At 37.4% G+C, this 121,896-nt stretch overlaps 1 protein-coding gene and 1 long non-coding RNA gene across 9 annotated transcripts; one reads left to right on the top strand and one right to left on the bottom strand.

The window, feature by feature from the left end:
• Positions 1–17,504: 17,504 nt before the first annotated feature.
• AGFG1 (ArfGAP with FG repeats 1) lies at positions 17,505–90,310 on the bottom strand. 8 transcript variants are annotated; one of them, XM_036913180.2, is made up of 14 exons: positions 89,997–90,310; positions 69,344–69,437; positions 47,643–47,758; positions 44,222–44,384; positions 43,110–43,263; positions 33,777–33,896; positions 31,208–31,417; positions 29,962–30,142; positions 27,893–27,969; positions 27,571–27,663; positions 23,094–23,141; positions 21,073–21,231; positions 20,007–20,098; positions 17,505–19,421 (listed from the first exon to the last, which is right to left on the bottom strand). In XM_036913180.2, exons 1-14 carry the CDS (start codon positions 90,161–90,163, stop codon positions 19,362–19,364), a joined length of 1,734 nt encoding a protein of 577 aa, XP_036769075.1. In that variant the 5' UTR covers positions 90,164–90,310; the 3' UTR covers positions 17,505–19,361. The 8 variants fall into 8 exon arrangements, with proteins under 8 accessions (XP_036769075.1, XP_036769085.1, XP_036769066.1 ...); XM_036913190.2 differs by having other exon boundaries at positions 20,007–20,092; positions 27,893–27,972; XM_036913171.2 differs by having other exon boundaries at positions 27,893–27,972.
• A 3,136-nt stretch (positions 90,311–93,446) lies between these two features.
• Positions 93,447–98,373, top strand: LOC118926425 (uncharacterized). Its single transcript, XR_008998154.1, has 3 exons — positions 93,447–94,591; positions 95,982–96,788; positions 97,555–98,373. It is a non-coding gene; the product is annotated as an uncharacterized LOC118926425 (long non-coding RNA).
• Positions 98,374–121,896: the final 23,523 nt, after the last annotated feature.

Raw genomic sequence — 121,896 nt, forward strand, 5'->3', positions numbered from 1 at the left:
TGCAAAGAGGAAGTTAGTGGATATTCTTTTCCCTTTGAGTAATTCTGACACAGGAGAGAATTAAGAATTAGAAAACTAAGAGCCATTGAAGGGAACATAAAATAGGTGTCTGGGAAACATTGCTAACCCACCAGGAGCCAGTAGGTAGGACCAAAATCTCATCAGACACTTCCTGGGGGCAGCCATGGATGGGATATGGGGCTGAGTATCTCCACCTAGAAAGAACCAGCTCCATAATTGTTCACGAGGCTGTGGGAATATGGTGTGGGAGGCTATCGTTACCACTGGCAGCTCTACAAAGCCTTTTGAACTTAAGGTTGGAAAAGAGCTTGCATGTTTTAGGGTTGGTGGATCAGGATCAAGGGGTGGGAGAGATGGAAGATGCACGTTGGAGAGATCAGGCAGGGAACTGGAGGGGTATCATGAACTAAAAAACCTTAGGGGTAAATAGCCAGTATTACTACTTGTCTTTCCTCAATACAGTAACTGGTGCCTAGGAACAAGCACTGAATGGGATGGGGGAGTGTGCGACCTGCTTTTGTCCATACTGCTGTGCAGCTGTCCGCCTGTAATGTCTCTAAACCTCTCTAAGCAGCCATTTCTTCCCCCATAAACATTAGGCCCTGACCCTCCCAAAGGTCCTTCCGGCTCTTACATGCTCCAGTGAGTTCAGTGACACTACAGACTGGTCCCTTTTAACTAAAAAGAATCCCCCACATATAAGCTTATTAAGGGAATTACTGATTTGTCTAAAGAGTATCTATAGAAGGAGGGTATTTTTATCTGAAGATCTCATTTTTATTAACTTGATATATACAACTAATGTGTGAATTGATTTCTTAAATTTATTTTCACGATGAGAGGCTAAGCAGATAATGCTAACGTATTGTTTAAATTAATGTCAGCATATAGAACCCATGCGTTATCCTTAAAACCTAGGCCAGAACTAAAAGAAATTTAGATTCTGAACAAGTTAAAAACTTGAAAATAAAACCATGATGATAACAATGAACAGTTATGGAAAATGAAGATATATAATAATGAAATAATAAAGAATAATAATATCCTAAGAGTTGCTAATTACGGAGGGCACACACACAGCAATCTAATTCGAATGACAATCCTGACAATGACAATATCATGATCGACATTTTACAGACAGGAAAGCAAACATTCAGGGAAACTGAATATGCTGCCCAAGTACAAGGCGTTCTCGGTGTGGGACTGGAATTGGGGCCCGGATGTGAGAGATTCTGCAGCCGGGGCTCTCAGTCACTGCCCCACAGTCAAGGGAACAGAGAGACGCTGCATAAACCAGGGGAAATGGCAGGGTGAGATGACCAGATGCCTTTGTATATTTTAGCAGTAACTACTAGCATTGTTAATTCTTTCTGCACATGAAGAATCAACTCATCATGAAATACCTGAAGGACAACTAAACTCTATTTGATCTGAGCAATGACTATGCTTTATCACTTTAAAAGTACCAGAGAAATGTAGGTATCAGGTTCTTTCTGAACTGGGGACAGGAGGATTTTCTGTTTACCCCCTGGCTGGTCCACCTCTGGCTTTTCCCACTGCCACCTGTCTCTTCCCCTCCTCCTCGCATGTCATCTCAGTCCGCACCTGACATGGTTAACGTGCTAGGATTCTTTTATCGCAGGAATGTCCGATCTGGTTTCCTACCTGTGGTGTGGTGTGCTACACGAAATCCTAGAATGTTTGTTAACGAAGTGCTGAAACAGCATCAATTATGACTAAGCCTTGTCTCATTGCCACATCACTTGAGCAAGTGGATGGTAAGTGGCTGATGGCAAAAGCCATTCCGGGAAGGGAGGCAGTGACACCACCAGCCGGGAGGACAGCCACATCATCCCTGGGAAATGAGTCAGAGGGACCCAATTCTACACCCCTGCGAAATGAGTCAGAGGAGTTCGGTTTAGGGCGACATTCATACTCGGCGCACTTGCTTAACTGCTCAAAAAGAAAAAAAAGTGCCTCTTGTAGGTCTGGGGCTGGGGCTTCAGATGAAGTCTCCACAGTCCACTAGGGGAGATAAGTACTTAAGTAACTTACCTATATACATAGTTCTTTTATGTTCTCATTTTGAGTTGAGACATAATTCACGTCCCACATAACCTCCTTTAAATGTATAATTCAATGATTTTTAGTATATTTGCAAATTTCACTTTTTAATTTCAGAACATTTTTATAAACTCTCTACCCATCAGTGGTCATTTGCTATTCCTCCCAACCAGGCCCTGGAAGCCACTCTTCTACTTTCTGTCTCAATGGATTTGCCGGTTCTGACCACTTCACATAATGGAGTCATAAATATGTTACCTTTTGTGTCTGGCTGATTTCACTTAGCGTAATGTTTCCCAGGCTCATCCCTACTCCTGCATGAATCAGTACTTCATTCCTTATGGCTGCAAAATGTTCCATTGTATGGTAATACCACATTTTGTTTATCCATTTCTCAGTTCACCGGCACTTGAGTTGTTTCCACTTTTTGGCTATTCTGAGCAATGTCACAGTGAAAATTCATGTACCAGTTTTGGTTCAGACTTTTTTTTTTTTTTCAGCTTAAACCTAGCAGTGGTGGCTTATATTTTATTTGCATTTATTGTCTTGTTATTGTTCTGTTTTAAGAGTTACTCCTAACAGTTAAAAGTACAAATAGGAAGAACATATTGCACATTCTTATAACAAGTTTGAAATACATCTTTAAAACTCATATGTAAGCATAATGTTTTTATCTTGTAATTTCAGTAATTTTTTATGAATTGATCTTTAGGAAATTAAGTTCTAGCCATAGTTATCACAAAAAAGGGAAAATGTAAAATTGGTAAAAGCTCTAGCAACTCTGTAGCAAAGTTTCTTGGATAGTAACAAAAAAGTGTCAATTAAAATTTAGATTTTTATTAACAAGAAAATAATTTCTCAACTACCATGATATTCAGTCTTCATTTGTAGACTGGCCACATAACTAATTCCAATGATAATTAGGTGTGTAGCAGCCATCAATAATTGATTAGTAAGTCTTCATACAATTTGAACCACAAACCTTTGTTCAAATCCAGCAAGACTTTTTCTCATGATGCCAAGACAAATGCTAAGTGTATTTATTATATTTAATACCATTTAAATGTCTCCTCAGAGATGTGACAATTTCATTTCTAAGAACATCTTTCTCCCACATAGTTTTCAATCTTTTAATACTTGAGATATTGTCTTATCTTGGAATCTTAGTAAAAATAATTTCCAAGTTTTTAAATATTTTCTTAATCCTCTTGAATTCTTTTTAAGTCTACAGATAATTCTTAATTACCCAAAGTGGTTTTTCTGACTCATTGTCTATCTAGATCCTGGCTTCCAAGTGAATCCAGACAAGATACAAGGCAGATGCTGCCCACTGGGGTAAACAGGGAGATTCTTTTTGGTCCTATCAGAGAGGAGAGGGGGCACCCCGAGAGTTCTTGGGGATGGACTAAATCAAGGACTATATACCTGGATGGAAGCCAAGATCAAAATCAAGAGAGCCTGGGTCATGTGCCAAATTAAAAGGGCAGAGTGGAGATGGGCAGTGCACGGAAAGCCCCTCCTGCCCCAGCACAAGCTCCATGAAGACTGGAGTTTTGCTCTTTGTGTTCACTGTTGTCTACGAGCATGCAACACAACGTACGCACTTCATACTCAGTCAACACTTGTGAAACGAATGTCGAGTCAGGAGCCTGAAGTTTAGGGGTGGAGGGCCTGCTGCAAGAAGTGTTCTCACCTATAGGGACCAAGAGTCCAATCCATGTGTGCTGAGATCCATGCAGGTAGAGACTCAGTCAGAGTGGGGGCATAAACAATTTACCACCGAACACAAACCTACATTTGAAACAACTCACAATTCTCCTACAGTCGACATGTAGTCCACATTTCTTGTGAGTATGGATCGCGTTTTCCTACATCCTCATCTATTTCAGGGGTTGGCAAACTCTGGGCTGCTGGCCAACTCTGGCATGTAGTCTGCTTTAATGGTTAAGTTATGTAGGAATAGAGCTGCATCCATCATTTGCATATTATCGCTGGCTGCCTTTGTGCTGCAATGGCAGAGTTGAGGTGCAACAGAAGTTGCATGATTTCCACACCTGAAGTATTCACTATCTGGCCATACAAGGAAAAAATTTACTGAGCCCTGGTACATCTAGTAAAACCACTAGATTGGACTTTGGACACTGTGTTGATTTGTTGTTGAGACTACGGGTTCTGTTATATTTGAAATGTATTGATGTTTTTGTTTTACGAGGCAATTAACTTCACTGGATTCAAACTGTGAACTTACCACTCCTTAGATAAGCCGCAGCCTTAACTAGGCGGCTTGGAGTCTGCCTCGTGTGCACATAGTTCAGTCAGGTGTTTGAAAACTTCTAAATCAAGTTTTAGCTGCCCCAACATGAGCACTTCAAGCCTGCACTCAGGCAAAGGGCTGTAAAAGCAGGAAATTCGGTGTTCCCTTCCCCAACTGTCAACTCCGTTTCTGCCTGCTATAGATTGATCTCCAGTGCCATCAGATAATTCTTTTCAGTATTTTTCCAGAATTCAGTTATTTGTGGGAGAGTTGGTCACACAGGGCTTACTGGAAGCTTCTCCCACATATTTACTTCTAAATGCTCTGGGAGTCCAAACTCAAATGCTGCGAACTTTCACTGGAATCTCTGTAACCACCTATCGGCTACATCTACATGTAAGACATTCAGGAGTATTTCTAAGACTGAACTCATCATTTTCTCATCCAACTGCTCTCTAAATCAGCAAAGATCACTCCCATCCATCCAATTGCCTGAGCCAGACAGAAGCCTAGGGGTCATTGTGATTGTTCTCTTACTCCTAAAATTTACACCATCTCCCCGTCATGCTGGCTCAAGTCACAATCTTTTTTCATGTTACTGAAACCTCTTGAACTGCCTGTCCCCTCCATGAATTCTCTGCTCTGTGACCAGTCTTATTTCTAAACAAATCTGGTATCACTCATCTCCTTAAATTCCTTCAGTGCTCAATCACCCTTGTCCTCCTCACTGCCCTAAAACAAGTCAAAACTCCTACTTGAGTGGCGCAGGAAGCCCTACTCTCCCTGTTCAGGCTGATCCGTTTCTGCTGCTCTCTGTATTCCCCAGCTCGCATATTCTTCTAACGCCTTGAGTTTCCTGCTAGTCCCAGATTTTTGTATGAGGTCATCTCAGTGCCTGCATTTCACCCAACACTAAGCTCATAAACTCTCCTCATTCATGTCTCAGTTAGATGTTCATTTTTGTGGAAAACTTCTCAATGCTCTAGCTTGGGTGAGGTGTCTCCCTACTTGTACCACAGTACATGGGTCTCCATCAGTTCTTATTTCACCGAGCACTGGGTCTACTTCCCCACTGCACTGGAACTTCCATCACAGGATAATGCCAAGATCCCCACTAGATTTCAGGACAGGCTCTATAAGTTGTTTACTGTTTAGTCCTGGTACCTAACTTGGTTCCTGGCTCATAGTACATACTTGATATTTCTGTTGAAGATTTTCCAAAAGGTATGGACTGGTATCTTTTTTAAGGACCAGTACCTTTCAAGTGTGTCAACTCTTATCTTTCCAGAAGTTGATCCAAAAAACTCTCATTCATCCAAGCAACATTTAATGAATGTTTTTAGCATATGCCAAGCCCAGCAGTGGTCAATTATCCGGAGGAAACTGAGAACTATTGCTCTGCAAGAATTCACTGCCCAGTGGAGAAGCAAATGAATCATACATATCATGCTATCGCAGAAGCATGCATACAGTGCATTAGGAGCACTACTCACAGTAATAAAGTGACACTTGGAATGACCTTTGAGGGATGAAGTTTCCAAGCAGGAAAAATGTTGTATTTACTAAGCAATTCAGAAACATGCTAAGGACATGAATAGGCAGATCCTAAAAAAGGAACTAGAAAAGCAAAATAACACTTGGGAAAATAGCTTCTCCAGTAACTTAAATACAATTGAGATGAGATGCCATATTTTGTTTATAATAATGCCTAAAAGCACTTTAAAATCCCACAATAGTAAGGCCCAGGCAATATGAACATTCACATCTTGATGGTGAGAGTATAAACATGGTAAAATCTTTGTAAGGCAATCTGAAGTAAGAACCTTGTAAAGATCAATCCCAGTCAGACTACAGACTATTCTAGAAATGTTATCTTTCAAAAAGTAACACTATATACACACTGACTTATGCATAAGGGTATTTATTAAAATTTCACTGTACTAATGCAAACTGGAAACAAACTAAATGGGATGTTTAATAAATGACTGCATACCTGTTACAAATATATATAGGTATTAAAAAATCTTGTTCCCAATATTTAATGACATAGTATGTGGTTAAAATATGTATATAACCTGTCCTAGTCAGTTCAGGGTGCCATCACAGAATACAATGTAGACTGGGAGCTTATACCAACAGAAATTTATTCTGATTTGGAGGCTCAGAAGTCCAAGATCAAGGCACCATTGGCAGATTCAGTACCTGAGGGCCCTTTTCCTGGTTGATAGATGGCTGTCTTCCTGCTGTGACATTAGATAGCTCGCTGGGGTCCACTTTGTAAGGGTACAGATACCCCTTATTTAAAAGAGTACAAAAATTCTTTATAACGGCTTCATGAGCTCATCACCTCCCAAAGGCCCCACCTCCGATAAACACCATCACCTGGGAGATTAGGTTTCAACATACGCATTTGGGAGAGACACAAACATTCAAACATCGCATAACATACATAACCACTTTACTATTATTTGGTATGTAAGATATACAAATACATGTAATTTGTAATAAGGTATTATAATTGCATATACATTGTAGTAAGATATTACATACTGTTATCTCTGGAAGGCATTTAAAATTATCTTCTGTCATTTACCAGATTATCTAGAGCAGGGTCAGCAAAATTTTTCTGTAAAGGAAGTATTTTAGGTTTTGTGAGGCATAGGTCTCTGTCACCACTACACAACTTTCCTTGTTAGAGATGGAGAGCAACACAGACAACATGCACACAAATGGGCCTGGCTGTCCCCCAGTAATGCTTCATCTACACAACCAGGTAACAAAATCAGATTTGACCAGCAGACTGTAGTTTACTGATCTTTAATCTAGCATGAAAGTGTATTTTTATAATAAAACATGTAATTATTCCTTTCTATGATTTAAGACTAGGGAAAATGGAAAGAAATGGACCAGTCTTAATTATCTTTGTACATTTTACGTTCTTTTTAAAAGAATCCTGATCTCCCTTACGGCAGGTACCTTTACCTCTCCTTATTCCTTACACTGTGAGACGTTTGTTCTCAAGAACTTATTTGCCTTTTAAAAAATAAATACTAATTATTTTCTACTTACATTCTGAGGAGCATATTGTGAATCCAGAATCATACTCTACTTCTGTAGCTAAGATGACTTCACATACGGGGTCCACATGAATTTTCTTGAGGATTTTAAAAATTAATTCTTAATTATTAAATGGGCAACCTTCCTCTTCCTTGTATAAACCTCTCACCAAATTGTCAAGACTTTTCCAGGGAGTCGCCATTTTAACTCCTGCTTTTCCCCTTACAGGGGACTCCAGATTATCAGTAACAAAGTGCTTTTCTGGAACAGAGAGACTTTGTGGACAATTTTAGAACATTGGCATTTTAGGTGTCATTTGTCCACAAAGATAATGCTATTAATGGAGAAAACTGGCTGCTCATGGCAGAAAACTGCTTTCTCCCCTACAGTCTTCTATCTCCCACCTCCCACCCCATCTATTACTTCCCTTCATTTTAAGCACCCTGGTTGCATTCTAAATATTTCCCTTTTACTTCCTTCGATTTGTGCTTCACTTCTCTTTTCTACACTTTAAAACATCAAAGCAGACCTCATCCTGTGCTGCAGCTCACAGCAGCTACTGTTGTTTGGGCTTCTGACACAAGCTTCACATACTTAACCTCTAACTTCCCATGAAGTTTAAAAATTTTACCAATCTTGAATATTTACATATAAAAACACTGTGAGAATATACAGGTGAGTTTCATGTAATACTGGTTTAGTTAAGGATTTGAGCATGAATTCAAGTTAGAAACTATAGACTGATGGATTTGACTTTGTAAAAACATAAAACGGATATACATAAAAAACAAAATAGAAACATTTGCACAAAAGAGAAGTGATTTTACTTAGTATCAATATATATAAAGTCTAATTTTGGAAGAAAAGCATAGTAAGAAATAGTAATGAAACTCACTTAACAGTAATTCGTGAAGCATGGAAAGATGATCAAACTCCCTAGTAATTGAAGGAACAAAGAATGAAATACTAGATAACATCTTTGGCCTCATTTGATAGTGTCACCTAATGCCTTTCCGTGTTGGGGTCAACACTGGCATTATTTTTTTAGTAATTCCTTTTTAGATAGATGAAAATAACCCTCTGCATTAACTTTTAGTTCCTAGAAACATGTCTTAAAGTGCTTTCCATGTTCCTCATGGCCTAGGAACGTGGGAGGTACGTGCAATTAAGTGCTCCTGACATACACACACACAGTTAACTCCTCTTCCTCCCTCAGTTTCTGCTCATTTTTACCCCTCTCCTACCCCAAGGCTACATCAGGCAGAGCTGAGATCTCTCCTACTCTCCAGTCCCTTTTCCCCTGCCCTTGATTAGTGCTTATGGATACATCAGCCTCCCCTCTCTAGATGGTCAGGTCCTGCAGGTTACTGTGGTGGGCTGGTTCTGAACACCTGCGTCGAGTCAGAGTTGGGTTCAAAGCTCAGTCTCCCCACCTACTTTACTTGAGGCAAGTCAACCACCATCTCTAAGCCTATTTTGTCTAATAAAATAGAAATCATTCCTATATTTAAGATTGTGATGATTATAGGAAATAATTGTTAAAAATTATTTAGCAAACCGGCACCAAATTAACACCTACTAAATGGAAGCTACTATGACAATGACAAAGTGGATTTAGTATAATTTCTTTTACATGGGTAATTCTCAAACATCCCTTAAAAAGTCAAAATGGTTCTGCACTTTAAAGGTATTTCTCAACAGGAGAAACTCAAAATACTGGAAGTCTCTGAATGGCTCACTGGGACTGCAAATTTCTCTATTCTCAAATTCCCATGGTTTAGGATGTTGCACATCTTACCTGAAGGCCTTCTCACTTCTCTTTGAGAGAATTCCCCAAGCATGTTTAGTAACTGGAAAAAACAGTAAGGCTCAAAAGGAACTGTACTGTTCTAAACTCATAATTAAAGTATTCTACACATTTACCGTATTCTCCTGGGATAGCTTCAAGGAAATTTAGTCTGAAATGTTATTTATAACCATAAACATTTTAATGTTTAAAATTCTTCTAGAATTTTTTATTTAGTTCCTTCATTACAACGTTTCTCTCTTAAAAACCTTAAAAATTACCACAGAAGAGCATATGGCTCTTGAAATGTTTCTATCTTGAAATACTGAGATACTTGCAGACTTGGGGAAAACAGAAATCCAGGCTCAAGAAGTCCATCAAATTCCAAGCACAAAGTAATGAAGAACACATCATAATGAAGCCAACACACCCAAAAAAACAGCCATTTCTGGTGTAGCAAATACAGAGTAGGAAGAAAAGATGAGCCTATGAGCCTGAATGGTAAGTTCAACTACAGGATCTGAGTAAGTCATCCTTCTGAGACTTTAAAAGATGATGAAAGTAGAATTTACCAATTTTCTAGATTCGAGATCCTATTACAAATGAGATTCGGCCTAAAAGTTAATGACATCATCGGCAATAGAAGAATCAATTGCACTCCCATAATCTCAAAACAATAGAGAATGTGAATAAAAATACAAATTTAGGTGAACAAATCATATTTTTAAATCGACTTTTAAAGCAATTCACAAATGAGAAAATGCAACTTGGTAAATTATGGGGAAAATCAATCTCACCAGCAGTCAAAGAAAATTAGGATGAGGCATTATTTCATATCCCTTAAATCAGCAATTGTTAAACTCTCTGACAACTTGAAATTGAAGTAAAAATGGGCCACTTGCCTATTTGTTACTTGTAAAAATTAAAACAATTCCTTTAAATAGTTAATTCAGTTGAGAGGATAAAATGTTAGTCCTCATAAACCATTAGTGTTATTTTCTAAGTATTTCAAGAAATAATACAAATGGGAAGTTAAACACAGCAAGGAATTAACATTTATATTATGAAAAATAGTAAATGACCATGAAGACTACAGAGTAATAAAGAACATATTTAAAATGTATGCAAGATGGACATCGTTCACTAAGCAACTCCATTTCTAAGAAAGCATGCCAAACTGTAAGCGGGCAAAACATAGGTAAAATTTCTGATGTTAAAAACTTTGACCAATCTGTTTATCATAGGGATGAGACATCCATGTAAATGATATCACTGGAAGAGAATGTAGATTTGTATTTGAAATTAAAAGCAGCCCAAATCTATTTTTGAAATTGATACTGAGGAAAAGGTTACAAACTAGTAAGCATAGCATGATTCTGTTCTAGGTCTTTGTATTTACACATGGAACAAAATCCAGATGATAAATTATAATTTATCTGCATAAGATTATCATTTAAAAATATTTTCTGCAATTTCAGATTCTTCACAGTAAGCATATATTATTTTTACAATCAGAAAAAATTACAAATGTATTTCTGGTTTCAAAGAAAACTGTCACGTGGGAAAAGCACAATATGAAAAATTAACCGGCTGTGATAAGAATGTAAAATCTCGTATGGGCAAGGAGAAAATATAGAGGGAAAAAAAACAATTGATTTGGGATAGGAAGGCTGTTTCTTTTCCATTGTTTGTGAAAGTTTGTTTTTTTTTTTTTAAACACCATGATTCTTATTGAAACTGCTAGAACTAGGAGTTTAAAGTAGGAACACAAAATTAGATAAAAGGATGAATTTAAGTCACAATTCTACTTCTGCCTTACTAAACAGCTGTATAATCTTGGCCAAGGAAATGCCTAAATGTCAACTTTCCTATGACAATTACTACTACTTGTGACAATTTTACATGATGCATGTCACAAAGTTGGTAATTAACAGAGTAACTACATCAAGTTATATGATATTGCTGATTATCTGGTATTTTGTCCTACAAAAATATGTTTCATATGTCCAACCTAACAGCTGGTATTCTGAAATGTTTGATTCTAATTCCCAAAGCTGATTACTTTCTAATTTAAACATGTACTCCAAATGGCTAACAGGTTCATGATTCACCATTTGGAAGAGATGTCATCAAGAGGAAGCATCTGAATTCCCTGCCCATTCCAGTTAATGGCAGAACTTAAGATTGGACCATGGAAATGTGACTCTGTGTTAGTACTTTTCACAAAGCCCTGATCCTCAAGTTCAGTAAAAATCATCAAATACCATTTAAGAAAAAAAAGTGGATAAAGAGAATTTGAATCTTTTCTCATTAAATAAGTGACACTAAAATAAACATTAGTTCTCCCCAGGGGGAAGGGGAGGGAACACCAGTGGTGGAAATACTGATTCTAAAGAAAGTAAATTGTCTTCTGGGTTCTGGTGATTGTTAACAAAAATAGTTTAAATAATAAAAATGAACAGAATAACTGGAACAGATACACAACAAATAATACACAAGTACTACCAGGAAAAAAAGATTGGGGTGTGGACTCGGTGGGAGGAGTTCATTACCTACCTTTTAAATTTCTATAGGTAGTAGAGTAGGTAAAATCTAATTATTCTCTTTAAACCAAGCTAGACCAACATGTATCTCAAGAAAAAAAAATATCACCCTTTGGGGAAAAAAAATCAATATTGTAAATTCAGTTAACACATGCTTTTAAATAATACAGATGTTTCATAATTTAAAAAGCAGACCAAAAAGTGTCAGAAGTCATTATGAATGTATAATTAACAGAATAGGCAGATGCATGAGCTGCTTTGCAGGAATATATAGTGTACATGACTAAAGGAAAAAAGGTCACCCTTCCATTATTCCAGATGTCTTGATATGCGACAAAGGAAAGACACGATTCTCAAATGGTACACAAATTCAGGAGTCTTTATTTTGAAAAAATTCTTCCAATAAATATTACACAATGAACAAGAACTTATTAACCAAATTCATCCACCATCCCAAAGTGTCTTAGGAATGAATACTGAAATCAGCCTGTACCTTTTGATCCAATACCTAAAACCACCTCCTGCATTAATTCTGGTCTTCATAAATCTTGGCATATTAACACATGTTTCACAACATGTCCTGTTAACTCAACAGCCTCAACGTCTCAGACTTTTCCAAGTTCTCTCGCTCCCTGATTCCTAGCCTCAAGTGCTAAGGTACTTTTCCTATCTTTGAAATAGAGAGCACATCCTATCTTTGACTAATTCTCTGGACTCTATAAACCTCTGAGGAATGAGAAGCAGCACTTTCAGTTATTACCCAAATCTTTCCTAAGGCAAAGGAAGCTAATTTTGAAGAAATAATAAATAAAACATGGGGTTGTGCCAAAATAGATTTTGCCGTAGATTTGTATCTTTTCTTCTCGACAATAAGGTATAATCTAACTGATGTTGGTAAGGAAAGGCACAGTACCAACAAGCAGTAGCAGGAAATAGTCCAAGAATCATGGGTAGGGACAATGGGAAAGTTAGGGTGCAAAATAGATGTGAACTCACCCAGTCTTTCAATTAACTGACTAAATACCTTCAAACTTCAATTAAAAAGCATTGGAGTTTTCAAATATTTAAGATAGTCTATTTGAGGGATTTTTTTTTCTTTCTTAAATGGGAGAATTTCCTAAACGGAAGCATAAAATCAGACTTAAATAGCTGGTGACCCTCAAAAGCAATGATGTCTATTTTTTTCCAGTGAGGAAGAATCAAGACTAATCTTCATATATGCATAAAGATATTCTTATCGTAACAATGTTTTAGTAGAAAAATCTATGAACAAATGTTCTTCAAAAGGGACATTCATAATATAGTGAAATCTTGGAACCATCCAAATGAGTTAGAGCTGGATATGGTAATATGGAAAGATAACCAAGTTAAACAAAAGGAACCAAGTTACAAAATTGTATATTTAAAATAAAGGAGGACAAGCAGGAGGTGTATAAATGTATATACAGGTATATAAAATACGGTAACATTTCTGAAGGACTATACAGGAATACAAGGAATCCCATTCCTCTGGAGTATGGGAATGAAGTCGCTGGAAGGAGACATAACCTTTTCATTTTATACCCTTTACATATTGCATAATTTTTAAAAATCATAAGCATGTATTATTTTATGATAATATGTAAAGAATCTTTGAAAGTCTTTAAAAAACCTGATTGAACCCACAGCACTCTATGAAACATTGACTGTGTAACAATCATTTGCTGCCTTGTAGTTAATGGTCATTTAGTCAAAATTAGAAGGTTCCTTGGATGTTTGCTTCCTCAGTCCCTCAAGATTGAGGGAAAATGATGAGAATTTATAGTTCAAATCTTAACTTTCATTAATTAAACTGTAACGTGGATAACATCTATCAAGATTCCAGATCACTGATTAAAAAAAAAAACTCAATGAGCACTTTAATCACCAACCAAAATATTTTATCCAGGGTCACTTTTCCTTCTTTATATAATAGCCTGAATCACAACACTCTGTTTTCATTAAACTCCATAGCTCTGTGAGTTAGACAAGCACAGATTTCAGAAACATATCTATACATATGCTGAATTCTTTTCCACTGGCACAAAATAAGTAGAATACATAGAGGCTATCAGGTTCGAAAGGGAATACATTCTTGGCAACAGTCTGCACTGTAAAGTGACATAAATTCAAACCACAAAGGACTCCAAAACCAGAGTGTGAGGTGGCAGAGGAAGAGCCCTTTTATGTAGACTCTGGATTTGCCAACTCAGAGACTTTAAAACACATTTAAACTGAGAAAACTGGCAGTGGTAGGCTCATGGCCACCTTAACAGTGCAAATCCCCTTAAAACTACTCAAAACCCTAGTCTTAAAACACTATACTGGTCAAACAAAACACTACTGCAGACAGAATTCAGAGTATATGCTATGAACGTGCACCCCCTAAAGTAGGCACAATGACTGGACTTGGTTCACACAATACTTGGGTCTCTCCAAATTAAATAGTTCAATGCCCAGTCCACTTCTAAAAATGAACTGATGTCCAAATGCTGGCTGAATTAACAATATAAAGCAAAAGACCCTTCAAACATTGGATACAATAACCAGTAAGTTTAATGAAGGACTGCAGAACTCAGTGTCATGCAGGTCCTGGCTTGTAAGGGTTTGGGAGAGCCACTGGTGTGCATCTCTTTCCAAGTCAAAGTTTAATGACATCAGGTTGGCAAATGAAATCAGCCATGGTCACAGTATTTCTACCACAATATCAATAATCACTAAAACAGGCACTTTTTCATAAGAAAGAAAGTTGTTAATCATTCACCAGTACAACAACACAGCATTACATCTGGTCATATAGTCATATGTTCAAATATGCTACATAAAAATTTTAATTAATGACGTTTTAAATATTCAAGAAAAATTTAGTGAGGATGAATTCAATACAATAGGCTAATTTAATATGAATGTTAATAAAAGCATCCTTTAAAAAGCAAGTTTTTAAATTATCTAGGGCACAAACTACATTAATAAAGTTGGGATGTTTCACAAAGAATCACTGTGATACTTTGGATGTCTCTTTAGTTTAAAATATGCTCCAAAAAGGACCCCACTAATTTATCTGTAAGCTTAAATAAAACCCTAATAAATAAACTGTACTGATTTCATCATATTATGAATGGAGCCCAAATGACTAAGTTTATTCAGTTTACAGGATATAGAAAGTAACTCTCTTAGAATTTCAAAAGCTTTAAAAAAAACTAAGTAACATCTACTTATACAAATATGTGACAGCATTTAATCCATACTAAAACGTTTATTCCCAGCAAAAGCTCTGTTATTAGCTTAACCACTCTATGGCTTCTTTCATCCTTAAAGTATGAGTCTACTTCATAAAGATTATTTGAGATAATACATGAAAAGCATCTAGTAAGTTTCTGATAGATTTAAAGGGCTTAATATATATACTACACTCCCTAATACCACCACACTGCTTTGAGGTCATTATTTTTTTTAAAAAGGTATGTTCATAATTGTCCCCTAGAGATTAACTTTCCAATTTAAGTCTGAGACTGCAAGTGGAAGCCAAAGATGAGGTGAGTCATTCTGAGCGTGAGCTCGGCACAGGAGCACACACACGTGGACAATGGACAGGGCCCGCCCAGGGGCGGGAATGGGGCACTGTCCCAAGAAGGCATGTTTCAGAGTATGCCAAACAGCAACAAAGCCAGAGTCTGCAGAGACTACTTTTCATATCTACCTTTTTAAAAAGTCACTATGTCTTCAAAGAATTTCATGTGAGAAGCAACCACAAATGCTTTCTTTAAAAATGGACAAAGTATAGAAAGCCACCAGGGGAAAAAACCAAGTAAACACATTCTTTTAATCATACTAAGCTGACTTCCTGGAGGGTAATGATTTTTGTTGGAGGATCCACTTTCCATTAAAAAAAATTATATATGTATGTATATTATGTATGTGTGTATATACACACACATATATATAAAGCTAAAAATATTTAATAACTAAATGAGAGATAAACTATTCTTCAGTTTGAACTTTTGTTTAGCAAGGAGTTTAAAAAAAAATTTAAATAGATATTTGATATTCCCCCAAAACAATTACACAACTTCAAAGTGGTCAGAACAGTAAATGATTCCAACATAAACAGCAATAACCATGAACCAGAACTTGTAATATCCGCTTAAAAAGGAGATATTCACAATCTCATTATTGAAATACTTAAAAAAAAAAAAATAGAAGAAAATTCAGAAAACAATTAAAAATGTCTCAAGTGCAATTTCAGCTGGAATTCCAATTTGTTCCACCAAGCAAACAAACACACAAATTCAGGAAGAAGATATTTGCCCTACAACTACAGTTCTTCCAGAAACACACACATTTAAAGTGTACTATAGAGGTTCTCAAAGAGTAGTTGGAGCTCCAAAACCCAAGGCCAAAACTATTTTCATAATACTAAGATATTATATGTCTGTTTCACTTGTGATGTCACAAGTGCACAGTGGAGTTTTGCAGTGCCAGCATGCCACATGATATAGAGAGAAATCACAATGCAAAAGTAGTATGAGAATCCAACTGTTTCTACTAAGCTAGGTGTTAAAGAGATGTGCAAAATCTAAAGCAATATTCTCACTGTTTTTCTGAAAACAATTATTTTTCATCTAAAATATTTACATTAACATGTAAAATGGATTTGTTGCTTTTATATTTAAGTGAATAAATCTTTTTTATAGATGTCTCAGTATTAATTTCTAATACAGTAAATTGTGATAGAATAAGCTAGATAAACAAGAGCTCTTGGGGGATCTTCAATAATTTAAGAGTTACAGTGTTGAGACCAAAATGTTTCAGAACTGTCAGCACTGTGATACGAAAGCAGCCAGCTGGCCACTCTCCACTTCATACGTTTACAGAAACTGTACTACAGAAGGTGCATGATGAGAGCAGGGCAACTCACAGGTAAAGACTGATACACTTCTTCAAATTTACAGAAGGAATTACTTTAAGGAACAAAGTGATTTTCTAATCTCTGTTTTCAACAAAGTGAAAACAGAATATGCCTTTAAATGCATCAACAAAGTCTGCCACCCTAAAAGAAAAGAAAATTTTCTTTCCTGAGCAAAGATAGGAGAGATCTGATTCACCAGTAAGCCAGGAAACTTGAAGGTCTTCAGCCTTGTCACCTTTGAGGAATTTCTCCTCTTCAGTACTCAACACAATTATGATGATCTATATAAAACCAGAACCAAATCTAAATATCAAAGTCTAACAGAAGTTGACTTAAATCCACATTAAAGCTGGGTCAATTCTTAAACCAAGCATTTTGATTTTTATAAGCACTCATTTAAAATCAGTAAGAGTTTCCATTTAATTACAAACTTCAAGATTCACCCAGGAAAAAAAAAAACTCTTTAAAATTATTTTAATAACAACTGTTTAATCTGCTTACTTCTTAGACAGATAGCCTGGCAGGTTATTGGGTAACGGCCTACAATTATATAGCATAATTTTGTACATATGAATTGGCTGGGACCAAATATAATCTAAAACATTGGAATTCAAAGACATTTATTAAGTATTCCCTCCAAAAAAAAAAAAAGGTTGGAGGGAGACCCTATATATGTAGAGATTTCAAGTATACACCAATACACACCTGAACCTTTGCAGCATTCATTTAAGCCTAAGAGGCATACTGCTCAGACAAGAAGCAGAGATTTCCCAGTCTTCTTGCTTATCAAAACAGTTAAGATAAAGCACACATTCAGCTAAATATGCAATGGACAGCAACGTTTAACAAGTCTAAAATATGACACAGACTTTAATATAGTAGGATAACTCTTAGTCACCACCAGAAAAGGAACTCAACATGAGTAAAACATTTGAGGAAACTGACGTTCATCTCATTTAATGCCAAAGCTTTCAAAAACATTTAAAAATCATTTTTATATCATTTATCTTCATCAAGTAAGATTAAAGTTTTCAAACATGTATTACATATTTGTATATGTAATTTTACCTTTTCTGGATGACACAGAGTCACAGTAATAGCCAATTATCAGAAGATGGTATGATACAGTGCTGTCTGCTAGGCTAGGATGGCTGTCCCTACATTAAAGGGTCTTCAACCATGTATGCTCTTCATAGCTTTTTCTATTGCCTTCCTTTCAAGCCATCACTTCTGAACTGTTAATGTGCTATGGGCTAGAAAACCAAATAATCAGAATTTCACATAAAAACATATGCATGAGCTCTAACATATAGACTTTGTGACTTACGTGGGTTGCTTAAAGGCATTTTTCAAAAAAGTATTATACCAAGTTTCCCAGTTGTGTTCTCTTTTGATGAGACTACCAGATTATGTCTGGATGAATGAGGCATCACTACATATAAATATTTAAACAAGTTCACTTGCATATTAACAAAAAGATATAACTACACATTAGAATTGTTGCCTTTTTAAACAAAGTATTCTATAACTTTAAGGTAACACTGGGTTCCAGTTTCTTTCCCCCAGAAATGAACATAAATAAATGTCCTATTAATAATACCAGTTCATCCAAAGGAAAAAAAAAAACTGAGGTGCAATTATGTCACAGTTACTGCATGTCTGCTTCCAGTACATTCAAAGACAGTATTTTTTTTTAAATCATAGTTAAAATAGGCCTTCTGCAGTCTGAGAATTCAAGATACTTAAAAAAAATTTGTGAATACACATACATGCAAATTCTTTATATATACACATTTTCACAAAATTAATAAGTTGCAGAGAAATTAGAAGGATTATGGTGAATCTGACAAGCTATATTTAAATGCTTTACCACTGACATATTCCTGAATTACAGCAGTCATAGTAGTTTTCATGAATTTTCTACATGGCCTTTTTATAAAATTTTCTCTTTTAGACATAAAAGTTAGTCACTAGAAGTCTTCTGAAATTGTAATTTAAGAATTCAAGATGTTCTCAATTCACTACTCATACTTAAGGCCACTTTGGTAAAGGCATTGCAGCAAGAACACAAAAACAATAGCATATTTTCTAATATTTATTTTTTTCACCTGCAAACTGTAGCAAAACATGATGAGCTTTATTATGTAGACAGGTATCCCTCTACATTTTTAAAGAATTTGGGTATGTATAAATGGCAGAGCTCTTTAGAAAGGAAAAATTCAAGACTGAATAAAACCTTCCAATTTTGACTTTGTAACTTTCCAGTAGCAATGGTTAAAATGATTTTAGGTCATTCATTCCAAGAAACATGACAGCACCTTAAAAGTGGCTGATCTATTTCCCCAGTAACATTTCTCACATAACAATGTGTTAAAGTTACAAATACTGATATTCACAAATAGCTAATTTCTAAGAAAAATATGTACAGTACTGCAGCATAATGAATGTGGTATCTGCAATAACTTAATATTAGCCAATTTTTAATATACATGATACCGCTAACTTTTCCTGCCAATTCACAGGTTAACAGTTGTTACTGGAGCCCTCTGTTTTGCACATATTACCTGGTATTTAATACACAATGCAGGCTTTTTAAAGACTTCTCTTGTGTTTAAAGCTAAGATCAGTGAAACAAGACAAGAGTGCAAGAGGCGGAGAGATGTAATGTGACCACGCAAAAGTTCAATCTAGTAAAGTGTCTATATAAGGCTATAAGAAAGGGTTGGTTGATGAGCTTCCTGTTGGAAATTGTCCTGTCGGTGCACCAGTCTATGGGAAAACATGAGAGAAAATAGACAAATAAGAGTGGTTGTGTGTGGAAAATAGGAAAATATTAAACTTCAATTAAATATTATTTAATTAAACATTATTTAGATTAGGAATTATTTCACAATTACTGGAAATAGTATTTATGCATTATTGTTACTACATATTATAATAAAACTATTTGATGCCAGGTACCATGTTGGGCCTTTTATATATCCATTTTTTTTCATATAATTCTCATAACAGATTAAAAGAAAGCACCTGACCCCAAAAAAAACAATGTATTTATGACTCAAACCAAATCTGACTCCAAGTCCTTTTCCTACTGTTCACTAGGTCTTAAGCCATATAAAGTGTTAAAGTAGACACGTTTCATGTTATAAAATAGCTTATTCACTGTCAATGCTTTGATTTGCAGTTGTTTTTTTCTTTAAGTCCATAACGGATCGTGTATACTGGCTGCCTCAGTTTGTATAATTTTAGGATGTCCTATCAGCAGAAAACCAAACAGGATCTAGAAGAGTCACATCCTGTTTTTCCTCACTTTAAAGTAACATGCAACAATTTATACTTAAAATTTCATCTCACCATAAAAGGATTACTAGACACTCCAGCAGCTGCAACTTGACCAAAAGGGGTGACCACTGGCTTTGTTTGTCCAAATGCTGCAAAACCTGCACCTTGTGAAAACAGAGCCACCAATTATAACTCACCTTTGAAAGATTATCTGATGCTTATAAAACCTCATGAGTTTCAGAGAAATTCATACCAGAGCAATAATAAAATACCAATGTGAAGTTGACAGGTCTCACGTTCGTTTGAATACTAGAGACAAATTTCCTGTGTGACATGTCTTAGAAGAGCTTTTAGACAGCCCTCGAGAAATGGTTAATTCCAATTTGTCTCAGCTATGTAAATTGCTTACATTCAAAGGATTTAATCAATAGATGAGCTTGTGACTACCTAAGAGAGGATATGAGGACAACACATGGTTACTATGTGAACATCACAGTATTCCTCAGAAGACAGTTTGTCATTATGACTCTGTCATAGACCTCATTTCCACATTTTTATCGAACCACTGGTTTTAAATAAGAAAATATGTAACTGTAATTCAAGAATTATTTTCAAAGCTATGTATGGACTTTCAAACTTTAGCCAAGTAGCAAAATGGGTATATTAAAAAAAACTGGTCTCTAGTGAATCTTCCTGAAAACAAGAGACAGACTCTAACGACAATATAGCTACCTATTTAGAAAATTAGTCTGTCACTAAAAAAAAAAAAAAAAGAAAGAAAAGCAAACTTACACAAAATGGCACACAATTTTCTGATAGAAAACAAAAATGCTCAAGGTCTGTAAAGTTTCCTTTTAAAATCAAGAGGCATTTCAGAAAATAAAATAAATTATTAAGAAAGACACTGGAGATTCTGAGAAGGAAGAGGTACTCTTTAGAGAATCTCAGATTTCTTCCCAAAACTGTGATCTGGTCACAAAAATTTACTAAGTAACTCAATTTTCTGAGGCCCAAATCACCTCTATATTTGAGTAGTAAACATTCAATAGACCATGTTATAGCATTCTTTAGACAAGTCTTTTTGATATATAAAGGGTGCCTGATGTCAATTTAGAGCGAGTCAAATGTTAGACCTTACCATTGGGCTGTGGAGAAAAAGCTGTCTGCTGAGGGAAAGCGGCTTGGGCGGGGAAGGCAGGCTGCTGGAAGCTGCCGCTGAAGCTGGTGGGGAGACTGTAGGGGGCAGGAGTGCCGAAGCCCGCGGGCATGCTCATGGAGGCAGTGCCAAAGGTGGCCGCTGACAGGAAGGAAGGAGGGCTGGTCACTTACACAAAAGGCAAGCTTTGTTTCTCACACTCAGCCTTACAGAATAGACATAATCTACCTTAAAAAATACTTAGATGTACACTAAAGGCATTTTAAATTCCAAAACACCAACAATGTTAGTAGTAAGTTTTAGCACTGTACAGTTTAACATAATCTATAAAATTTTATTCTCCTCAAACCCAATGACCAGAATGAAACTAACAAAGCTATCATTTGAAATCACAGAAAAGCTTCTCAAAGTAATTATTTAAATTTCAAGTCATAATAGCAGTCTACTTTTTAAAGCCTATCATCATACAATTTCCATATATACACTAATATACTTTTTTATTTTTGTTTTGCTATACACAGTAAAGCAGCCCATAATTTAATTTTATCTACCGAATTGTCTGCTATAATATTAATATGTGCACTCCGGGAAAAAACTTTTTAAACCATTTCAAAATGGCTCACTAAAAATAACAAGAATTTTAGGAGAAACAGGGTTACAGGCAGGCCATTCAAAACCTATGCATACTTGTAATCAGAGCCATAAAAAAGGGGGAGGGTCCTAAAAAAAACACTAACACAATTAGAAGGACATGCTCCTAATAAATAAATTTCCAAAGACATATATGGGCTCCCATTTCTTTTTTGGAAGATAAATGAAGATAAAGGGTATAAGGAAGATTAGGACTGCTGAGTTACAGAAATTAGGGCAAAATCCATGAAGTCTACAAAGGAAGGGAAATAAGCATTCTTAGAATAGACAAGGAATGTAGGGTAAATGAGCACTGTTTTCAGTGTTGCACCTCTACAGCTAGCTATGTCTAGTTACTATTATTGGTTGAATACAGCATTCACAGTGGGGAACTCTGTGTGAACTACCACTACATATGTGATATGCTGCTATTATTTTCCGACTTACAAATCACTTATGTACTGATTCGTATTACAGAAACACAGTAGGACGGTTATCTTACTTATTGCTAGTGCAGATTCAAAACAGAACCTTCCAACTACATGTTCTAGGAAATAAGAGCTAATAATGCTGCTTTTAAAACAGAACAGTAGTAATTACATACTGAAACATTTTTAGTGTGATGTTATCAAAAGCATGATAATTCACCAAGTTTCCTGATTTAAAAAAATATTCACCAATTTAATCATTGATTTAATACACAGAAACCAATACTAAAAATCTCACAATTACTTATTTTTTAAAAATTAAAAATCATGTATAGATGTTGTCCAAACTAATCCTAATGCTTACAACAAATGCAATTTTCTTCAATGAACCTAATTAGAATGTCAAATTTTTTAAATTACTTTTCTATTATTGATGAGGAAAAAGGGAAAATAAGCCACCAGGAAGCAAGTGAATTAGAGAAGAGTAAGCACACTGCAAGGGAAACGGGAGGGTTTCATACCAGACAACAATGCACTGACATAACCGACAAACCACTTTTTAAGAAAGCACTAAAAAGCAAAACTTGGATACAGTTAAGCAAAACCAAACTCCATGGAATGTGGCAAAATGGTTTGGTATACTGAAAACGTATGTCAAAGTACTATGAATTCAAACTCAAGAAAAATAACTGAAAAAGCTATTAACACTCTAATGTGACCATGGAGGTAAGCAACGAAGCTTTTCAGCATTAAAACATAAATGACCACAAAAGATTTTCATGTAACTTTAAATACAATCCCGATGCCACACATCCATGCCCACTCCATTTCAAAACATGGAAAAAACTTAATTCCACATGCAGGGATCGAGAACACTAGCAGAAGCTTCCACAAGCGGGTAGACAAATTGCCACACAAATCTAGGTACCAGTTGTGGCCACCTACCAAAATGAGCGTGAGGAAACACTTGAGAATGCATTGCTCCAGAAAGGCCTTACGGAAAGCCATAAAGAAACCAATGTCAATTAACTCATGAAGAACTATTGTCAAAATAAAAGTAAATTTGTTTCATTTAAAAGTTCTAAAATTACAATGTACTGCTACAAAGTGGATAGCGTAAGAATACATAATAACACATTCAGTCTTTTTATTCCACCTATATTTATGACACTGTAATATTTACACTTTGAGGGCATTAATAAATAACAGAAGACGAAATATAAAATGAAGAAACATTTATGAAATCTATTTTTAAACAAACATGAGTATTTTTTACATGTGAAGATACAACTATATCCATAAAAATTGTTTGTAGGTCTCATGAGCTACACCCAAAAATGCTATTCATAGGATCATCTAAAATGATACAGCATCTACCTTTAGCATTTAAGAAGCCAAACCTTGGAGAGAGCACCTGAATAATGCTTGACTGTTTTATTTACAACTCTGTATACTAACAAGAAATACATAAAGATAACTCAAAAGAACTAATTAAATATTACAAGGGGGGTGGATTATTCAATGCAGTTTATAAGAAAGGTGAACAGAACTCTCAGTTTAAAATATAATGGCTGAAAGAGAGAAAAGTGAATACTGTGCAAATCTTACTCACCTGGTATGACTGAGGTCAGAGAGGTTACATAAAAATAAATGTAATTAACAGAAAACAAATGTAGGTTGTTAAGTACTAGAACCTCTTTATTTTAACCACCTCAGAGTGGGGCCATTTCTGAATTATATGCCAACACAGTTTTAAATTAGCATACTTAACCAATTAAATTTAGGGCAATGGAGTGACTGAGAGACTGAAGTAGTTCTGAGCCTTTATTCTGTCATTTTCTAACTACAGGGAATTACCTAACTTCTATAAGCCTCAGTTTTCTTATCTGCAGATAGAGGCTGGAGGGCTAGGGATGCAGCACCTACTTTACAAGGCTGCTGTATAGATTAAATTTATCAAGTGCTGAATTTAAGAAATGCTATAAATATTCAATGAATGTATTTTTCTTGCTAAGTTAAAAATACATAATGTTAAATACTGTGTTCTGAATTCAACAAAAGGTTAACTGAGGGGGAAGGATTTTGTGATGAACAAGTTTGGTCACTTCATTTATCTCCTGTCTTAGAGCACACTGAAGGCTCTGTGAAGTCCTGCGTTAATAATAATGGTTTAATTTGGTTTATACCAACATTTCCCATATGTATTTGGATACAGAACCCTTTTCTGTAGAGTACTAATAACATCTCAGGATACATGTCCTACAAAATATGCTTTGGTAAAAAAATGACTTCAGTCAACAGTGACTGCTCACCAGTATTCATCACTGTACCTCAGTCGGCAACAATGATTCCCTCCTAAGTAAGCTCTAGTCCTGAGCTTCTATAAGATTTTTTAGACCTTTAAAAACTGCTTTTCTAGATATAATGAACTTATCGCACAATTTCTCCACTTAAAGTACAGAATTCAATGCTTTTTAATATATTCACAGGGTTGTACAACCATCATCACAGTCTAATTTCAGAACATTTTCATCCCCTTAAGAGAAATTCCATACTTACCAGCTATAACTCTCCATTTTGCCCCATTTACTTTTTGCCTCTACTACAGATTTGCCTATTCCAGATTTATCAGATGAATGGGATCCTATGTTACATGGTATTTTGTGACTAGCTTCCCTTACTCACTCTAATGTTCCCAAGGTTCGTCCATGTTGCAGCATCTATCAGCACCTCATTACTTCTTACTGTGAAAACCCACTGCATGGCTCACCACGTTTGGTTCACCTATTCGTCAGCTGTGGACATATGGGTTGTTTCCATTGGGGCTATTATGAACAGTGCTGCTATGATCATTTGTGTACAAGTTCTTGTGTGGATATGTACTTTCATTTCTTGGCTGTACTCCTACAGGTGGAATGAGTGGAACCAGTGAAACAGTGTTGTTTTAGAGGAGTAGGAGAGATGTTGAGTTATAAAATAATTTCCTAATAATTGAAAATTATATTAACTCTAATAATTAAAGACTCATGGGCTCTGAAAAAAGAATGCTGACTATTACAGAATCCTAAGCTAAAAAAGATCTTAAGTCATATTGGCTAATGTCTTAATGAAGTTTCTATGTAACACGGTAAAAAAAAAGTTAAAAGTCCCAAAACTTTGTAAATGCAGAAAGAAAACTAAAATGTGTATTTTAAGAATGAACTATATCAGTAAAACTTTTAATTTCACATAAAACTATTATGTAATACCTTTCAAAAGCTACCTCAACAAAAAAACATTTCTGAAAGACAAATATTAATTTTGAGGTTTTAAAATATTGGAAGTTTTTGTCTAAGTGTAGTGTATTTGTCAAAGTGTACATTTGTGTCATAGTGTATTTGTTTAAATTTCAGCTTCAATTAAAACATATGTAGCTAACACTTTCATTTAGTCAATTCCGTAATAACCCTAACAAAGGCAATCAACATCATACATCAAAATGACTTATAATGGCAAATATTTTATCTTGAAGTGAAAATTTGTGGACACAGATTCACCTTTCAATAAATTTTGCTAGGGCTAATACTAAAATTACTTCATATCAACTGGACATACATTGTACATTTTGTGTTATTTTGTATCTTATGTAGAACCTTAATTTTAAAGGACTTTCATACTCTAAATAAAAAAAGTCTTTAACTCCAATAACAGAACTAACTAAGGGTCATAGAAGGAAAATAACAGGCAAGTTTTACCAAGTATACACAATACAGTCAAGACTGTGTCCAGGGATTTGTATCATCTAATTCTCACAACAACCCTGCCAGTCAGAGAATATTCTCATTCAACAGAAAGGACAACATAACAGGGACGTTAGATCAGCACAACCTCAGTCAAAGTACAATTTGAGTTTCTATCCTTCAGTTATCAAATGGGGTTATAATAGCTATGAACACCTATTAAGAATCTTGGAAATAACTTTAAAGAGTCAGCAAATGAAAATACTGTCATTTTTACTCCATTTCCTTAAAAAATATATATACACAAAAAGCCTTCTTAGGATTACCTAGCAAGTAAATACTAAATCAGGGTTTGAACACAAGTCTGGCTGTACTTAAAACAGTCACTTAATTTTTTTGAGCCTCAGTTCCCTCAGCTGTCAGAGAGTAAGTAGAACACTTACTTGGTGAGTTAAGGGGATTACATAAAGAAACATATAAAACCCCAGGTGTCACAAAACATTATACAAGTTCATTCTACCAACTCTAAATAAAATGTTAAAAAATGAAAGCAATACATATATTACAATCGATAAATATTACAACATTTTTGTCCAAAACACAACAGAAATTAAAACAATCATTACTTAAGTATACTTGAATTAAAACCCACTTCCTAAAAATTAAAGTATGTGAAATTAAAATACTTATTAAATATGTGAGAAACCAACAAATTATAACTAAAGGCTTTCTATGTGAAAAGGAAAGTTATAATTCAAACTCCTAATATCACAATTCTTGACCTTGACAGTGATAAAGAGATTTGCTAATAATTACTAATTCTTAATGGTGCAAATTTAATTGTAATGTTAGAAGCACCTTACTCCAGGTTACACACCAACATACACTGTAATTGGAGTTTAAGGCTTTAATTCAAAGTCATTGGGACATACATGCAAAAACAAAGCTGACAAACTCTAGACTTAATGGGTGTGGAGCCATACCACATACACTTGCTGACACTCTGAGGTACGGGTAAACACCTCTGGTGTCCAGGGTAATAACACAAAATTCAAAGAGGTACAATCTAACAAACATGTGGCTGATTTGCAGTATGAACCAAAAGAAAAAAGGGGGAGGGATAAAGAGGATAAGGGGAAAAAAAATTGTACCAAACAGAAAATATTCAAAATATTCGAAGAGAAAACATCTCAAATTAAATCAGGTTCCCACAACTTAGAAAATGTTAACACCCTAAAAGAGATATGCCCTAGAAAAAGACCCAATTAGTAATACCTTACATAACAAAGCCCCTCATTCCTTTGCAACCTTGTAGAGGAAGAAAACAAAACTTCTCTTAAATTTTCTCTAAAAAGACTGAATGAGTTATAACAGGTAATTCTGAAACCAGATGACCAAGTACATCAGAATTACTGTATTCAAGTCCATCTGAGTCATAAATGGGCTATGTGGCTCAAAGGAAGTCTTGGACTTCCTCACCTGGCAGTGAAAGCTTTGACCAGAATGGTGGACGCCAGACAACTACTAGGGTCCCTCTCAAACACTAAATTCCAGGATTTTATAAACTAGTATATATCTTTATGGCCAAACTTCCAGTCACTTCAGTAACAAAGAAGAACCTTATTTTCTGATGTCCTTCAAAAGGTGTCTTTGCAATACCTTTTCCAAAGCTTATGGTTCTATAATCTGAATTTATTTCTTACCTGTTGCTCCTCTGGCATTGGTCTGAAATGGATTTGTAGAAGATGCCACCGAAGGACCAGCAGCAGCAACGAATGGATTCGTTGAAGGCGTAGCTTTAAAAGTTATAAAATACACTATAAAATCTTAATATATTTTTATTCAATTACTTAAAAAATATTTGTTCATATATTTATAAGGATATACATTTATAAAGCTTTCTGATCACAAATCATTACTCTGATTGTCTTCCAGCACCTCTAAGAAAATGCTACACAATATGCATTTGTGCTTTTTATAGAAACATATATATACCCCAGATACATATATGCCAGAAACATATACCTCCAAATGGAGCAGGCACATTTGAAGAAGCAGGCTGTGTCTGGGTGGGAGCACCCACTGGCACTGTTCCAAAAACACTGCTGAAAACAAATATTAGAGTTCACACTGTTTATAAAAAAAAAAGATTATCTACATATAAATCAAATGAGGAAACAGATAATATGGAACATATCATGTATCATAGCAGTTTTCAGGTCTTGTTTACCTTCTGAAACATTACTGAGAACCCCAAAGAGCCTTTGTTTTTGTGTGCTACATTTCTCAATATTATACAGAAATTAAAACAGAAGTTTTAAAAAATTTTATTCATTTAAAAATAACAATAAAGCCATTTGCTAACATAAGTAACATGTTTATGGTAACTATATTTTCTAAATCAAAAGGAACTAATTTACTAAGTGTGCGTTATTTTTCTTATCTGCTAACACCCAAATCTGAATAACCATGATTAGTCTATCAAACTTTCAAGGGGAAATGGTGTTCTATAGAACAAGTGGATAGGATTCTTTCCATAACTGAAAAAACCACACAAGCTGATGTTCCCCAAGCCACCACCATGCTTCAGGATGCAAAACTACTTGATGCATACCTTACTTCAGTACACAGAAAATTAAGAAGACTTATTTAAGGGTCAAGATTTAATAAAATTAAATTTTACTGTTTCATAAAGAATAAACATAAGAATAAAATAAATAAGTCAGCAACGACTATATAGTCAGTAAGACCGCAGTACACACTTGGAAGTTGATACATAGTAACTAGACTGACTATGGTGATCGCTTTGCAGTGTATATAAACATCAAACCATGATGCTGTATAATACCTGAAATCAATAAAATGTTGTATGTCACTGTATCTCAATAAAAAATAAAAAGAATATTCATAAGAGAAACTAAAGAATATTCCTAAGAAAAACCGTGTGGTGGTAAGAATATGGTAACTATTAGATGACTACTTGTATAGCTGGATGTAATGGCCTTCATTCATGCTAATGTAATAGCAAGTTTTACCTGCCATTATTTTGCAACATCAATAAAAACGTCAATTATTAAAAACACAAAAAACCTCTCAGTATTATTATGAATATAGTTATAACCTCACAGGCCACTTGAAAGTGTCTCAGATACCCCAAACAGTCCATGGACCACATTCTGTACTATGGACCACTTAAGTACTATAATGTAATATCAATAAACCATTTTTACATATACCTATTTTCCAGACTTTATGGCCACCTTGGTTTGTAGTCCACTATTATGTCTAATGTAAAAAATAATGAAAAACAAAAGAAATACACTGAACTTTATTATCTGGATTCAATTTTTCCCATCTGGCATATAGAAAATTCATATTACTGGAGAACCCAAGTAGATAGTGTTAGAATCCTACCATCTCTCTGTAGAAAGTGGACTAAAGGGAAATAAAAGACTATTCAGATAACAAAAGAGACAAGGGAAAACAAAGAGATGGGTAAGACATTGTACAGTAAGCCATCTGTACTTTCCTTAACTAAAATGAAAACGTCAAAAACTACAAGAGTTTTTAAAGATCTAATGTTGTTAAAATGTATTAGACTTCCTGCTGCCAAGAATTCCTTTATACCAGGTATGTTTGAACACAGTGACAGATATGTCTATTCATAAATACCAGTATGACACTGAAGAGATACAGAATTGGGTCATGAGCTCTGGTGTAAACATTTCTAAAAATATTTATTTATACTAAGGTTATACCATGTTACTTGCAGTGTTTAGTCTTCATGACTGAAAACAATATATATAATTTGTTAAATGGCTTATCTGCTTAGTACAATTAAATCTGAACATAACTGTCCATTTTGAGATGTGTAGTGTTCAAGGGAAGTAACAAAACCTTTCACTAAAGACATAAAATGATGGCAATTACTCAAGAATTATATGTTAATTAGCAAATTATTTTCCTCAAACAATAATATTCAAAAATTTTTTAATTATACTCCAAAATAGTCATTATTTAACACTATTATCCAGAGTTGAAAAAAAGATTAAAAGGAGAAACACAAAGCAGAAGCACTGCCTATGACAAAGTACCTGCCGGCACTGCCTGTGGAAGTGTACGCGTTACTAGAGGTGGCTGCAGAGCTGAAAACACTGTCTAGTTCTGCCAGGGCTGCGTACTTGTCTGAAGATGCACTTGACTGACTGGGAACTGAAACCACAGAACCAACAGGAGCTTTACCTGTGGTTCCAAAGCCACTCCCCTGATCACCACCTGCAAACAAACAAAAACAAATTATGCCAAAATTTTAAGGCAATGGTTTCAACTTAACCACATCTGCCATGAAACACATGTAAATTAAAAAATGGTGTGAACTATGCAAATAAACAGACAGCATTATAGATTCTTATCTAGTGGACAAGATTAGCTGTGCTACATACTACTGTAGCAAAGGCAGAATATTGTTTCTGTAACAAAACTAGGACTCTGTACCAATAACATGTCTGGATCATTCCTGAACAAGAAATTCTCAAAGTGCTGCATTAACATCTTCCAAGTCAGGTGCATCTCATTTAAGTCAACATATAAATTCATAAAATGCGGAATTCTGACATGAACAACCTACTAATAATATAATTTTCTCAGGGCTGCCCATGAAAACATTAGAGGTAGTAATAAGAGGAAACATTTACAGAGCACTTACTATGTGCCAGGCAGTGTTCTAAACACCTTACATGCAAAAACATATATACTAAAACTCTGTGAGTTCAATGTTATTACTCTCCACATTTTCATGATAAGAAAGCAGGCTCTGAAAGCAGGACACAGAACCCAGTATGAAAGGAGGTCCCTGCTGTTCCCCACTGCACTATGCCTTTCGAGAATCAAAATACTGGCCTTAAGACCAAAACTGGGTATAAAAATACACTGTAAAAATCGTGGATTTGGTTTTTAAAAATAAATACCAAGGTATTAGTAGAAAATGGTTCAATATGAATATATTGGACAGAAACTAACAAATAACCCTCCAATTAGCCCTACTCACAGCATTTCTTGGCTCTTTATGACCTTAGGACATACAGCATGCTTTGTAAGACAAGCTAAATTATTGTCAATTATTTCTTTTAACTGTAAGTTTACAAATTCATTTCTAAGCCTTCGGTTTTTTAGTTATTTCAAGATCCCAAATGTACCAAATAGTCATGAAAACTCAGTATAGACAAAACTCCTATACAACCAAGAAAAACATTAACATCCTCAGATTTTAATAAATACAACCAAATTTAAAGGGACTGTTTAATACACAAATTTGTATTTGTTTTGCTTAAAGTCTGATACCTTGCCCAGCACTGAAGATATTGTCTAAATTAGCAAGTGCTGCATATTTGTCTGTAGTCTGTAGACCAGCTTTGTTTGTTGAAACTTTACTAACAGCTGATGCTGTTTGGTGACTCTGGGAAGTACTGAAGGTTCCAAAATCAGCACTGGAGGATTTGGGGAAGTTATCAAAATGAGCGAAATTAGCATTTACTGATCCAGCACTTCCACCTGTAACAGAATAAACAGAATACTTGAAATTTCTAGGTTTTCTCCAATATCCTTTGATAGATTACATATACGATAATTTCTTCCTAAATTAAGTGTTCTATAAGCAATCCTATATTCTTAAAAATAGTAACTGGTAAATGGCATTCAACTTTAGTCATCTACACATGATTTTTTATAATTTGCAAAACCAGATTTTCAAAGGCCCTGGCAACATGTACGATAACAAGTTTCTATGTGTAATTATCTACTCTGAATTGAAGAATATAATTCACAGGGGAGTAACTTCATGTTACTTGCTTTGAAATTCAGTTACTTATAAAACTTTAATATAGCTGAATGCTTACAAAGTATCTTACACTACAAGCTTTTATAGCTCCATGAAGACTTGGTTGAAACAAATCCCAGGGTAGAGACTTGTTTTAAGATGTACAATTTGATTCAGAATTTCTTAAAAGGTGGTCTTTGAGCTTTAGACTTATTTTACTTGAAGAGCTATTATTTAATTCTATATGGTAATTTAAGGTACATACAACACCATGATGTCCTTAGTAAAATCATGCCCTATTACATACTTCAAGGAATAAAAATTATGGTACATAATATCTAAGTAATTTAAATATTACAGCAATTTCTGACTTTATAGGGCACAACTCAGCTAGTATACAGCTGACATACAGTACAACATGGGTTTGAACTACGCAGGTACACTCAATACACAAATTCTTTTTAAATAAATACATCAGAATTTTTTGGAGATTTGCAACAATTTATAAAAACATTTTTTTCTCTAACTTCCTTTATTGTTAGACTATAGCATGTAATATATATAACAGAAAATATGTGTTAATCCAGTTTATGTTATTAGTAAGGCTTCTGGTCAGCAGTAGGCTATTAGTAGTTAAGTTTTGGGGGAGTCAAAAGTTATAGGCAGATTTTCGACTGTGCTGAGGGTTGGTTGGGTACCTCTAATCCCCATGCTGTTCAAGGCTCAACTGTATATCCTGCTAAGATTTAAAAGACTGTTCTACATTCTAGAGACTTCACTAAAGTACCACCAAGACTAAAACCTTGATGCTACACTGCTACACTTCTGATACTGATTCTTTATGCCTAAACACTGGTTTCAGGAATTAAAATAGTATATACATATAGTTATACACTGAAGTAACAGCAAAGCACACTTACAGTTATTTTAAAAACAAAAAAGATACACCCCTTTAAAACACACACACACACACACACACACACACACACACACACACACACACACACACACACACACTTCCATCAGTTTAAAATATATACTCATAAAATTTCTTTCAGGAATTAAACTCCAGTTTTCAATTCAAACTAAGTAATGTTTGTGTTTAAATGATTATGATCTGTTACACAAGGCTAGTAAACAAAGTACATACTAAGCTTTCAAAATCTGTATAGAAGACACTTATTTCACGCTATTTAATCAACTAACCCTTTTACCGCATAATGTGTTCTCTAAGGCGGAGTTTAGTAATAATGAAGAGGGAGAAAAAGTGAGACTTTATGAAGAATTATCATTAAAAGATAATATTTAGAACTGAAAATCCATGAAATATAGCACAAAACATACAAATTAGTAAAAGATGCCTGCTTAACAACAGAACTTACTGTTGGTAGCCTGGGGAGGAAAAGCTGAAGTAAAGTCACCAAAACTGCAGCTAGATGAAAGCATTCTAAGTGCTGGACAGCCAGAAATTATGAAAATGATGAAATTTAATGAAAAAAAAAAAAAGAAATGAAAAGTGAAAAAAAAGGCTATGACAGTACACAGTTAAAAGTTGAAAGAAAAGCAATCAGCCAAGATACAAACAAGGGTTCAGTGAGTTTCTAAACAATAGTTTATGGGAGAGTATTCAATGCTTGAAGACCAATTCCTGCACAGAAAACTATTTTCCATGTTTGTTTAAAGCGACTGTTAAATAATCTATGCTTAACAATATTTACTCAAACTTGTTGCCCTGAAAATTACTGACATTTTTAGTTCTATGGAAATAATCAATTAGCTTTGTCATTCAGAGCCAATGTGTTCTGTGAACCTAACAAATTTTTGGTACTTCAATGCCTCTGTGCATGAGAAATTTAAAGAGTCATGTGCAGGAAAAGGAGAACAGATGTGAATTAGACAATATACCAGAGTTCAGAAAAACAAATGAACACAGGAAAACATAAAGATTTCAGGTTTCCCCAGAGCTTTGTAAGACAGAACTGTTTTAAAATCAGATAATTACAGAACTTAAGTTTAATTTTTCAAAACTACATCTAAAGAGTTTTATTTTGTGTAGTAAAATAAACATTTATGCATATGCTGGAGAAGCTCTACCTGTAGTTTGGGGCTGAAAAGGAGAGTGACTTGCTGTGGGGAAACCTCCAAAATTACTCGAACCACTAGACTGTCCAAATGCATCAAAGTTTGCAAAATCTGCATTTGCAGAATTCTGAGCTGTAAATGGTAAGGAACAATATACGTTAATGAATATGAAAATTATAAAGGAAAATTATGACAAATGAATTTAATAATTGTATAAAAAGTTTCTATGTTTTCACAACTCTTTAAAGAGAATTCATTTAGAAATTACATTTTAAATCCTACCAGTGATTTAACCTAATTTCAAGCAATTTTCTGAAGGGTTTCCAGAACTTTGCAAAAACAACTTTGTATAATGATAAATTTGTATGCAATACCCTTTGAGTGACCTCAGGAATAGTACTGTAAAAGTGACTCTATTAAGGAAACTGAATTAAGAGCACTAAATACATGAGTTACTATAAAAGAGATGTAGAACATAAAATACATTCTGGAAAATTCAGATTTAAAATAGCAATAAGTAATTTCAACAGCTATGTGAATCTAGAATAGTGATACTAAGGTTGTTTTAATATATTAATTTTTTTTAAGTTTGTAGCTATGTTACACAATGGCATATAAAAATGAAAAAAAAAAAACAAAACCTGAAATGTGTAACAAGGACACGATCACCAAATAAACTGAAGATATGCACATTCTATTAGAAGCCTACCATTTTCAAACATATTAAAATTTAAGAAACAATGAAAACTAGTCAATATTATGACCTAAGTACACCTCATACGCAGTGAAAAAAAACCAATTGGTGTTTCCCAACTGGTCATCAACCTAAGAGCAAAATTATAGGTTTCTCTAAACTTAAAATATTTAATAAAACAATTCAAAAGATTTTTTTTTTTTAAAGGCTGGAAAAAATACTGGGTAAGAATTTACAGAGGATATGATGAGAATAATATATGGCTGGTATGCAGGAAAGGAAATGCTTAGTCTAAGAATGAAAAGCATGTACAGAAGATAGAGAAATGTTCAATGTCATCAACTTAGTAAAAGATGGGTCTTTAAATCCTTTACAGGCAACTCTACTTCTAGGAAGTTCCTGTAAAAAAAGTTTTACAAATGAGTATAACTGTATCTAACAGCTAAACAATGTGTTTTACAGTAATTAAAAAATTAAAAACTCAAATGCCCAGCAACGAAGAATCGTTTAAATACACTGCAGAACATCATATAATGGAATGGAATGCAGCCATTTAAAAAAATCATGTAGAAGAATATTTGGTCCTACATGTAACAAAAATGTTATGACAAAGTAAATAAGATAAACAAGTTAACAAATTCCAGATAACATTTTTATGGGCCAATATTTTTGAACATGGCATTATGGGTACAAAAAATCTGCATTTTAGTCAACTTAAAAGTAATGGGATTTCAGATAGTTATCTTCTTTACGTGAGTTTATCATTTTTCCATTAACAACATAAAACTTTATTCTTTTAGAAAATTAGGAAAACTTACAGCATTTTATGTAATTACTGTATGTGTACCTAAAAAGGTATACGACACCAAGGAGGAAATATAAAGTAGACCTCCATTCATTAGACACCTGTGCCACTTCCCTTCTCATGGGCTCACACCTATACTTCTGACATGTGGAGTACCATCCCACATATCACTGCTCACATTTCATTCTTGAACATCTTTCAATAATGTGTTTATCCTGTAACTCTAACACTACACAGAAGTACCTAAATTGAAAGAATGCTTCCTACTTAACAGTAGAAATTCTGTATTTTCTGGATATCCTGTAATCTTTTGTCACTGTTTTTACCTGAGATGATAAAATTCAATTTATTTATAAGCTGAAATCTTACTTTCCCAAAAATAAATATAATGGAAGAAGCGGTAAAATACAAATTAAAAATTAGTTTCTTGAAAAATATTTTCATAGAAATATCTATACAAGTTTAAATAGTAAATATTGTACAAGTTTAACAGTTACCATTAGCATTGCTGAGAACAGCAGAAAGCAAGCACAGTTTAGTGAAAAGGGAATCTGAGGTAAGAATGAGAGAATTCCATCCTAACATCTCTCACTTGTTATGCCTTTACCAGTTTCCTACTAGTAAAGTGAGGCGATTCACTAGGTCTCTACTTGCAAATCCAGCACCGTGATTCTACAACTTAGGAGACAGCAAGAACAAATTCTTTGAGAGCTTTGAGATACTAGGCCAAGAAGAAGAAAACACTACTGAAAGACAAAATAAATGTATAAGGCCAAAATATACAATATATAAATACAATATTAATCCAAATGAATAAAAAAGATGGTATAGGAAGTTCTCAAAGTAGGTTATATTCCAAAAGGCAAATTTCTAAGTTCTTATAAACAATTTAATTGTGCATCTGAGAACAAATGAAAAAAGAATAAGGTCCCTAAAAAGCTAGTTTATTGCTTTTACCCTCAACCATATATATAGTCTGTAATAATAAAAATACATATTCTGCATTTAGCTTATATTGAGAATATTACAGGGGCAAAAGTACACATTTAACATGTTTGAAACATCATCAGGAAAAAAAAAATCAGTTCAATGCAATCTATTTTGTCGGTCAACTCTATTTTATCACATTTCCATTTTGTCAGTGTTATCCAACCGGAGCACTGAACACATTCATCAAACACCTGTTTATTATAGCAAGACAGGGCTTGTAATACTCCCATCAGCTTTTATTTGTAGATAGTGGATCTACTCACAGCCTCAACAATTGGTTTTGGTACCTTTTAGAATGTATAAGTGCTGTGGAAAGAACTTTGGTAAACACAACTTTGGAAATTGAACACTAATAAAATTCAGTAATACAAAAATTGCTGTCTGGAATCTCAAGCAATCTCTACACAAAGAAATACACACTATACAGAATGTGACACAAAAGTAAAGATGCTTTTTAAATAATATTACTTCAAAAAGTACAAAAGAGTCAACTCAGTTTAGAATTTAAGGCACCAAATTTATGAACCTGAATCTTGCTGGGAGCTTTCTTTCTTCTTCAATGAGAAATAGGTACTCCTAAGAAAGTTAGAAAATGTAGAGACCAGAGGATAGAAACTGGCAGTCCTCCTCAAATGCAGCTGACAAATACATTGTTTTACCTATACAAATTAGAATTTGTTTTTATCAATCCCCAACATTTAAAGAGAACATTTCATGTTACATAAACAAGATTTCTTTCTTCTCTTAAAATGAATACATCTAATATTTCTGAGCCTGAATTTCCATGTGGCAACAGGAGATTAGAATATCCCCCTTAAAAAGGGCACCACGGTTTCTCCCACTCTGCATTATATTACTCATTTTGTTAACTGGGTGGCAAGGCAATTAAGTTTGACAAAAATCGATTACAATTTACAGTTCAAAGATTTTGTGATATGGTTATTACAGGCAAAAGAACTATTAAATTCTGTAGGTATATTACATCACTAACTGCATACATATTTCTGTCAAAGGTGACTTTCTGAACGTAGTAATGATCCCAGCAGTGACACACATCCACACACACCATCTCAGCCACAGTGTTCAGATGAACGGTAAAGACTCCTGGCTTTTGAGCCATTAACCTATTTGTAAAGGTTTCCCTACAAAACAATGCTAACCAGATTGGTATGGCTGAGTAATTATCATTTGCTATTAAAGGCTCCATTTGTCACACCAATCTGTTCAGGAGAAAATTTTCACCTAATGTATTTTTTTAAAACATGAGAATTTCAGGGCACAAAGTCAGCTATCAATAACTTTTTAAGTTGTGAAGCATATATGGAAAAATAAAGCTTCAGAGAGCTGCAAAGGCTCTGGAAAAAGACACTTCACATTGAACCATGACACTGATTTATACCTAAAAGGCTACCATAAGGTAAAATATAAAAGATGGCATCAACTATACTAGACAAATAAATGTATCATTTTATTAGCTTCTTCTTGCAATGCGCATTTGTAATTTGTATTTTATTCTCCTATAATCAAATGACATTTTTTTTTAAGGGTGATTTGAGTAGTCAACTGATAAGTAAGAACTTTGGGCTAAATCTGTCCTAACATTTCCACCTTATGTGGAAAAGAGACAAAAATAGTTCATCTACTATCTTCTATCAAGCTAATAAACTTAGAGGTTTGTTTTTTTTTTTAACATCTTCTACAACTATAATGCCATTATTTTCAAAGAGCATGTTAAGGGATTTAGTGCAAGTGTGAGTACAGTGATGGTACAAATTAGTCTTTGGAGTCGCAGGGACTTGTCTTAACTATTTCAGGCTAACATGGCTACATGGAAAAGTATAACATTAATTTCCGGACCTATGAATATTCACAAATTGCTTTAAAAGGCAAAAGCACAATGCTGATGGACAGTGACTGTAAAGGGGTTTATAGGGGGGGCCTGGTATAGGGGAGAGCCTAGTAAACATAATATTCATCATGTAAGTGTAGATTAATGATAAAAATAAATAAATAAGCAGTTCCTGTGTGGTGACCTCCAATGAGTTCTACACAAGGGTATAAAGGGCATATAAAAGTGTAGGCAAAGGGTATGTTTGTGTTTATACAGAGGATCAAAGCCTAATTTGGCTACCCCAAAAATAAACTAAGATATAATATGAAAAAGAACTTCCAACATCAGCACTCTCTGGAAGACTCATGCCAGATGATGATCATCAAAAAACCCCGACAAAGATCCACGCACTGCTACAGGTGTAGATGCACTCATCCCACCAGTTCCTGGACTTGCCATGGGAATGAAGAAGGAGATACCTAAGCTGGCCTGTGCATACAGTAAAACAACAAATTTGACTGGATCTATACTGTTGGAACTCAACCAAGAAATAGGAGAAGTGCAAATTGTAGTGCTCCAAAATCTTACAACTACAGACTATTTACTGTTAAAAGAACATATGGGATGTGAACAGTCCCCAGAAATGGGTTGTTTTAATTTGTCTGATTTCTCTCAGACTGTTCAAGTTCAGTTGGACAATATCCACCATATCATAGATAAGTTTTCACAAATACCTAAGGTGCCTAACTGGTTTTCTTGGTTTCACTGGAGATGGCTGGTAATTACAGGTATGCTTTGGTTATGTAACTGTACTCCTATTATGTTAATGTGTGTGCACAATTTAATTAGTAGTTTAAAACCTATACATGCTGAAGTTACTCTACAAGATATGTCAAAGAAATAATCAATCTTCCCATGTTTTCTGCCGCCTGCTACTTCTATAGCTTTTCTTCTTCCTTCCTAATTACAACCCTTAAATAGAATTCATGCCTATATCGAATTCACCGAGTATCATAATTCTTCCAAGTGGTAAAGATACCTCAAGATAAATGCTGGGCATAGAAGCCACAGGGCATAAATATGCAAAGAAGTAAAAAGCTAACCTTTTCAAACAATAAGGCTTCTCTCTCACTTACCAACTCTACATTTCCCTGTATGGCCCCGGAAGATGACTGGTTAGCCAGAGACGGGTAAGATTCCTCAAGGGAGGAACAACCTAAGACAGGCACAGTCGCAGGGGGGCAATCAGGTGAGAAATCGGGGATCAACAGAGGTGAGGCTTAGAACCTCACCCCCCCTGTTCTGAGAGAAATCTTCTGCATACGTGGATGTTTTATTGCCCTTGTCTAGCTTGGATTAACACATAGTCTACAGACACACACCTGATCATCTACATTTGCTCTCTTACAACACTAAACTATGTTTTCTACCTTTATCTTGTATCTACCTACCACTTCAGCATTTTATTAAAAACAATAATAATAAAGAGAGAAATGTGGTATCCACATATAAATCAAGTATAAAAATCAAATGAATATTCGTATTTGAACTGAGTGTTTATAGTTCATAATGCATGAGCAAAACCGAAAGTTTCTGTGATGACTGCCCTTGTACTGTTCACCATGTAACTTATTCACTATGTAAGAATTTGTTCTCCATGTAAGAACTTGTTCGTTATGCCTCAGAAGATTGGAGACTGACGAAAATGAGGCTTGGGGTGGATTAATGATTGTGCATTGAGCATTGACTCCCCTATACAGAATTTTATTGTTGTTAACAACCATTTGATCAATAAATATGAGAGATGCCCTCACAAAAAAGAAAAAAAAAAAAAAGTACACACTTCCAATTGTAAAATAAATAAGTAACCGGGATGTAATGTATAGCATAAGGAATATAGTCAAAATATTGTAACAACTTGGTATGGCGATAGCTAGTACCTAGAATTATCATGTATATAAATGTTGAATCACTGTATTGTACACCTGAAACTAATGTAATACTGTGTGTCAACCACCCTTCAATAAAAAATAATTATCTACAAAAAAAAAAAAAAAAGGCAAAAGCACAGAGAAACACTAAGTGAGTTGAATATTTACAGAAGAGTTTGTAGTTACTTATCAGTCATTTTATATTATATTTCAATAAACCTGAAATTGAGATAAATGCAGAATATTCACAAATCAGTGGTTCACTCTATAGTCACTGATTCTTCCAACTCTCTTGGTCAGCACTCAAAAGCAAGAGTTGGGAACAGAGAGCTGGCAGTCCGTCTGGTCAGAAGGCTTCCTGCCTGCAGAGTCTCCAGGTTCTCGGGACTCTGACTGCTCAGCTATGCAGAAGGGAAATCTACCACAGACCCAACAGTTTAGGCTTCCTGACTTCTTACCCTACTTCTCAGTACAACCTCTCCTGAAAAAGAGATCGTCATCATCCTTTAAAAAAGGATCGCCTCTTTTAAGCAAACATGTACATAAATAAACATGGAAGTTACACTTTAATTTTCTTCTGCAACATGTCTTTAGAAATTTTTATTAATATTTAAAAAGTTCCTTTAATGCTTAGTAGACAGAAATGTGGCTGGAGAACAGCTTTTCTACAATTTTTCAAGCTATTTCAAACAGCATATTTCTGGAGATTGTCTGTCTCTATGATATATACTTTATAGATTATCCAACTATAAGCCAGGTGTTCAAATTAGAAGGAGAAAAGAGATAGCAACACAATCTCACAAGTGAGTGGAAGAAGGTAAAATAACTTCTAAAATACAAATAGGAAAGCAATGCTATGTTTTCTGCTCTGCTCATAAAATGGTGAAATATATGCTTTAGAAAGATAGTCTCGTATTTTTCAAAGATATAATAAGCTTTAGCCAATACCCCTATTCACACATGCAAAAATATAAACCAAAACTTCAAATTATCAAATAACACTGCTACAAAAATCAATTCTTTAAATTAGTACTCGCATTTGCTTTGATGCTTATTCAACTTTCTATGACATGCACATCAAAGCTTACTGGCATCCAAAATAGATCCCACATATATCTCTGATATAAATACATTATGTGGTCTTAGACTGTTCACATCATACCTTCTAAAAAAGTAGAAGAAAGCATAAAAAGCAATGGTAAAGACTCAAAAAATTAACAAGCTATTAGGAAATGAATGTAAACCGTCTGAGAAACCTTAGTTAAGATCCAAAAATTAAGCAGGATAAAAACTCTATAGTATGTCCTCTGTGTTAAACACATAGGGCTATACGTACCTGTGTACATATGTATGTATGGGTGTGTGTATATACATATATATATGAACACATGTATGTGGTATGTATGTTTGTGTGCAGGTAAGAGAAAGAAAGGAAGAACACTATTGTACCTTCAATATGCTAAACTCATCTATTTGAACCTCACCACTTAGGAAGTTATCAAAATCAATTTATAGAATACAAAATTAAGAAATGTTCAATAACTTGCCCAAAGTTATATGGACACTAAGGGATGAAGCAGCATTTGAACTTCAGACACTGTTACTACAATTAGAGATAGATAAAAATGACCACATTTACACTTCAATTATCAATTTTTACATATTACCTAGGTAACTGCATGGTTTATCCATTCATATTACCTAGGTGACTGCATGGTTAACAAAGTAAAACTCCATAATTACTAATTTCTGGTGAAATGCACTGAACTCACTGTGACAAATGTTAAATTTAAATCTAAGAATAACAAAGGATTTACATCTTCAGGTGCCAACCTGAAGATATTCCTACGCCAAAGATGGGATGATTTTGAGCATCAATAAAAATATGACAACAAACTTCAGATGCACAAAATGGTATCTATGATTTCATTATGATACTAAGCAAAAAACAGGTCACCATTTAAAAATGCTAGGGAATCAACTCATTCTGATACCCGATTGATCAGAATCAATCGCATCTTGACTTTTCTGTACTAATTACACCACTGGATAACCAGTTTCTTAAAAAAGTATTTCAGCTGACAAATGAAGGAAAGATAAATTAAGAATGTCACATTTTGCATATGAATCTAGGCATTTAGCATCAACAGCTAACATTACAAACCCAGATGACTGTTATTATGTGCCTCTTAAACCCTAAGTAGCAGGCTTGGCCCTTTACCACCTCCCCCTCTCCACAGAAGAACCTATGACTAATCGACTCTTTAAACGCAACTATCAATTTACAAGAAATACAAAGGAGAAAGGAGTTTGTTAGAGGACCCCACAGTGATGCAATCAACAAATTCAGACGGCTGAAAAATAAAGGACAAACAACCTGGTTTCTTCAAATAAATTACAGAGGAAAAAACAGGGATGGAAGAAGAACCTACAGACTAAGAGACACACCTCACATTTACAATGTGCGGGCCTTATTCAAAAACCGATTTGAATAAACTGTGTATCTGTGTGTGTGTTTGTGTGTGTGTGGGACAGAGAGAGAGAGAGAGAGAGAGAGAGAGAGAGAGAGAATTGGAATGGAAATTTGAATACTGACTAATGAATTACTATTATCGAGGGCCTGATAATACTACTGTGGTTATGTTTAACAAAATCCTTCTGTTTTATAGATACATATAAAATATTTAAGGATAAATATGTCTGAAATTCAAAATAACATGAGAGAAAGAAATAGGTAGAATGGTTAAGTGGAATCAGATTAACCATGAGTGATGAGTATACGAAGGTTACATTATCTGGTCACTTTAGAATATCTGCAATTTCCCATAATAAAAGGGTAAAAAAAAGATACTGAAAAGTCTTTCTCATCTTTTTTTTTTTCAAGTAGGTCATGTTACTATCTGACATTAAATATAATCTCTTTTGTGATTAAAAAGCATCAGAGTTACATGACTACATATTACATCTTGATAGCTATGGGTGATCAAACATTTTCAATAGAATGTTTACTGATACTTAAGTTTAAGAAAGAATGGGTATATTTTGGTGCTATACACACTTTTCTGGCAAAAGCTGTTAGGGAAAAAGCACTTACTTGCATGACTGTTGAAATGTGCAAAGTTAGCAAAATTGGCTGTAGCTGTTGACTGAGGTGCTGGAGCAGCAAAGATGTCTGAGCCAAGATCACTTAAAAGGTCAAACTGCTTCTTGTCCTGCTGCTGCCCTTGAGAGCGACCTACAACAGGGGACTATAAACCACATAAATGATAGAGTTTTCAGTGGGATCCACTAAAATTTTATAACACTTTATTACATTATAAAATGTAATATTTTATTTGTAGTGTTGAGTACTTTGATATTTTCTGAAAACCACAAATTTTCAACATCTATTCCCAAATTACCTCTCAATTTTACGTAGAGTCGAAAGCAAAGAAATATAATTGTAACAGTTATTACACCTCATGACACAAGACGAACTTACTGCTAAGACAGTGCAGAAAGGCTTCACAGCACATATCCTTTATACATGGAAAGAATTACAATATACTGATTTAACTGTTCTTTTTCACACAAATCTTTTGTGAAAACAGAGAAATTTATCCAGATGCCCTGGTATGTATTACTAAAAAAAGGTGGGATTTAACTCAAATGGCACCATGCCTCAGAATGATCCTTGAACAGGACAGATGGAGCCCTGCCACACAGTAACAAGACTTGTCAAGTCCCGTCAACTCTAATGAAGTGCAGAAGCACAACCTTTAGGTACCAACTTGTGCAAAGGCTTGAGTCTACTCAGTTTTTTAGAGTAAGGTTAAGTAATGTAATCCTGCGTTTCAATGATAAACATGCTTCAAAATCAGGCATGAGGGAAAATACTACTTGAAGAAACCCTTTCATGTAAAAAAAAGTACATCACAGAGACTACAGTGTTCTAACTTGATGGTCATCATAGATTCTTGTTTTACTAATGGTATGTTACATAATAGACAGCTATAAACATTCCTGTATACCTTTGCAAAGCTGAGAACTTAAATTCATATTTGTAAAAGCAAAAGAACAAAAATATACACATTCCAACTACTTAACCAAAAGTCTTCTATTTATAATACATCAGGACATAATGCTACTGGCATATAACACTTCTCAAATTCCTGATACTCAGTCCTTAAGCAGAAGTCTCTACAAAGACTTACAGAGACCACTCACCTGACTAGGCGTGCCCTTGTTCAAGTGCAGGGCTGGTGCTGAATCTCCTAGAAGAGATTTCAGTGGTTTGACCTCAGGGGTGCTGTTAGCGCTACTAGCAGAGGACCCTGAAATAGATGCATGAACTGATGCCACCACTTTGGCTTGTTCTGGTGGGACATACCTAAAATAGATGAAAAATTGAGCAGACAGTTAATTAAGAAAATGTGGGGAATACTACACTCAAAACTGATAAGCTTAATCTAATTTTGCACAAGCCTATTTCAACATTAATCTTATTTCAAAACCCTCTTAGAATTGATAGCTTAAGACTACACTTAATTGAAATGCTCAGATAGAGTAATAAAGACTAACTGTAAAACTTGTTCCAACTATTTACTTACGATTTTTCTAAGATAATAAATACAATAAATATCTTTTTTTAACAGAGAACCTATAGTTAATCATCATGACAAACAGTTAATACTCTAATTTTTAAAAGCTGAAGTATATATAGTAAGATCATAAATAACATTTGGGAACAGAACAAAAGGAAGAGAAGACATTATTATATTATAGTTAACAGCCTAAAGTATAAAGGCCTATTACAAATCTGTAAGAATGAGATCCACAACCTAATTTTTAAATGGACAGAAGCAATTCACAAAGGGAGGCATAGAAATGAAAACAGTCATAATCTAATAAAAATGCAAATTAAAGTATCATTTGCATTTGAGCTGAGTGAAGCTTCAAATTTTGTTGCTATCTATTAAAATACATAAACAAGTATGTTCTGTGCCCCTAAAGTACAAAGTCCAGAAATTTATCCTTAGGAATTAAATGGTTATGGGTACCTAGATAAATGTACATGTGTGTTACAATTGTACTCTTTGTAATTTCAAAAAAACTGGGCAATAACCCAACATTCATCAGGAGAAAAATATTTAAAGGGATTATGCTAACATCTATATAGTACAAAGTTACTGCTTTGACATGGAAAGATGTCCCTAAAACTTTACAGGTAAATGCAGGATTCAAGGGAGGAAGCGAGTAAAGGAAGGTAAGGGAGGCGGTAAGAATATGATGCCCCCAAACTGCCAGTACTCATCTCCAGGGCTGGATCGCGGATTATGTGACAGCTTCCTCTCTCTGTACTTCCAGGTTTTGTCCCACCCTCTCCTCCTCCCCACCCCTAGTAACAAGTGGGTTGGGGAAGAAGGAAGAGTGGGGAAGTGCACCTGTCTGTGCCAGACAGAGCTCAAACTCCAGCTCCACTACTTAGCAGCTGTGAAAGCTGGGCAAACTGCTGCAATATTTTGTGCCTCCAATTTTTCATCTGTAAAAGAGAGAGATGGTTGCTGTGAGGTATAAGTGAGTTAGCATTTGTAAAGTACTTAGTTTCTGATACAGGTGTGTTAGCTACATAAGTGTTAGCTATTATCAAATTACGTAATATTCACAAACAATAAAACTGCTTTGTTTTTTCCAATAAATGGGAGAGATGGAATATGAGAATGAAAACAGGAAGGTATGCTTTCCCATAATTTGGCATATCACTGATGACATCAATTTTTGAGTACAGCCAAGTGTTATCAAAGGATAAAATCAGGTACTATTATTCAGTTCAAAAGACTGACTAAAGTAAAGAAGCTTGTATAGCACAGGAAATGAATTTGAAAATTGGTCAGAAGAACAAAATAAAATCCCATTAGGTGGCAAAAGTCTCAATGTTCTAAGTGTGGTTGCCTACAGTGAGGATTTTTAGGGGGGCTGCACTTGGATGGTGCTTATGTCATGTTAAAAACGCACTGCATCACTCTCTAGTTACATGTCACAGGTGTGAGGGAGCATGAGTTAAAAATGGACAGGTCACGGCCTGCCTCCGCATTTTTATATCTCATTATTACTATCCTGTTTCTCATGACAGAAAAAAAAACATGAGTAATAATTATTTGAGGTTTACAGTTATTTGGGTCATGGTTTGAAAAATATTATTTATTATTATTTTTATTATAATAAATGCAGGGGGGAATCTATGGTTTTAATTCTACCAACTTCTATTCACACACACTTTTCTCTTGCCACTTGAACCTAAACTGTCTGAAATCCCAGCTAAATCCTATTCAAACAAACTTTCTGACTTGGTAAGAGAAAAACTGTGGGGAAAATAAAGAATTAGGCTAGGGCTATGCAGGGAGAAAGGTCTTAACTATGCAAGGAGGAAGGGTAAAAGTTCTAGGAAATTAAGAGCTAAAATGATAAAAGGAAGATTACACACTTCAGAGATTTATTTATGCCATCATGTGTTTTACTATTACCCCACCTTCTAAGATTTTCTTTTTTCCCAAACTGAAATTTTAATGGTATATTCTTATCTATATTCACACCTGATCTACCTAATGTCATTGATTATTTCTGGCTAATCTTGCCTTGCAAAATTAGTCTCCTCTAGAGAACAGTAAGAAGGCAAGTTCACAGAGCCCACAAATCAGAGCTACTTCTTCCTAATGTGCTCACTGAATGGCCATGACATCCCGCCCATAGACCACAGGACACAGTCCCTCAGGACCAAAGCAGGCTTTTAAATATATCATCTCTGGGCCAAAATACAGCTCCTCAGGGAAACAAGAGGCTATTTACTTTCTCATTATCTTTTCCCTGTATTGGTGATTCTCTCCTTATCTACTTACCCTGAAGAAAGAAATAGGCACTACTGAACACTGATAACAAAACTACCAGAAGTTCATCGTTAATGAATCTTAGTATATTAAATTATGTTCATATAGCTAAAAATGAAAAGCCCCAAGTAGCTGACCTATAGCTCTACAGATATACTCCTTGCTCTGCTGCAAAGGGCTTACTAGTGTTATGTCCAGCCTGTTTTAATTTCATTTTAAAATTTAACATCTAAAGGATTGAGTTAGGGGAGTATAAACACTCCCTTCTTAACCAGGCAGTAAAATGATCTGAATGGGAAGTGAGGGATATTTTGAACAAAGACTCACTGCAAGATGCAATTAAGTGGATGGATTACGACACAAGAGTTTAGTATAGTACAGTGCCTAATACATAAAAGATACAAACCTGCTAAAGGAATGAAGATTTTAAGAAAGGAAACTTTGTAAGACTAAAATGTCTAGAGAAGCTAACAGGGAGAAGGATCAGAAGATCTCTAACTTCCAAAATAAAGGGTAGGAGGCCTGGCAGTAAGGAAAAGGCTGTGCTAGGCACAGATAAGAGGATAAAGTACAAGTAAAGGCTTTGGGAAACCAAACTATAAAGAGTATCTACCTACCTGCCTATTTCCTTATTTCCTACCTGCCTGCCTACCTACCTACCTATGTATTTCCTTCTTTCCTTCCTTCCTTCCTTATGTCAGACTCTTACCCATAATTAATGTGATTTGGGGAGCCTTTGCTCTAAATACAAACTATTCACTCACCATCTTTTCTTTTCATATTTTTCTTGTAGGAACTCTTTCACTTTTTGTGGATCCCTGAAGTCTGGAATTGCTGAAGATCTATCATCAAATAATCCTAGCCAAATCTGTTTACAGACCTTTGGAAAGAATTAAAAAAAAAAAAAAAAAAGAACTGTTAAATTCAACATCCTAATTGAAATTTTAAGGGAAAATTATGATTCTTTCAGAAAGCTGAGCTATTTAATTTTAATAATACTGCTTTCGTTGAGAGTATGTATCACAATGATAAGTGAAGAAGCAACAAATGAAGAGACTACATTTATTTTAATGTTACAGTATGCCACAAAATCTTAGCAACAACATGATAAAGAATAGCACCTCACAGGGATACAAACAGTGAAATGAGATTTCACTATCAAGAGGACCTGGGATTTTTTTTGGTCTTGGGAAGATAAACTGTAAGCTATCAGTAAAGTTGTGTAACCTTTATGAACCTCGGTTCCCTCATCCGCAGAAAACAGAGGAATTACACCAGCAGCAATTTCACAGATCCTTGACAAGTTTAAAAATCAACCAAAAAGGATAAACAGAAAGTACCAGAATCACAATTTTCTATTAAACTGCAAAAACAAAAATACAAGGCAGATACAACTACAGCCTTATAGTTGCCTCCTGTTTATTCTTCTCTAAAGGCTAAAAAAATGAGAATCTGAGATTTCTCAAAGAAATTAAATGGTGCAGAACTCAAACAGGGCACAAAGAGTATAAAAAGAACTATAAAGAAAAAACTGATAAAATTGACTTAAATAAAAATTTTAAACTATGATCTCAAAAAAATTTTAAGAATTAAAATGCAACCCACCAACTGATAAGAAGTATTTGCAAAACATGTAAGAACTTGGAAGAACTTGAATCCAAAATATATGAAGAATTCTTAAAATATATAAAGAATTCAATTGCTAAAAAAAAAAAAAAGACCAGAAAAACACTTTTTAAAGAATGGGCAAGAAAATCTGAATAGACACATCACCAGAGATACACACACAGCAAATAAGAAGCCCTACATCATTAGTCATGAAGAAAATGTAAATTAAAATGACACTGACACCCCACTACACAGACACCCACAGAGAACACTAGAATGTCTAAAAACGTAAAGACTGACCGTATCTTATGTTGGTGAGAATGTGGAACAACTAAAACTCTCAAGAATGTAAAATGGTTCAACCATTTTGGAAGAAAACTGGCAGTTCCTTAAAAGTTAAACTTCTACCTACTATATGACCCAGCCATCCCACTTCTAAGAGAAATAAAAGCACATGTCCACAACGCAATGTCCATTGACAGCTGAATGGATAAACTTTGGAAAAATCTAAGTAGGACACTAATCAGCAACAAAAAGGAACAAACTATTGATACAAGCAACTACATAAATGTCAAAATAATCAAGTCAGACCATTCCCCACCCCCAAAAGTACAGACTATAGGATTCCATTCAGAAATTGTAAACTTACCTACAGTGATGGAAAGCACATCCATGGATGCATTACCAAGTGGCACAAAAACTTTTGGGGCTAATGAAAATGTATGTTCTCTTACAATTGTGACGATGGTTTCAAGTATGTCAAGATTCATCCGTTCTATACTTTAAATATGTACAATTATTATAATTAATTATTCCTCAATAAAGCAATACAAAACAAGTCCACAAGTTTCCGAAATCATATTATTTCAAGTAACCAAATATGACATGGTGACAAGAGCACAGCATCTCACTTCTAAAAGCCTGACAAAAATTTAAGAAATCAAAGAAGGAAAAACAGTATTCTTCTCAATCTCACCTGCTTACTGAAGTGGATAAGGGAGAAATAAGGATTGGAAAAAGGACTCATCCTTTTCCTCTCCTGTCATGTACCCCAAGCATGTTTCAAACCTTTCTTGTGCTTCCCCACTACTCTGGGAAGGACACAGGATAGTACAGATACTAGGAAGTTATTAAAACAGTACAGCTGACACATGGTGAGGACTAAGCTAAGGAGCAATTGCATTATAAAAACATCTCAGTGGCAAAGCCCAAGAAGCACAGACACCAAGGAATGATAGAAAATGCAACTTACTGCCAGAAATAGTATAAACCCTGTACAGGCTCAGCTTCTTCAGTAAATACTTAGCTAATTAAAAAGAACCACCTAGGCCTCTCCTCAGGCAGAAACCTAACTAATGATTCTCCCAAAAGGTAACCTTGAAAGATTCTGTGGCTTTACAATTACATTCAAAGGGAGTACTGGAAATTTTTAATTCTTCCTCCAGCTTCACCTAGCTCTTCAGGTACAAAGTAGGTAGAATGTTGACTTTAATCAGGTAAAATACGTCAAGAGTTAAAAAAAAAAAAAAAAGGGTGGTTATAATAGACCATGGAACCTACACGAGTTTAAGAAAAACAAAGGTATGATGAGGATGATGGACAACCAAGTTTAGCCTCAGCAGACTGGAGATTGTCCCAAAATTGCTGGAGTTAGGAATTAGAGGGAGTGAGCTAGAAAGAGAGAAACAGTGGTGGTCAGAGAACAGGATGCTTGAACTTGAAATTTGAGAATACAGTTATCAATAAGTAAAAAATTCTGAAATAAGATGGTTATTAGAGATAAGAGGTCAAAGAATTCAGGAGGCTAAATTATCTATGGGCATGATAATCTTGTGGGTTATGTATGTGGATACTGGGATCGGCAGAAATGATTAACACTAATGGGAAAAAAAGACTACATAAGGTGCTAAAATCTATACTGAATGGGGTGGGGTGGGGGTGCCTACCAGTATGACTGCAACAAGAAGACACAGCAGGTGATAAAATCTACTGATATAGGAGAATGGGGCTGGGGGCCAGAACCTTAACTGAGGAGCAAGAATGACACCTACAGTCCATTATCTAAAAGGATGGCACACATGATGGAGTCAGTTTTGATGATCTCTTTGGGGAAGGTGGATAATCAATTCTAATTATAGAACAATGGTGGGGTGGTGGTAATTATGAGCCGGGCTAGGAAGCCAGACTACCTAAATTAGAATTCCAACTTCACTCAACAGAACCTGCTTCACAGAAATGTTGGAAAGGTTAAATAAGTTAGTATATGTTTTCCACTCAGGACAAGCATATACAGTGAACTTTCAGTTGTGTTAGTTATTATTACTTTTGGGCTTGGTCTTTCAAGAGGTTTGTGATGATGGGTTATAAAGTGATGAAGTAAATAAGCAAGGACTGAGCAGTAGGGGTCTCATCAGGAACACAGGAAATGTTGGGTCTCCATTCCTGCTGTAGACAGAATCAAAGTTACCTTCACAGCACGATCTCCCTCCTCTCAACTTCTTTACCACTTTGTAACTCTCCATGAAACTCACTACCAGTCACCTTACATTAGAATTACTGGGCATGTGTGCCATTTAATTTTTAGTTCTTCACAATGTTTAAAACAATGTGTTGTGTCATATGAAGTGATTGAAGATTGATAATACTCAAAACAAGATCTTTCAGTGAAATTAAAAATAAAATCACCCATCAGCTAACAGAATAAATTTATGAAACTGTCATAATTGTACTTATCTAGTGCTAATCCACTTTAGAACTGCAATCGTAATAGCCACTGAAAGAATGTAAAATATTTTAAAGCCTATTTATCAGTCAGGGTTGCCAGAGGAAACAGATGGCACACTCAATTTGGGTAATTCAAGAAAACTTTAATAGATTGACTGTTTACAAAGGTAGGCTGTCAGGAAATCACCAGGGCTCATAACAGCAGGCCCTAACATCACTCCCTGGCAGGGAAGTGGGGAAGAGAGGAAGATGTCAGCAACATTAAAACAAAGAGGGCTACTTGATGGGAGCTTTGACCTTCAATGGATGGATGCAGCCAGGCTGCAGAAATCCCATAGGGAAGAAATTAAGAAAGTATATATCCTAACCTTTCCCTTCTTTTCTTTGATCTGCTAACAATGTTCCCCCACCAGCTGAACCAACCTAGAAGCTAGCAGGCAAGAAAGCCCATTTGTGTATCCAGACAAACCAACTGCCTGGAACTAGAGCAGGGTAAAGACTAGAACTGTGAAGGGAAGATGGAAGCCAGCCAAACCAGCATCCAAATTATGAGAAAAAATATATTCAATGGAACAATTTAAAAAAATTATTAACACCAGAAGTAGGAAACATCCATACTAATTCTCAATTACTCACTTTGGGGTAAGTGGAGGTTCCATGGCCAGGATCCTCACCTGATGCTGATATACCTGCCCACTGCACATGTACAATGCTCACAGGTGCATGCTTGCCCACATTTTGGCAGTGAACTATTACAGACTCTCTATAAAAAGCTACGCCAGGGCTGTGGGGCTGCGATGCTGCAGAGAGGCCCTGAGGCAGAGACTGGCTTGCTGCATGCAGACTGTCCGGGGGGCGGATGGGATTCTAGCACCTGACCTCTTCCACCAGGAGAATAAAGTCTGATGTAAGACCTTTCACCCCAAGAATGTTCAGTTGTCATTTTTCGGTCTCACCAAATCCACAGTGAACTTGATGGAGGCTGAAACCCTCAGGCAAGACACTTATATATAAAAGGAAGGGTATGGAAACACTGTTGCATCAGGCTTGAGAAGGAAAAAAAGTTAGGAATAGAGATGACATACTGTAGTTTTGTTAACCTCTGGGGGACAGCAAAACAGAAGAGAAACTGGCTGGAATGGGTACTTACCTTTATTCAGACAAACTTATGTTTTATAAAAAGAATATAAACAAACAATGTGACATGACTCTGCATACAACCTTTAGATAGAAAGATATAAAAATAAGGTAAGGACAGAAAAGAGCTCTGGAATTAGATCATCTTTTTTCATTAAGCCAGTCTATGAATATCCACCTAGATTTCCAATTTTTTTTTGTTTGTGTGTGCTTTCTCTCCTTAGTGGAGAGATGGTGGTTACTGCCTCCTTCTGTATATAAGATATAATTACAGCATTTGATAATTTTGCCCATAAAACACATGAGTAATAGGAGACTTAAAAAACTGAAAATTCCATGAACCAGTAATTACTATCTACTTTTTGGAAGCAGAAGAAGTGAACAAAAGTAGTATTAACCAACAAGAAATAGCATTAGGAGTTCTCCAGAGAGTTACCATCGACCTATTACACCCAAAATAATGGAATTTTATTTTGCTCTAAGATGATGAAACAATCATTTTTTTTGCCTTACTGTGCACTAAAAATCCACTATCAGAAAAATATCTCAAATATGTATCATGACTCAAGGTAAACTGGAAAAAACGAGTACATCATTAACAGTTTCCACACTCATCCAACCTATAGTAACATGACTATGCTATTATTTCTAGACCACCAGCTAATAGGTATTTCTCAGTGATGGCCTGTATGAAATGATATATATTTATTAATAATGCTTACAGAAATAAAAACACGATCCATATGTCTTATGCAAGAGAAATGGATAGTCCTGCATTTATATACATCTTTTTAGGACTGTATGGTATATTCCATATTAAAATTTGGCTTTTAAAAATGTGCTAGCAAGAATTAGAACAATGGCAGCCAATTCACTGAAAATAGGCACATAGAGGCTATCCATGCAGACTGCTGAGACACCAGAGTCTTTGTGAAGCAGACACATGAGTATATGAGGGATAAGACTTATAAGATATTAACCCAATTTATTTAATCCCAGGTTTTTTGTTTGTTTTTTAAATTTAAGTACAAACTACCTTATAGTGACATCTTTAGCATAAGAATCAAATTCTTCATTACAGCCTATTGAGGCCCCACAGAATTTAATCCCTGATTGACTCTCCAAAGACATATTCTACCATCAGTTTTCCAGCTCCACAGGCTTCCACGGGTCTTCCCTGACCACCAAATCCAAGGGGGCAACACCCCCAACCAAATGTCAGATACACATTATTACAACGTATTATTTATTTTCATGCCCTTTATTTTCACAACTTCTAAATGTAAATTTCATGAGACAGGATGTATCTCTCTGATTTACCACTATTTGTATTCTCAGTACCTGACACATGGTAGACAATAATCTGATGCATGAGTAAAAGCAACTTCCTAACAGCCCTGAAATATATGTACAAGTTTCCTTTTTTTCCCTTTGTTCCATCTAAAACGTACATGCTGACCTAGAACATTTAGCTTACCAACTTATTCATGCAGAAGTAATAAACTGACTGATCCAAATTCTCAATCGCATATAGGCCAGAGGTTAGCAAATTATATCCCACAGGCTAAATCTGGCCTATGGCCCGTGGTTGTTGCTGAAGTTTCACTGGAACACAGCCACGTTCACTTGTGTATCTATTGTCTATGGATGCTTTGCTGGGTAGTGGCAATTGAGACTGTATCATCCACAAAGCCTAACACTTATCATCTGATCATTTACATAAAAAGTATGCTGATCCCTGACTTACCTGCAACCACAGACTATGATACCATTCCAGCACCCAAGAATAAAGGAAAATAAATAAAAGCTTGTTTTAGAGGCAGGTGTTATAATGTACATGGGGAATAAGAGAGATGAACATAAAATGAAAGAAGCTTTTCCCTGGAGGAAGAACTTTCCAATAGTAAGGACTATCTAAAGGCCAATTTATTATATAAACCCATTCACTTGAGAATAAAGGAGAAAAAGTACCAGAGTAAGTTTCAGGGAAAAAATAACAGGTTTTATAACACTTGGTTTCTAAATAACTTGTAAGCACAAAGAAACAGAAAAGACAGAAAAGCAAACAGAACATGAGAGAGAAATTAAATGCAGTGGCAATAGCAATAAAACTTCCAAGTGTCTGTGAGTTGTGAAGGAGACCAGTAGCTCTAATTCAGACACACACTATGGAAACTTACACTAAAACAAAAAGGCAGAAGACATAACTCACAGCACATTTCCACACTTATTTCATTTAATGTCTCCAGTGCTGAGAGAACTGTGTCCCAGACAGATTGCAGCAACCAAAACCCAGCCACACTAGGTCAGATAAAACAAGTTTACAGGAAGAATACAGTAATCCTTCCAAAAACAAAAACAAAGACAAAAACTGTATGGGAACCTGGGCTGCAAACAGGAAGCCATCTGGGATGTAGTAGTCTGAGTATGTTTCCTAAAAACCCTCTCTACACATCCCAAACAGAGTTTATCACTATTGCTTTTCCACGCTGATGTCTAATCCCTACTTTTGCTCATCTTAGTACATTTTTTTTCTGCCTGGTTAGAGTGCACATGGCCCAGTATATACTGCCTTTTTGGTTCAATGATTCATCATTTGAATCCAGCCTCTTATTGAACTTTAATTCAACTTCTTAAGAGAGGACCTGATTAGTCACTGGCCACTTGGGATAGCCGTCCATTCGTGATCCAGTCAGCTGTGTGTTTTTGTGATTTTTCAGGGCAGGGGGCCCTCCCACTTTCTTCCTTTAGCAAGGAGTATGAGCTTTGGGAAAGAACACCATATTAAGTGATGTGTATCCTTCTCAGTGCAGCCTATCGGGAAGCACATAATGTCAATTTGTCCTGTTCCTGTTGATATTACTGATCACTCCCTAAACACACAGTTTATTCATGAATATACTTTGAAAATTATAAAAAGCTTTATAAAAATGTAAGAATACATTGTAAAGCCAGAGTATTTTTCAAGAAAGATTATCAATTGCCCTACCTTCTCAAACTAAGATGACAAATTATGCTGGATGGGTAACAAAACAATGCTCTGCCTTTTAATTTTATATGCTATGTCCTTAACAAGTTTCCATAATTTTAGGTAGGTAAACTTACCAATTTTTACTTTGTGAATTTTTAAATTATTTTTAGTCTATAAAGTCCTTCTACCTTTAAATGTTAAATATGTAGTCAGTGATATTTTTTTATTAATTTTTATGGTAATCAGGTCTTCATGTTTTTATTGGCTACCCCAAAGTATATACATTCTGAAACACTAAAATTTAGTTTTGACTGTTTTTTAGTTATGAAATAATTTGTTTTATAGAAAAGGTGCAAGTGTAGTAGAAAAACGTCCCATATACCTTTACTCTGGGTCTCTAATGTAAACATCTCCTTTATCATTCTCTCTTGATAGGTAAAACTTTTTCCAAACCATTTGAATTAGAGGCATGAACCTTTTACCCCTAAATGTGTCATCTCCTAAAATAGGGACATTCTTTAATGTAACTACAGCACAATTATCAAAGTGAGGAAATTAGCATTTTATACTATTATGATCTAATCCACAGACTAGTCAATTATCTTAAAAATGTCCTTTGCTATAAGCAAAAGGAAAAGATTCTACTGATCCAGAATCCATAGCTGTCTTGTCTCCTTAAATCTCTCCTAATCTGCAACAGTTCTTCAGTCTGCCTTTGTCTTTCATGACCTTGACATCTTTGGAGAGTATACAGGCCTGTTATTTGCAGCATGTTCCTTAGTTTTCCTCATGATTAGATTTCTTATGCATTTTGGGAAGAAACATCACGTAAGGGATGTGTATCCTTCTCAGTGCATTGCATCAATAAACACATGATGTCGATTTGTCCTGTTCCTGGTGATGTTAACTGATCACTTGGTTAAAATAATGTATGTCAAATTTCTCCATAGTAAAGTCATTATTTGTAGGGAGATACTCTGAGACTATTTTCTATATTTTATGGCTTCCTTTATGACTTTAAATTTTAACTCTAAAATTTTTCTGAAATTTTAGTATGCCAATGTCAGTTAACATTCTAATTGACTCTCCATTTATTGAATAACCAATTCCTTTGACACAAGACTGCTAACTTCATTTATTTTAGAACAACTTCATACACATAATAGATTATAGCATATTTTAGGATTTAGTCTATAGATCTGTGCCTATATTCTCCCACTAGTTTCAGACTTTTGTAATTACTGCTAGTTTACACTGCAAATTACTGCCTATAAATATAGATACATTTAGTATCTAAGTAGAGCCCATCTTATTTACTCTTTGTTTTACAAATTCTTCCCAGCTAGTTTACTTTGTTCTTTTGGATGAACTTTAGAATTATTTTCTAAAAAGGAAAAAAAATTCCCACCAGCATTTTGGTTGCCATTGTTCTAAACTTAATACGCGAAGCCTCTTAAGGCAAAGCATTTCATTCCCAAAGACAGTATGAAGTATGAGTCTGATCAGCAAGGTTGCCAAGAAGAAAAAATTAACCAAAGGTTTGTGTTTCTCTCTCCACAGAGTAAGCTTCACATTTTTTACATTCTCCAGAATTTAACTACATCGAATGAGGAATTGAGCAAGGGAGCAGATTGTTCACATCCCCTTTGGAATTAAATGCTAAGAACAAAGTTTTACTTACTTGTCTTGATATGAAATAAGAATTGTTTGTGGATTATCAATAGCTTAGGGATAGCATCAATATGAGTGTACCACCTCTAACATGAACACTACTCACTCATTGCTTAGCTCAATCTAAGGTTCAAGGATGGTGATCGATTTATCCTGACACTATTGTCTGGTTGTCCTGGTAACTAAAGGCATGCATTTGCCAGGCAGCTGACTAAGGCTGGGAATGCAGCTTTTGGCTGAAGAACAGAGGGGGACCAACTGGCCCAAATGCAAAACAAGCCTCTGAAGTAAAATTGATCACTACCACAGTCTACATAAATTTCATGAAAAGGAGAAGAAACTGAGTTTTTTGGGGGTGACTCACAGATTTTTTTTTTAATTAAAAAAAGAAAGGAATATTCAGGCAAAGCTCTTAGTAAAAATGAGATCAGCAGAAGAGGTGAGTTTCAAGTACATTTCTAAAACAGATTATCTCATTGCCAAAGGTACAGTGTCAGTATATCTGACCGAAACATCAAATAAATAATTTCACAGTGAGATTTAAAAAACAAAACAAAAACCTTAATTGGTCATTGCTGGAAGATGGTAAGGAACTAACTCATTTTGGAAACAACTAAATACTGAGGACTACAAATGGCTTTGTTTATGTGCACTGTATATACTGATACTTATGAGAAGTAGTTATAATGTACTTAAAAAACAATAGAATCATGGCATGTTAATGTAAATAACTTTCATTTATGAAAATAGCTCTAATTTGTAAAACAAAAAAATTAGTGAAGAGTGACACCATTTTCCATTTTTGCAAATTTCATTAATACTTGGTTTAATAGAAGGCAGCCAATATCTCCTCTGCTTCTGCATTTTTGTTACATAGCTTCTGGAAAACTCCAGTGTATACTCATAGAAATGGGCATAAAAACAGCGAATTTAGCTTAGAATTACTAATTAGAGAACCCCTGAAAAGGTCTCAGGGATCCCCCCTTCACCCAGACTACACATGGAAAATCACTAAGTCAGAATATCAACATTTCACAGTCCCTAATTAATGGCTATAGGCATAGAGTATTAGCAGCCCCTAACACACCCTCTCTCAAAACTTGTCTCACCATAAAGAAATACGCTACCCAACCTATGAAACACTGTGTCTTCCGCCTTCCCTAAATTAAACATGAATCTTAAGAAGCTACCAAATCCAACTCCCAATGCACAGGTAAGAAGATTACAGAGAAACTCAGATGACAGAGAACAGTGACACAACATGGATGAAATCAGCAGAATCCAGATAGTAGGAAACTACCAAACAAATGATTGGGCAGCAAGAAGAGGGGGGAGAAAGAAAAGAGAGGAGAGTGGGGAGACTAGGAGTCAAATAAATGGAGGGGAAACTTAGAGAATAAAAATGAATTAAAAGGCAAGCAGAGCAGGTTCCACTTCCAGTAATGTCAGAGTAGCTCATATAAAAACACAACTCTCCAGCAGATAACTATAAACTCTGCACACATTATAGAAACTATCAGAAGACACTAGAAAGTAACCATAGCAAACAGAAACTGGAGAGGAGCCAACACTTGTAAGAAACAAACACTAGGTATGTGCTGTTTTTTCAAGGACCATCACTTTAAAGCAGGCCCCAGTCAATGGCAAGCAAAGCTGCCAGAACTCCAACACCACGTCACAAATCTTCAGGCTTAAAGACAGAGTTTGCAATAGCCACAGCAACTGGAAAGTAAGGGGTAAATCTAAGAAGGGAAAGAGAATAGGAGAATATGTTACTAGAGAATATTCCCTAGTAGAGAATAGAAGCCACAAAGGCAAAACTAGAATAATGACTGCCCAAATCTCTGGCTCACCCTTACCTATGCATGTGTGGGGCTGACCCCAAGCAGTTCAATTAAAGACTAAAAGAACTGAGCAGAGATTTCAGCTAAAATAAAAAGTGAACAAAACAAATAAACACAATATTTTTTGGAGGAACTGAACAGAATCCAGAGGCTCTACTGCCTACCATTCCCAAAGTTCTGGATATAATCCATTCACTAGATATACAAAGAAACAGGAAAGTGTGATCCTACTCAAATGAAAAGGCAATCAGTGGAGAAAGATTAGAGATGGGAAAGACTTCCAATTAGCAGGCAATGATTCCAAGCAGCTAGTAGCTCTATATTCAAAAGCACAAAAGAAAATAATGTTTGCAATGAATAAATAAAACTGAGATCTCAGCAAAAAAATAGAAACTATAGAAAAGAACCGAATGTAAATTCTAGAACTGGTAAAGATAATACCAAATTAATTCCAAATAAAAATCTGGAGTCTGAATAGAAAAGTCAGGTGAAGAAAAGTAGGTAGTGAAATTGAACATAACAGAAACCTGAAAAATGTAAACATTGAGGAAAAAAAGATTAACAGAGCCTCAGGGACATACAGGACAATATCAAAATGGCTAGCATACATGCAGTTGAAGTCTGAGATATGAGAATGAGGCAGAAAAAATTATTTGAAGAAGACATGATCAAAAACTTTCCAACTTGATGAAAGATAAATTTATAGGTTCAAGAAGCTCAGCAAAACCCAAGATGGATAAACACACATACACACACACACAGACCATACATAGCCACATCACAGTCACACTCTGGAAAACAAAGATTAAAAAGCTTCGAAATGGCCTATCACTATAGAGGAACAATAATATAAATATCACATAATACTTTTTTTCAAAGAAAAGAGAAAGAACACATAGTACTAATAAATATGTTGACTACCAATAATAGCTTCAAAATACATGAAGCAAACACTGACGTGTTCAAAGGAAAAGATACAAATCCACAACCAGTTGCCTAATTGCTCTATTAACAACTGATAAATTACCTAGACAAAATTGGTCAAGCAGATGTATAAGATCTGAATACAATTGATCATAGACCTATAATTGACATTTATAACATTACACCCAAGAACTTCCAGAACACATTCTTCTCAAGTACACAAAGTATGTTCACCAAGACCATAAAACAGGTCTCAAAAATAAGAAATGTTTGAAAGTATATAGATAATGTTCACTGATAATGATAGAAGAAAATCAGAAATCAATTACAGTTACGAGAAATCTTAACTCCAAATATCTCCAAATACGTAGAAATTAAACAACCATGTATGTCCATATAATTCATGGGTCAAAGAAGGAATCACAAGGGAAACTAGAAAACATTTTGAACTGAATAATAAAATACAACATATCAGAATCTGTGCAAAGCAGTTTAACCCTGATCTTAGAAATTGGCTTTAAAATGTTAGAAAAGCTCTGAAATTAATGACCTTAGGTTCTACTGTAACAAACTAAAAAAGAGTAAATAACCCAGGGTAAATAGAAGAAAAATAATAAAGATCAAAATTATTATAAAACTTACACATATTAAAAAATAGGGACTACTGTGCATATTTTATGTCAATAAATATAACAAATGAAATAAGCAAATTCCCTGAAAAACACAACTCATCAAAACTGATATGAGAAACAGATAACCTCAATAACCAGTGTGGTCACCTTCACTCTCTGCTCCAGGGACACTAACCCCATGCTTCTTTCCATCCTCCCAGAGCACCCAGTCATCTCAATCAGAGTAGCTGGCCAAAGGTGCCCAAGTCATCAGCTCCCAAGTTAAAATTCCGCCACGTGGTATAAGCAGCTACGGGGCTGGGGAGAGGAGGGGTGGGGAGGGTGGGCAGCACAGAGGGGGACAACCAGTCTTGGTTTCCATGTCAAATCAAACAATAGATCATTCAAGTGGACCATATAAAACCATGCAATAGGCCAAATCTGGCTGGGGAGTGGGGGTGGGGCTACACAGTTTGCCAAACTCTGACCTAGAATATGCACTCCATGACCTAGAAAAACAACTTTTAAGAAAGGGAAATCAGAGGACTTGCATCAAGAAAGACTTTAAGACACTGTGGTACTAGTGTAAGGGCCAAAAAATAAAGATGAAACTCAATATAGCGCAGAATCATACTCATATTTATATGGTCACTTCACTCTTGACAAAGCCTCCGAAGCAATCCACTGAGGAGTGTTTTTAACAAATGGAGCTGGAACAACAATACATACTCATGGAAAAATATGAACCTCAACCTCTAGCACACCACACACTAAAATTAGTTTTGGGTGGATTGTAGATATAAACATGAAAGCTAAAGTTTTCAAAGCTTCTCAAACACAATGAAATTATTCTCATGAATAGGCAGAGATTTCTTAACACAGAGTGGAGATAGCAGTAACTATAAAACTAAAAATTAATATATTTTATCAAAAAGATAAATTTTTGTTTGTCAAAAGATACCAATAAGAAAATAAATGAGAAAGTCAGACTGGGGAGAAAATATTCACTAACCATATATGTCTAAGAAGAATAAACAAATTTTGATATATTTATAAATAACAGAACAGTACTCAGAAATAAAAAAGAACAAGCTACATGCATCCACATGCATAATTCTCAGAAGTTTTACACAAAGAAGCACTCATTGGTATTCTATTTATATGAATATGAGTAACAATCAGAACAGTGGTTTATCTGGATTGGGGAGAGACTGAACAGAAAGGGATGTCAGGAACTTTGGGGGGTGATGGTCATTTCATGTTCTAAGTGTTGGCAAGACTTTGAGTTACCAAACTGGAAGCATTCATCAAAACTCTTCCAAAGGTACGCTTAAGATTTTTACATTTCACTGTATGTAAATTATACCTCAGAAAGTTTTAACAAATATTGAATTCTAGTTAATGATATAACAAGTATTGTAGGGATGACGTGAACTAATGTTTGCAACATATATTGAAATCAACTTGTGGAATCCATGGTCCAGTAGAAGACTGACAAAATATATCTAAATCTCTAATAAGTTCCTGCCAGGCATGGCCTTTGCCTATTCCTGACCAAAGTTGATCTTGCCTGTGCTGGATGACTTGAATTTCATGAAACAGAACCAAGAAACCGTCAATGACATCACCAACTCCTCAAAAAAATCTGTGAGCCCAGAGTCTGTTTCAAGTTTTACTCTTAACCAACTCATATAGCACCCATAAACCAGATGGCATCCTCTGTTGCCAAGATGAATGCCAGTTGCTATCCTAGCAGCCAAATAGACTTCCTGCTCTCTAAGAACCCAACATCAATTCTCAGGAGCCTACACAGCAGCAGATGCCAGAGCAGTGGAAGAGACACAGCTGAAGGACTACGCCTCAGATGTGTACACAGACTGCTTGTGCTGGGAGTCTGACTGCAAGGCCTGCAAGTCACCAGAGCTGCTAAGTTTCCCAGGGACTTAAGCTGGCAGGGCCCCCAAGCCACAGGGTAACCAGCCCCAGAGTAGCTACCTGGTGTGAGGCCCCCGCTGTCCTGACACACCTGGCTCTATCCCACAGACCAAGCGATACAAGCCCTAAGACGTTGTCTGGTCCCAGGCCTTTGCAGGTTGGACTGGGTTCCATCTAAGCATCCAATCCTTTATCAATAATACAGTTTCAAAACCCACATTTGTACCATTTCAAATAAACTCTTAAGGGAAGGAAAAAAAAGGAAGTTTATGAAATGAAAGGAAATTTGAATAGTGGCTAAATAACCAGATTATTGTCAGTTTTTATGGATTGTGGTTACATATTTTTAAAGTTCTTGTTTTTTAAATATAACATTAGTTGATGAATTTATAAATGAAATCATATTTCTTGGTTTGGGCCTTGAATTGGTGGGAGTTTGTATATTATTCTGTCTACTTATGTAGACAAGTGAACATCTCCATAATAAGAGTTTCAAAAAGAACAAAAAAGACTAATGATTTATCTTCTTAACTAGATTTAAGTAAGATTATTTTTTAAAAGATAACATACTTGATGGCAAGAAAGAATGAATGAGAAAAGCTGAGAGATGAGAGAATTCTAGAATGGCTCAGGCAAACAGCTAGAGGGCAATAAAAAATGTGACCTAGGACACCAATGCATTAAAAAGTTTAACATTCAGTGTAGTAGTTACAAACTAACATCTAGCTTCTTCTACAATAGTGAGTTTTTAGTCATCAATCGAAAAGATCCACTTTACAATATGTATAAAACAAAGATCGAATTTCCTATATTCTTCTTGCTAATCAGTACAGATATTTCTCTGAAAGCCAACAACTGATAAAGAATTCATTCTGAATATTTTAAAGATTACTGTGATTACATTCATCTAGAATTACAAGAACTCTAACACCATGCTTTTCTCTGAAAATAGAAGCCAGATTTTATAATATGTGCATTTCTCCACAAATATGCAACAAATATCTTCTTAAATAATATAACAGAATGTGCCTCAATATTTTAGTTATATGGTTTTAAACCTCAAAAATCTTACTAGGAAACTATTCTCTCAAATAATTACATGTTTTTAATTTAAAAAATTTTTTTATGTTACTAGTACTGAATAAACTTTTCATATTTATTAATGCCATCATTTTGACTGACAAGGTTCATTACTTAGTGGTGTTCAAATTAGACCAAAGATTATTTTGAGTCCTTGTCTGGAGGCTTTAGTTACTGTACTGTTTTTCTCAAATGGTGGTCCTTAGCTGTCAGCAACAGAATCACATAGGGTTCCGGCTGGAAACACAGACACTCCTTTGCCTCATCCCACATCCAGGGTCAGAATCTCCGGGGAGTAAAGCCCAGGGAAAAAAAAAAAAAAGCTTTTTTTTAACAACCACAAGTAATGCCAGTGAGACTCAAGTGATATAAATTTTGAAACTCCCTCAGATATATACTCTGTTCATTTTCACTGCTCTAGGTATAATGAAATAATAGGTAAGATTATGCCATGGAAATGTCTCTAATGTTTTGAGGGTAGTAAGACCAATACAGAAGAAACTAGGAGAGCAAAAACAACAAAAATCTGCATGAAGTCTTATAGGGAATATTATATTTTTAAAAAGTTTAAAGTATGAGTGAGATTTTAGTCCCTGTGGGCTAAAATAGTCCTTGAAGATCTGAGAGGAGAGTAAAAATTTTGATAGGGCTTGAAGAGATTCATGGTAAATAAACCAGCATGAACAAAATGGCAAAAGAACTGGAATACAGACAGCATATATGAACACAACTGAACCTAACAAAACACAGAGGTCACTGTGGCTTCAACACTTCTGCTACACACGAAGCAAGACAAAGACTAACCTGGAAAAGAAGCCAAGTTATAAAAGATTTACAAAGAGAACGAAAAACTTTGGAATTCCAACTGACCAGCAGACTTCAATCAACCACTTGCAGATCAAATTGGGCCACTGCACTGTTTTTGTACTGTCTGTAATTCAACAGTGGTTTTTACATATTTAAAATGTTAATGAAAGGAAAGTTTTTATTCACACAAGGATATGAACAGAGACTGTATGTAGGCGGCCCACAAAGCCTATAATATTTACTATCTGGCCCTTCACAGAAGCAGTTTGTCAACCTCTGCTAAAAGCAACTCAATCACTGTAGGTCCTGGAGTAACAAGTATGTAACTTGACTGCCACTCAGTAACCTCCAATGTGTTGTTACTAAAATAACTGCCAATTATTATTATTATTATTATTATTATTATTATTATTATTATTTAAACAACATAAAATCAAAATAAAATATGCTCCAAGAGTTTAACTACATACCCCAAATATTAATGTAAATGTCACTACTGTATTCTATGAGAACTGAAAAATCCCCCTAATGAAACCACGATGAGCAATGAGTATAAATATTGACCATCCTCTTCCTTTAACTTCTACTACCTTAGATTCTGATTCAATAAATATCTGAATAGCTATTTTATTCGACAAGAAATATGCTGTGAACTTTCACAGGCTGTCTGAGTTCAAAGCATTTTATATATAGCCTTTGCAAATAAACGTAGTGTAATTACTGACTTACAGGTGTAGAACCTGGGTTTCAGAGGCATCTTATCCAACATTCTCAACCTCCCAAGTCTAAATATGATCCTTTCTGCACAAAACCACTGCACTTCAAGAAATACTTAACAAGCCCAGCCCAAATTTTATCAATTTACCTGTGAAGCTGAAGTTTGGGTTAGATTAGTTTTAAATCAAACTTAAAGAAAATGAACAGACTTTGGAACTACATGATCGTTCCATGTAGTGACTCAGGATTATTTCAAAATCTCTGACAATGTCCCACAGGCTCTGATAATGGCCTTTCACTTTTCTGAGTCCACTGTTTGGTACTAAGAATAACCATCACTTATTATATAGTTTATAGGACAGGATAATTTAGGAAATAACCACTAGTACCCTATTTAACCTCATGATAGACTGAGTAAAACATATCATAAATGACGCCTGTATGTTCTAGTGAAACAATCACAATGTGTGAATTCAGGTTTTAAATTTATTTTAGAAACAAAAGTAATTTTCTTGTGTGGTAGTGCTGGTTTCTGATTATAAAATACCTCCAACCTTTCCCCAAGATGCAATTTAAGTGCCCAAAAGACCTGAACAGCTGTCTCATAAAATAAGACCTATGTAACTATTAAGTATACTTTCTGGAAAAATACTCAGTTCCCAAACTCCCAAGCATCTGTAACTCCAAACTGAAGCCCTTTCTCACTCCCATACTAAAACAGAATTGACAAAAAGTAATTCCTGCTGTCTCTCTCTCTCCCCAACTTGACTGTAAGCTTCACATGAGGGTAGCTATCACATCTGCTTCTGCTCATCACTGTACCGTTCAGACCCAAGGACAGTCCTGGCACACAGGAGGTGACTGCTTCAAGAATGAAAAATGAATTGTGAATGGTAACAGGGAAAAGTGCACTTTACTTTATGGGCCGACCATTTTAGAAGGATTTTTAAAAAGCATTAGCTTCTATTTTGGGGATTATCTATATAATCCAGCATAAAGATAATCAAATACTGTCAATCAATGCATGATTTTATCTCTACATGCAGACTGTACACCTGCAGAGTATCAGTAATACCCCTTTTACTCTCAGCCCTAAAACACAATTTAAACAGTTAATTTGCTACTAGAAAAGAAAAGCTACGTTTCAAAATGATATTACTTCCACATTTTCTTTTTTATTGGATCATCTATTATACTGTTTGCCAGCCCTCCTTCCATTAACTTTGCTAATTAGAAGTTAATTCAATTTTGAAATTTCTTTAACTAGAGGACCATGCTATACCCACAATTTCACAAAAAGAGCACATAAAATAAGAAACTACTAAAGATTTTTCAAGTAACATCATGGTACAAAAGAAAGTATTACAACATAAATATGAGGAAAATTTTTGTGAAATACTTTACTTTTGGAAAAAATGTTAAAGCCATTTTGGCAAATAATAAATACAAAGTGCTTTGTTGCAAAATATTGTATCAACACTGGGCATACTGTTCTATAACCTAATAATGTGAATATCTGTCCACTGAACACACTGTAGTAGTCTGAGAATACTAAAGTAATATTCAAATAATTTGTAAACCATATTTGTAGAAACCAGTAATACACTGTTATATACAGTGTGTGTCCTTAATACATATTTACGAACAGTAACAACATCATTTGCTTACCACAGCTACCAACACAGACCAACTCAGATGTACTTCATTAAGGACTCAAATGCCATGAGTGGTGCTGCCACTAGTTTTATCATTTTCCAAAACAGTGAACAATGCTTAATATAGTTCTGTTGTGAATGAAAAGTGAGATCTTTATTAGACATACATATGTGCTAAGCCACTGCACTGATGGTCTCAGTGGCTTCTCTGTGTCCGTGCCCTTCGCCCTGCAACTTGGGAATCCCCTCCCCTCTGGGTTCTGGACTTGGCAGCATGACATTCTCCAGCAATAAGTTGTTCACAACCATAGCACGCATGTAAAACAGATTTAAGTTAGACACACAGATGATTGTGAACAGGTTTTTCCCACATATAAATGTCTAGAGAACATTCCAAAGCATGTGGAATGTAGATTAATTCTGTTCAACACATTGAGAGTCACCCAGCAACGACTGCACTCACCTGCTTCAGCCAGCAACACCCCCCAGTCATGACAACCAAATGTGCCCCTCAGAACACTACAAGTCCCCTTTAGGAGCAGAAGATCCAAGACTGCTACAAGTAAACATACTTTCTGATTTTTTTCACTTCTGAAACACTCATTTGCAGGCATGAACGTGCTCTTGCACAAGATACATGACAGAGCCTTTGTAATACAAAACTTATGTGACTGAGTTTGATCCTTTCCGAACTAACTGAAAGATGGCACATGGTCGAACTGTAATGTCGTGTTTGAAATTAATAACTAAGATTAGTGTACTTTTCTCTCTGCATATTATACTTAAGATTTAAATGTTTAAATAAAATAAACTTTATTATAAAGCACTTGCACTTGGAAGTCTAGTTTTTTTAATGAGGTCGTACCAAACTTCCTGCAAGTTATAGTATCAATCCTCATCTTCTATATATCTCTTAAGTTTTTAAGAAACCAGATAATGCTAACACTGTAAAGAATCAAATACACGAGGTCCAATATTTTCATTCTAAAATATCCTTAGGGACATAAGCATGTTTGTCTTCCTGAACAAGTATTTGAAAGGCTGGTGTAATTTCTAGCACTAAGAACCACAGCACTTCTTCTTCCTTTGTGCACTGTCCGCTCTGCCTTCCATCTTTTCCTGCCAGTTTAAGTCCCCATTGGTCTCAAAGATCAGCAAATATTCTACCTCCTCTGTGAGATATTCTCAATCCTCTCCTTTTCACTGACAGACTGAGTCCGTCTTCCATATTACTTTTGATTCTTACCATTATTTAACATTATTGTAATTATTTGTTGCAAATCTGTCCCCCTCAACTGAACCGTAAGCTGTTAGCTAAGCCTATGCACCCATCCATAACGACACCCACAGCTCCTCACACAGACACTGTCCCAATGACTGCTTTAAACGGCCTATCAACTGGCATGTCTCTTTCAGGATTTAAGAGTCATGAGCCCATTCCAGTCATCTATAATGTTCATATTTTATTTCTTTTTGATTTAATAAGTTGCCTAAAATCAAGTACCTCTTTCTATATATTCTAAATTTATTTTGAGGTTATAGTCTTAAAAACTATTCCTTCAGAAATTCTGACATATGCAATAACAAGGATGAACCTTGAAGACATTATTAAGTGAAATAAATCAGTCACAGAAAAGACAAATACTGTATGATTCCATTTATGTAAGGTATCTAAAATAGTGCAACTCTTAGAAGCAGAACACAGACAGGGAGTTGCCAGGTGTTGGGAGGGGGAAATGGGGAGTTGCTATTCAACGGGTATAAAGTTTAGTAATGCAAGATGAGTAAATTCTAGAGATCTGTTGTACAATATTGTGCCTACACAATATTGTGTCCATGCCCTTCGTCCTGCAACTTGGTAATCCCCTCCCCTCTGGGCTCTGGACTTGTATTTTTAGATTTAATCTTAAGTAATTTTAGATTAAGTATTTTTAGATTAAATCTTAAGTAATTTTAGATTAAAATTAGTAGAATCTTAAGATTAATTTCTTTTCTGTCTCATATCAAAAATATGCCAAAAGGGTAAGTACAACTAAAGTAGTATTTCCTTTATGAGAAGCAACAAAACTTGCTTGTGAAATAATAATGGCTACTAAGAATCAATTGGGATAACTGCTTCATCCTTACCCCAAGATTATAAAACACACCCATTTTCTTTGTTAATTTTGTAATTTTAAAAATATTAGACCACCACTTTTACCAATACAAAACGTGGAAGCAAACAAATAGAAAGGAATTATGGAAGCCCATTAAAGCAGAACAGAGGAAAAGACTCCTCTCTACTTCTTGGGATCCCCTTGATGCTAGACTGCCCCTCAGAACTACTGAACTCCTCTCTACTGAGCACCAGCTCAACATTAAACACCATACATCCAACATTAAAAATGAACAGAAAGGAAGGAAGGGACCTCAAGTGAAAGCTGATCACACTACAGCCTAACAAAAGTTTACCCTAGTACAAAAGTTAATTATTTCTTCCTTCTGTTTGGTCTTTTAAAGCAAAGACTAATACTTACTCCAATACTGGATATGTCCTCCAAAAATGCCTTTATATTCAACACTAATGAATTTTAAACACGTTTCACATCTGTCTAAGCACAGTCTAAGGATAAGTACTTACGTAGTAGATACTAACACTAAATACGTTGTTAAATGAGTACGATCTAAAATATCTAGATTTAGAATACAAAAATAACTTTTTTTAGACAGTGAAATTCACCATTCTAAATAACTTATTAAATTACTGCCAACAAAAAGCTGAAAATTTTAAAAAACACTTACTTCATTTCCATGCTTTTGCAGGAATTCAATTTCCTGTTGTGTGAATGTTGTCATGGAGATAGATTTCACCCTGTGTGGTGGATTTAAACCTCGCCTAAAAGATAAAATTATTTTACAAATTTACTATTACACACTTTATCTTAAAAATTACACATCAATGCAAAACATTTTTAACTAGTTCATTTAAACCTGGAACAGTGTTTTCATTCCATAAACTATATAAAAATTATTTTAAATTCTTAATCTCATAATAGATGTATCAAGGTAAGTTTGGTCGGACTCACACTAAATATTTAAAGATAAATTCAAGTAACTACCTAGTTAGGAATATATAGCACCTGTAATACATGAGCTTCTAGGAAATATAAATATTGCTTTACTGTGTTTCTACTGGAAGATGACGACTGTATGTGTGAAGAGCTCTATGGTAAAGAATTTTTAAAAGTAATTATTTAAATATTTTGTTTCCTAAGAAAGTTACAATTATGTGTGAAGTTTGGTGCTATACAAATACTCTAATCAAACAGCTACCACCTTTTAAGTTTGAGGCTGATGTAGAAAATTGAAAACTAACCCAAGGATACTTGAAATTACTAACCAGTAAGAATAAAGTCCTATCCCTCCATCAATTCAAATAAGGATTTATTTAAAAAAATTTTCAATCACCTCAGGAGATAGTAAGTGTTCAAGAGGAAACATCCCTCCATCAATTCAAATAAGGATTTATTTTTAAAAATTTTCAATCACCTCAGGAGATAGTAAGTGTTCAAGAGGAAACAACAAGGGACATGAAAGCATTCAAGAAATACCTGGATACATGATTAAATGACCTTTAAGGGCCTTTACAATCTTGGAAGTCTTTTCTGTATAATTGGCCTTAAAAGGACTTCATCTCTAACTTTCTTCAGGATGTTTTACCAGGCACATGAAAAAACTGCAGAGAAATGCACTCAAGAGAAAATAAGAACTATTTACATTTTGTCCAACTATCACCAAGTGACCTACTCCACCCACGAGAATACCAGTTAAATAATCTATGCAAAATAACAAGAAATCCATACAAAAAGTTTGGTAAAATTACTTTGGAGTCATGTCCTCTGGTAAAGGCCTCATTTGGAATCCAGGTTCTAGAGCAGATTATTAATAATTTTACAGAATTTTTCATAGTCATCTTGCAATCATCCATGCTAATTCAGAGATTTAAAACAATGATGTTAAAATAATAAGTGAACCAATGTCTTTAAAAAAATCCCAGAAACATTTTTGAATAATTAAGTATGCATAGTTCTAGAAATTCACAACACTATAAGTGAAATAATAAGGGGAAATTCAAAATTAACAGAAGCTCAATTTTCATATCCTGCAGCTTCTTTCTCTCCCTTTGAACTGTCACAGATGGATGACACACCTTTCAGATAATGCTCTGAATTAGGGCATGCTGTACTTTAACTGTTTTAGATTTCAAAGTGGAGAAAAGTTAAACTGGGTTTTACTACTGTTTTCTTTTGCTTTGTTTGAATTTTAAACTAATAAATTATCATCTTCTTAGCTCTTGGTTAAGTCATAAAATACAGAAATAAAGACTGCACAATTAGAGAAACTGAACACAGCAATTTCATCCTGGTAAAACTTTCAAACCTCACTTTGAAGAAACAATTACAGTACAAACTACTTTCAAGTAAGTTTGCAATCACAAATTAAGACTTTAAAGATATCTTCTAAATTTCCAAAAGTGAAAATTCTGGAAAATCATTATTCATTTAAAGTGTGACACTTTGTTTTCCAATTCATCCATATTATCAAAGTAAGAATAAGTTCACCTTTTTCAGGAAAGCTTATTAGCATGATATGTATTTATTACCCTACCTTGTTCCAAAACAATTTAAGAAGGAATTTTACTTTTTGTTCTCTCAAACTCCTCTGTTCCCTCCCTCTCACTTCACAACTTTGCGTCTCTTTATTCCCTAAGACTGCCTCCTTGTTCCAGCAAATCCCTTTACCTTTCCACCTTTCTTATAGTATCTTTTTTTAAAAAAGAAAAGGCAAAGGAGTAATTTTCTAATGAGGAAATGCCAAATACTGTTGCAAGGGTGTACGTTTTGAATAAGAAATTTTGGAGTAAAGAATTACACCCCTATACTTCTCAAATCATTAAACGAAGAAAACCCTGACTCTTTTTATATTATACAGAGATAATCTCACAAAAGCAGTTACCATGTATAGCTTATTCACTTATACACCTCAAGGTCCTACCACATCACAGGGCCCATTTACACATAAAGAAGGTATTCATATTACTTAGATAAGTGAACAAAATTTTGAACTTATGGAACAAATACAACCAGAATGTATTAATAACCAAACTATAAAAAGACATTTTTTCTCCCTTAACAAGAACAGTTACCATAGGAGTTATTTAAAGGAGCTTTCTCGGTGCACTTAAGATGGGATTCAATTTACAAAATGCATAGACACAATTTTACAAGGCCTCATTAATTAACTCCCTCCAAGGAAATTTTACATCTATGTTGTGTTCTCATATTGTTCTTTTAAATTCCATTTACTCAGGCAGATTAACTATATTCTCAATTCAAGAATATAAAAGGATTTTTCCTTTTTTATCCTGCAAAAGCTTTGTACATGAATTTTACATGTTTAGAGTTTGGTAAAAAAAAAAAAAAAATTGAAGACTGAATTTATCGACCTCTTAAGAGTGCAGACTGATGAGTCTGCAGTGAAAATGGATAGTCTCATACACTGATGGGAGGATAAAGCCACCAATTTGTATCAAGAAACCCATTCAAGCCTTTTGACTAAGTAATAACCCTTTTAGGAATCTATTCTAAAGAAGGAATCTGAAACACAGCTAACTAATTATGTGTAAGATGTTCATCAAACATTATTCATAATAGGAAAACATTAGAAACACTTCAATATCAAAGGGCAAGTGGTTCAATAAACGACAATACAACTGTGTAACATTAGGCATACTTGTTTTAATATTTTAAGATGAAAATAGTACCGTAGTCTCAGAACCACACACAAAAAAAATCGGCCCAAAAAAACCCAAACAAGCCAAATACCTTAAAAGGTTAACAGTCCTTGCATATGGGTGATGGGATTGAGTGGGGATAGTTTTCTATTCTCTCCACGCTTCCCACAATGAATCTGTATTAGTCTAAAAGAAAAACCATAGCAAGAAATAATGGAAAGTCCAAATGACAAGTACTGGTCAGAAAATTTGGACTTTTAGTCCTGACTTAATGGATGTGCATGTCTGTTCTGAAGATTCAGAGCACAAAAAATAATAAGGGAGGGAGAGAATAGTTTTTATTTTTTAGGCTTTCTTTCAGTTTAAAAAAACCTAGAAAACCTTTCCTTCAAGATACACCTACCAACAACATCAACCTTATATTTACCCCATTTCTCTAAAGCAGGGTTTCTCAACCTTGGCACTACTGACATTGTGGGTGAGATAACTATTGTGAGGGGGCTGTCCTGTGGATTGTGGGATGTAGGGCAGCATCCACAGCCTCTATCCACTAGATACCAGTAGCACCCCATCCAGCAAGGGCAATGGAAAAGGACATTGCCAAATCTCCCCTGGGAAGCAAAATCCCTCTAGTTGAGAACCACTGCTCTAAATACATCAAATACGTTAACTATGAAGCAAAAGAAATTAGTGTAATTCCTTTGGATCTCTACAGAGCATAAATTCCACCTACATTCAATCTTCTACAAAACATTCTACAAAGTCACACCATACACAACAAAAAAATTTCAAGTTTCTCATGAATTCTTTCAATCACAGAAAATAGAAACGAATACTTTTTATGAAATGATTAACAAAATATAAAAGTTTAAAATTATACAGTATTTATTAAAATTTAAATCAGCAAAGACCAAGATTGTCCACAAACAATAACCAAAAATGTAACATAAAGCATGCTTCTACAAAGGTAGGCAAACCATAGTAAAGCTGAAGGAAATTAATATTTACAAAGTATCTAGACTGGCACTTTGCATATTTAATCTTATTAATTTCTACTTCCAACTGTATGGCAGACTAGATATTCTGAAAAGTCTCCTGTGCTAAAATATGATAGATACTCCATAAATTACAAAAACAAAAAACCCTTGTTAACATATGGTTAACCTTCTAAAAGTAAAGGAAATTTCCATGTACCACCTCCCCAAAAGTAAAAAGACAAAAATATTAAAAACTGAGCTGAAAAGAAGAGTGGCCCACGTTACACACAAAATGCAGTGTTGCTCAGAAGGCAAGTATCAACAATAGTTAAGATCAAAGAGCTGAACCTGAGATATCCCTGCTAAACCTAAGACCCTGGATGGGGAATAAAGTAGCTTCAGGTTGACAGTACCCCTGGATCCCAGCAGAATAATAGTCAAATCCTCTCAAGAGGAATGCATTTCCAATTCATGCTATACCAGGATTTGGCAATAATACATTCAATAAAACAAGAACTTGCAATAAAAATCACACATAACAAAACAAAACACTGAGCTTGAGTCAGCTGAAACAAATTTATACCATCTCTTCCTAAGACTTTATGTATTGGAGTGATCAAATATAAAATTTAAAGTACACACAGCACAAAGAAAACATTAAAACAAATAAAAAATGGAATAAAAATGAAGAAATATGTTACTATCAGAATAACTGGGCAAATTTTAAAATCAGAACTTTTAGAAATGAAAAATTATAAATGTGGAAATTAAAAATTCAACCAATTAGGTACAGAGCAGATTGGACATATTAAGAGAGAGAACTGGTAAATTAAAAGATAGAAGTAGTAACCCAGAAAGCAACAAAGACAGAGACAGACAGAAAAGAATGTTTTTAGAAGAAGAAAGAGGGCATTAGAAGGTCTAACATACCAATACTCTTGCTTTTGAAAGAGAACAAAATGAATGAGGAGAGGCGATATCTGAAAAGATCCTGAAATTTTTCAAATCCAATTGGAAGACAACCATCTATGCATATGGGAAGCACAGTTTATCAAAATCAGGACTGGAAATATTTTGAACAATTAGAAACATTCTGATGAAACTTGAAAGACAAAGAGAACATCTTAAACAAAGGCAAAACTGAAAGCAGACTTCTCAATGGAAACTAGAAGGCAGTGGTATATTATCTTTAAACTGTAAGAAAAAAACAGCAGTTGTGAACCCAGCAAAACTATCTTTGAAATTTAAGATTAAAGAAATGATATTTTCGGATAAACAAAAACCAGTTTACCCCAGGAGATCTTCACTGGAGAAACACATATTGTGTTCACATACATACATACATACACACATACATAAACAGATGGACAGACGAAAGACCCTGAGAAGGTTCCAAGGTTATTAAAGGGGTGAGCAAAGAAACTAGTAAACACAGGTAAATCTAAACATCATCTAATTTTAAAATGTCCAATTTATGTGGGGAAGTGGGAGGACAAATCTAACATTTCACTAACAGTTCCTAAGTGAGGGTATTTTATATTTTCAAAGACCTTGTATTATTAGGTGAAGGTTAAAGTATTGATTAACAGTAGAATGTCAAGATGAAGAATAAAATTTCAATAGTGACCAGAAAAGAATACTAAATTTACAGATTCCAAACCTGTACAAAAGGAAAATCATCAAAACAAACTAAAAGCCTCTTGCCATTTTAAAATAAAATTAAGCATACACTTGCCATACAACACTCTTGGCAATCATACTCCTAAGTATTTATTTACCCAGGTAAAATGAAAACTTATGCTCACCAAAAAATCAACACATAAGTATCTGTAGCTGCTCTCTATTCATATCCATCAAAAACTGGAACCAACCCAACTGTCACTTAAATGGGAAATGGATAAAGACACAAGCAACGGATACTACTCAACAGTAAAGTGAAACAAGCTATTGGAATATGCAACTAACTAGGATTAATCTTAAAGGTACTACACTGAGTGGAGAAGGCAATCTAAAATGGTTCTATACTGTATGATTCCATTTAAATGACATTTTCAGAAAGAAAAACTATAGCGTCGGAAAACAGCTTTATAGCTGCCAAGGATTAAAGAAAAACAAGGGTTAAGAAGAGTTTTGAGGGGTGATGGAACAGTTCTGTGTTCTGATTGTGGTGGCAGTTACATGAATCTATACGTAAGTTAAGCATCATACAACTGTATGACAAAAAAGTTAATTTTAACATACGTTAATTCAGTAAAACACCACAGCCCTAATTCCATGTTACTACTTATATTAATCAAAATCTTTAATTAAATTTTTTTCATTAGCAGACCATCTTTTCTACTTATGAAGTTTGATCATTTAAATAAATGAAATCCTTAATCAGAATTGAATTATTTCTTAATCTAGTTATTTTTCAGGGATATTCCTGGAAGCTGATATCAACTTTCCTTTTTTGCTAAGCCTAGTCTAGCTGTCATGTGAATTCAGTGTTTATTAAACATATACTGTAATGACATTAAGTCATAACTGTTCAATCAAAGTGTTGGGCAAGTAAATCACATCATTTTTTCAATGCCAATACTGAGGTACCACCCATTCTGGATCCTACAATACACATTTTTAAGCCTCTAGTTTAATGCAAAAAATAATGACTCATTTAATAAGAGCAATTGATATTTTGAAAGCATGTTTGCCAGTTAATTGGTTTCAAGAAGTTCCAAAGTCACCTACTGCTGGAGCCCAATGTTTTCTCAGTATAATTAAGTCATACACCGATTCCCCAGGACCCCAGGTGTGATGGCAACCATATGGTATGACTCATTCCACATGTCCACCAGTATGCTGCTCTTAACTATGTCTCAAACAATCTTGCAAACAGCCATTTGTTAACTCAAATAACAGTGTGTGCTAGATGAATAAGTTAAGCAAGCTTACTTAAGTTTATTAATTGTTTTTCTCCTACTGGGGGAGAAGCTGCTTAAAATATTTTAATAGGCTGTGGACATTTACATGGTTCATATGTTGGCATAAAGTAATAAAATTAATCTGACATTTAGATCTATCCCAAACCTAGTTGTTTGTTAAAAATATTACACATAAATAATGTTTCATATTATAAAAATTGTACATTTAAAATATACAAGTAGAAGATTCCTTTAACAGGTTATCAAGATGCTAGACTGTTAATGCCAAGACATAGTATGTATGCAATAGCCCAAAATATTAGTCTATTCAGAATTCAACTTAAAAACAATGAATACACAGGCACACACATATAGAGACACTCCCCCAACCCCTCACGATATAAACCACAAAGGTTATTTGGGATGTTTTTTTTTTTCAAAGTCACAAATACTACAATGTAAGGTCCTTTAAACAATTAGGGCAAGAATCTAAAAAATAATACTCAAGAAACAATTTAAGCCTAATTAAGGTATTACAGTTAAAAGTGGACAACTGCAATGATAGCAAAGCAATAAAGGCATTAACCCACAGAGAAAGAGAGACAGGGAACAAGGAAGGAGCCCAAAAGCATACTATGGTTCTCAACTTACCAAGTTTGGAAGATACAAAGTGAATATACCAGCAGATAATTTAAGTGACTGCAGAGTAAAGAAAGCCAAACAGAAGCTCCTGCAGAGGTGGGAAAGGTAAGCTGGAAGCTGATTCCCACCCCAGAACCTCTGAAAGAGTCACGAAAGTCGGGGGACTGCCTGAGGGTCAAAAACAGACTTTCAGTTCCACTGCAGCCACAAGACTACCCCTAAAGGCCCTAGGTAGAAATCTTTAGGAAAATCTGGAGAGATTATACCAAACAAAATCTGTTCACAGGTATAGCTGAAGACTGTTATTAGGTACTATGCTAAAACCAGGGCTTATCTGAGACTCTACACACTGAATAAAGGGAGTCTATACCCTCCAGCCCCCTCCCTCAACTTGGCACCTTCATGATGTTTGGAGAAAATATCTCTGAACTAAAAAGAGCATGATTTCCAAACCAATGAGTCCAAAAGAAAAAAAAAAAGTCTAAAATATTGAACCAAAAACCTATCCCAAAATATTTCAATATAAGGTTTAGAACTCCAGGAATAAAAAGATCATATGCACTCCCAAAGAGGGAAGGGAAAATGGGACACAATTAATCAGTAATAAGAATAGTATCAGACTTCTCAAAAGCAAAACTGAAGCTTTGAAGATAATTAAACAGTGCCTTAAAAATTACAAGTGTAAAAAAAAAAAAAATTACAAGTGTAAAGTATTTTCGTCTTTGTGAATGTAGACAAACTATTAATTTTAAAATGAGGGCAGAATAAGACATTTCTAGTCATGCAGCTCTCAAAAATGATTGGTCTCCCATTAGCCTTTAATAAGGAGGCTAATGGAGATGTGGCAGTCCTGAAAAAAGACAGTTCAACACAGGTCAGGCCTAAAGGGAATTTCCTGAATGATGGTGGAAAAAAAGTCCCAGGATGACAGATTCATAGTAGTCCTCAGAGAGCAGCATTTCCAGACCAGAGAATGACAACAGAAGTACCCAGGAAAGATTAAATAAAAATAAAGAAGTACCCCGTGTTTGACCATATTGAATGAAGTTTTATACCTCAGCCAGAGATGATTTATCCGGGGACATATTGATGATACATACATTGAAAAAAAAAAAAAAAAAAAAGCAAATGAAGAAAACTAGACAATTATACATTTCAGGGAGAAAAAATTTGTACAAGAAAGAAAATACAGTAGTGATAACAATATGACTCAGCTGAGCATAGTTACAATAAGGAAAATACTGAACAGTGATTTAACCAAAAACTGGTAGAATTATATTGAAGGAGTAGAAGCAGAGGATGGATGGAGAAAGTAACAGGAGTGTTACAAGGACCAAATCTTTCTATTCATTCTTATACAATAGAAAAGTCAAAAGAAAAAGTCAAGATTGAAAATAAAAAAATAGCTACATATGTATTAATTATAAATACTAAGGTAACTACAGAATAAAACAGACAATAATTCAAAGTCAATATTTATGATAATCAGAAATGGAGGAAGGGATAGGTATCTTGTTCATTACAAGTCTTAATCTTTTTAAATTATATGCACATATTATTTTGATAAAAATTAAAATTGAATTAAAAGGTAAGCATAAAAAAGAATGGAAAATAAATGGTTCTTGCTTTCCAAAATTAAATTTAATTATGGAAAACTTGACATATACTTACAGGTTGTTTTCTCTGATGGGAAAGCATTCCTGGAAAACTTGCGGAATTTTTAAAATTTCAAGTCTCAATTAGACACTTAGGAATCCATTTATAAAAATACTTACTGAACACAACTCACCCAAGTTTGAGCCACCAAGATTCACTGAGTAAGAAATAAAGGTTTGATAGGAGAAATGAGGAAAAGTTTTCACCTCTTCCCACATTACTAGTTCTACTGATTTTCAGACTTCTCCCATCAAAGAGCTTGCAAAATATAATAAAAAAACAGGAAGAACAAGAATTTTTAGACTCTGACAACTGTAAGGAAAATTCCTTTCTTTTCTATAACATACATGTTTCTCCGTAACTTCTATACACTAGTCTCTTATCTCCCCCTAGAGAATAAATCTTCTATACACAGGCCTTAAATTACCCCCAAGGTAGTGAGCATCTGTACAGCTAGCTCCCCATACTCGCTAGTCTTCCCTTCTTTAAGCTAACATATCTGGTTCCTGCTTATGTTCTTCTCTTTTCATCCTGATCAAATTCCTAAAAGCGCACTCCAGTTTGTTAATGTACCTCTTAAAGTAAGCCACCAGAATAAAAGCAAGGTGCAGTTACAACTTTCCTTCCTCTAAGAAACAGTTATGGTACCAAAGAGCCTATGTCCTATTCAGGAGTCTGGAAAAAATAAGGTAACTTTATAAAGAAAAAAACTGTCATTGCCCATATTTTGAACAATTCAAGTAAGTTTTCCATTACTACTGTAAAGTAAGTTAATAAATTTCATTCTAATGATGCCCAGGCAGGTATCTTTAGTGCAACAGATCTTAAGTGTGAGTTTGTAAAGGATGTCACGAGGAACCTGCTGCTAATTAAAGTACCCAAAGTTATGAATGATTTATTTTTTACATACATTACATATATTAAAGGAATGTACATGACATATATTCCTAAACAATCACCTCTTTGACGATAAAAATTAAGAAACACATTATTGAGTGAGGAGGAAAAATGGGAAGAGTAACAGCCCCTAGTCCTGAACACATATCCACAGGACTTTCTCAAGAATGTGAGCATTATGCATGTTATAGAGAGAAGACTGAAAATATCAGTCTGGGATTTGTTTATTCTCCAAACAGTGCTACTGGAATAGATAAAAAGGTTTTTAAAGAGGCAATGGATTTTAAACTGATGTCTAAAGGTCAGCAACTTCCTTAAAATAATGTTTTAATTCTTTTCATTTGTAATCCAACTCACTAATAATATTCAAAATTTTAATATAAGCAATCTCAGTAAGCTGTATAACCACTACTTTGAAACTGACTGAAGGTCAAAATGTTTACAATCACACTGTGCCAAAAATCATAGACAAATGAGAGAATAGAGACAAACTTGATGTAAAAATGATGTCTCTATACAAAACTTAAGGTCAAATTACGTCACCCCACCTGTATGCTGACAAGATTTCCTAGAACAGAAGGTGCTCAAAGAACGACAGAAGAGGCCCTCTTAATCAATTTGCAGGATGAATCCATGTTTCTCCTTCCCACATGAAAACCTACACAAATGCCTACTGGACAATGAACATTAAATGGCTGGAAACTCTTTCCTGCACCTTCCAACTCAGTTTAATGCTTATCAAGAACTGTTTGATACAATACTTATTAAATAGTTGGTACATTATTTGGTTAATATACAGTTGAACTGAATATTATGTAAACAATGACACATAAGGGAGAACTGTTTCCATGAAAATTATGTGAAGTATTTTAAAGATTCAACTAAATCAAGTCACTATGAAAAGTTGTTATTAACTGTGGACAAGTACTGTAAAAGGTTGAAAAAAAAAAAAGACCATAAAAAAAAGTTTTAGGTATCTCTGTAGAATAGAATCAGAAAGAAAGTGACTAATCAATCTGTTAGAACACCCCCTTTCTGCCTCAGTAACAAACAGTTTAATTGTATCTAAATCTAAAGTCTATGTTAAAGTTTCACAATCTGAACTCAGTTATATACTCTGAGCATCATACATGTATACACGATACTCATTAGGGAAAAAAAGATTAGCTCCAAGTCTAGTAATAGTAACACTAAGTTGACTGCTCAATTTATTTAAACAAAGATGTTGCTAAAGGAATGATTAAAGGTATGTGACTACTCAAAAATTTAGCATTCATGGCAATAAACACCACCTACTGTGTATCAGCACTTTCTGGGACATCAAGGTTTCTGGATGGTAGATAGCATGGCTTACTGCATTGCATATCTGTATATCCACTGCTTAGCCCCATCCTTCTATATAGCCATATTCAATAAATATTCAGTGAATTATACTACTTAATCCTCATAACAACCTTCAGCTATATATTATCAACTTATCACAAATAAAGAAACTGAGGCTTAAGGTGTGGTTCCAGGCCAACCTGCGCACAGCCACCTCACTTCATACCTTGCTTAAGTAACAAAGCCAAAAGCAGAGTCAAAATCTGATTTCAAAATTCACATTCTTTCAATCATACCACATCATCTAAAAAGCAAATACACAGGGATTAAAGATGGCGGCGTGAGAGGAGAGACAGAGGCTACCTCCTCAAACTGGATACAATTAGAAATTATAGTTGGCGCAACTACTCCTGAGAGAGTAATAGGAAAGAGGACGGCGTCAGACTGCACACACCTGGAGAAAACAGCAGAGCTCAGCGAACAGGGTAACGTACCAGAGCTGTGGCTCTGCGGGACCCGAGCCCCTCCCCCACCCCAGCTCACCAGCGGGAGGGAGAGTAACAGAGCAGGGAGGGAGTGGAAGCCTGGGACTGCTGAAAACCTAGCTCTGGAGATCTGCGCTGGGAGCACAAACCTACATTTCATGGTGCTTTCATGAGACTTGCATGACTACTGGGTTGGAAAGTTAATACAGGCAGAGTTCCTGGGGAGACTGGGATTCTGGCTGCTTGTGGAAAGCAGGGACCCATATCCGGCAGCTCTGGGACAAAAACTTGTACCTGTGTGCCCAGCCCACTGGCTCAGGCAGTGGAGACAGGCACAGCAGCCGGGAGGCAGGGAACAGCTCTTTCCTCCCCCCAGGCACCAGTACCGCTCCCCTGTGATCCCCGACATTGCTTCAGGGGCTGAGCAGCTCCAGAATAGAGCTTCGGGACACTAGAGGGCGCCACATACAAACATGAAACGCCAAAGGAACCTGGTCCAGAGTAAAATTATTAATAGAACTCCCGAGAAAGACTTAAATGATATGGACCTCATGACTCTTCCTGAAAGGGAGTTCAAAATAAAAATCATCAACATTCTCATGGAGGTTCGGAAAGACATCCAAGAACTCAGGAATGAATTCAGGCCAGAGATCCAGTCGTTAAAGAACACGATGGAGGGTATTAAAAGCAGGTTGGATATGGTGGAGGAGACAATAAATGAAATAGAAACTAGAGAAGAGGAATACAAGGAAGCTGAGGCACAGAGAGAAAAAAGGATCTCTAAGAATGAAAGAATATTGAGAGGACTGTGTGACCAATCCAAGCGGAACAATATTAGCATTATAGGGATACCAGAAGAAGAAGACAGAGAGAAAGGGATAGAAAGTGTCTTTGAGGAGGTAGTTGCTGAAAACTTCCCCAATATGGGGAAGGAGATAGTCTCTCAGGCCATGGAGATCCACAGATCCCCCTACACAAGGGACCCAAGGAAGACAACAGCAAGACACATAGTAATTAAAATGGGAAAGATCAAGGATAAGGACAGACTGTTCAAAGCAGCCAGAGACAGAAATAAGATCACATACAAAGGAAAGCCCATCAGACTAACAACAGACTTCTCAGCAGACACCTTACAGGCCAGAAGGGAGTGGCATGATGTATTTAATGCCATGAAGCAGAAGGGCCTGGAACCAAGATTACTTTATCTGGCAAGATTATCATTTATATTTGAAGGAGGGATTAAACAATTTCCAGATAAGCAAAAGCTGAGAGAATTTACCTCCCACAAACCATCTCTGCAGTCTATTCTGGAGGGACTGCTATAGATGGAAGTGTTCCTAGGGTTGGATAGCTGTCACCAGAGGTAGTAAAACCATGGTAGGGAGGGTGGAGCAGCTGATTGCGAGACAAATGCAAAATTAAATTGACTGTCCCCAATGTAAATCAAGGGATAGACAAACAGTACAGAATTTGATACCTAATATATAAAGAATGGAGGAGGAGAAATAGAAAAGAACCTTTAGATTGTGTTTGTAACAGCATACTAAGTGAGTTAAGTTAGACTCTTACATAGTAAGGAAAGTAACGTGGAACCTTTGGTAACCACGAATCTAAAGCCTGAAATGGCAATAAGTACATACCTATCGATAATCACCCTAAATGTAAATGGACTGAATGCACCAATCAAAAGACATAGAGTCACTGAATGGGTAAAAAAACAAGACCCATCTATATGCTGCTTACAAGAGACTCACCTCAAACCCAAAGACATGTACAGACTAAAAGTCAAGGGATGGAAAAAGATATTTCATGCAAACAATAGGGAGAAAAAAGCAGGAGTTGCAGTACTAGTATCAGACAAAATAGACTTCAAAACAAAGAAAGTAACAAGAGATAAAGAAGGACACTACATAATGATAAAGGGCTCAGTCCAACAAGAGGATATAACCATTATAAATACATATGCACCCAACACAGGAGCACCAGCATATGTGAAACAAATACTAACAGAACTAAAGAGGGAAATAGACTGCAATGCATTCATTCTAGGAGACTTCAACACACCACTCACCCCAAAGGATAGATCCACCAGGCAGAAAATAAGTAAGGACACGGAAGCACTGAACAACACAGTAGAGCAGATGGACCTAATAGACATCTATAGAACTCTATATCCAAAAGCAACAGGATATACATTCTTCTCAAGTGCACATGGAACATTCTCCAGAACAGACCACATACTAGGCCACAAAAAGAGCCTCAGTAAATTCCAAAAGATTGAAAGCCTACAAACCAACTTTTCAGACCACAAAGGCATAAAACTAGAAATAAATTGTACAAAGAAAGCAAAAAGGGTCACAAACACATGGAGGCTTAACAACACGCTTCTAAATAGTCAATGGATCAACGACCAAATTAAAATGGAGGTCTAGCAATATATGGAAATAAATGACAACAACAACACAAAGCCCCAACTTCTGTGGGACGCAACGAAAACAGTCTTAAGAGGAAAGTACATAGCAATCCAGGCATATTTAAAGAAGGAAGAACAAACCCAAATGAATAGTCTAATGTCACAATTATCAAAATTGGAAAAAGAAGAATAAATGAGGCCTAAAGTCAACAGAAGGAGGGACATAATAAAGATCAGAGAAGAAATACACAAAATTGAGAAGAATAAAACAATAGAAAAAATCAATGAAACCAAGAGCTGGTTCTTTGAGAAAATAAACAAGCCTCTAGACAGATTTATTAAGAGAAAAAGAGAATCAACACACATCAACAGAATCAGAAATGAGAAAGGAAACATCACGACGGACCCCACAGAAATACAAAGAATTATTAGAGACTACTATGAAAACCTATATGCTAAGAGGCTGAAAAATCTAGAAGAAATAGACAACTTCCAAGAAAAATACAACCTTCCAAGACTGACCAAGGAAGAAACACAAAATCTAAACAAACCAATTACCAGCAAAGAAATTGAAGCGGTAATCAAAAAACTACCCAAGAACAAAACCCCCGGGCCAGATGGATTTACTTCAAAATTTTATCAGACATACAGAGAACACATAATACCCATTCTCCTTAAAGTTTTCCAACAAATAGAAGAGGAGGGAATACTCCCAAACTCATTCTATGAAGCCAACATCACCCTAATACCAAAACCAGGCAAAGACCCCACCAAAAAAGAAAATTACAGACCAATATCCATGATGAATGCAGATGCAAAAATACTCCATAAAATATTAGCAAACCGAATTCAAAAATATATCAAAAGGATCATACACCATGACCAAGTAGGATTCATCCCAGGGATGCAAGGATGGTACAACATTCAAAAATCCATCAACATCATCCACCACATCAACAAAAAGAAAGACAAAAACCACATGATCATCTCCATAGATGCTGAAAAAGCATTTGACAAAATTCAACATCCATTCATGATAAAAACTCTCAGCAAAATGGGTATAGAGGGCAAGTACCTCAACATAATAAAGGCCATATATAATCAACCCACAGCCAACATTATACTGAACAGTGAGAAGCTGAAAGCTTTTCCTCTGAGACTTGGAACAAGACAGGGATGCCCACTCTCCCCACTGCTATTTAACATAGTACTGGAGATCCTAGCCACGGCAATCAGACAAAACAAAGAAATACAAGGAATCCAGAATGGTAAAGAAGAAGTTAAACTGTCACTATTTGCAGATGACATGGTATTGTACATAAAAAACCCTAAAGACTCCACTCTAAAACTACTAGAACTGACATCGGAATACAGCAAAGTTGCAGGATACAAAATTAACACACGGAAATCTGTGGCTTTCCTATACACTAACAATGAACTAATAGAAAGAGAAATCAGGAAAACAATTCCATTCACAATAGCATCAAAAAGAATAAAATACTTAGGAATAAACCTTACCAAGGAAATGAAAGACCTATACCCTGAAAACTCTAAGACACTCTTAAGAGAAATTAAAGAGGACACTAACAAATGGAAACTCATCCCATGCTCCTGGCTAGGAAGAATTAATATCATCAAAATGGCCATCCTGCCCAAAGCAATATACAGATTTGATGCAATCCCTATCAAATTACCAACAACATTCTTCAACGAACTGGAACAAATAGTTCAAAAATTCATATGGAAACACCAAAGACCCCGAATAGCCAAAGCAATCCTGAGAAGGAAGAATAAAGTCAGGGGGGGATCTCGCTCCCCAACTTCAAGCTCTACTACAAAGCCACAGTAATCAAGACAGTCTGGTACTGGCACAAGAACAGAGCCACAGACCAATGGAACAGAATAGAGACCCCAGATATTAACCCAAACATATATGGTCAATTAATATATGATAAAGGAGCCATGGGCATACAATGGGGAATTGACAGTCTCTTCAACAGATGGTGCTGGCAAAACTGGACAGCTACATGTAGGAGAATGAAACTGGATCACTGTCTAATCCCATACACAAAAGTAAATTCAAAATGGATCAAAGACTTGAATGTAAGTCATGAAACCATAAAACTCTTAGAAAAAAACATAGGCAAAAATCTCTTGGACATAAGCATGAACAACTTCTTCATGAAGATACCTCCCCGGGCAAGGGAAACAAAAGCAAAAATGAACAAGTGGGACTATATCAAGCTGAAAAGCTTCTGTACAGCAAAGGACACCATCAATAGAACAAAAAGGTATCCTACAGTATGGGAGAATATATTTCATAAATGACAGATCTGATAAAGGGTTGACATCCAAAATATATATAGAGCTCACGCACCTCAACAAACAAAAAGCAAATAATCCAATTAAAAAATGGACAGAGGAGCTAAACAGACAGTTCTCCAAAGAAGAAATTCAGATGGCCAACAGACACATGAAAAGATGCTCCACATCGCTTGTCATCAGAGAAATGCAAATAAAAACCACAATGAGATATCACCTCACACCAGTAAGGATTGCCACCATCCAAAAGACAAACAACAAATGTTGCCGAGATTGCGGAGAAAGGGGAACCCTCCTACACTGCTGGTGGGAATGCAAATTAGTTCAACCATTGTGGAAAGCAGTATGGAGGTTCCTCAAAATGCTCAAAATAGACTTACCATTTGACCCAGGAATTCCACTTCTAGGAATTTACCCTAAGAATGCAGCAGCCCAGTTTAAAAAAGACAGATGCACCCCTATGTTTATCGCTGCACTATTTACAATAGCAAAGAAATGGAAGCAACCTAAGTGTCCATCAATAGATGAATGGATAAAGAAGATGTGGTACATATACACAATGGAATATTATTCAGCCATAAGAAGAAAACAAATCCTACCATTTGCAACATGGATGGAGCTAGAGGGTATTACGCTCAGTGAAATAAGCCAGGCGGAGAAAGACAAGTACCAAATGATTTCACTCATATGTGGAGTATAAGAACAAAGAAAAACTGAAGGAACAAAACAGCAGCAGAATCACAGAACCCAAGAATGGACTAATGGTTACCAAAGGGAAAGGGACTGGGCAGGAGGGGTGGGAAGGGAGGGATATGGGCAGGGAAAAAGAAAGGAGGCCTTACGATTAGTATGTATAATGTGGGGGGGGCATAGGGAGGGATGTGTAACACAGAAAGGACAAGTAGTGAGTCTACAGCATCTTACTATGCTGATGGACAGTGACTGTAATGGGGCTTGTGGGGGGGGACTTGGTGAAGGGGGAAGTCTAGTAACCATAATGTTCTTCATGTAATTGTAGATTAATGATAATAAAATGAATAAAATAAAAAATAAAAAGAAAAGAAAAAAGCAAATACATAATTATTATTAAACTCAGTAGTTATTATTCTTAAATTTTCTGCATTATTGACTTTCAACAACAAAAATCTTCAGGAGCTATTGGCCTTTTACTGTTTCTGTGGTAGACATCTGATCCAGCATCCATTATCCATTCCCTCCCTTCCAAGAATCCTAGATTTCTGACTTGGAAACTCTATTTGGAGATCCTGTTCCAATGAAGTCATCAAAGAACATGTGTCCACTCAGGGCATTGGTGCAGGGTATGCACATGATCTAAGCTAATCCAGAGTGAATCAAAGAACTTCTGGAAAAGTTGTAACAGTGATATAAATTAAGACCGCGTGTAACCGCAGGAACTGGGCACAACCATCCTTGGATGTGGGTGATCTAGGCAGTTATCATTAGGCCACCGAATAGTCTTACTTAAAAACAAATTTCCTTCATATTTTTAAGCCAATTTCAGTCAGGTTATGAGTTACAGCTAAAAAACATCTAAATGAATTGATTTTTATAAGGGTGTTTCTCATTTCAATGTCCTTTACATACTGTTCCCTACTCATGGAAGAATGTCCTCTCCCCTTGTTAATAATACCTCTCACATACTGGACAGCTATTATGTACCAACATCATGTGACATGTTAAACATACATTTTCTTTAGTATTAAATCTAATCTACATCCATAATCTACAAGGTAAACTTTATCCTCACAACACAGATGGGAAAACTCAAAGAACTGAGTGACAGTCTCAACACCACACAGTTAATAAGTAGAGCCAGGATTCAAAAGCAAGTTTGCCTAGTTCCTAACTAGCTCTTTCAACTACATGAAGCCAACTGCTATGTGGATCTCTAAAGGTCTTTGCTCAGGCATCAAATCCTCGGTGAAGCTCTCCCTATCCATGTACATATTTCATGGACAGCTCCTTCACAGAAAGGAAATAGTACAAGGTATCATAAGAGCTAGAATACAAGCTCCTTAGGATACTAGGATCCAAGTAACACCAGTCCCCCCATTTTGACCCTGGCCAAGCGAGCAATAAATATTTATGGTATCACCATGAACAGAGATACTAAGTCCTTTATTACAGATTAAATTCCATTAAAATAAACAATTGTCATTATAATGAAATATCCTTTTATCTAGAATGTTACTGAAACGTGACTCTAGGAAGAAATTTGTGAATATTTCTTGATGTTAGTCATTTGCAGCAATAAACTAAATGTTGCTCTGCTACACTTATAAAGGGCTACACAGAAATGTCAGAAATCCATAAGAGTAAATACATACTTTTTCAAACCAAGTACTTTAAATGTATCAAAGAATCTTGTTCAGTAAGACAACTTATTATGCACATAAATAAAAGTCAAATACACATAAAACAAACTGTACTATTGGTTTCATTTTAGAACTAAAGTTGTTCAACGTAAGTCATTTGTAAATGCATGAACCAGTCTATCTCCTAGATACCACCTCACACTATGATTGCTATAATTCAATAATACCACTAATCGTCAACTTCTCAAGAGTGTGTTCCTGACTATACATACAATCTAAAAGCAATCTCTCAAACAAGGTCTGTCCTATACTATTTTAAAGCATACCTACCCCTGACATTTTTCTTATTTAATTACTTGTACTACCATCTCCCCAAATATTATGTATTACAAAATACATGTATTACCATCTCCCCAACTAGAATGTAAGCACCAACAAAACAAAGATTTTACTGTATTTATTAACCCCCCCCTCAACCCCTACCCTTAGGCTTCACACAGAACCTAGCAGGCACCCAATAAATACTTGTTGAAGAAACAATAGTCATGGAAGACTAATAATGCCTTGTCGCCCAACTTAAAAAAACAAACAAATGTACACTACTGGGCAAGTCCTATATTTTTCGAATAAGAATTTTTCTCATTTTTATGTACTTTGTCTCAGTATCAATCTTACAAAGGTTTTTTTTTTTTTATTAGGGGGGAGAGTACTGAATTACTTTATTTGAAAGAATGATGCAAATGGAAGAACTTAAGTAGATGTTTTGGTAAAACAAAGGTCTTCAGACTATTTAAAATGTAACTGCATCGAGAACGTCTTTGAATCCATCAGAATTAGCACATAAAAGCAACTTATCACCAGTTTCAAAATCTGTAAACTTACAAAGGAAATTCCACTGCAACAAAAACCCTATTAAAATGCAGCTTAATGAAGCAAACAACAAATAGAAACCATCCCAGTAATTCAGGCGGTAGTCTCCGTTTTTCTCAAACAATGCTGACGTTCCGTCTCTCCGCATTTCTGTACACAGCCAGGACACTAGGGTACTGACAGAAACGTCTTACGGATACCACCGCCGCATTTACAATGACACCTCTCCTGAACAGTCTCTTCCTTCCATAAAAACTTTCCCCAAACTCCTCAAGACTCTGGTCCACGGAGCTAAAACCCCACAGCCTCACATGTTTTTCTCTCTCCCCCTCCTGCAATGAGTCCCCCTGAACTTTTCCCTTGGGATTCACACCTCGGCCACCAAGACGTCGGAATCCAGCTCCCACTCTTAAGCGCCTCTGTCCTGCCGGTGCCCCGGGCCGCGCGTCCCGCTCTCCCACCCCTTCCCCCACCGCCTCCGCGGGCGCCGGGCAGGTGCGCCGTCCCGGACCTCCGCGCCGGCCGCGGGAACGCGGGGCACACAAAGGCGCCGCACGGCCCTCGCAGCCCCCTCCGGCCGCGCCCCGAGAGCGGAGGTGGCGCCGGCTCCGCGGTACCGGAGACGCCCGGCCCGGCGCCCCCTCCCGACCCCGTCCCCGCCCACGCCCCACGGGCCGGGGCTGCCCGGAGCCTGGACCTCCGCCCGGAGAAACCGAAAGCGCATCCCCAGCCCGGCGGCAGATCCCAGCGCATCCCGCCCCCGGCCTCCGCCGCGCCGCGCGCCCCAACCGCCGCCGCCGCCGGCGGGGCCCCCGCCCGCCCGGGAAGGGCACTCACAGGCAGCCGGAGCAGGACGTGCAGACGAAGGAGCCGACCGTCATGTTCACGTAGGTGGGGCCGCGCTGGTCGCAGTCGAAGCACTTTCGGTTGTGCGGGAGGCCGGTCATGTCCCGCAGCATCTTCAGGTGCTTCTCCTCCTGCTTCCGCTTCGCGCTGGCCGCCATGGCCGCGGCGCCGAGCGAGCAGGCCGGCAGGGCCGGGAGCCGCGCGGCGCGGCGCCGGGGGCCCTCGGTCCCACGGGCCGCCCTGGCCGCAGCCGCCGCCCTCCGTCAGCGCGCGCCGCCCGCGCCGGACCTGCGCCGCGGCTGGGCGAGGCTGGGCTGGCCGCGGCGGGACGCTGCGGAGAGCGGGCTGACGGGCCTCGCCAACCGGCCCGGCCGGGACTGGCACCACCGCCGCCGCCGCCGCCGCCGCCGCCGCCACCTTCCCGACTTCTCCTTAGGGGAAAAGGCGAGGATCGGGGACGGCAAGAGGAGCCCCGCCCCGGGCGGCCTGAGGCCAAGTGTCGGCCGGCGCCCTCTGCTGGCCAGGAGGAGTTACTGCGGCAGCGCGACTGCCTTAGGCTGAGGCTGGGGCGCAATCAGGATTACAAAGATGATGATAAAAATAGACAAATTTTATTGAGCACGTACATGCTCTGAGCGCATTGCATGGGTTACCTTTCTCCCCTGCTCAAAACTGTCCAGCGGTTGCCCACCGCTTTGCTGGTAATTTTGAGTTCCTCACTGTGCCTGCATCGTGCTCTCACTGTGCGCTGTCACCTACCTAGCACAGCCTACTTGTCCACTTCATCCTGGTTTACTCAGCGACACGGGATTTCCGTCTGTACCCTGAACACAGCAAGCTCCCTTCTGACTCGGCCTCTTGCCCTTGCGCTACTCTCTTTATCAGGGTTTCTCAGCCCTGCCGCTATCACATTTCAGACTAGATGTTTTTGGTGTGTGGGCCTGCCCTATGTATTGTAGGGTGCTAAGCAGCACCCCCAGGCTTTACGCAGAGATGCCAGAACCAGTCCCACCCTATCCTCCAGTTGTGGCAACTGAAATCCTCCAGACGTGGCAGAATGTGGAGCAGTGATGGAGATGAAACCAGCCGGGCTGAGAAACCTCCGTTGGCGTGGGGAGAGCACCACCATCCGTGCATCCGAGGCAGGCACCTTCCTAGCCTATGTAGTGCCATAGCCCACACTCCTGGAAGATCATTCTCCATGAAATTGCTGTGCTGTGTTTGATTCATAGTTCTGTGTATTTTGAAATCTGGCTTCTTGCGTCGTGTTCACTGTGGTGTCTCCAATCTCCTTTTAGGCACCAAACAGCTCCTGGGTTTTCTTCAGGACTTCCCTCTCTGCCCCTGCCAGAGCTGGAGGTTTATGGAATGGATGCGTTAAGGATCTCATTTAATCTTCACAAGATCCCTTTGAAGTAAGCATTATTGTTCTTTCCATTTGCCAAGTCTAGAAGCTGAAACTCTGGGAGGTTAAGTAAATTTACCCTAGAATACATATGGGAAAGCTGGGATTGCAAGGCAGACAGTCAGACTGCGCGACCCAAATCTTTTAATCACACCAAGAATCCAAAGTCAGCAGGATGTTAGAAATCATGCCTGCTATAATACTGTGTGTCAATTATTCCTCAGAAAAAGTCAGGCAGGCAGGAAGGAAGGAAGAAAGGAAGAAGGGACGGAAAGATTGGGAAGCGTCATTTCCCAAAGGAGTTCTGGGAGACCCAGGAGGCGAAGTTCCAAAGTCACTCAACTGGAATGGGAAAGTTAGATAAGAATCCAGATTTCCTAACTGCAAGGACAGCCCCTAGATCTCCCATGAAAGTGCTGGATGAACTGACCAAGTGAGACTTCATATTAATATATCTGTAATACTTTAATAATAATAATGAGTGTCTTTAAAACTGAAACAAAGGCATTGCCAGACTTTGCATTAGTCAGTGGATTTTTCTTTTAACTTTCTGTTATGGAAAATATCAAACTCCCACAAGCCCATGGCCCACCTTCACCAGCTATCAGCTCATGGCTAATGTGATTTATCTATAACCACCCATCCTCCAATCCCCCCTCCTATTGTTTTGAAGCAAATCCTGAATATCATACCAATCACTGGCACATGTTTTAGTTTCTGTTGCTAAAAAAATAAGAATTTTTCTGTTTAAACTTAACCACAATGCCATTAACACACACACCTAAAAAATTAACAAAAATTCCTTAAAATCATCAAATAGCCTTTCAGTGTTCAAGTTCCAGTTATCTCCCCAATGTTTAGAAAAGATTTTAACAGTTTGTTTGAATTCACACTTTGCAATTGGGTCATAAGTCTCGCAAAGTCTCTTAGTCGATGTGTTTGCCCTCCATCTCCTTTTCTCCTTACAATTCATTTTTTTAGGAACTGGCCCCTTTGTCATACTGTTTCCCATAGTCTATGCCATTGAACATTTTTCTCCATCCCCTCTATTTCCTAAAAATTGTGGTTGGATCCAGATCACTTATATACAGTTCAATTTTGGTTTTTTGGCAAAATTTTATTTCTTGGTGTTTTTCCATCAGGAGGCACATAATGAGAGAGTGGTCTTTCTGTCTTTTTATGATATTAGCATCCATTGATGATTAAGGTCTAAATTCACTATTTCATTCAGGGTTACAGAATGATGATATTCTAATTGTCATTCCTTCTTCATTTATCCGCTGAAATATTTCCATAAAGAAAAACTTCCTCTCAGCTACTATTTGGCACAGATCATGTCAGAAAATCAGAATAAAAGTTTGATTCCTTATTCACAAATTTTTGAAATAATATGTTGGTTTCCTATCACCTTGTAATGTGATCAATAGTTTCTCAATGTCATTGCATACTCAAAAGTTTAGACATATTTGTTTCATATCCTTGATACATTGTATAAATATATAAACATATTTGAAATATTTCATATCCTTGGTACTCACATTGCCTCACTACGGCCAGTGGGAGTTGGCTCTTGATTCTTTTGACAAGGCTGTTGGCTTAAGGTCAACTAGAGGGCTGTTTCAGCAGAGCCCAGGGCTGTTGAGAAGGTGAGAGTCTAAAATGTCCAATTCTGGACGGATCGAAAAGAAGGCTTACTTACCAGCTGCACTCTGGCTAAATATATGACAGAGCAGTCTCTCATCATCATCACCCACAAATGCACTCAACCCACAGCCAATGGCTTGCTTATTTGTTTCTGTATTTGTGCTCTTGTCATTTGTATGTTTTCTTGTTATTCATCCCTCCAGGGTCTATCATCTGGTAAACAGCGAAAATGCAGCACCTTGTGCAGACAGTTGAATAAGTGGTTGTTTCATTATTTTGTTTTTGTAATTAAAGAGGCAAGAGAAGGTATTTCCAGACCATCAACCTGAAGGAAGGCAAAGTTCAGGTGGTCTTGAAGTCTCCAAGTACAGCTAAAAGTCCTTAAGGACCTACTATCTTTGGCTTTTTCATACTCAATATAACATCAAAGTAGGTTTCTACTTTTAAAAATCCCAAGGAAAGTTAATGCTGTGTTGAACAAGACTATTTATTTATTTGATATCCTTAACCCTGACAGCAACGAGGAAGGAGGTATTAGCATCCCCATTTTATATATGAGGAACCCGAGGCTCTGAAATGCTGGTTTGCCCAAGGCCACACTGGAAATGCAGCATGAAGCTGGGCTACAAACCCAGATCTGGCTGCAGGGAGCCAGCTTCTGCTTCCAGTAACTGAATAATGACCCTGTGTACTGGATTTGCAAAGCAGAAATGACCTTCAGCAATGTTAGCACTGCAGCCAGAGTGATTTTTCAAAATCAGGCATCCCCAGTCTCCTCCCCCCTCCTAAAGCCTATCAGTGACTTCCCATTGCTCTTAGGAGGGAAGAAAACCAAGAAGGCCCAGAAGCTCTGAACAAGTGGACTCCCTCCTGCTACCCATTCAAGGTCTCCCCAGCCAGCCCCAGCTCCACTGTGCCCCCCATACCCACACACCACCCTAAATCTCCATCACTCTGCTGCAGCCCCACTTCCTTTCAGTGTTTATATTCTTTTCTCTCCCACCTCAGGGCCTTTGCATGGGCTATTGTTGCTTCCAAAATCAGTCTTCCTTCTTCTCTTTCCTTTCTCATTCCTCAGATACAGCTGAATATCTGTTTTTCAGGTCCTTCGTTGTCTGTCCTGAATAGCCAAGCCAGAACCCATAATATGTGCTTATAGTCCCATGTGCCTCTCTTTTAGAGTGCTTGCTGCTGTGGGTATTTACACCGCTTCATAATTTTCAGTTAGCCCCCGCCAGCCTCCCACTTCACTGTGGCCTTCCTCAGGAGGGGGCCAGGTGTGTATTCACTCACTATTATTTCCCCAGCACTTAGCATGGGGCCTGGCACTAGGAAGGGGCTCAATAAATATTGGTTGAATAAATAAATCAGCAATGGGGAGTCAGAGAATAAAGCTTCCCTTAAGTCTTATGCAGTAGGTTCAGCATTCTGTTCATTGTTGTCTCTGCTGTTTTGGCTTCCAGGATGACTATAGCCCTGTCAAAGCTACAAGCATTTTGTTAAGGGACTTGCATATTCTGAAATCAAACTTCCAATGGTAAGATCTAAATTCTGACTTGCTTAGACTAAGGCCCCCGCCTGTCTTATCACCAGGGGTGACTCAGAAAATGTCCTGAACAAACTCTGGTGTCTGGAGAGGCCCCAAGGAGCCAGCGGTGGAGCTGCCAAGTCATCCGAGGCTGCCCCACCCTCAGCATCTGCAGGGGGACCCAGAGAGGAGGGCCCTCTTCCCCAGGGAAGGCCAAACAAGCAGCAACGGACGTCTTGGGGTGGCCGACAGTGGCTTCGTCACTCAGAATATCTGAGTGAGGAGACAAGGGCTCCCCATTCATGAAGGACTCAAATTTAGACTTTTGACAGTATCTCTGAGTTACCCACAGTGTCAAGCACATCAAGTGACCCAATAGGAAGATGTTGCCAGACACACATGTCTACATCACCTCCGGCAGTGCCCACTGTTCAGACTTTGCATGAGTTCTGTATTTACCTTGTGAAGAGCACAATTGCCTTGTTCCCTTTGCTTGCTTATGTATTAGAAGGGCTAATTTGTCAAGTATAATTATTTGAAAATATGCCACAGTTTGTATGACCTTGTTTTGACATCTTTCCATGTTTTAATACACTGGGAGCCTTAGAAAAATTGAAGTGGCCGTGAACGCTCTCTGAGGCAGCGGCCTTCTCCAAGCCCACAGCCTCCTCACTGCCTCCTTCAATTGCAGAGCCCCTCAGAAGCCCCCCAGGCCTCCCTCCGCCAGGTGCAGGCTGCTGAGCCTGCGTGGCTGGGGAGTCTCAGATTCTCCATTCCTAGGGTCTTCCAATCTTTCCCTCAGGTCCTGCTGATGCCTGAAGCTGATGCTGATCATGGAGAGGCGTCACCGACAGCAGTGAGCCTTTACAGTCTAGGAAAACTGGAGCTGTGGGGTCTCTCTTTTTATTAACATTCTTCCCTCCCTGTAGTGTGACTTTTTCCAGCTTGTGGCCAAGGAGCCAATGCCAATTTTTATGGCCCGTTTAAGTAATGCAAAAGGAAAGTCATGTTGGCCCCATTAACTCCCCCAGGTCCCAGCAGGCTTCACGGAGCGGATAATCACAGGACCTGTGTATAAAGCACCGTGGAATAATGTTCAACTTGATTTCTCTTCCTTTCTTCTTCTGATAGCACCTTCTTTTAGCTGTGGTTTGATTATTTTTAACATTGCTTCCTGACTTGCTTTTTAATTTGCAAGAAGCAGCAAGATAGAAAAAGGAAGAGGGAAAAAACCCTACAGAGAACAAGCAGTTGGTGCATGCTTCCTGGAAAAATCAGCATGGTTTCTGGGTATATTCTGCAGAGAATGCCAAGAAACTAGACACCTGAAGGACCAAAGTCCCTCAGCACCAGTGCTCTGGGGCTCACAGGCAGTCGTCTGGCCTCCTCCCCACTACAGGTGCCAGGAGAAACAGAGAGGCTGCCGACCTGCTGCCCAGCTGTCCGAGCTGTCTAAGACCTGCTCTTCTGCCTCCGTTCACATTACTCTGCGCTTTGTGAGGTTTGTCTCACCAGCTGAATTCTGTCTGCTCAGAGAACAGGGACGAGGTCATAACCTTCTGTGTCTCTAGTCTGCCAGGCCCTAGAAGGATCATGCCAGTGGGTTGAATGATTCAATCTCAGGCCATTCTGAAAGGCCAGAACAATTGTAACTGGACTTGAGTTACCCATTTATCAGAAAGATATTTTCTGCACTTTAGAAGGAAACCGGAAGTGGCTTTCAGCCTTCATTCATTCATTCAACAAGTATTTATCCTGCACCTACTCCCTGCCGGGCGTGCTGCCAAACCCTGCAGATTCAGTGGTAAAGAAGACAGAATCCCTGCTCTCCTGGAGCTTGTGTTCCCACGAGAGGGAGAATGGACAGTGCTCACATAAATAGAAATGGCCTGGGAATGCAAAGCCCTCTAATGGAAAATGAAGCACAAAAATGGGCACAGGAAGGAGGTGTGGCAGAGAGGCAGGCCCTTGGGTAGGGGAAGCAGGGAAAATTCTAGGACTTAAATGTATCAGAAATCACAGGTAAAATGGCCTGGTATGAAGAGCCTGAAACCAGAAAGCCTCCCTTCCTTCCTCAGATCGTGCCAGAGTTGGGAACCGTGGGCAGCCCTCCCCGGGTCGCCTGTACAGAAGTGGAGTCATCCTCCCTGGAAGCCAAGGGAGAGAGAAGAGATCGCTGCCTGTACAGCAGGAAGAGAATCTCGGGGTAAGAAACGCTCCATTCACGTCATCAATGGAACGTTGTTCTTGCCCATTGCTGAAGAGAGAAAGGGGACCTTCCCTTCTGGTTCAGGGGAAAGAAAGGGGCCCCTGTGGGGACAGAAACCTGCTCTAGTTATCAGAAAAGAAACACCAACAGACTCCCAGGGCCTACAGAAAAGGAAAATAGCCTCCGTTCTGAAGGCATCAGATAGAGACATTTTAAAAGTGGGTCTCTTGGGAAATACTCATCTCCTTCCTTTTTTTCTTTCTCACCAAATGCTGGCAGATAGCTGATGGCTATTTATACAACATGAAGCGACCTGAGCCCAAAGTAACTCTCTTGAGCCCAGTTGAATGATGCCTTCACACCCCAACCCCTGAGGAGGGGAGCAATTGCACAGAATTCCACTGATGAATCCCCAGAAATGATGACTGACATTTCCTGGGCCTAAGCCCCAGGCTCTATGCATAACATACCCTGTAGAATATTGCCATAAGGCCTCACACCAGCCTTTGGTGGTATGTTTTATTGCTATGCCCATTTTAAAGACAGAAATAAAGGCTCCCAGTTGAGGACCTTACCAATGTCATATACCTGGGAAGTGGTGAGTTGGGGTGTGAAAGTTGGCAGTTTGACTTGACAGCACGGGATTAACCTCATGCAGACTGCACTGTCTGTGGGATGCTGTAGTGAGCAAACCTAGTCCTTCACCGCAGCAAGAAGAGTCAGGAGGTATGTACTCATTCCTGTCTCAATCTGGCCACTGCAGTGTCTGAACACCCCAGGATGTGACTGGTTTGGCTAAGCCTGAGGTTTCTGCCTTATGCGGATGCCACCCCACCCCCAGAGCTTCTGTCTGTGCCTTTGAAGGACATTTTGTCACTCAAGAAGTTATTCAGTTGGGGGAAATTACCTGAAAAGTTGCATACACCAAGCTCCCACAGTGAAACGTCCTGAATATTCATTTAGATCATTGTTGCCTTTCATATTTGTCTTCTGTGAATGTACATACAGCCCCATATAGCAAAGTCCACTTCCCAGGTTGGGGAGCCCCTCGAGCAAGTTTATAGGAGTAAGGCCATAACCATCTTTACCATGAGGATAACCTACTGCCTTATTATTAATCACCATCCCTACCCTGGAGGCATTAGTGATTCAGAAGTTTCTGCTGAGGACTGAATGAGGAAATATGCTCAGCACAGCACCTGACATGTATGTAAGCAGTACGAATATTATTATTTTAAGTGTGCCTACTAAGTCCCTTTTCTTCACAAAGTGTGTGTTTCTTGTCAGGTACTAAGTCAACCACAACTGCAGTTCAGATGCAGTTTGCTAGAAGCTGCTGTAAGTGGATCCCCAGGTATGTGGCTACTCTGACCAGAGCGATGGTGTGCTTTGGCTGACGTCACTCACGGTCTGAGTGGTCTGCAGTCAGTGATATGCAGGAACAACTATATTGTACTCAGCCCATCCCAGTTTTACTTGTTCGAAGGAACTGACAATGTCCAGTTCAGTAGATTCTACAGGTAAAATGCTCCAAACACATCTAACCATAGAAGCTACATGTTCGTTTATTATTGCTTTCTTTGGAGGGAAGTGAGAAGTATGGGTGTGTGTGTGTGTGTGTGTGTGTGTGTGTGTAGGAAGTGGTGACGAGTTTCTTTAATCAGACCTCTAGCTCCTGTGTGTGTCTGCACATGAAGAGACAGCACAGCAGGGTGCTTGTGAGCACAGTTTCTGAGTCAGACTGTCTGGATTCCAAACCTGGTCTCCTGGAAGTTTGAACAAGTAACAACTTTTGGGTGCCTCAATTTTCTCATGTGTAAAATGAGAATGATGATATCACCTGCTTCATAAGATTGCTATAAGGATTAAGTGATTTAAAAAGCATTTTAAAACAGTGTCTGGCAGATAGTAAACACTCTAAAAGTATGTTGTTATTATTTTTATATTCTCTTCTCCTATCCACTGCCTCCCCCTGGGGTCTACCAGAGTAAGCAAGCAGGTGTGTGCATGTGTATGCATGTTTGTGTATATGTGTGTGTGTACGTGTGTGTAGGTGTACACTGGTTTCCAATAGCACCCTTTTTGTTGTTTCATTCTGTTTCTTAATAGCCTAAGTAATAGGTGAATACAATCTCACTTTTTGAAAAAAGTTCAAATAAAGCTGATGTCTTGGGTTAAATAGTGTCCCCCATTCACCAGGAAACTCAGGATGTGCCTGTTTTTAGAAATGGGGTCTTCGAAGATAACAATTAGTTGAGCGCCTTGTCCTGATTTAGAGTGGGCCCTAATCCAGTGCCTGGGGTCCTGGCCAGAAGATGAGAGAACCACAGAGACACGCATGGACGAAGGCCACATGACCGCTGAGGCAGAGGCTGGAGTGATGCCGCCGGAGCTTAGGAGAGCATGAGACCTCCAGAGACAGGCAGAAGCAAGGGAGGATCTCCCCTACAGCCTTCAGAGGGCGCATAGCCCTCTTGACACCTTCACGTCGTACTTCTAGCCTCCAGAAACATGAGAGAAGAAATTTCTGTGATTCTCAGCCACCTAGTTTGTGAAGACATTTAACAGCAGTCCCAGGAAACAAATACAGTCAGTAAAGCCAAAGTCCCCCATCCATGGCGCATGATCCTCCGTCCATGTCCCCTCTCCCAGCAGCAGTGTCACTTTGTGACCTTTTCTATGCCCTTACACACACGCCCAACATATTTCATGTAGTGGGCAACAGCCGTGTTTGGTGAATGTGGCTAAACCACTCTCATGCCAGCAATGTGACGTTCTGCAGCTTTGATCGCAGCTGGCGGCCGGACCACGGCCAGGACATAGACTCTGGCCACTTCCTCTCCCAGGGGACTGCCGGGACCATCTCTTGCCTCCCATGAGCATGGCCTCTGATTATGACCTTAAAAAACAATGTCTCCTTTTTGGTAACTCTTACGGACTCCCAGGGTGATTTTACCAACCCACCTTCCTCTCTCTCATGCCGGCTCGCTACGCTTTTGGTCTTCCTTAGTCATCTTGTGCAGAACTGACTAATATGGGTCCTTCAATATTAATACTAGTCCTTTCTCCATAAGAACTGGAAGTTGCCATTTGAAGAGTCCTCTGCCTCATCTGCCAGCTGTGAAGCATGATACAGAGTTATCGATGACACGGAAAGGGAACTTTACACACAAAGCTTGACACTGAGGGAGTACTAGATTTCACCTAAGCCAGCGACTCTAACAGTTTTGGGGTGACACCCCTTTTTGAGAATCTGATCGAACATGCCAAATCACCTTCCTTGAACTATGCACCAGAAATATACAGTATGATCTCAGGCCTTGTGCCCAGGTTAAAGATCCCCTGATTTTACACATAAGGAAAGTCAGGCTCCAAAAACAAAGCCAAAGGGCTCAGAGCGCGATCCATTTACACTTTCTCTTACAGGCCATTTAAACTCTCCGGTGGCAGAACCAGGACAAGAACCCAGATTCTCTATGACCCGCCATCTCCTTGAGGCTCCCTCCGTCTGAGTCTGAAGACCCTAGTTTGCCAGCAGGGGCAACAAAGGTGGGGAGGAGGCATCAAGGAAAGGGAAACCTCAACTGAAGGAGCCGATGGCCTGGGGAAGGGTGAGTCCAACATCTAGGCCTGAGACACAGCCAGTGGCCAGGACACCACAGTGGGTTCCTGGGACATGGCACTCCTGCATTCCCCCCAAAGCCAAGACAAAAGACTTCACAAGGCCTTGGATTCCACAAGAAGAATTTATTTTAAGTAACGTTCCGTGCATTTCTGAAAGAAGTTTGTATGATGTCCTCTGCAGGTCTCTTAAAAATAGAATAGCATTTCATCTTTCTAAGAGGATTTGCATGTAGGCAGATATGGAGGCAAGAGGACTGGCTAGTCAGGCATGTTAAATGTGTGGTCTGTGTGCACCATTCTTGCCTCCTTAGCTCAGAGCAGGCAGCATTCATGCACATTGTACTATTTCTAAACCAACACCAGGTGTGGCCTCAGAATCCATAACTCCGCCCTCTGGAAGCTACTTGCTGTTGGCGATGAGGTCTGCATCCCATTTGCTGTCCTATGTTTCAACTTTGTTTCTAGTCCCTTTTGATTACATATTTCCCTGTATTCCTATTTAAACTTTCGGATGGCTTTACTTGGTTCAGCAGAGGTCTAGAGACCTCCCTTTCTGAGGCAGTAATCTCTCCTAGGATTTCTTCTAATAGCTGCATTCCTACATTCTCAGCCATGTGAAATAATTAAGAGAGCCCCCAAATTCTTGCTTATAACTCACTTACGTTTACATAGGTTCTGAAGAAGTTTCGAGTCCAATCTCATTATTGCCCACAGGACTTGGGTCTGATTTTTGGTACCCTCTTTTATATAAGCAATTTTTCTGTCTCTCTCTGGACTATATTCCTTATGTTAGATTTTGTAAAAAGAAAAGAGACTGACACAAGTTTAAGGTGCCTCATGAAGTTCAAAGCAATGACAGAGCAAGGTACAGCATGGTATGGTACATTCTGTCACCCTAAATACTGAAGAATAAAAAGGATAGTGAACCAGTGGGGATGGAGAGTTGGACTACTCTATGTGTCTACTCCATCAGTTAGGTACATTGAAGGTAGAGCCCCATGTTAGCTCCCTTTCTTGACCCTTTGCTTTTATCACCAAGCATTCCAAAACTTCTGGAACTTTCCAGCCTCGTGTTTCCCTCAGTGCCCCTTGACTTGATGATTTGTCTTCTGTGATAGAACTGTACTGCCCCAGAAGGGAACTACAAGGTCAGCTTATATTTCATCCTCCTCAAAAGAGGAAGAGGCCACATGCTAGGAGTGTTGCATCCCGGGCTGGGGATGGTGGAGGGTTTTCTGTGCAGGAGATGGAGTGCAAGAGAGGTGAACAGGAGGTGTGTTGTGTTTTCTAATTAGTTTTCTAGTTCTCAGTCTGGCTTAAAACAATGGAAGCCAAGGAGGTTGTACTACTTTCTGATGTGACCTTAAGAAATCATTTGGTCTCCCTGCTTCCACACTCACCTTCCTCTACTGTCCATTCTCAACCTGGTACCACAGGGTCCTTTTAAGCATTATGTGGGCTCATATCATGTTGCTACTCAAAAATCTGCAATGCCCCTGGTACCCCGCCTCTGGCCTGTGTAAGGCTCCTGCCCTTCCTCTCTTGGCTCCAGCCGCTCTGCCCTTCTTGCCACATCAAGAAGACACCTGGCTCCTGCCCAGGGCCTTTACTCAAGCCATTGCCTCTGCTTTAAGCCAAATATTTGCTTGGCTAACTCCCTCACTTCCCTCCATCTCAATTTCTCAATGGGGCCTATCTGGATGACCCTATTTCATATGCAGCCTGCCCCCAACACATGGAGTAGTCCAACTCTCCATCCCCATTGGCTCACTATCCTTTTTATTTCTTTAACCTCATTTTTTTATTTTTTCCAGAGTCTTTCTGAACTTTCTAGAAACTGTATCATTCTTACTTATTCTGTTTATTATCTATCTCCCATGAGAATGTAAGCTTCAAAAGGGTAGGAATCTTTTCACTAATTTTATTTTTCACTAATATAGTTTAAGTGTCTTGAATAGTACTAGGCACTTAATGGGCGCTAGGCAATTAATAGCTGATGAATAAATGGTTGAACAAATAAGTAAATGAATGAATAAAGCCTTTGTTCTAGGATGACTACTGATTAGTAGGAAAACAACACCTCTAAAGGGTTTCTGAAGTAAAGATATGGGGAGGATCAATGTGTAGAAAAGGCTGAACACAGATAACAGATGGCATTTACTTCTCCACTTAACAGATACTAATTGGTGGTGTTCGCCTATTATTACAGGAACAAACTTAAAACGTCAAACCAGTAGTTTTTACAGTGATTTTTTTTTATAGAGCAGTTTTTTTAATTAAAATTTTTTTTACAAGAGAAAAATTGCTGTAGCTCTTTGAGTTTTTCTGGCAAAAACAAACAGTTGCCTGCCTAGATTACTCACTCTAATAGAGCAGTAAGTGGTTTTCTTCATTGCATAGGAAGCAGAAATGCATGTACAAATTACTTAAAAGTCATAAATATTTTGCCAAAAGAAAGATGCTTTTGTGGTTGACTGATGGAATAATTTACATTAACTACCTTTCAGGGACTCTAATTTTGCATGCAGAGGTGAGCTCATGCGATTAGGAGCCAAAGAGTCTTAGGGAGACATGCTCTCTGGACTATTAATGAAATGACAGGCCCAAGGGTAACAGTAAGGCCTTGTAATGTGTTACCATTGAAAAGCCATCATCCCATCCAATTAACTTTCATAGAGGAAGCAACCTTGAATCTAAATGCCAACAATATTGGGCTGTAAAAAGACGTCATGATTCTATTGAAAAGAAAGTCTGATTCTTAAGGGCCTATCAAATTGTGTCCATAAAACTCTGATTTTGAGAGGGGGGAGGAAATCTCATGCAAAATAACACTGCAGACTTGATGTACCCCTAGTCTTTATGTTCCTTAAGGAAAATGTGCAGCTTTGTGGCAGTTTGTGTTTTAAAGACTGAAGGGGTGTATTGTTTCTTTCAATGTACTTTGCGTAAGTTCTTTTCACAATCCAGATACCAATGTGATTCATTAAACATGCACACAATGACATTCTACTGTACAAGCTTACAGAACTCACAAACCTAACCTTTTTAAAAAAAGTACACATAATTGCTAAGACCTGATGAAAGGTGACACCAAAAGAAAGCTTTTCATATGAATCTGCACTAAAAGTCAAAGGGCAGCAGCATTTTGTGGACAAAGAGGTTAATCTTGGTTTCTTAGACAAGACAGTCTCTAAGAAAACCCAGGCCATGTGTTTGAATCTGTCCTGGATTTGCAAAATTGAAACCCTCCTTCTTGCTGCCTTTAAGGTCAACAGGCTAACGGGGCTCCCTGCCAAGCCATTCTCTGTGACCTCTCTGTTGCCACTGTGACAGCCGTGTCCCGCTTGCCCCTTTCATCCCTAAACTTTTCATCACACAGGATATGGGTAAATTGCAATATTTCCAGAATATCTCACCTGGCCTTAGTGCATCTCCATATCAGTAGGTGTTTCCAAGGGGTGTAGAGAAGTAGTCCATCTCCATATCAATAGGTGATTACAAAGAGGGTGGAGACAAAATGCTAATCTGGACCAGAGAGGTTTGGTGGGGTTCTTTTGCAGCTGGGTGGCAAGAGACACAGGTGAGAAGTAGGCAAGTGCTTGTAAGCAATAAATGGGTTTCTCCCACTTTATTTCTGCTTTTGACTGATTTCAGTTTCAAGGGTTAATTTGCCTTGGGCTGGGAACATATTTTCCCCCTGGAGTTACCCTGGGCTTCCTTCTGACTATGCTTTCTCCTCTATCTTCCTCTTTCTTTGCAGAAGAGGAAGTTCCTAAGTTTTTCATTCATCTTCTCTTGTTCCTGTAGTGCTTCCTGTCTGCCCCCAACCACCCCCCCACAACTTTCCTCCTGCCCCATTCTGGGTTGAGGCTGTGAGCTGAACCTCAGGAACCAGATTGCTAGGGTCTATGCGGACCCTGCTCCTCCCCTAGTCAGGTATGGGATTTGGGGATTTTGGATTAGTCACCTTGACTCTGTGCCTCAGTCTTATCATTTGAAAAATGAGGGTGACAGGTCTAACCATGTTTTGGTGAGTATTAAATGAGACAATACATGTAAAGTGCTTCAGTGTGTGGCACATATTAGCCACTTTTACCATTATCTTCAAATGCAGAAATCCATTTATCCTTCAAGCCTCGGGCCAACTTTTAATCTTCTATGAAACCTGTTCAGATTTCTTCAACCATGGGTAATGGCTCTTGTTTATTAATCTGAACCTTTGTAATTCTAGGCTGACATTTCTCTTGTCCCCCTGGAAAGGTACTATTTGCTGAGCAACCAGATGTGTGAGGTACTGGGCTCAATACTTGATGTGCATATTGTATTTAGCTTTGAAAAGTAGGTATTACTACTTTGCAGATGAGGAAACCAGCACTCTCAAAAGATGAGCTACTTTTCCAGATTCTCAAAGCAGATGTGACTAAACTCATTTGTCTTATCTTCACTTCTAGATTAAATGCTCTCTACCATTCTTACTCAACTTTCTATCCCTGTACCTCATATGGAGAAAATGTTCATAAGTATCAAGTATTGTTGATTTGAAATAAATGTATGGTTGGGATACCACAGAGCCCAATGATATCAGAAGAATTGGCATTTATATTGCATTGTATAATTTCTGATGCATTTTCACATGCATTATCTCATTAAAATCTCACAACAATTCTGAAAGATATGCATTGTTTCCATTTCTCAAATAGGAGACTGAGAGGCAGGGGGATGAATTGGCTTTCCCCAAATGAGGTTGCCAGTGGTGGTAGAGCCAGGATGCCAGTCCAGGGGTCCTTCCCTGTGCTTTCTACCAGAACACCATTACCTTTTCCCAAGTTCATCTGAGACTCAAGCAATGGCACAATATCTTGAAGACAAAATAAACATTATATGCATCTCAAATGCTGCAAAAGAAGAAATGACCACAAATTAGCAAAAAATATGAAGCCGTTTGGCCAGAGTTGAGTTCTTCAAAAGGAGGAAGACAGACAGACCCAGAGGCAGGCCAAGTTAAAGAAATGTAATTCTCATTCTGTGGAAAGAAATATTCAGCTCACAGAGTTCCCTTAAAGCCAAATGTGGATTTAGGAACTCAGAATGTTGACCGTCCCCATTTGTAAGTGTTCACTTCTGGAACGTTCGTTCTTGTCTTTCAGAAAGGTCGGGCATGATGTCATTTCAGCACCTCTTCTGCAGTGGTATCCCTACAGAGATTGGCCTGGGTGATGTAATTGTTTTCATATTTCCAAATACAAAAGAGCAGGTTGACATGTTATACAACAGAGAAAGAAAAAAAAAATGGCCATGTTTAGTGACATGCCCCATTTCGAGAAGCAGCCAGTATTTACTAGTAAGATTGTTCACCACAGAAATGCAGAAAGAATAGAAGTAAAAATGCTGACACATGTTTGCAAAGGGAACAATTGCAACATTAGCCTGGAGAGTTGAACTAAAACTGGTCTTTGCCTATCTTCACATGATGGGGTTGGAGAGGAGTTGACTGCATTATCTTGCCCTCCAGACAGACAGACTCAGGGCAAGAGTCAGTATCAGCATTATCTAAAAGGTCATTTATTTAACATGCTATCTACTGAACACAGTGTACCAAGTCCTAAGCCACATGGTATGGGAAATAGAACAAGGGACCAGAAGCAGATCCTTCCTCCAAAGAGTTTTCTGTATCATAGGAAAGGAAACATCAATGACCTCAAAACAAGAGAAAGTGAAGAGTCCCAAGAGCAGTTAGGTAATGTGGTAAGGCAGTTCTAAGAAAGCATGATCCCCTCCATCTTGAAGGATAAGGGAAATGAGGCTTCCTGGAGGAGGTGGCAGTTGAGATGGGCAGGATTTGGAGGGCATTTGGCCCTGGGGAGAAAGAACATTCCAGACAGAGAAAACAACTGGGGCAAAGGCTGGAAGTGGGAAAACAGAGGAGGTGGACACAGAATAGAGAATATAGTTTGCTTAATAGTGTAGGATGCTTGACAGTCAGACTTTTAATGGTAATTCCTGTTAATGATGTTTAGAAAGTATTAAAAAGGGTATCTTTCAATAAAGTGAAATTCTTTTTTTTTTTTTAAATATCATTGGGAATTCCCTCATTTGTGGAGTGTGACACCAGAGCAAAACTGAAAGAACAAAACAGCAGCAGACTCACTGACTCCAAGAAGGGAATAGGGGTTACCAAAGTGGAGGGGTGGGGAGGGAGGGAGAGAGAAGGGGATTGAGGGGTAGTATGGTTGGTACACATGGTGTGGGGGGATCAGGGGGAAGACAGTGTAGCACAGAGAAGGCAAACAGTGACTCTGTGGCATCTTACTACACTGATGGACAGTGACTTCAATGGGGTATGGGGGGGATTGATAATATGGGTGACTGTAGTAAACACAATGTTTTTCATGTGAAACCTTCATAAGTGTGCATATCAATGATACATTAATAAAAAAATTTAAAAAAACAATCTTATGTTGGTTTCAAATATATGACACTGTGGTTCAACAGTTACCCGTATTATTAAACCCTCACCCCCTCTAGTGTGGTCACTATCTATCAGTGTAGTAGGATGGTACAGAATCATTAACTGTATTCTCCATGCTGTACTACCATCCCTGTGACTAACTTATATTGTGATTGCGAATTTTTATCCCCCTCCCCTCCCCCCCAGCCCTCCCAACCCCTCCCCCTTGGTAACCACTAGTCCCTTCCCAGTGTCTATGAGTCTACTGCTGTTTTTGTTCCTTCTGTTTTGCTTTGTTTTTATACTCCACAAATAAATGAAATCATTTGGCATTTGTCTTTCTCCGCCTGGCTTATTTCATAAAGTGAAATTCTTATCAATTAGTCAGTCACTTGTCTGAGCCCCTCTTATCTCTTCTAGCAGAAGAAACGCTTTCCGACATAGAAAGATGCATGGTTAGTGTGGCCAGCAGGTCAGGCACCCACCAGGAAGCATCTCATGGACTAATGTTTAGCTTTTATCACTAAAGACCCATCCTTGGTTCATACAATGTGAAAAATTCTGCAAACTACAAAGAAGCTAATAAAACCCACACCCCTTCTTCACAGAGCTTGCTAGGGCAGCTGTTTGATTTTAAATGTTCAATTGAACGTTAACAGTATGCAATACTTGTTCGGACACATCCATGCGTCATGCTTGATTTTACAATCCAGATGTGTTAGATCAATTTTTCTTATATGTGTGAATACTGTAATGGGAAAAAAAAAAAGAAGAAGGAAGGAAAGAAAGAGGGAGAGAGGGAAACAATGGTTTCCTTTTTGTTCCCCAGTCTTAACTGCTGTATTTCACAATTCAGATGAATCTTGGAAGCATGGTGTGATATCTTTCCCAAAAAGGAAACAAGGTGTTTTTCTGCCAAATTGGATATATGGATTTGGCTGTGATTTTTAAGCCACCTGGTAACATAGTTCAAGATTACTGATTTTGTGACAACATCTTAGCTTCGTCTATCTGCAAATGTGTACTGGACTTGAACACATTAACAAGGCCGACTTTTTCGTGTACCTTGAATCTCTAACATTTTCTACCTTATGAAAAAATGTACACCGCAATGTTGTTTGGCCCTGGCTGCTAACAAAACCTTTTTTCAGGAAAATTTGACCCTCTTCCCATTGTTTTCTCAGCACGTTTTCAGCATCAGCACATTGATTATGCTGTCATTAGCCAGAATAGTGAGACAGGAAAAAGATCTATTAGATCATCAAAATCCATTCCTGGAGTCAGGCTGAGGTCTCCTGGGAGAGACTGTGACACAGCATCTTGGGCAAAGGACCAAGGAAAATGCAGAGGCATGTACCATTTTAGCCTGCTACAGTTTTTAATTTTTGAAAGTTTCTGAAATAATTCCCAAAGACTATTCATAAAATAGTTACACTGCCAGAAGTAGGCCAGGGATCCTCAACTGGGAGTGATTTGCCTCCCCAGAGACATTTGGCGATACTGGGAGACATTTTTGGTTGTCACAGCTTTGGGGAGGGGAGGGTGGTACCAGGCATCTATGGGCTAGACTCCTGGGATGCTGCTATACATCCTACGTGGCACAGAAAAGTCCCCCCACAATGAAGAATTTTCCAGCCCCAAATGTCAATAGTGCTGAGGTTAAGAAATCCTGGTTTAGGTCTTTTCTTGAGCTTTTCTTCCTGCTGTTGAACTAGTCAGCTCCAGACAAAGCAGATTCCTTGACTACATGAATCCAGGAAGCACACAATATTCCAAAAAAAACTATTTCAAATAAAATTCCTACTCATTCTGGTTCTTAATCTGAACAAAAGCAAGCTTTAACAATCATACAAAGAAACAAAAGCACCTTTTCTAGTTATTTAAGCATTAGGCTGTGTTGAGTTTCATAAGACTTCAGATCAGGTAAACAACATTCTATAGAGACTTCAGGAAAAGACCCCATTAAGGGCTCAAGGAAAAAGAAACCATTGTCCTTACCTAAACCATTAGAGCCCTATTGTTAATCAGCTTATATTTTTGTTTCTACATATTCTTCAACTGTAAGTTTTTATTGGCAGAGGAGATATTCAAAGTCAAAACCTTGAGTGAGGAACTTTGGGTAGCAAGCAATTATCTTCAGGGTATTCAGTACATCCCCTATCCTCCTCCACCCTCAACCCAAGTTCCATCCACCATTCATTCTTTTTCTGGAAGTAAAGGAAGGAAGAGAGAAAATCAGGCAGCACAGAGGGATAGAATAAAGGCCAGGTGAGGAAAGGAAGGATGAAACTCAATTTGAATTTCATGAGACTCCAGGAAAGGAAGGAGGTAACCTAGTTTTCTTTCTGCAAGTTTGGAAGGAACTTGGCTTCCTGGTGGGCTGTTCAACTCCCAACTTTCTGTGGAATTTGGCCCTGGCCTTGGTCTCATCTGTGATGTAGATTTCAATGCTGCAGGTCAGGGGGGGCTTATAAAGGGAAAAAGTGGGTGACCATTTATGAACTTTTACCCAAGTACTAGCACCCAAACAGCAAGCAGTATTACCAAACATTGACTTAAGGTCATCACAGGCCACACGACTGAGTTTGGGGAATCTAATTTGAGTTAATATTTTCAAAGACCAGTGAACTGTTACAAATTCCAGGTTCGCTCATTTGTTTTGAAAGTATGAGATGCAATCCAGAGCGACTGCAAGTCCTTGTTAAATATATGGGATTTTGTTTGACTTTGTAGTATCAGTAGCAGAATAATATTTGCACATTTGAAACATTAAAGACATTTTCTCTTTAACCTAAGAAGTCATTCCGTCCTTGAAATTGTGCCCTGATTAGGACATTCTTCCCCCTCTCCCACTCCCAGCAGATTCAAGGTCAGGCTTGGCTGCACCAGTGGGCTAACTTGAATTAAGATCTGTCACTTGCTCTCAGTTTCAACTCTTATATTTCCTAATGAACCGTGTCTGATCTTCTGGCATCTCCTGGGGTATTTAGGAGAATGGTGCTGCTAAGGCTTAGCGGAGAGTTCATGGTCATATTTAGCACGTGAAGCATCTTTACAAAGCATACAGTCTAGAATCATCACCCCTTAATGTTATTAAGACCGGTCGGCCACATCACTCCCCTGCTGAAGGAGACTGCACGGGATAACTCAAACATGGGTTCTTCACCAGGAAGACAATAGCCCTGATTATAACAGAACCAAAAATCAGTAAATCCTGTCCCAACTTTCTCTGTAAACTAGGAAAACATTTAATAAGCCCTTCTCCTCTCATTTTATTTCACCTAACTTGTGCAAATTACAATAGTCATATAAGCTCATGATCAATAAAAAATTGCCTACCATATAGAACGGTAGTTGAAGCAAAATTTCCTATCCCTACCTGCCCAAACTCCAGCCCCATTGCTCAGAAATAAGCACTATTAATAGTTCCGCATGTGTTCTCTAGACACTTTCAGAGAGCAGAATAGAGGGAAAAAATTTTTTTCTGTGCCCCAATTCCTCTTTTTTATTTTTTTTTCAGAGCTCACAGCAGTTTATATCACCACTAAATCTTTACCAGGCTGGTCCCATAAATATCTCAAGCTATTCCAAATAAACTAGAGAGATAATTAGAGAAAATAATCTTGATATTAGTGGCAGACAATAAATCACATTTTCCCCAGCCTTTAGTGCTTTCTTTCCATTTATCTGCTTTCAATCCAAGCTTCACAAGTTCATTTTGAATTTTGTAGCTGTTTTTCTTTAATTACAAACAGGGCTTCATTTAATGAAATTAAGTGGAGCCTTAAACTGACATTGATCTTGCAAATCCATGGAGACCGTGTGGAACTAGAATATTCACTGGTGGACACAGAGACCTGAGTGCTGTGGTCCAATATCCTTGAATATTTTGGTGCTTCAAGATGCTGTACCCTCACTATTTCCTTTAAATCCTAAAATGGGAACACATCACCCTCCTGCTCTGTCTTCCTGGCTGGTTGCCTGTTCTCCCTGGGTATATCTTTAATCTTTGTGTTTTTTAACACACCGGAAATGCACTATAATACCTGGGTTTCTCCCCAAGTTCTCTGTGAATCTCTCTGGTCTCCAGCCTGCTTTTAAGGAAACTCAACCACCTTCACCCAAGCCACCAAGGGACTGACCCCAGGAGACAGACCCCTGCCTTCTTAGTATGTATCAGGCACTCTCTGGCTTTCGGTCCATTGGAACCATGTTACCAAATCAAACAAACTTGGGACGGGCCCGATGCGCAGCACAGCCGAACACTGACATCGAGATGCAGTAAAAGAAAGAGGGCGTTTATTGCAGGACACCAAGCACGGAGAATGGGTAGCTAATGCTCAAGGAGCCGAACTTGCCATAAGCAAGGGTTTTTAAAGGCAAAATTATGGGAAAGGGTTATCAGGATGTGTGATCAGCTCGTGCCCATTCTTCTGGTTGGTCAGTAGTGAGGCGAAAGGGGATCGTTTCAGGATTTAAAGCAATCAGCCCTCTGGTTCCACGCAGTCTGGGGTCGATGTGCTTATTGTCTGGAGGTAGGTGTACAAATTCCTGCAACATACTTCAAGGATACGTGCATCAAGAGTTTACCTATAGCCTTGAGGGGGCACTAAGAGCCTTGTGTCTGTTCAGTTTGCTTTACCTTGGTTTTGGTTTATGAACTCCCATTGTCTTTAAACTCTAATTTTTCAGATAAAGCCCCACACTCTGGGTCAGAACTGAGGGAGTCAGGCTTCACTTGGTTAATGAGAGGTCTGTGGGGTTTCATCAAAAGGGGGGTACCAGTACAATTCAGTCAGACCTCCACCTGGATCATCTCTCCACAAACCTGTGGAGCCTTCCTGTGACTTTTTAGTGGGTAACGTGCTCCATCTGGCTTTAGCCCAAGGCTTTTCAGCATATGGCATCATGGACAGAAAACATGTGGAAGAAAGTTTCCCTTTTTTTCTTAAATTTAAGTCTACCCAGAATCCATAACTCCTGGTATCACCCTATGAATTTTATTAATAATGAAGTTGTAATGGAGTAGATTTGCATTAAAAGGAGCTACAGGATGAGTGAGGTCTGACAAGAAGTCAGGATGGCCTTCATTGTTAGCCTCCATCACCTTTTCTGAGCCCCAGTTTTGTTCAGGAGAACCCGTGGGTCCTCAGGAGCAGTCGGAAACAGCAGACTGCTTCCCCCAGGATGGCAGAGGGGCTTGCCTGGTCTGTTTAGAACCCCATCCCCACCACCGCAGTTGGTTTGACAATGGGTATGTGAGCCGGTGAGATGAGGGGAGAGGTTTTGGGGCACCCTGCAGGAGTCTCCATACACTAAAGAGGAAGCAAGAGGAAGAGAAGGTCTTTGTTTTTCTTTCGGATATCACCACGTGAGGTTATGAGACACAGAAACATCTAGATGTCCGTCTACAGATGAAGTCAGGGGAACGCAGAGCCCAGGGATGTGGAACTGGAGCCTGTGGATTCCATCAGCCTTCACCTGGCCCTACAGGCCCTAGCAGCTCTCCACCTGTGTGACCCAGGACAGCTTCTCAGTGTGTGATCTGGGGAAGTTCAACTTTCATTGCTTTTTACCAAAGCATTTTTACATGACACAAAACTAGAAAAGCCAGCCTCAAAGTAAAATTTCTGCTCCACACACCATATTTCTTCCTTTTGGGTAAAGTAAATACTTTGAAAAAAAAGCACACCGCAGGTACTTTTCAATACCTTTATAGTTGTTCTTTGAATTTCTTTAACTTGTATTTGTTTTGACTTGTTTTGTTTTATTTTTTTTCTTTATAGAATGTGGGGTTTTTTTTCTTTCTTTCTAAGTGAGAACCCTAGGACAGAGCTAAATGTATAAAAATAACAGTATCGATAAAATAACAATTGCATTCAAGACACTGGACTAAAGATGGGTGTGATGGGAAGAGGTGTAAAGAAAGATGAAAAAAATGGTACTGGATGTAAGATGCTCTCATTCTGATTCTACCCCATGGAACCATGGAGAAAGAGCCATTAATGTAACTCTAACTGACAGTAGGAGGAATAGAGGTGACATTTGACCTGAGTTTGAAGTTTTATTGTTTTTTAAAGGAAATTTCAAACAAAAAATACAGAAAATTACATAATAAGCACTCATGTACTCACCAAAGTGTTTTTGTACTAACATGTTGCCATTTTTGCTTCAGATCCATTTTTTTATTAAACTTTTTATTTGGAGATAATTGTAGATTCACATGCAGTTGTAAGAAATAATACAGAGAGATCCCCTGTAAACTTTACTGGGTTTCCCCCAATTCTAACATCTTGCAAAACCATAGCACAGTATCACAGCCAAGATATTGATGTTAATTGAATCAAGACACATTTCCATCACCCCAAGGATCTCTGATGATGCCCTACTACAGCCACAGTAACATCTTTGTCACTATGACCCTCTCCTTAAAACCTGGAAACCACTAGTCTGTCCTTAGTAATGTCTGCTGGCAATCACTTCTCTTAGTTTTCCTTCATCTAAAATGTCCTGATTCCCCCTTCATTCCTGAAGGTGACTTTTGCTGAGTATAGGATTGAGGGTTGACAATTCTTTTCTTTCAGCACTTATATTCTGCCACTTCTTTCTGTCCTCCACTGGCTTTGGTGACAAATTTTCTACCTTTCAACTTATTTAGCCCCTAATGATCATGCATTGTTGTTTCTGGCTACTTTCAAGATTTTTCCTCTGTCTTTAAGATTCAGGAGTTTAACTGCAGTGCATCTTGGTGTGGATTTCTTTGCATGTATCCTCTTGGTGTTCAGTCAGCTTCTTGAATCAGCAGATTTATATTTCTTGCCACCTTGGGGGAGTTTTCTACCATTATTTCTTCAAGTATTTTTCAGCCCTGCCTTCTTTCTCTTCTCTTTTCAGGACTCCAATGACATGAATACAGAATCTTCCATTATAGCTCTAAAAGAGCCTTAGGCTTTACTCATTTATTTTCGATCTATTTTGCCTCTGTTGTCCAGATTGGGTCATTTCTATGTTCTCTCTTACAGTTCACTGATTCTTTCTTCTGGCCCCTTCTTTCTGCTCTTGTATCCAAGCATTGAGTGTTTTTGTTTCTGTTATTGTAGTCTTCCATTCTGAAATTTTCATTTGTTTCTCATTTACCCTTCCTAATTCTGAGAATTTCTGTTTCTTTGTTGATGCTTCTATTTTTTTCTCATTTGTTTCAAGTGCACTGGCAATTGCGTACTGTTGCTTCGTACACAGAGGAGATTTTGATTGGACATTTTGTTTTATGTGATGAGACTCTGGATTTCATTTAAAGCTTCTATTTTAGCAGGCTTTCTATGACACTGCCATGGCCAAGGGAAGGGAGAATGCCACCTCATTACTGTCAGGTGGAGACAGCAGTCTAGATCCCCCATTTGGCCTCTGTTGGCACCTGACTGGGGTCTTCTTGTTACTGCTGGTCACAGGTGGGAAATCTGGCTTCCCAGGTGGTCTACACCAATCTTCATGGGACTGGGGACTCATTGTTGCTGGCCAGTATGCAAGTCCCAGCTCCCCTCTTGGCCTTCTCTGACACCATCCCAGTGGGTGCTGGGACTCTTGTTAGAGCCCACAAGGGTGGAATTCTAAGCTCCCTACTTGACCTTTGCTGACATGGTTGAAAATGCCGTCATATTTTCTCTGTGGAATTTGGGGCTGGAGTGGAGCCGTCATTGTCTAAAAGTTTTCTGTCTTGCAAGGCCACCCATTTCCCATTTTTGGCTATAGCGAGGAGGCTTTTCTTGTGGATTATTTTCTATGTGCCCATTGGTATTTCCAGGTTGCCAGCTTCTCCAATTCCAAGTCTCAAATATATATGACAGAAAGGATACCCAAAGAACTAGCATCATGTCATTCCTTGGGCCCTGAGATCCCTAGACAGTCTGTTCCTTCTTCCTACCTTTCAGAGTCTTATGTTTGTTTTATATATAATGTCAAGGGTTTATAGTTGTGCTCAGTGAGGAGAATAGGGAAAAATATAGATACCCATAGTTTCATTATTTTTAAGGAAATAAAATGTCATGGCTGTTCTTGAACACTGTGAATTTAACCCAATCTTAAGGTTCTCTCTCCTATCCCATTTGTTTTTATTTCATATAGTGATATTTTTTGGTTTGAAAATTTACACGTCACATCTTGCATAAAAGTGAATCCAAAATAGATCATAGGCATAAATGTAAAACACAAAACTATGAAATTTTTTGAAGACAACATAGGTTAATCAAAGTGTTCTTAGATATGATGCAAATAGCAATAATCCATATAAGAAAACACTGAAAAATTGGATTTATTAGCTTTCAAAACTTTTGCTCTGTGAAAGAGGGAAAGAAAAAGGAAAAGGAGAAAGTATTTGCAAATCACATATCTGACAGGGGTTTCTATGCAGACTATATAAAGAACTCTCAAAATTCAACAAAAAGTAAACAAACAATCCAGTTTTTTAAATGGGCAAAATATTTGAATACATCACCAAGAAAGATACACTGATGGCAAATAAATCACTTGAAAAGATGTTCAAATTGTTAGTAATTAGAAAAATTCTAATTAAACCACAAGGAAATACTAGTGCACCTAGGAATGACTACAAGTAAAACAAAAACCTGACAATGCTATATACTAGCAAGGGTGTGGAACAACTGGAAAACTACTTGGCATTGTCTTATAAACTTAAATATAAACAGACCATATGACCAAGCAAACCTGTGTCCACGTTTTTACCTAAGTGAAGTGAAAATCCATGCCCAAGTGTTTATAGCAGCTGTATTTGTAATTGTCAAATGCTGAAAATAAATTAAATGTCTCTCAATTTGGGGTTAGATGAACAAACCAAGGTCTATCCACATGATGGAATACTACTTAATAATGAAAAAGAACTATTGAAACACTCAGCAACTTGGACAGATCTCAAGAGCATTACACTGAGTGAAAAAAGCCAGTCTCGAAAGGTTACCTTCTACATGAATCCATTGGTATGGCTGGCATTCCGGAGAAGGCTATAGTCAGATTACAGATGAGCGATTGTCAGAGAGCACAGGGGTTGGGGGGCATCGGGTGAGGTTTGACGATCAAGAGGCAGCACAAGGGAATTTGGGTGATGAACCCATTCTGTACCTTGACTGTGGCAATAGTAACAAAACTCTGCATTTGTCAAAACTCAGAACTGTACACCAAAAAGTATGAATTTCATTATATGTAACTAAAAAGTAGAGAAAAAGAATTTACATGAATTCTGTTATGCTATACTCATCTTTCTGCATCTTTCTTATTCACTTGACTTTTTTTTATTCCAGGTCTATCCATGTCTTGGAAATTTTTCAATAGGTAGAAGAATGCATTCCAAGTGGAAGGACTATTAGGAAAAAAGATTCAAAGAAAATGCCCCTGGAATCATCTATGTACTTGGTTCTAAAGTAGAAATGTCACTTACTTGGAGAAGGTTCCAGATGATCCCCTAGGAACACCGTTTTGACATGAGGTTTGACAGAGATTATCCATCACAAGCTGTTGCTTCTCACCTTTAAGGCTGTAATTCTCAAAAGGTGAATTGTTCCAGGGACTTCAGTTATTTCAACATTAAGTTAAAGAATGTGAAGAAACTAGTCTCTATAGTCTCTCAGCTTTGTTATTGTCCAATCCTGTAAGAATCAAATTTATTTATACATACTGCATTGGAAAAAGTACCAGATAAGTTCTAGTTCTGTTTTATCCACTAAATAGTTGATGACATTGACAATTTATTTAACTATTCAGAGTGGCTTTCCTCTTCCATAAAAAGTTGTATTGTGCTGGATTATTTTGAGTCTTTTTCCACCTATATAATATTATATGATATTAATCAAAGCTCTGAAGAATTCAGTTGTCCAGTCAACTGCCTGACATGTCTCAGAAAATTATCTGGGTGTCCTAGACACAACAAAAATGAGAAAGAGTCCTCAGTTTAGTGGGGCAAGAACACAGCCCCAGTACAATGGGCTGGTTGGTCCAGGCCTTGGGGGAAAGCCATCAGCAGAGCCGTTCACAGCCAGCTTGGGAGTCGGATAGGACATGAAGGATGAGAATGCCAAATAAACACTCCGACACCTCCCAAATTCACTGTTGCTTCCCTGTTCTCCACATCTGATTTTGTTTGAGAAGGAAAAGAGGAGGCCTGACCACTGGTCTGTCAGTGAACATAAATGAACAGGAAGATATGGACTCGCAGTCCTACTTTAAGTCAGACGTATATCCTGTCAAGTCTTCATTTCTTATTTCACAAAACATAAGATGAAGGCCTCTGAAACTGGAGGGCCTAGTGCTTCAGTAAACATAAGGCTGTAAAAGATTTCCCAGTGATGACTAAGCATTTAGAATCTGGCCTTTTTTTTTTTTTTTTTAAGTATTAAGAGGCCAGCTTTGAGAAATATGTGTAGCACATTTTCCCACACCTCTTCTATAGAAACAACAAAATACATTAATATTCCAGGAGATGATTTTAGAGAATGAACATAATTCCTGCCCATGAATTGCCACATGATTTGATGCCAGGAATGTTCGTTTAAAAACAGCTAATCCAGAAGGTTAAATGACAAGGAAAATTACTGTAGTAAAAATCTAATGGTCCATTAGTACAATCTCACATGTCTGCGGAAGAACTTAAAAAAATTAAACGTGGAATAAATATTATATTTGTATTAGGAATCTACTTGTCAAAGATGGAACAGGGTTTCCTTATATGCTAGAGAAACTTGATTAAACAGAAAGCTTTTATTCAAGTTTAAACTAGAAAATGGGAAATTTTTATTAGCACTTTAACATCTATTATTGAAACTCTTACTAAAATATATAAGCTTTGCTCACTTTCTAAACACAAAAGAATCATCACGGTTGTGTTAACCCTTGAAGACAGGTATTGAAACGTCAGTGATAATAGCTGACTCCCATAGATGCCAGGGTTGAAGCCTGGTCCTCAGAACCTCAGGTGGACCCTCAAAAATACATTTGGAGAGATAAGTTCCTGGTGCCAACTTTAAAACATTGAGTTCTCTCCCCTCCACCAGGGTGTAGGAAGCAACTAACCTTTTAGCAAAAGACAACTTCCACTTCATTGACTCAGTCCAATTGAGATTTTACTGTCTTTGGAGAAGAATGCTCAGGAGTATTGATGCTGAAGAATATAGTGGATTTCAAGGAATGGTCTCCCCAAATACCTTTTAATTATGAAGGGTAAAATAGTAACTTCCCAGTGGAGAAACATGGCTGACTCCACCTTAACCAAATGACCAGAGGTAACCTTGCCCCAGTGGGACTGGTCAAAGGCAGGTGTCCCCTGATAGCACGCTCTGAAAAGAATTCAGCCTCACTCCTGTGCTTTCTTGCCCAAAGTACATAACCTGAATGTAGTTAGGAGGAAACATCCAACAAACCTGAGAGAGGAACAGTCTATGAAATAACTGGCCGGTACTCTTCAAAAATATCACATGAGAAAGACTTTAGAAACTGTTCCAGATCACAGGAGACTGGAGAGACAAGATGACTGAACTTGAATTTTGGATTGTGTTTGCTATAAAAGACATGTTGGAACCATTGACAAAGACTTAATAAGATCTATAGATTAGATTAGCATCGTTTCAGTGTAATTTCCTGATTCGGATCATTGTCCTGTGGTCATGCAAGAGAATTCATGTTTTCAGGAAATGCAAACTAATATTTAGGAAGTAAAAGGTCATTATATCCAGCAAGTTACTCTTAGATGGGCCTGAGAGAACTTGCTGGCTGATGAAAATGTTCCATATCTTGATAGTGGTGGTTATTACAATGGTTACATGAATGCATATATTTGTCAAAGGTCATCAAACTTAAGTGCATGAATTTTATGGTTTGTAACCATGCCTCAATAAATAAACTGATTTTCCAAAAACGCTGTTCATTTTATGTTGTATGATATTGTTTTGTGAAGTAGCTACTCAGGTAATGAGTCAAATGAAGTAACTTTCTGTTTCTAATGTGTATGGTTTTATACAGACCACTTAATCTGATGCATGAAGCTCACTCTCTTCATTATGTGATTTCATCTCACCTATTGCAAGTAGTCTGAAACTAGGCATGTAGGTTCTCATTCAAATCTTGCTTTTTAAAGAGCTGCTAATATTTTCTATCTGAAAACATAGCTTCTTGCCAATAAAAGGTATCTCCAATAAAAAACAATCCCTATGTTTTGTATTCTATAAAAATGAAAAATGAAAAAAGAAGGAAAGCATGTTGGCTTCTTCAAAGGAAATGAAAAACTAGGACTAGGGCCATTTCTGATCACAAAATAATAGGATTTCAGTTGTTCTGTGTCCCACAGGAGGGCAGCTATTAACTCAACTTAGGGCAGGGATTGCAAAATGGACTGTCTCCTGTTGTGAAGCAATTCTGATGCCTTTACATTAAATTACCAAAGGCTTGAAGAAAGGTGAGCAGCCAGGGTCAGCAAATACCATAGAAACTGGCTCTCAAGCCTCAGGGGTAAAAAACTATTAGTACAAGTAGAAGCATTTCTGACCAACTTGTGGACTTGGATTTGACCCACATTAGCAAGGCAGGATGGGGCTGCAGGCTGCCTCCATGGGTTACAGCTTAATGGAGAGATGAGTTGGCAATGCAGTGGGTTTTCTTCCTTTTGGTACTTGTCAGATTAACTGGGTGCCCTTGTACATGGTCTTTCTCTGCGGCTCAGTTTCCTCATCTGTGAGATGAAAGGTCGTACCAAGTGATCTTTACAACAGTCTAACATCCTGTGATTCTGAATCCCAGCATCTCTGGTATGGAACACAGAAATCTTTTCTACGCCCTAATTTTTGCCATTTCTCATATTCATTATCTATAGTGCTACACGGGACATTCTTCAGATAAGAGGAAACATTTCAATTGTTTCCTTTGTAGTTTTTGCTTACTGGGAGGTAGAAAATGGTCCCATCCACCCTCCTCTACCTTCCAACTAATTCCTGGGAATAAAACTCTCCTTAGCATGTCCAGCAACAGGGTACAGATATAACTAATAGAAATACCTTATGTCGGCTTAAGTGCCCAGGAATTTCTAAATAATCGAATACCTTTATCTAGCAGGTAGTAATAACATCTGTGTAAAGGAAACTGTAGATTCTTCTATCATCAACAAATTAATGGTCCTGGATTTAAGTGACTGGCTTAATATGGGAACATTCTTTTCTTATAATACAATCAAAAAATGAATAGAAGGAACCATTCTAGACAATGATTGAGACTAGTTCAAGCTTCAGTTAGAACCCCACCCAGCTTTACCTCATGGTGAAAAATGGCTGGTGGAAAGGCAGCCCTAGTTCTGAGGCTGAGAAGTACGGAAGGGTACCATGATCGGCCCCCCCCAAAATGTGCCTCTTTGGCATATGGATTATTTTGAGAATCAGCAGAAACAAGAAAAGCCTTAGAAACAGGACACAGTTTTCCTTTTGCAAAGGAAATTTCCATTTGTAGAGCCATGTCCCTGTCCTGTACCAGGAAGAAGAGAATTCTTAACAACTTTTATCAATGCAGAAGGTTCTATAATACACATAACTAAACAACCCTTGTTTACCATACTTTTCTTCATAGCCCTCCCCTAACTGTCTCCCCTGCTCAGAAGCCCCAAATCCCTTTCCTTTGTTTGCCTACAACAGTATATAAGCCCAAATTCTAACCACCCCTTTGGGTTTCTCATCGCTGGGTACTCCCATGTGTATGCATGATGCAAGCATTAAAACTTTTGCTTGTTTTCTCTTGTTAATCTGCTTTCATCCATCTAGTTTATAGGGCCCCAACTGGAGAACCTAAGATGGATGAAGGAAAATATTTTTTTCCTCTGCTATAATGCAGTTCTCCACATAGACTAAAATATGAGAATAAACATTTTTATCTCACAGAAGAGAAATGTGCCCAGACTGCTGAAAGAAGCCATTTTTAATCCCTTTTGGGGTTGCCCTGGGACACTGTCAAAGTGTCTTCCTGAGAACAATAGTCATGACAAGTGTGCCTGGAAAAAGAGATTCTGAGATCAAGTAGATAGAGAAATGCCATCTGCTCTACCTCCTATGGGAGACTCACAATCTACCTTGAGATGTTCTGCATTCATTAAAATACATTGAACTTTATCGTTAACTTTGCTTAACTTGGAGCACTTCAAATCTAAGGGACCTCAGAACCCTTTTTCCACATCAATTCTTCTTGCTCTACAGAACACACTTTGGGAAATCCAGCACCAGAGTTCATTTACCCGGCAGAGAGTCTAGAATAGATCTCCAAGCCCATCCCTTCAACACTTCCAGAAAAATCATCATTAATTGGCAGGGCAGGGATCTACCTCAGGGCACAGGGCACAGGACAGCAAGCACCCGGGGAGAGCCATGCAGGACTGGCAGAGGAAGAGGTCTGAGCAAGCTGTGTGGATGCCTAGGTAAGAAAGGGCAGTGAGGTTGAACAGCACAGTGATAAAGGGGAGAGATGACCCCACTCTTTCTTCTGAGCAGCAATCCCCAGGTTGCTAAATTCAAGTTGAAAGTCAGAGCTGGAGCTTCTACCTGGAAATCTGATCTGGGAGGAAATGCATTTTTATGATGAAGATGTCAAACTCCAAGGTCCAAATTTGGCTCAACCCCTCGCTGGTCATGAAACCCTTGGCAATTAACATCCTATCCTGTTTCCTTTATTTCCTTGTTGTTTAGCTTGTTGGAAGGATTAAATGAAATATTATGGTGAAGAGACTTAGCCCAGTACCTGGCACAAATAAGTGCTCTAAATAAAGTTATGTATTATCTTTGCCAATGGTAAAAATACAGCTACAAAATAAGAACATGAGTACCAGCTCACAGTTAACATAACAAGCCAGCCACAGAGAGCTGCAGACCAGTAAGGAGCAGAAGTGCCTCATGTATTGGTGGGAATCTTTGACTAGGACTCAAACTCTGTTGCCCTAAAAGTGAAGAAAGTAAGGAAATAAAGCCACTGTTCAAGAAAACAATGCTTAAACAGGTAGATGTA

This window comes from Manis pentadactyla, chromosome 6 (genome assembly GCF_030020395.1).
Source record: "Manis pentadactyla isolate mManPen7 chromosome 6, mManPen7.hap1, whole genome shotgun sequence".
Classification (NCBI taxonomy): Eukaryota; Metazoa; Chordata; class Mammalia; order Pholidota; family Manidae; genus Manis; species Manis pentadactyla.

What these genes read in the sequence shown, in the direction of transcription:
- AGFG1 (XM_036913171.2), bottom strand. Translation starts at nt 90,163, where the DNA reads ATGGCGGCCAGCGCGAAGCGGAAGCAGGAGGAGAAGCACCTGAAGATG. An exon ending in ACGTCCTGCTCCGGCTGCCT is followed by an intron (nt 69,438 to 89,996) that starts GTGAGTGCCCTT and finishes TTTATCTTTTAG; the next exon opens with GCGAGGTTTAAATCCACCAC. An exon ending in TGCAAAAGCATGGAAATGAA is followed by an intron (nt 47,759 to 69,343) that starts GTAAGTGTTTTT and finishes TTCTTTCCAAAG; the next exon opens with GTCTGTAAACAGATTTGGCT.